The 144179-nt window shown below is 38.2% G+C and overlaps 4 protein-coding genes and 1 long non-coding RNA gene across 9 annotated transcripts in view; 3 read left to right on the top strand and 2 right to left on the bottom strand.

The window, feature by feature from the left end:
• The window catches only part of PARD6B (par-6 family cell polarity regulator beta), a 23775-nt gene extending 11386 nt beyond the window's left edge, over window positions 1-12389 (top strand). The window contains exon 3 of the mRNA XM_083361056.1: window positions 11510-12389. Coding sequence (XP_083217182.1) covers window positions 11510-12339 — 830 coding nt within the window. The 3' untranslated portion in view covers window positions 12340-12389. The remainder of the gene's footprint in view (window positions 1-11509) is intronic.
• Window positions 12390-31537: 19148 nt separating this feature from the next.
• Window positions 31538-74965, top strand: BCAS4 (breast carcinoma amplified sequence 4; the record flags this gene model as incomplete). Its single annotated transcript, XM_083357468.1, has 5 exons — window positions 31538-31762; window positions 40983-41054; window positions 43445-43546; window positions 44843-44977; window positions 74060-74965. The coding sequence occupies 5 exons, from the start codon at window positions 31538-31540 to the stop codon at window positions 74162-74164; spliced, it is 639 nt and encodes a 212-aa protein (XP_083213594.1). The 3' UTR covers window positions 74165-74965.
• A 67-nt stretch (window positions 74966-75032) lies between these two features.
• Window positions 75033-128001, bottom strand: ADNP (activity dependent neuroprotector homeobox). 3 transcript variants are annotated; one of them, XM_083357457.1, is made up of 6 exons: window positions 127294-128001; window positions 100285-100386; window positions 91048-91154; window positions 84427-84539; window positions 82197-82289; window positions 75033-80727 (listed from the first exon to the last, which is right to left on the bottom strand). In XM_083357457.1, exons 3-6 carry the CDS (start codon window positions 91094-91096, stop codon window positions 77590-77592), a joined length of 3393 nt encoding a protein of 1130 aa, XP_083213583.1. In that variant the 5' UTR covers window positions 91097-91154; window positions 100285-100386; window positions 127294-128001; the 3' UTR covers window positions 75033-77589. The 3 variants fall into 3 exon arrangements, with proteins under 3 accessions (XP_083213583.1, XP_083213582.1, XP_083213581.1); XM_083357456.1 differs by lacking the exon at window positions 100285-100386 and having other exon boundaries at window positions 126085-128001; XM_083357455.1 differs by lacking the exon at window positions 100285-100386.
• Window positions 128002-131402: 3401 nt separating this feature from the next.
• The window catches only part of LOC310637161, a 13598-nt gene continuing 821 nt past the window's right edge, over window positions 131403-144179 (top strand). The window contains exons 1-3 of one of the 3 annotated variants that reach the window (XR_014491876.1): window positions 131403-131723; window positions 137300-137365; window positions 139647-139784. This is a non-coding gene — a long non-coding RNA (uncharacterized lncRNA). Of the gene's footprint in view, window positions 131724-136889; window positions 137369-139646; window positions 139785-143328; window positions 143963-144179 lie in introns of those variants that run through there. The other 2 variants (XR_014491878.1, XR_014491877.1) reach the window with 2 other exon arrangements.
• The window catches only part of DPM1 (dolichyl-phosphate mannosyltransferase subunit 1, catalytic), a 10588-nt gene continuing 8750 nt past the window's right edge, over window positions 142342-144179 (bottom strand). The window contains exon 9 of the mRNA XM_083357467.1: window positions 142342-142473. Coding sequence (XP_083213593.1) covers window positions 142369-142473 — 105 coding nt within the window. The 3' untranslated portion in view covers window positions 142342-142368. The remainder of the gene's footprint in view (window positions 142474-144179) is intronic.

Below are 144179 nucleotides of genomic sequence, written 5' to 3'. Positions count from 1 at the left end.
ATGTATTCATACAATGCTGACTCACTCCGCTAAGAAACCGAGATGGGCACCACCCCTTAGAGCAGGACAAAACTGGGCAGGGAAAACTTTTACCATTACTTTTATGTTTTAATTGCAATTCTTTAACCAAACTTGATTCTTACAGAGTAGGTTGCTTTTTGCTTGTATGTATCTGAACTCAGTGACAAAGTTTCCTGTGCATGACATTTAGTCATGCTAAATGAGATTTCTGCAAAATTATGATCCCAGGAACTTTAGGAAGAAAAAAGACCTGTTCTCTCTCATTCTGGAGTGCAGGACATAGAATAATGGATCTGTGGTAAGGGGAAATAGATTCTCATTGAATGCTAGAAAAAAACTAGAAATAGTTCACAATTCCCTAGACAGGATAGTCTCCCCTTTATTGGATCTGCTTAATCAGAGGCTACATGGCAATCTATCTGTGGTTTAATTTGGATTCCAGCCCTAAACAGGGTATTGACCTGGGTCAGAGGTCTCCAACCTTTCCGGGCTCGAAGACCAGAGGGAAGGAGAGTAGCTGGTACGGCACTAGTGGCCCCGTTCATTCATGCAGTATGCGCTGGAGCCATGTGCATATGCGAACAACCATGCACACCACAGTGGCTAGCAGCCCTGTTCGTGCATGTGCAGATGGGCAGTGCAACCCACCTGGGCTAGCATCCCTGTTCGTGTATGCACGAAAGAGCCGCAGACACCCACCCCACGCTAGCTTCCCCGTTCGCGCCTGTGCGCAGACAGGACCATGGATGCTAGCGAGTGGGGGGTGAGAATGCGCGCCCACGTGTGTGTGCACTGACCAGCCAGTTCTGCGGCCCGCTGGCCAAGAGCCCACAGCCCATAGGTTGGGGACCCCTGGCCTGGGTGGCTTCTTTCAACTCTATGGTTAAAAATAGTTTTTCTGAAACAAAATATCCAGAGAATTAATCATAGTTCAGTGAAAGAAGACATGCTTGCTGAAATGTTAAGAGTGAAAAAACTAGTTCAATTTAGACAATAGCCATTAAGAGAAGTAATCTGATAGTTTAGACTTTGCACTGAAAGCAGCATTTTGTAATAATATGCATATGCAACTTTACTACTCATTTGCAAAAGGCTGTGTTTTCTTATCGGGCTTAATTTTTGCTAAGGAATTTAGAATTTGTGTCTCTTGATAAGGAGTACATCCAAAGTTATGCAAGAAATCTCTTGTGTGCAAATGTATATCCTCCTCCACCAACAACACACATACACACAGCCTCTCTGGAATCTGTAACTTCCTGGGAGGCAGCATGGAAAGGCAGGAAATAGTAAGCTCTGATAGCAGATATCATCTCATTACAGAAATAACACCATTTAACACAGATAAAGAAACTCTGTCTAATGTAATTGCTCAGTTAAGTCTTCATCCAAGAGATATAAGTATATGTGTATGCACTTTTTTTAAAAAACCCACATAATCTTTGTTTCAAACCTTGCATATATTAGCATAAGGTATACACTTTAATAGCACTTTTCTTTTAATCTTTGCAAGTGTTTTCATTTACTCTTACGCTTGTGAAAAATGGGAAAAGGGGTGGTCTTTTCACTTCCTTACTATTTGCATAACCACCGGCAGAATATTTAGTTAAAACAATATCCAGATTTAATACAGTTTTGGAAATTCAGGAATTGGATTTGACACAAATGAAAATATGAAAATAATTCCTACTTGTAGTAGAAGCTTTGTACAAATGGAATTTCATGATTGGATATAAAATATTGACTAATATTTAGTGCACATTAAAGAATAACAACAGAACAGACGCAGCAGCAAATTCATTTATGAGTGGATGTGTTAACAAGCCAGTCATTGGTTGGTTATCTCAAGGGTGCTTTTTTCTTCAAAAGGCAACTGGATTGTTGTTGTTGTTGTTTTTTCTACTTTGAGGAAGAAGAAGAAAACATTTTCTTCTTGGATGAAGAAGTTTCATCACTTCTGATGGTAGAACCATTGCTTGGTTAACCAACTCAAGTATTATATCAAGTATCAACTGTTGCTTGGTTAGCCAACTCAAATATTAATACTGAACATGAACTCTGGATGTGTGCTCTCAAGGGAAACATGGGGAAAAATGTTCTTAGTTTGTTCATGGCTTGGTTTTCTGGTGTCTTAACAATGGAAAAGCCTCAGACCTACTTACAGCAATGGCAGACTAGGTGCAGATGGTTTATTGGCCCTATTTGCTCAAATGAAGATTGTATGGGTGTTAGCTAATGCTAAGACAACTTCTTTATAAGGTTTGTTGTGGCTTGCAAACTACTGAGTGAAGAAATAGCAATAGCATTTAGACTTACATACCACTTCACATTGCTTTACAGCCCTCTCTAAGTGGTTTACAGAGTCAGCATATTGCCCCTCAACAATCTAGGTCCTCATTTTACCAACCTCGGAAGGATGGATGGCTGAGTCAACCTTGAACCAATCAGAATCTAACTCCTTGAGTGAGCAGTGAGCTAGCCTGCAGTACTGCATTCTAACCATTCTAACTGCTGCACTTGAAAATAACCAATTTTCAAACAAAAAAGTTCCAAAAGTAAGGGGGGAGGGGAGGTTGTTGCATATACAATGTATAATTGTACTATTCTTATCGCCATTTCATGTTTTCAGAGTTGCTAACAGGCAGTCAAGTACCGCATTTTCCGGCGTATAAGACGACTGGGCCTATAAGACGACCCCCAACTTTTGAGATGATTTTCATGGGTTAAAGTCTTATATGCCGGAAAATACAGGTAAGTAGGAAGTCAGGGCTGCTTCTCAATTAGGTGAAGGTTTATCAAGAGCTTTTGGCCTCGAGATCAGCTTTGCTCTGCCTCGCCTAAACCTCGTCTCCTCTCGCCTTGGCGCCCCCTTCTACTTCAGCCACACGCGCTGGCTGTTTCGGCCAGGAGCAACGAGCATTGTGGCCCAACACTTCGGGGAGGCACCAGGTCTGAAAGAAGGCGGTTCTTTCCATAGGTTAGTTAACGAACAGGGTGGCGGAAGAGTGGGGGGGAAGAAACGGGCTCAGCCCTGTGCCGCAAGTTTAAGATTCACACACACACACCCTCCCCAAGGCCGCCTTCTACTTCAGGGCGGAGGGGCGACCCCGGGCTGCTGAAGCCCCAGCGCCAGCTTTCCGCTGCGGTCTGCCTGTCGCAATTCCCGAGCTGCGCCTTCCCGGGCGGGTCTTGCTGTAGGTTTGCTGCGGCACCACACCCTGAAGTCAAACTCCCAGGGTCAGGTAAAGCTTAGCGCTGCACGAACATCTCAGGTTGGCCTCCGCCTGGCTTTCGTGCTCGCGGAGCGCCAGCAGCTCGGCACACGCTTAATTCCCGCTCCCTTCCAGAAAAAAAAGGGCTGCTGCCGTAGGACGCCAGTAAGCTGGAGCCTCAGCCTCGGTTGGGCTGGTCGGTTTATTTATGAGGAGGCCGTCTTTCGCCATTCTCGAGCGCTGGATTTGTCCGTTTCCACTAACGTCTCTGCTCCCGAGAATTTACTATTTTCCGGCGTATAAGGCGACTCGACATATAAGATGACCCCCGACTTTTGAGAAGATTTTCATGCGTTAAAAAGTCGTCTTATACGCCGGAAACAATACAACATAAATCTATATTTTGCTGCAGGTGTTGATAAAGGCTTTGGGGTGGTTTAAATCAGTGCAGTTGGCCAATGCAGTCTTTAGGTGATATCTGTGTCGTATATTCAGTATGCAGACTTTGGTTCACTTCAAGGGTATGTTTATTAAAAGCAGTTCACCTTTTCTGCCCTGTAGGCATTCCTGTCACTTTTGATAACAGCTTTTACTTCTGGTTTATTATTGCTGCAAATTTAAACTGATTAGTTGTTGTCAGAACAATGGTTCCTCTGTACGGAAGAATACTCCTTAAAATAAATTATTCAAGAGTTATCACAAGGCTATGTAGTCATGCATGCCGCCCTGCTGAGTTTTTAAATTATACTGCATATACTGACAGAATTGCATCGCACGCTCAGCTGTGTTTTGGTTTAGCTCAGAGTGTCACTCAGACCTAGAAATACAGTTATTTCATAGCAAGCTAAGAAGCTTTTAATAATAGAATATGACTAAGTTTGTTCTTGGTTAAGCAGTATTGGCTGCTATCACTTAGCATGTTGTCTGAATCCGTTAAATTATGATTAAACATCAAGTAGTCTTAAAGGATATGGGATATGGGATCAACCCCGGAGCAGAATCTTCCTTTCTGCTACTTTATTTTCCCCACCGTTTGAGAGCCATATCACCAAAGTAGAATTGATTAGAAAACTAAGATATACTTTAACTTGCCATCTGTAATTTTTGAGATGTTTAGAATAGTACATGATCTGAAGAGGAAACCAGTTTTAGGGGTTATATCAATATTATTTTTTTAATAAAGTGTGTGTGAGAGAGAGTTGGTTGCCCTGTCTCCAAACTATTGTGTGCTGCTGTTGTGCCATAAAACAGATAAAGATAATCTTCATTTAGGAGGATATATCCTCTTTTATCTTAGAGACCAGTCACAGTTATGATAGTGATTAAAAAGTAACTTTGTGACCAACGCCCACATTTACAACCTTTGCAGTCTCTCTCTCTCTCTCTCTCTCTCTCTCTCTCTCACTCTCACTCTCTCTCTCTCTCTCTCTCTCTCTCTCTCTCTCTCTCTCTCTCTCTCGTGTGTGTGTGTGTATGTGTGTGTGTCTCGTGTTTGCCATGATTGCCAGTAGGTGTCCTATACCTATACTTATTCTCCCACCCTTCCCCAACTTTGCAGAGTGGACAGATTGCCTAAACATCTTCCTATGCTACTTTTCTCCAGAGGTCATCTTCCCTAAAAATGGCTAACCAGCCAAGCTTGCACCTGCTGCCTGAAACAGACTAGTCCTTAATCAGTTTCACATTGAAGGCTTTTTTGTTTGCTTCTTAAGTGACTTGGCTCACAACTGCAAGCACACTAAGCAAACAGCCAGCACAAGTGCATTCCTTTTGATGTGTACCGCACATTGTGAGCCTGATTACTCTCATGTAATCCCTGCCTCTTCGTTTCAACTTCCCAATTGCAGTCACTAAAGGAGGACTATCTGTATATTTATCCAAAGCAAATTACAGTTGTCATTTGCATAACAATTTTATTACAAGTGTTCCTGAATCATTTAAAAACAATGTGCCATTGAACATTGTGAAATGAAATTCAGGTTGTTAGCTTCAAAAATAGATAAAGTTTATTTGGAAATACAGAAATTTATTTCTAAGGAATCATTTTGATATAATGGTTTTCATTTCATTTCATATGAAGTTCTGTCTATATTATGTAGGGTCTTTATATTCATGGATTATTTAATTTACTCTTTTCAATTTATAGTATGTTTCCTTTAGCTGTGACAACACTGCATTACTATAATTTTATTTAGAAGTTAGCATTCTTACCTGGTTATGATGAAGTTGTTTTTTTTTTTGGTGGGGGCCTGATATTCTTTCTTGAATAATATTTAGTGGACCTTGATCTCTGATCAACAGATAACACCAGAATTTGCTGCTGTTAAGTTCATTAGTTTCAGAACAATAGTCGGAAGCTGAATATTCTGTATTGAGTAAGTGATGTGGTCATTAAGCGAAACTTCATGTGACAGCACAACTTAGCAATGGCAATTCCAGCAGTCCCAGTTGTGGTTATTCAGTTGGGATAGCATTGTCATTAAACAAGAATTTCATGCTTCTCCTGCCCTGATGTGCTTGCCTTCACTTCAACTCCCCCGTCTGCTTATCTTTACCCCCCCCCATCTTCTTTTTTGGGCATCCTGTACTCCACCACACACCCCTGCTACCCCGACTGCCACCCTCCACTGCCAACAACTGACTTTGCCATCTTCTTCCTCCTGGTGGTGGCCCACAATCTAGCTACTGGACAAGGGTGCAGTCTTAGGATGTTCATGGTGAGGGCCAGAAGACAGTGAGCCTTGTCTGCTGAACAAGTTTGCCAGACCTAGCTGGGGAAGAGGCAAGGGAATAGTGAGGTTTAGCACTCTCCATTCACTTACTTTGTGTCAAACTCAAGCAACCTGATCCACTCATGTAGAATTCAAGCTGACTACTTTATTATATGCTGCCTATAATACAGGAATCTCCCCAGACTGCTTGCCTTCCTTTGGGAAGAGGTAGATAAGGTTCCGTGGGGGAGGGGGGAATCAGCTCTAGATCTTTTGCAGCTATGCAACAATTCAAGGATAATTCCCCACTTGAGCCCTCTTCCCTGCCCTAACTGGGTATTCCCCAACATTTTGATAGATACTTACCCCTCACAAAGCACCACAACTGTATGTTCTCTTTTTAATATCTCTCTCCATCCATTTCCCCATTCGGTCAAACTACAGAACTACAGAAAATTGACTACTTACTCTACTTATTAGGTATTTCTCACTTTTAGTTATTCATAGTATTTTTCCTTGATCCTTGAACATTAATTTTCAGTTCTTGTTACATTGTACGGTGTGTCAGATTTGCTGCAAATTATTTGGTTTCTCAGCCAACAACATGGGTTCACATGTATGTAAACCTAATCATATATTCATAACCCTAACCAACTCGCCTCCAAAGTCACCATCAGTATTTCTTATAAATATATCAACCACTCAAGAAACATCACACATCTTTGTCTTATTCCCTGCTTAAAGTTAAACTATCTCCCAAGCATTCCATTTGTTGTACTCATATTTTACTCCCATTATGAAATGCTCTTGAGGTATTTAGCAAACAGTCTTTAACTCCATATTCATCCAAGGTATTGAGCATTACCCAAACCTACAAATGTACAGCAGCTTTAATTGCATTTACACACTTCTTTGTTTTTTTAATTAATTTTTATTGAGATGTTTCAACAATTAAAAAATACAAATTTTGAATTAAAGAAGTATAAAGAAAATTGATAAGAAAATGAACAAGAAATGGAGAAAAAGAAATAGAAATGGAGAAAAAAGGAACAATTCCAAAGAAAAGGCTTTCTATCTTCCTGATAGCAGTTACAGATTTATATTTTTCTCAAAGATTACATGATAATTTCCTTCTTTCCATAAGCTACCCTTTCTAATCTTGAAACCCATAAATCACAAGTTCATTTTTCAGCAAAAGTCCATATGAGGTTTCTAGTCACTAATAAATGACATTTATATATTTCTAAAATATGTGAAAACTTGCGAATTTTTCTGGAATACGTGCCTAATATAAAACCATACTACATGCTCCCATTTTTTCATTTGTATTCCATTTATTTAAGGGATTTCTAAAGCTGCTGTTCTCACAATTTGTGACTCTGGACGGTGGACATTGATAAAAATCAGAAAATAAGAACAGAAAAAATGTAATACTATGCAAGATCCAAATAAGGAAACCAGTCAAAATTCTACCAAACTATTTTCCCAGGGAGACTTAACTAATCTAACCAGATTGTAGTTTTTCCATTGTCTCCTACTTTCCCCTTTGTTATAGGATTAGAGTTAGATGTGTGGACTTCCAACTCCCAGAATTCCTCAGCTCTATGTCCACTCTCATAATAAAAAAAATATTTCCATCAAGATATGTTGATACAGGGTTTGTTTGTTTAAAAAGATCCCCCTCCCATTTCTGTGAATGGACTGGTTCCTTGCTCAAATAACAGATTTGGGTTATTTTCTAACTGTTTCGGAACTTGAAATGTTATCTGCATTCTTCCACTAGAGGATAAAATAGAACGGATTAGATTCCGTGGAAAACAGCTTGTTGGCACCACTGATACTCTCCTCTAGTTTTCCTAGCCATTCTAGGTTTTTGAGTTTACAGGAATATGTGAGACCTCACGGATGTTATCACAGTTCCTCATGAATATGGAGTTTTGCTTAGAGTTCTTACTGTCAGAGAACATTCCTATGACGGCTTTTGTAGGGTGTGTGGATTTTTTGTCAAATTAGGTGGTCCCTAACATTAGAATTATTTATAATCCATTTTCCAGTGTAGAAACAATTTACACATTGTTTTTCTCTGGCAAGTTGTGAAATGCCATAAATGATAATGTGTAACTTGATTGAAAATGAACTCAAGTATGTTTATGTTAGAATAAAACAACTTTTAGAGTCTTGCAACATCTTCTAGACATCTGTAGATAATTTTCCTGGAAGTATGAATACCCTTATCAAAGTAGATTTCAAGATTCTGCTGGGTTTAGCATATTTCAGATGACTCTGTTACGCTGTACCATTGCGTACCAGTTACCTCAGCTCTAATTTTCAAACAGCATTGCTCTGAAAAGACATTTTTTGTCAAATATAAAAAAGGGTTCATGTGCAATACTTACAAATTAAATATGACTGTAGAAATACAAGTATTTCCTCAAAACTTATTTTCTTCTCTTTGAACTGAAGTATTTTGCAGTAGTTGAGCATTTTTCTACTTGGTATGCAGGTTGCTGGGAATATTGGTTTGTGGTTCAGCCACTTGTTAAAAGTATCTTCCAGTGTTTAAATATGTTACTTATTTAGTCTGTTGCCAGTCATTTTACTTACTCTGGAAGAGGGCAGAGAAAAAACTTTGTGGAATGGTATTTGTTTTCAGGAGATTAAAACCAGGTCATTTAGCTGTTATCCAGATACTTGGCAGCAGTGGGTCCCCTGGCACTCTGCCCATCCTCATGCTTTTTATTCTCATATACTGAAAGTTGAGAAGTAAAAAAAAATGGAGCATAGAAGTACATTTGGAGTAAAGAATGCTCAGGTACATATCTTACCTCAAATGACTGATTCTTTGTTTTAAATGCTTTGAGTTTCTGCTTTTTTAGCAGACATATCTGCGCTAAAATCCCAGAACAAAAAGAAAAAGATCCAAAATCTATAATGGACCTAATATCACCTTTAAGCAAAATGAATTTTTAGTAATTCATAGAACATAGAATATTCCCACCCCTTCTTTGACCAGGAGACACTTTATCATTCTGGACAGATTGTTGTCCAGGCTCTTCTTAAAAACCTCCAGTGATGGAGCACCCACAACCTCTGGCAGGTTCTGAAGCCATTCCACTGATAATTGTTCTCACTATCAGGAAATTTCTTCTTACTTCTTCGTTGGATCTGACTTTAATGATCTTCCAGCTGTTACTTCTTGTGCTGCCCTCAGGCGGTTTGGAGAGTAGGTTGACTCCCTCTTCTCCGTGACAGCCCCTCAAGTACTGGAATAGACTAGACATACCTAGTCCCCACAACAATCATTATACAGTTTAACCTTATGACCAGAACTGGATGCAGTGTTCCAAGTGCAGTCTTACCAGCATAGAATAAAGCAATACTGTCATTTCACATGATTCTGATTCTATCCCTCTTTTGGTGCAGCCTAAGACTGCATTGGCTTTTTTTTGGCAGCTGCAGCACACTTCTGGCTTATGTATAAGTGATTGTCCCCTTTGTTGTTGTTATTGTTAGTTGCGAAGTCGTGTCCGACCCATCACGACCCCATGGACAATGTTCCTCCAGGCCTTCTTGTCCTCTACCATCTTCTGCAGTCCATTTAGGCTCATGCCTACTGCTTCAGTGACTACATCCGGCCACCTCATTCTCTGTCATCCCCTTCTTCTCTTGCCCTCAATCTTTCCCACCATTAGGCTCTTCTTGAGTGAGTCCTTCCTTCTCATTAGGTGGCCAAAGTATTTGAGTTTCAATTGGTTTTTCTTGTTTCTTTTACTTTTCTAATCACTGAATTGTATTCTGTTGGATAGAGCAGAGTGTTCATGTCTGTTGAGATCCTTTTGTATCTTGAATCTAATTCTAGCTTGTTAGCTATTCCCTCCAGCTTGGTGACATCTGCAAATTTGATGAACTGCCCTTCTGTCCCCTCATTTAAATTGTTTATGAAAATGTTGAAGAGTACTGGCCCTAAGAACCTTGAAGTACCCCCCTGCATGCTTCCCTCCATTTAGATGTACAGTAATTCCTTTGAAGACTACGCGTTGAGTGCGGTTGGTCAACCAGTTATGAATTTATCTGGTGGTGATGCTGCCTATCCCACATTTTTCTATCTTACCAAGAAATAGGCTATGATCTACTTTGTCAAATACCTTACTGAAGTCTAAGTAAACTTATGTCCACAACAATTTTCTGATCCACTAATTTAGTCACTTTGTCAAAGACGGCAGTAAGGTTTCTATTATGATCTGTTTTTAACAAACCCATGTTGGTTTTTAGTAATTGCTCTACTTGTTTCTAAGTGCTCACAAATCCATATTTTAACCCATGAAGGTGGATTTTTCCTAACCAAGTATATAACAAAAAGGCTTCAGCCTTTAGAACAGAGGTCACCAGCCCAGGTCTGTGGCATGCCAGCAACCGGTTCATGCAACAAGCAAATTCGTGGGATGCAGGTAGCAGGCAAAGGCACATCCTCTCCAGTCCGTAGAATAAGCTTTCTCTATGGAACCGGTCTCTGATGCCCAAAAGGTTGGAGGCCACTGCTTTAAAAGCTATTTCCCAAAACTTTTCTTTGGGGGCAACTTGCTGTATGACTGCCTGTTAACCTGATCAGCCCATATTTATATACCGCAAAGGTCTACCAACTTTTAAGGTATTCTTAAATACAGAGTAATTTGGTATAGCTGGGACAATCTAGCCACATTTCTTATGTCAGGCACATTACAGAATACAGAATAGTGGAAGGGACTTTGGAAGTCTTCTATTCCAACCACCTACTCAGGCAGGAAACCCTATACCATTTCAGACAAATGGCTGTCCAGTCTCTTCTTAAAAACTTCCGGTGTTGGAGCATTCACAACTTCTGGAGGCAAGTTGTTCCACTGATTGTTAATCAGTACCATTAATTTCCTAGTTTATACCCTCTTTGACTGTTGAGTTTTTGCAAATTCAAACACTTGCAACTATTTGGTAAAATTTCAACTGCTCCAATAAATGATTCTGTTATTATTCCTCTGTGGTACCGGTACTGGTAATGATAAAATAGGGCAAGGTAGCAATATTTTTGTGGTCATACATTGAATTTTTGGAAAAAGTGTAACCTTTTATTCTTGTTTTTGAATTTTTCTTGCTTGCTTTCTTGTTGCAAGAAACCATAATGACCTTATTTGGTTATATGTTGTTGACATTTCAGCAGAGTGATTCTGGGCATATCTTTGTGGGCAGCAGAAAAGGTGTGTTTTGTTAGACTGTGTAATATATACCATGAAGGTGTTGGACCCCAGTCAAAGCCAAGAAGTAAGTGTGTGTGTGTGTGTGTGTGTGTGTGTGTGTGTGTGTGTGTAAAATTTCCTGCTACTGTTCTACAGCCTTTTATCAACTTACTTTCTATTATCATCTTATCAATATCTTGACCAGCTTGTAAAATAAATTAGTAGGAGAAAAGTGTTATATCATGTTGAAAACTTCAAACAGAATATTTTAATGGGTGATGTTTTAGAGGTTCTTTGGAATATGTTTTGCTTTGTAAGAATTACTAATACATTATTTTCTCCTTCTCCTTCACTTTTGTAGAAGATGCAGACTATAGTGCCTTTGGGACAGATACCATGACAAGGAAGAAAAACGTCTTATCCAATGTGCTGCGTCCTGATAACCATAGGAAAAAGCCACACATTGTTATTAGCTTGCCACAGGACTTCAGGCCAGTGTCTTCTATTATTGATGTGGACATACTTCCAGAAACTCACCGCCGAGTGCGGCTTTATAAATATGGAACTGAGAAGCCTCTAGGATTTTATATACGAGATGGCTCTAGTGTTAGAGTAACCCCACATGGGCTAGAAAAAGTTCCTGGTATATTCATATCCAGGCTGGTTCCTGGAGGTCTGGCTCAAAGCACAGGTTTACTGGCTGTTAATGATGAAGTCCTAGAAGTGAACGGTATAGAAGTTTCAGGAAAAAGCCTCGATCAAGTTACAGATATGATGATTGCCAACAGTCGTAATCTGATAATTACTGTGAGACCAGCAAACCAGAGGAACAATGTTGTTAGGCACAGCCGGACTTCTGGTAGCTCAGGACAGTCTACTGATAACAGCATTCCAAGTTACACTCCACACATTGTGCCACGCTACCAGCCCGAGGAAGAAGACAGTGATGAAGATGATATAATCATTGAAGATAATGGGGAGCCACAGCAAATTCCAAAAGCTGCTCCATCCAGTGAAAGTCTGGATTCACTGACACAAACTGAGAACCACCATGAGCCAATGCAGAATGGCTTCGTTTCTTCCAGAGAAGTCAACTTGTACTGTTCGACAAGCAGCATTAATGTGGAATTTAAAATTCAGGGTTCTGACCAAAAGACCTTAGAAGAAGATGGGACAATCATCACATTGTGAAAGTGCTTCATTTGCTTTTTCAAATTAAGAGGCCAAAAACTATACCTACTTGGCAGCACCTATACCAGGGGTAGGCAACCACAGCTCTTTTATGACTCATGGACTTCAACTCCCAGAATTCCTGAGTCAGCTGTGCTGACTCAGGAATTCTGGGAGTTGAAGTCCATGAGTCATAAAAGAGCCGAGGTTGCCTACCCCTGACCTATACAGTACATACCTCTCAATTACTATATTTCAGTGGCTTTTTATAGTAACAGAATGAAGTTGTGATTCACTTCATTTGTTCCATTTTGAAATCTAGCTGAGTAATATTTTTTGAAATATGGGCTGGCTCTCATCTTACATTTTCAAGACAGAACAAGGGTGTGATGTCCTTTTTCCATTTATAAGGACCAGTTTTTGGTTCTTATCATGGGTCTATCTGCATATTTTTATCTCATTGCACACATCTTGAAGTCAAATGAGATCCAGCCCAGAGAATGCCTTATTTTAACCTAAAATATTAATAAAAGTAATTAAATATGAGATACCACAATTTTAACCAGTGTCCCAATATGTATTAATTAAAAAGTTACAGAATGATTTATAATAGCATATATAATAATTTCGGTTTTCATAAATCTTAATGCAACTATGCACACAACTATACTTTGGATTTACTAATGGAATGGTTAGTTGGGAGGTATAACTATTGTTGTTTTTAATTTATGAATCTTTGTATTGTGATTTATTCCTGGTGCTGGAAGAATAAATTTCCAGTGGATAAGACAACATACTAAAAGCTAGTTAAATTGTTCCCTTAGGTCAGGGGTCTTCAAACTTGGCCCTTTTATGACTTGTGGACTTCAACTCCCAGAATTCCTCAGCCATAGTGTGTGGCTGAGGAATTCTGAGAGTTGAAGTCCACAAGTCATAAAAGGGAACAAGTTTGAAGATCCCTACCTTAGGTCTATCACTTATAATTATCTACCCATTCAGTGAAAAATTGTGTGATCAAAATATTGCAGTACAACTCAACTCCACTAAAAGCAACGGGGATTTTCTATTGACTTCAGTGGTTTTTGCAGAATGTGGTGTCAGGACCTGGTGTCTTTGAGCAGCTGCAAGACCCATTCCTTTTATCTTGCTCCCCACCCCTACCTGTTTTTTAATATTCAGAACTAGAATTGACCTAACCTAACACAGTTTAGGTCATTCAATGGAATTAAGAGAATTTTGGGAATGCTCATTGCTGCTTGGAGTACTGCCAGTACAACCCAGGTGAGCAAACAACTTCCTTAACGGAAGAGGAGGTCCATTACAGAACCATTTGCCCAGAAGGCTACCAAGCCAAGAAGTTGACTCTGGGTTTTTTTTATATCTATAATGTGAATGCTTTTTGTGGGTTTTTTAATTCCAAATGCAAGTTCTAAGGATAGATTTGGCAATCAGGTATCTTATATATAGACTTGTTTTTAACGATTAGAAGTATCTTCTACAGTGGAAGAGATCTTTAAAGAAGGCAAAGTGTATAATCAGGAACATGGGAAATATAATTTGAACTTCTTTCCCTTAGACCAGGGGTCGGCAACCTCGGCTCTTTTATGACTCGTGGACTTCAACTCCCAGAATTCCTGAGCCAGCTATGCTGGCTCAGGAATTCTGGGAGTTGAAGTCCACGAGTCATAAAAGAGCCGAGGTTGCCGACCCCTGCCTTAGACAAAAGGCTTTTTAAAAAAATATAAAGCTCTAAGCAAAGGAAATTTTATATTTAACCTTTAGGCATATGTTTATATCTTTTTTCTTTATGTAGTTGTGATTGAGGAACAATTCAGAATTGCAGGAAAAATTATTCCACAATAGAAATTACTGTGTGTATGTTCAGTACTACTGTGAATTAGCTTGACGAATTATATTGTAGATGTTAAACTTTTAACTGTCATGGAAGCATGGAATCCAAAACTTTAGTGAAAGAACTGGATGTTAATTTATTGTGGAAATATATTGGTTTCTGTGTTGCTTAACTCCTTGATTCTGGTTTTTTTGACATTTCTGTAAGCATTCTGATTATGTTTTATCATTTTGCATCTATTGTATTTACAATTACAGCGTTAAAGAAATGTTTATTATGTATTGTGCTTAATTTCCATTCCTTAAGATTGTAGCCTCAATCAGGTAGCTTGTATTATCAGAGGAATGTGTATGTTATAAATATATATTGTATATAAATATGCACACACATGTGTATGTGTGTACCTGTAAAAAAACATCCTTGTTTTTGAAGCAGCATCATGTCTAAGAAAACCAGAGCTCTTTTTTGAGTTTGGCAAAATCTTTGAACTCTATAGAGGGAGAGAGGCTAGTGCTTATTGCTACTAAAATGACAGGCTGCATCACATATTATTACAATGTAATGCAGTTGCCAGGATGACAGAACTTCAAGCGAGATTTATGACTACTGTGTTCTTACTGAATCTTCAAAAAATCAAGTTGTTTAAACATAATATAGTATGTATTAGCTTGAGATGTTTAACTATATAGAGAGATCTCAGTCATAGTACAGAGCTTCAGTATACAATAACTGGCATAGACTTCTACATACTACCTCTAAATTTTTTGTCAGTTAGCATCTTGGGGAGAAGCAGAAGGGGCAGTTTTTCAAGCTCAGCAACTTTAAGATGGGTGGACTTATAACTGGCTGAGGAATTCTGGGAGTTGAAGTCCACACAACTTAAAGATGCAGAACATTGGACTAGAGAGAGAGAGCTAGGGGTTGACCTGCGTGCAACTTTTAACACCCAAAAAAGGGTAAGATATTTGTTCTGCAAAGTGCCCTGGTTTTCTCCTAGATATTTTATATATGCCTCACATTTGGCTTTTTATTAAAGCTTCTCTATTATACGTATGAGTGAATAATTGCATTGTTTTATCAGAGAATCAAAACTTAAATCTTTTAATCCTTTAGGAAAGATGAACATTTTAAGCCTCTTCCCTTGTAGTTTGGAATCAGATTAGCCTCTTAAGTGCACCTTATCTGAACAAAAGGAAAACGTGGCTACAATGGTACACTTTTTTGGAGTTGCTCTTTCAGCTCCAGATGAAGTCAAACTAAACTGTGAAATCTTTGTTCTTCCATAAGTGTGTTGTGTAGGATTTTGTCATGTACTGTTCCGACTTACATATTTTCTAATTAAAAACTTTATGCAACATAATTTTTACATGAACATGTATAAAATCTCAAATGTCAGTATTTTTCTTACCACTTTAATGTATGATGTACAACTAAATGAACTTTGATTTTACAAAAATCAGTTGGCACTAATCATATGCTAGTCATATTTTTTAGAAACTTGGTAATAAAAATTATGACTATTGCTAATTTGAAGCTTGAAAGAATGGTTTGTTATGTAGGCTGTTGATGTTTGAAACATCACTTCCTGATCCTCCAAGGTATATTTATTTGACAAGATTCTTGCTTTTTAAAGGGGGAGATCTCTAGGACCAAGCCCTGAAATTCCACAAGGCTAAAGATGGTTGTGCCGTAACAGAGAATGCACCTCCACACAACCTGAACCTCCATGAATGGAAGTGATTATTTGTCACTCAAGGTTGAACTCGGGATCTTCATGCTCTGTAGAGCTTGGTGGTTTTCTTGCAGATATTTCATTGCCAAACTAGGTGACATCATCAGGTGCTAAAAGGGAGTGGGGTTTGCTCAGTTTATATACCGTATTTTCCGGCGTATAAGACGACTGGGCGTATAAGACGACCCCTAACTTTTGAGAGGATTTTCAAGATTTTTTGTCTTATATGCCGGAAAATACTTACATGCCAGTTGCCAAGTGTACGACACAAGCCCAATTCAGACCCGTCTGATGCAGATTGTGCAAAGCCCTGCCGGTTCCCGCCTGACGCCAGACGGCTCTGCCGGTGCCGCCTTGAGAGGGAAGGGCGTGAGGTGCCTGCCACGGCTCCCTGAGCAATCCTTAGCAGTCAGGGAACGCGCGCGTGTGCAGGACTGCCCTGCCGGCTCCCGCCCGACGCTGGACGGCTCCGCCGGTGCCACCTCGAGAGGGAAGGGCATGAGGCGCCTGCCACGGCTCCCTGAGGACTTCTTAGCAGCTGGGGAGCACGCGCGTGCGTAGGACTGCCCTGCTGGCTCCTGCCCGACGCCGGACGGCTCCGCCGGTGCCGCCTCAAGAGGGAAGGGCGTGAGGTGCCTGCCACGGCTCCCCGAGCAATCCTTAGCAGTCGGGGAGCGTGCACGTGTGCAGGACTGCCCTGCCGGCTCCCGCCTGACGCCAGCCTGCCCTGCTTCCTCCACAGTGAGAGGGGAGGGCGTGCCTTCCCGGGCTCGACTTGCAGCCACGCCAGAGCCGAAAGGGGCTTTTCCTTCCACCCACCCTTTGGAATAAACGCAAGAGCTCCTGGGGTCTGGCGTTTGCAAGGGGGAGGGAAAGGGGCTTAGAGGCTCTTGGGGGTGGGAAGGGAGAGTCACGTTGGAGGGGGGACTGGACTAAGGAGGCTTGAAGTTGCTTTGCAAGAACGGGGGCGCTCGATTGATTTATGTACTATTTTCCAGCATATAAGACGACTGGGCTTATAAGACGACCCCCCAACTTTTGAGAAGATTTTCATGGGTTAAAAAGTCGTCTTATACGCCGGAAAATACGGTATTACAGTAGTGGTTTGCCCTATTGCTATTTCTGGGGGTGGTCTTGGTTCCTTGAGTGGGCAGTTGTTTAATTGTTTGGTAATGAAACTTCTACAAGAAAACCACCAAGCTCACAGAGCACCAATAACCCCCCCAAGATTAAGATTCCTGAAGACTTAAACTTTCCTTGGAAATTCTTTTTCAGCTCTTCTGCCATATTTAATAGGTCCACTGAAACACTTCAGATTCATTCTCCAGCACAATCCCAGGAAAAATTGTAGCTGCTTTAAAGTTTTGCAAGTCCTAAACTAGTGCATGTTTCCAAGTATCATTAGATTGGATATTCCAAAGCACCATATAGCTCTAACTCCAGCAATCCCGTTATTTAAATAATGAAGTATATCAGCTGAAAAACACACTTCCATTATTTAAATTACTGACACTTGTCTCCAACATAATTAAGATTATTATTGTTAAGATTAGGATGAGTGAAAACAAGTTAATTTCAACTGATGTGGAGTGGGAGATATGAAAAATTGAAATACTAGAAATAGTGTTGAAAATAACAGTTTAGGTCCCAATTTTGCAAAAACAGTATACTCCTTTATAATATATTTATAGTTATAACTATAATTATAAAGACCTTACTTAAGTCACAGTAGGTGTAGAGTAGTTGCACTGTCAACATGGTGTAATATAATTCATTTAGGCTCCATTTATCAATTTATAAGTACAAAAGGCTTTGGTCTGTGTGCGGATGCAAGATGCCATTCTTACAAATGAGAAATGATTGCCTAGTAAGTCCACGGCTGTGATCCACATATCCAGTTAGTCTACACAATTTTAAATTTAAATTCTATTCATCAATACGGGATGAAATCATTTATGAAAAGGTAGCTGGAGTTGTATTCTAAAAGTAGGAGCGCAAAAGTATATGAGATTGGAGAAAGCTGAGATCAAATGGGTTTTGGAGACAAGATGCTATAAGGTCCTTCAGTAGGATAATAATAAATAATAATAATAAACCTTTATTGTCAAAGTACAACATGTGTACATTGAGATTAGCTGAGCCTCCCCCCCGTGCTCTCTCCCCCCAACACACAGTGACAACAAACCCTCCATCCCACCACACTATGTGAACCAACTACACCACACACCGGCCTCCCAAGTCAAGGATGAAGGTTTGGCAGCTTTATCAGCAGTTTTTCTTTCCTGCTACTGCTGAATGTTAACTTGATAGTGTCCAGTACAGGTCATGGTATCTAACACCATAAAGAAGGAATAATGACATGCTGACTGACCACTGGCAAAATATCTGACTATGACGTTCTTCTGAAGTCCAGAGATACTGTAAATAAAAATAAGGCATTTTGTTTTTCAGCATGTCAGCATCCCATTCCTTTCTCTTTTTTTAAATGAGAAATATCGTTTGTTTAGAACAAAAATACAGATAAGCATTGACAGCCTGACTAACGTCAGTTTAAGTCAGTGAGGGCGAACCAATGGCATACATGTCATAAATGATATGCCACAGTGTTTTGAGGAACACACCAGTATTCAACACCAAAAAACAAGCATTCTCAAAAGTGTGCCATTTCCTTGTGCAATTTTTGGAGGCTGTGTGGGAATGGGGTGTGCTTGCATGAGGCCTCTGCATCCTTTGAAAGTCATGCAAGAGGACTGCGCCCTCATGCAGTTGCCAGAGCCTTTCAAAATTGCATGAGAATGGGGCCTGCTTTTGTGAGGATTTCAGAGCCTGCAGAAGAGCATTCTCCGAAGCCACTTCAAGAATGGAGGCCTTGTGCGACCCACAACAGCCTCAGGGCGACCCACAGGCCACAGGGGCCTGAGGAAAAAAAGAGAAGGTAAGTGGCATACAGCAGATCCTGGGGAGTGCTGGGCCATGGGAGTAATCATGCCATTGGGCATATGCAGTAGCCCTAGGACTGAAATTGGCCAGGGCCCTACCAGAGGACCAGCCTGGATGCTGCCGCTAAGTGCCATTCTTCAGGATGGCCTAGAAGAGGGAGATAAATAAATGTTCCTCTTTTGTAGGGGATATGTGTGTGTGCTTGTGCATGTGTGTGTGTGTGTGTTTGACAGGCTAACAGAATCAAGTTAGGTATTTTCTGAATTTTTGACAGGCCAAGCCCCCCCAAAAAATTCACCATTACCGGTGTACTTTATGGCATAAAAAACATATTGAACCCCTTTGAAAATCTTGACAAGAGGAAACTGCAAATCAAATCTCTTTCAAGATTTTGCATGGTATATAAGATACCACTGGAGGGGCATGAAAAAGAAGATCTGAGTTGTAGATATATGATACATTTCAGATGATGAAGAAGCACTCAAAATTAAATTCATTTGTAATTCAATTCAGATATAAATGAAATAAATTCAAATGTAAACTTTCCCCCTCTAGCACTGGTTTTTGATTTTCGGTTTGTTTTTCTCTCTCTCTCTTTTTGGAGTATCTCCCTGGGTTTATTACTCAGATCACTTAAAAGCCTTTGTGGGTTGATGCACGCATTTGATCCTTGAATAAGAAAGTTTTCAGAGCTTTGACTAAAGGCACAGCACTGAGGCTTCTCCAGACTGCCTAGTATAACAATTATATAACTAAAGCTACACCAATACTGTTACCTTGGATGCCTAAAACCATATAGAAACTGCTTTGTGTTTATGTATTCTGTGATTAAAGTCTAGAACAGGTTCTGTTGGACAAATACTTGCAGGTATCTCTTGTGTAACCATGGGTGTGTACCTTGCACTCACTGCTTGTTTTTTATAGGCTGGCTTTTACCTACACAGCAGCATGCCTCAATTCTTGAGCTGTCTTTTTGTACCCAAGCCATTATCTGCAATCTGAACTCTGCTGTTTCTTGTATTTACACTGAAAATTCTTCAGGCATTGAAAAGGGAGGGTACAAGGTGGAGATGAGCAAAAAGAGGAGGAAATTGTCAAACTGAAAACCCCACAATGTGAAATAGGAGCAGGAGTTACAAGCATACAGAACAAAAATGCAAGCAGAAATCACATTCCTTTACAATTTACACCGGTTTTAAATTTCCAGTACATGCAATGTTACTGAATAACATACATATTTCCTTCAGAATAATAGAATTATAGTAAGAAAGATCTAATCGTATATGCCAACATGACAGATTTGAATTCAAGAAACATGCCCAAAAAAATAACAAGAATTGCTTAAGGGAGGGAGGAAGGAAGAGAGGGGAGCTACCAGAAAGCCCCTTTTTTAACCATATTTTTATCTATCAATTTGTTTTGCCTCTTTTTAAAAAATGCTTTTCTCTTTTATAATCATTTATATATGTATTGTATGTGTATGCATTCTTTTTCTTTTTCTCTGTTTTTGCTTTATTTTTAACAACAACAACAACAATAATAACAGTAATAGAAATAGTAATAATAGAGTTGGAAGGGACATACTGTAGGAGGTCTTCTAGCTCAACCCCCTGCTCAGGCCGGAAACCCTATACCATTTCAGACAAATGGCTGTCCAGTCTCTTCTTAAAACCCTCCAGGGTTGGAGCATTCACAACTTCTGGAAGGAGGTTGTTCCACTGATTAATTGTTCTAACTGTCAGGAAATTTCTTCTTGGTTCTAGGTTGCTTCTCTCCATTAGTTTCCATCCATTGCTTCTTGTCCTGCCTTCAGGTGGTTTGGAGAATATCTTGACACCGTCTTCTTTGTGGCAACCCCTGAGATATTGGAACACTACTATCATGTCACCCCCTAGTCCTTCTCTTCATTAAACTTGACATACCCGATTCCAGCAACCGTTCTTTATATGTTTTAGCCTCCAGTCCCCTGATCATCTTTGTTACTCTTCTCTGTACTCTTTCTAGAGTCTTAACATCTTTTTTACATCGTGGTGACCAAAACTGGATGCAGTATTCCAAGTGTGACCTTACCAAGGCATTGTAAAGTGGTATTAACACTTCATGTGATCTTTATTCTATCCCTCTGTTAATGCAGCCTAGCACTGTGTTGGCTTTTTTGGCAGCTGCAGTACGCTGCTGGCTCATATTTAAGTGATTGTCCACTAGGACTCCGAGATCCCTTTCACAGTTACTACTATTGAGCACGGTACCACCTATAGTATACCTGTGCATTTGGTTTTTCTTGTCTAAATGTAGACCCTTCCTTTTTTCACCACTGAATTTCATTTTGTTAGATAGCACCCAATGTTCAAGTCTGTCAAGATCCTTCTGTATCTTAAGCCTATCTTCTGGAGTGTTGGCTATTCCTGCCAGCTTGGTGTTGTCTGCAAATTTGATGAGTTCCCCATCTATCCCCTCATCCAAATCACTGATGAAGACGTTGAAGAGTACTGGGCCAAGAACACAGCCCTGGGCCATCCACTTCCCTCCATATAGACGCAGTTCCATTGAGGACCACACACTGAGTATGTCTGTTCAGCCAGCTACGAATCCATCTGGTGGTGATGCTGTCTAACCCTCATTTTTCTATCTTATCAAGTAGTAGGTTGTGATCTACTTTATCAAATGCCTTAATGAAGTCCAAGTAAATTATATCCACAGTATTCCTCTGGTCCACTAATTTTGTCACTTGGTCAAAGAATGCAATAAGATTGGTCTGGCGTGATCTGTTTTTGACAAACCTATGTTGGCTTTTGGTAATGACTTTGTTTGCCTCTAGGTGTTCGCTGATTCATTGCTTGATTATCTTTTCCAGGATCTTCCCAGATATTGAGGTCAGGCTGATAGGTCTGTAGTTTCCTGGATCTACTTTTTCCCCTTTTTTGAAGATGGGAACTACATCAGCTCTTTTCCAGTCCTCTGAGATCACATCTGCAAGTCCCTTCAGAACCTTGGGGTGTAATCCATCTGGTCCTGGTGATTTGAACTCAGATAGGGTGGACAGGTGCTCACTTACCATTTTCCTGCCTATCTTAACTTGTGTTTCTAATCTGTTTTTACAGTACTGTTTTTGATAGGTTGGACTGTTTTTCCTCTTTGTGTAACGATGGATGCAAAAGAAAGTTAAGTAGTTCTGTTTTCTCCCTGTTGCTTGTCACCTTCTTGCTACTTTCTCCTACTAATGGATCAATCATAACTTTTTTTCTTGATTAATACAAGAAATAAAATAAAAATAGAGTGCATCATTATATTTATAATTTTATTAAGGATTTTAATTGTAGTAGACACATCTAGTGCAAACTGAAAGAAGAGTAGGAAAAGGTGCAAAGGAGACCTTCATCACAAGTTCAAACAATTTTTGTAACTCTTCAGCCCCTCTTAATTTATAACCAATGATATCTTCATTAAATATCCCATTTTATCTCTAGACAAATCCATGAAACAGCATCTTTTGTCATAGAACATCCATTACAGATTACCAGAAATAATAACGTATTTTAACCTCCATTAAATAAAGTTTGTATTTCTTACATAATAACAACAACAATAACAATAACAATAACAATAATAATAATAATAATAATAATAATGATAAAGTTGGAAGGGACCTTGGAAGTCATCTAGTCCAGGGCTTTTCAACCTTTTCACCCATTTTACCACTTTTAGAATATGGCAACATCCGAGTACCACCAGTCGCCTAGCAAGGTGTCAAAAACTTGATGACCCCCCAAAAAAGGAAAAAAGTGATGAAGTACAGGTAGTCCTTGACTTACAACAGTTCGCTTAGTGTCTGTTCGAAGTTACAATGGCACTGAAAAAAGGCCACAGGCCACAGCCGAGCAAGACACCTGCCTGCCTGCCCGGCGGCGCTCTTCCTCCCATCCGAGGTTTTCATTGTTGTGAGCATTTCTGTTGAGGATTGGCAGCGGGGATGGGGTGGAGGGTGTTTGGTTTTTATTCTCCCCCTCTGCTGGGTGGTTGCAGCAGGTTTTGGTCACTTCACATGACCCTGGGACACTGTGACCGTCATAAATATGAATCAGTTGCCAAGCATCTGAATGTAAATCACAAGACCCTGGAGATGCTGCACCATTCCAGCTGATTGTTGCTTCTTCTGGGCTCAGCAGAAGTGCCAGGATCAGCGCCGATACAGCTTGAGCCTGGCGCTGATCCTGGCGCTTCTGCTGAGCCCTGACAGCCCTGCATCTACAGCCATCTCTTGCTCAGGCTTGTGCAGTGCTGCCACTGGTTCAGCTCATTCCTCTTCCCAGCTACTTTTCTAGGATGCTCACGTACCACCAGCCAGATGCCAATGTACTACAGGTGGCACCCGTACCACTGGTTGAAAAGCCCTGATCTAGTCCAACCCACTGCTCAGGCAGGAAACCCTATACCATTTCGGACAAATGGCTGTCCAGTCTCTTCTTAAAAACTTCCAGTGTTGGAGCATTCACAGCTTCTGGAGGCAGGTTGTTCCACTGGCTAATTGTTCTAACTGTCAGGAAGTTTCTCCTTAGTTCTAGGTTGCTTCTTTCCTTGATTAGTTTCCATCCATTGCTTCTTCCCTTGCCTACAGGCACTTTGGAGAATAGCTTGACTCTCTCTTCTTTGTGGCAGCCCCTGAAATATTGGAACACTGCTATCATGTCACCCCTCGTCCTTCTCCTCATTAAACTAGACATACCCAATTCCAGCAACTGTTCCTTATATGTTCTAGCCTCCAGTCCTCTGATCATCTTTATTGGTCTTCTCTGTACTCTTTCTAGACTCTCAACATCTTTTTTACATCATGGTGACCAAACCTGGATGCAGTATTCCAAGTGTGGCCTTACCAAGGCATTGTAAAGTGGTATTAACACTTGATCTTAATTCTATTCCTCTGTTAATGCAGCCTAGCACTGTGTTGGCTTTTTTGGCAGCTGCAGCACACTGCTGGCTCATATTTAAGTGGTTGTCCACTAGGACTCCAAGATCCCACAATTTCTACTGTTGAGCAAGGTACCCCCTATACTGTGTGCATTTGGTTTTTCTTGCCTAAAGATGGAATAATTGTCATTTCCCGGGATGCCGGCACGAACAGCCACTCAGTCTTGTCAGGGTTGAGTCGAAGCCTGTTCCTCCCCATCCAGACCCGGACCGCCTCCAGGCAGTGGGACATCACGTCGAGGGCATCACTGGGGTGGTTTGGGGTCGAAATAAAAAGCTAGGTATCATCAGCATATTGATGATACCCAACTCCAAAACCACGAATGATCTCACCCAGCGGCTTCATATAGATGTTGAACAGGAGAGGCGAGAGAACCGATCCCTGAGGAACTCCACAAATGAGAGGTCTCAAGGTCGATCTCTGCCCCCCTGCCAACACCGACTGCGAGCGTCCCAGAAGGTAGGAGGAGAACCACTGGAGAACTGTGCCTCCTACTCCTAACCCCCTGAGACGTCGCAGCAGGATACCATGGTCGATGGTATCAAAAGCCGCTGAGAGGTCTAAAAGGTCTAGGACAGAGGAGTAGCCCCTGTCCCGAGCCCAGCAGAGATCATTCACCAGCGCGACCAATGCTGTCTCCGTGCTGTACCCGGGCCTGAAACCCGATTGGTATGGGTCTAGATAATCAGCTTCATCCAAGTACAAAGGGAGCTGTTGCGCCACCATGCTCTCAACAACCTTCGCCAGAAAGCGAAGGTTGGAGACCGGACGAAAGTTGTTCAATATTGCTGGGTCCAAGGCAGGCATCTTGAGGAGGGGTCTCACCACCGCCTCCTTCAAGGCGGCGGGAAAGCTACCCTCACTCAAAGAGGCAGTAATCACTGCCTGGAGCCAGCCTCGTGTCCCATCCCGGGCCGCATAAGTCAGCCAGGAGGGACACGGGTCCAACAAACATGTGGTGGAGCTCAGCTTCCCAATGATCTTGTCCACTTCTTCAGGAGTCACAGTGTTGAACTCTTCCCAGATTGCATCGACAAGGCTGCCCGTATCCTCATCGTCAGACTCTGCCCAGTCGGAGTCCAGACCGGTCCGGATCCGAGCGATTTTGTCCGACAGAAATCGACTAAACTCCTCGGCTCGACCCTGCAAGGGGTCCTCCCTCACCTCTTATGTTCCATAAGAGTAAATGTTTGCCTGTAAAAGAAGAAAATGGCTACTTCTCCAAAAACTCTCAGGAAATGGTTTTAAAATCCAATTTTTAAGACAGAATTATTCTTCAATGTTTCTCATCCTCCCTCTGCTTGAAGGAAGGAATGTGACATTCCCGAACTGATGCTGGAAATAGAAACCAAACAAAACAGAATAACAGAGTTGGAAGGGGTCTTGGAGGTTATCTAGTCCAACCCAGTGCATAAGCAGGAGACCCTATACCATTTCAGACAAATGTCTGACCAGTCTCCTCTTGAAAGCCTCCAGTGATGAGGCACCCACAATTTCTGAATGCAAGCCATTGAACTGGTTGATTGTTCTCACTATTAGGAAATTTCTCTTTAGTTCTAGGTTGCTTCTCTTTAGTTCTAGGTTGCTTCTCTCCTTGGTTAAGGTAAAGGTAAAGGTTCCCCCACACATGCATGCTAGTCGTTTCCAACTCTAGGGGCCGGTGCTCATCTCCATTTCAAAGCCGAAGAGCCAGCGCTTGTCCAAGGATAACTCCATGGTCATGTGGCCGGCATGACTAGACGCCAAAGGCGCACTGAACGCTGTTACCTTCCCACCGTAGTGGTCCCTATTTTTCTACTTGCATTTTTACATGCTTTCGAACTGCTAGGTTGGCAGAAGCTGGGATGAGTAACAGGCGCTCACTCTGTTACGCGACACTTGGGATTTGACCCGCCAAACTGCCGGCCTTCTGATCGACAAGCTCAGCGTCCTAACCCACTGAGCCACCTGCATCTCCTTGGTTAGTTTGCATCTAATTCTAGACAGCAGTTATATCCCCTGCATTAAAAAGTCTTTCTAGTCAACCATGTGAATCTGGGGCTAGTGAACATTGTTGTCCTAAGACTTATGTGGTTTCCATATTCCATATAGAGCAGCTACAAATACATTTTGTTTTTTTAAGCCCATGGCGGCATCTTAAGCAGACACCTGTGAATGGCCAACATCAAATAGTTAATTTTGTATTCCTTCAGTGAAAAAAAAAGTGATTGAGACCATCTTTTTTTTCTTTTTTATTTTCTTTAGAAAAAACGTGCATTTAAATTGCATTTAATAATACTGCACTTAATTGTTTGTAAAGTATTAAACAGTCTGCACTGGATAAATCTGATGCTAGAACAATTTTCCTTGTCATAAAAATGGTGGCAGAGTTGCCATCTAGTGATGGAAAGAGTAATTGCTTGAATAAATTATATACGGTATGTGTAGTTGTAAAGATACAGGAGAAAGTATGTCCAATAACTTGCTGGGCACAAATTACTGTGTAACTCTCATTGTTTTGCTTCAGCTATCACAAGTAAAGACTGTTGGCATTGCAAATGAGCATGTTTCTCTACCATTTATGCAGATAATATAACACTATTGGCTGAAAATAAGGAAGACCTGGGAAAAATGAAAAAAGTAGGATTGAGTCTTAACATCAGGAAAACAAAGATAATGACAATGGCTGCAGATGGACATGAGATGTTTATAATCAACAAGGATGAAATTGAGTTAGTTTGAGAATTTATCTTCCTTGGATAAAAAATTGTTCACAATAACAGTTCAACTCCTGAAATCAAATGCAGGATAAAATAATAATAATAATAATAATAATAATAATAATAATAATAATAATAATAATAATAATAATAATAAACAATAATAATAACAACAAAACAATAAAAACAATAAAAACAATAAAAATAAAATACTAATAAATACTACTACTAATAATAATTAATAATAATAATGTTGGAAGGTCATCTAGTCCAACCCTCTGCTCAGACAGGAAGCCCTATACCATTTCAGACAAATGATTGTCCACTCTCTTCTTAAAAACTTCCAGTGTTGGAGCCAGTGGCGTAGCCTGGGTTGTCAGCACCCGGGGCAAGGCAAGTAATTTGCGCCCCCTAACCTGTGGATTTTAGCATTCGAGTCTCTTCCACTAGCTCAGGAATTCTGGGAGTTGAAGTCCATGAGTCATAAAAGAGCCAAGGTTGCCTACCCCTGAGTTAGGTTCAAGGCAAAAAAGGGTCTCTGGAGAAGAGGGAAAATGCTAGTTTAAAACTGAAACAAGGCAACTTTAAGGTGCCTCAGCTGTGATTTAGGATGAGACAAAGAGAGGACATGGCGTTGAAAATGGTTAATGGGGCATGTTTGTTCCACTCTTAGTGGACGTCAGGATAAACCCCACGAGAGAATGACCTTACAACAGATGTGAATAGGCTTGGACTACGTTTGTAGATTGAGTGCATACATCACATGGAGCGATGATGGGCTTCATCAAGATTTATGATCCCACAATTGGCTAGTTTTCTCCATCTTGTCCTAAACCCTGGATACCAACCACGGTTTATGGCTTAGCATGTGGCGTGGGGTTGACCCAAAATGTTAGGCGACAAACAATGACTTCCAACTTACAATGCCTCAGCTTCCCAAGGTTATTCCAAAGCCGGAAAAGCCAACCAACCCACCCTGCAGCTTTGCCTGCTTAGGCTGAACCCCAGGAATTCATACTTGCTGCGGCGCCCGACCTATTTTCTGCCCAGACGCTGCTTATCCAAGCCAAGCCGCCTCCTTCTCTTTGGCACCTCACCCCAAACAGAAACTGAGATTGAAGGCAGAAGAAGAGTTCAAGCTTTTAATGGGGGGGGGCGAGGGCTGCTTTTCTGCATTCCAGCAGGACAGGATTTATTTTTATTTTTTTTTTTTTTAAAAAGCGCCTTTTGCAGAACAGAGACAGCACGGGCGCGCCCACAAACACACACACACACGCACACGCACCCGACCACGTCCTCTCGCCCCCAAAGTCTGCATGCATGGTTGGATCGGCAACCTGCCGACGCAGCTTTCGTTCCAGAGCAGGGACCCCCGGAGAGACGCTGCAGCGATCCTCCCCCTGTGGGAAATCCACCCTCTTTCAAGCCCCGCCGCGCCTCCCCGCCTTTGGCAACCCCGGGAGCGCCTTGGGAGAGCCTCCGCAGCGGAGCCCCGGGCTTGCAGGAGGGCCGTGCTCTGTGCACGCTCAGGAGCCGCCTTCTCCTTTGCGGGGGGGAGGAGGGAGAGAAGGCTTCAGTCCAGCGCCGGCGGCCGGAGCGAAGGCGGAGCGGCCCGAAGGAGGAGTCACGCTGTGTGGTTGTGTGTTTGTGTGTGTGTGTGTGTGTGTGTGTGTGTGGCGTGCCGTGGGGCGTCAGGCCCTTCCCGGCTGGGGCTCCGGTGCCTCCGCCCTGCCGGATCCCGGCACCGTCGAGCGCGCCCCCCCAGATGTTGCGCCTGGTGCGGCCGGCCCCCCCTGCACCCCCCACGCTACGCCACTGGTTGGAGCATTCATAATTTCTGGTGGCAGGTTGTTCCACTGATTATTGTTCTTAGGTCACATGGCAATGGTTAACATAAATAAGATCTGGAAAAGCAGAGATATTGATGTAAATACAAAAAGGCTAGTTAGAGAAATAGTCTTCCGTATAATGAGGTACAGGTGTGAGTTGGACAGTAAGGATGGCTGATCGAAGAAGAATTGGCGCCTTTGAACTGTGGTGCTGGCATAAATTATTGTGTAAACCATGGACAGCCAGAGTAACCAACATAGAGATGCTGAATCATACAAAGCAGATATATCATTAAAGCTAAAATCACAAGACTACAAGGCCTATAAAGTCGCCAAGAATGAGACGTGACTGAATTATTAGAGAGAACTAGAGAACATTTGATTCAAATGAAGAAGTGGGAAAAATACCAGGGTCTCCTTAAAGAGGAAAAGTAGGGGTTAATTTATGATAACTTTAAGAATTTTGTCTAGGCAGTAATTGACAGTGATGATGTGGGGATGTACAGTAAGTGCAAGAAACAAAAAAGATCATTTCCAGGATTACTTTCCGATTTCATTTATTTAAATAACCCTATTTAAATTAAAATTATGGAGATGGAGGCCTTTTTATTGAATGCTTATAGTTTGGTCATATAGGTAGTCCTCAACTTACAATTGGTTGCTTAATGACCCTTTCAAAGTTACAATGGACCCCCCCCAAAATCTAGTTACAACCCACTTTTGCAATTATGAGAAACACACACAGGCATACACACACTACACTCAGGTAATAGCACTTTGGGCACTTGACAACCGGCTCACCTTTATGGGTGTTTGCAGTGTCCCGCAATCATGTGGCTACAATTTTTAATGGGTTTTTATTTTGCTGACTACAGATATTGTAGTCAGAGGCAGAGTTAGTTTGTAAGTTTACAAAGGAATAAAATAGTACAGTGAGTTGGTGCAAACCAAATTCAGTTAGATTGCCTTTTTCTTTTCTGTTACTCATATATTTCCAGTTCCTTTGCTCCTTTATTCTCACTTCTTTGCATAACAGTTTTCCCCAAAGGGAATAACATGACAAATACTCATATGTATGTGGAGTATTGCACTGAGACAGAAATAACTCTTGCCATATTATAAGAGCTGTATTTGCAAAATCTCTTTTGCAAAAATCTTTGTACTCTTTCAGGTTCATAGTTTCTACTGTCTATAGAAAAGGACATTTTCAAGTTTGGTAAATTGATCCCTGTTATTACAAATGTTAGTCTTTCAAACGATATGATTAATGAAGGGAAGGGAAGGGAAGGGAGAGAGGAAAGAAGGAAGGAAGGAAGGAAGGAAGGAAGGAAGGAAGGAAGGAAGGAAGGAAGGAAGGATTGATTTCCGATGCTCCCTGCCAGCTTCCCACTAGGAAACTCCATGAGGAAGCCAAGAGAAAGTCAAAAATCTCTTCTACTCCCACTGTTTTTTTTTTTTTTTTGCCTGTTCATGATCGTTCTGGTTCTCTGTTTAGGTAAGAAAAAACAACTGCAACTCTATTGCCTCTGAATTCACTATGGCTTGTTTCTGACAGTCTGGCTGCAATATGATGACTTTAATACTTACACAATAGACAATGGTGGAAGCTGTCTCACCATTCTATGAAGAACAACAACAGGAGGAAAATGTACTTCTGCTTGCCCTGTGTGTGTGTGTGCATGCATGCTCACACGTGCACTATATATACCAGTTTGGTCTAGCAGTTATGACATAAGACTAGAAACTGGGAGGCCTTAGGCACAAAGCTAGGTGTGTGACCTTGGACCAGTCACTTTCTCTTAGCCCTAGAAAGGAGACAAGGGCAGAATACTTCTGAGAAATTTTGCCAAGAAATCTGCAGGGACGCCTCCAGGAAGTCTCTGAGAATCGAACATGATTTAACAAAAATATATGTATACACGGACACAGACACACAACGGAGAGAGCCAGGACCAAACTAAATTTGATTTGATTTGTTGTTTTACTCTGTTCTGCACTCGATTGGAACTGCATAATGAAAGTACTGCTGTTACGAATCTATAGAAGATGCCTTGGATTCAATTGCAACCTCTCCAACATGTATTTCTTTGAAACTTCTCATGAACGAAGGCAAATATACCTATCCTGGGATAATGTTGCAGGATGCAATAAGCATTGGTCCCTGGGACCAGAAGTTTAGTCTTTCGAGCTTTCGGACTCGTGCTGGCCTGGAGCCCATCCTTAATGAACTCCTCTGTAGCGGAATATGTGCTTTGGGCTATTCTGTGTGTGGTACTCAGTGCTTTTTTTGTAAAAGAAAAAGGTGCCGGAACCACACATGTCATACAACCCGCCTTGCCTACCCTACAAGGTTCCATCCAAAAAAGGTGCCGGAACTCCGTTCTGAGCGTACTATGAGAAAAAAAAAAAGCTTTGGTGGTACTTATATGACGCCTGGATGTGTTTGGCTTTTCCGTTGTTGAAAAGTTTTAAAACTTCTTCGAAGTCTTTCCCATTAGAATACCCCAAAGCAATTCAAATTTTAAGAGAATAGTCAAAATTATCAAAGCAAAACTGTAAAGTCGCGTACTTCACATAGAGACGGACACAGAGCTGGGGTAAAGATGAGTTTATTCTGAACAGAACGAACTGGAGAAACAGGGAATCCTGGCGTCTATTTGTACCTGCCCAGGTGGATGGCATCCAATCAGTTCAAACCTGGGCTTCCTGCCAGTGCAGGTGACAATGGGTGTAGATCCTGGCTTCCCACCAGGCTGACCATGCCTGGGGCTGTCAACAGCTTAAGTCATTAGGCTTATCCCGAGTGAGCAGTTATCACCGGGAGCTGTCCAACCCCTCTGCTGATCTGCACCATAAGCCTCCAGCTGTGCTGTCCTTTGTGTATGCTGGGAGGCATACACTGCAAAAACCATTCAGCAACAGGAGAAAGAAAAAGGATTTGGGGGAAAAAAGAAAGCTGACGCTATTATTTACTCAAAGGCGGCTCGAGTGAAAATTCAGCCCACAGTTCCCAAAAGCGCAATTCTGGTCCCTGCTCGCTAGGGGGAGCCCCGACTCCGTCCGCGGAAAGCCAGGCGCCCGGAGGAGCCGCTTCAAAGCCGGCCGCCGCCACTGCAAAGCTGCGCCAGGAAGAGCGGGAGAGGCGCCAGGCGGCTGCCGGCTGCGCCCAGGCTCCGGTCCTAGAGAAGGCGCGCGGCTGCCATGAGCCAGGCGGCCGCCGAAGGGGGAGCTGCAGCCTCCCGCGGCTGCCCCTCGCCGCCCGCCTCCTCCTTCCCCACCTTCCCCGCAGTCGACGGCTGGGCGGCGGAACTGATCGCAGACGCCGCCGAGGACGGAGAACCGCGGAGGAAGGCGGCAGTGGAGGAGAGGGAGCCCGGCGGAGCTCGGCCGCTCGCTTACTGTCTGACCCCTGAGACCGGGAAGGAGGTACGGTGTGAGGGTGCCGGGGTCGCCGAGTGGAGCGAAGCGTTGTAAGGGGGGGGGTCCCCCTAGGCATCCTAGGGCTTCATGCGCCTCGGGGTGATGCTTGGGAAGGGAAGGAGATGCTTGGGGAGGGCGCCTGTGTTCACACGACCCACCCAACCCCAGATTAGCCTTCCGCGTTTTAGTTTAGCGGGTTGTCCGAACTTAGCCCGTGTGCCTAATTCTTGGTTCCGTAGATGGTTCAAATCCACGACACTGAGTTCCTTGACTAACATGGGTTAATGGGTCGTATGGAGGCAGCTGAGTGCTAGGAATTGAGGGCTAGCATCATTTAGATCCGTGCTACTCTGAGGGTTTGCCTCCTTATGAGCGTGCCTTCTGCTTTTTCTTTATTTTGTTAAGAGATCACCTAACCCCTGGAAGCAGTTATTCCACAGTGCAGTTATGGCATCCCTGTATAACAATTTAAATGATCCGTTTTTTAAAAAAGTGATTAACTGTGATTAACTGCATCTTTCACTAGCGTTTGATCCACCGTATCCTTGGGAATCATTTAGCTGGAATTGCTTGCACACTTTTTTTTTCCTTAAACTCTTTCCAGGCTTTGGAGCCAGTTTCTCTTCTATTTCTGTTACAGTTCAATATTTAAATAAAATGGAAAAAGTCACCAAGTGGAGACAAGGGCAAAGGTCTCGTCAGTATTGTGAGGCCACTGCTTGGTCTGTAAATATTTAATTGGGAAATGTAATTTTAAGATGGAATTGACCCATTCCCTGGAGGGTAGGCTATATTTATATTGCACTTAATGTTCAAATCCAGTTTAAAACATTAATATTGGTATCTAAAGAGTTAAATTATTGAGCATCATTTGTGTCTGTATGGGCTCATTTGGCTGTTAACCACAATTGACACAAGGAATAGGCCATTTTTCCATGTTACACCTTTTTTATAGAGTTCAAGTTCTGCCCAGTTTTAGATAAGGCATTAAAAACTTTTTTTCAAGCTGTTTTTTAAAGGTTGTTCAGTTTATTATGTTAAATTCATTTTTAATTGGCTGATTTTCTGAATATTTGAGCTGCGATTATTGTACTATTAGCATCCAAAAGTATTTTCAGTTGGCTGAATTTCTGGATAATGTGAATTGCAAATTTTGCATTGTTAGCATCCTGTTTTATACATTTTTAAAAAAAATTTAGAAGAGTGCCGTGTAAGAGAATAATTTATTTAAAAACTTAATACCCAAAGTAATGAGCAGGCCCATTAATAAAGTACTGTACTTGAATTATATTTCTTACCTCACACACACAAATAAAAATCTTTTCAAGCATTTCAACCTAGTTAAGAATTTTCAGGGCACAATAGTTGCATTGCAGTATATTGGAAGTGATCTTTTTTGAACAAAGCACAACTTTTTTTTATGTTGCTGTCTTAGAGTCAGTGTTGACGGCCAGGAGAAATCCATGCAGTTTTCTTGGCAACATTTTTGAATGTGACATAATAGAAATTGGAATGGAATGGAATAGTTTGAAGGGACCATGGAGGTCTTCTACTACAATCCCCTGCTCAGGCAGGAAATCTTAATACCATTTCAGACAAATGGCTGTCCAATCTCTTCTTAAAAACTTCCAGTGTTGGAGCATTCACAACTTCTGGAGGCGAAGAGTTCCACAGATTAATTGTTCTAACTATCAGGAAATTTCTTCTTAGTTCTAGGTTGCTTCTCTCCTTGGTTAGTTTCCATCCATTGCTTCTTGTCCTGCCCTCAGGTGCTTTGGAGGATAGCTTGACTCCTTTTTTGTGGCAACTTGCCATTTCCTTTCTTTCTAGGGCTGAGAGAGAATGACTGGCTCAATGTCACCTGGTTGGCTTTGTGACATTAGAACTCACTGTCTCCTGGTTTCTAGCGTGGTACCTTAACCACTACACCAAACTGGCTGGCCATATTAAGGTTACTGTTGAATAAATCAAGAAATATTTTGTAAATATTGCAAAGAGACAAATACCAGAATGAGAGCAACTTTGGCAGATCTCTCATCGGGAGGGTTGAGTAGATTGTTAAGATTTGTATGAATCAGAAGCACTGTGCTGAAATTTGATTATTGAGAGTAATTTAGTAAATGTGTTTGTGTGCGTGTGCGTGCGTGAATAGAACAAATATAAGCAAATATATGTGAATTTTCCAGTTTTAAAAATTGTAAAGTAATAGTTTTGTAATTTGCTACAATTTTGAATTCTTATAAACAAAGATTTAACACATTTCTTGAAATCTGGAAGTATGTAATTACACACACACACACACACATTATAATTCATATAATTGGAAGGAAAGAGAAGAGAACAACTAGTAGCAAAGCCGATGAACTCAGTTGCATAGCAATACTACCGGTATATAAAGGTCTTTTAAAATGCAATTCAATCTGAATTAAATAAAATATTATATATATTTGACTTTGATTATTTGCCATCAAGTCGGTGTCAGCTGTTAGTGAACACACAGTTTTCTCCATGGCAATCTGCCTAACCTGCTTTTTCAGGTCTTCCAACTGTGCGTTCACTAACAGTTGACACCGATTTGATGGCAAATAATCAAAGTCAAATGTATATAATATTTAATTGAATTTAACTCAGATTGAATCACATTTTAAAAGGCCCTTACATAGTGTTTAAAGTAATAGTGTTAATAAAAAGAAAAGTGTGTGAGGAAAAATAATAGACACACATTAATGAAATGAAAACAGTACGTTTGCCATAAGAGTTGTTGTATGTATAATATATATGAGGGTTATCCAAAACAAATGACATGAGGAAGAATAGAGAGAATTTATACTGTTAAACGTTTAATACCTGAATTCTGACATTGTTGATATTTTAAATATAGTTTTCCCCTATATTGCCAAGTGTGGTCTGGGCAAATAAATCCTTGCTCTCCAACAGTGTAATCCCAACAGGTTGAATTACTATGAAATGTAGATTCAGGTAAATGAGTGATGGCAGAATCATTTGTTTAAGGCAGGGGTAGGCAACCTTGGCTCTTTTATGACTTGTGGACTTCAACTCCCAGAATTCCTGAGCCAGCTGGCTCAGGAATTCTGGGAGTTGAAGTCCACAAGTCATAAAAGAGCCAAAGTTGCCTACCCCTGGTTTAAGGAGATTGAGAATTCTAGTCCCACTTTAGGCATGAAAGCTGGCTGGGTTACTTTGGGCCAGTCATTCTCTCTCAGCTCAACCCATCTCACAGGGTTGTTGCTGTGGGGAAAATAGGAGGAGAGAGTATTAGGTATGTTCACCAGCCTAAATTATTTATAAAATAATAAAGACGGGATAAAAATAATCTAATAAATATATTAATTTTAAGTGGTAAAATAGGTGCCTTACTTGCAGGAACCTCATCTTTAAAAAAATCCAAACCCTCAATTTGGCTCACCTGGTTGTGGCCCATCCATTTTGGGAAGTGTGATGGTTGTCATACTTCACAAAGCCCAAAGCAGTCCTTGGAGTAGAAGTTGCATGCTGCTAGTTAAATCAAAGTCTTCTCCAGTCTGACACAACCATAGTATATGTCAGGGGTCTTCAAACTTGGCCCTTTTATGACTTGTGGACTTCAACTCCCAGAATTCCTCAGCCAGCAAAGCTGGCTGAGGAATTCTGGGAGTTGAAGTCCACAAGTCATAAAAGGGCCAAGTTTGAAGACCCCTGCTTTAGGAGGATTCCATTTAGAGCAGGGGTGTTCAAACTTGGCCGTTTTATGACTTGTGGACTTCAACTCCCAGAATTCCTCAGCCAGCGTGCCTGGCTGAGGAATTCTGGGAGTTGAAGTCCACAAGTCATAAAAGGGCCAAGTTTGAACACCCCTGGTATATGTGAACAGTTTGACTTGGGGTGGGAAGACTGAACTGAGCAGAGTAACTGAATGAGGTTATTGTACACTTTGCCTCTATCTCCATTTTGTCCCTGTGACTTGATTTAAAGAGCAGACTTATTTGCTACTTAATAAATAATATTTTTTCCAGAACAAATTCAGTGAATTTCAACTGACTCCTCATGAAGAGACTTATTCAGATGTCTAAATGTGTATGTGTGCATGTTTAGATTCAAGAAATTATCTCCCTCAAGACTGTAAAGAGCAAGATAAATACCTAGATTAGAGTGTCAGTTTTCTCTTACTTAGTTTTTATAATAGCATCAATAGTGTTTTATGTGCTCTGATTAGCTCAAGGGAAGAAAATGTCAGGTTTAGTTTTGCTAAGAGTCCATGCTATTACTGTTGCGTGATGACTGTTACTCTTTACGTTTATCATGATTGTTTATGATTGTGGAATAATGTCTACTAAACTACCATGCCTCAGCTAATAAAAACAAACTAGCACAATTGTTTTTGAACATGTCTGTTAGCACTCATCATGCCCCATTCAAATCAAAATACAAGATGTCACAAGCTTGACTAGCTGGGGTTGGTTTAGATATTCTATAATTAACTACATGAACTTGTCCACATTTCTGCTGAAGTAAACCATCTTTACATAGGATTCTTTCCTAGTAATTGGGTTAAGTGAATATATTTGTGAGGCTAGCGTTAAATACAAATAGTATTGCAAATTATGTGTATGAGATTTATTGGGAATGTTTTCTGGTAATGACTTGTTGGTTGTTTAGGATTGTGTCACTTCTCACCTTCACTTCTAATCTACAATCTTGGGAATTCCTGGTGGTTTCCAGTCAAGGCTTACCAGATCCAGTACTGCTTAACCAAGTGAAAGAAAAGTGAACATATAAAGCTTTAGGCACAAAATTTATTTCCTGTTTATTTTACTGACGATGAGTGAACTCAAAATGATTATTTCAATTAGGGGGTGCAAAATAATTTTGCTGTGGGTTTTTGGAGAATTGGTGTGTTCTGCTTCTGCCAGACTTCATAATATCAGTGTTTGTTTTTCAGCAAAAATAAGCAGAAAACCTTGTGTATGAAAAGAAGGTACAGTATATTATTGAAAGTAGTAAACAAATAGTAGTAAGCAGTCAAAAAGTATTCTGAAGAAATGTGTATAGAAGAAGTCTGTGCTGGAAAATTGTTAAAGAACAAAAACAAGATAAATTATTAAAAATTGTGCAAAAATTAACAATACTTAAGTCAGAGAAGTAAGTAGAAAAATAGGGACCACTCTGGTGGGAAGGTAACAGCGTTCCGTGCGCCTTTGGCATCTAGTCATGCCGGCCACATGACCACGGAGACGTCCTCAGACAAGCGCTGGCTCTTCGGCTTTGAAACGGAGATGAGCACCGGCCCCTAGAGTCGGAAACGACTAGCACGCATGTGCGGGGGAACCTTTACCTTTACCTTTAAGTCAGAGAAAGAATATTGCTAAGAAGTATTGTGAATATAAGTAACAATGGAAATTTTGTAGATTTTTAGAGTGAAGTTCTGCTATATTAACATGAATAGCAAAGTAAATGGGATTTTTAGTGATCTCCTTAGTTAGAACATCGAACACAAAACAGAATTGTAGGGTTGGAAGGGACCTCAGAGGTCTTCTACTCCAACCCCTGCTCAAGGCAGGAGACTTTGTATTATCCCAGTCAAATGATTGTCCAGTCTGTTTTTGAAAACCTCTGGTGATGGATGTGGTTGAATAGTATCTGAGTGAGAAATAATAATCTCCTGAAGGGATATAGAACTGTTCTGTTCTTAATTCCTTCTTGAAAAAAATGTGCCTCTTTCCTCCAAGTTTGTTATCAGTATAACAAACTGTATTGATAAATATAATCAATAGAACTGTAATTTGAATAAATTTGCGCCTGCCACAATAACTATCTGAATTCATGTCACACTGGGGACAAGGAGGACAAGTGATGGCATGTCAGTTTTAAATTCCAAATGGTACATCATTTACAAGTGACAAAAATTACATAATGTGGATCATTTGCTTGATGGTGTCATTAACAATGAACAATATTTTCTGCCTCTAATTTTGGTTGCTTGCTTTCTCACAGTGGCATGGCAATAATTATTTTCATTTGAACAGAAGAAAATGATGATTGAAATCCCATGGAGTCAAAAATGAAATCTGACTTAGGAACACTTAATTCATATCAGAATGGCATTGCCAGATATTATAGCACCATATTGAGCTACCTGGAAACATAATTTAATTTCTGCTTCTTCCTGATTTTACAAAAACACTGCAGAATTTAAGGGCCTGCCCTAAAGAAGTAGTCTTTCAATCCTTTTTCTCCAACCCTGCCATTCCGAAGGTCTACTGCTGGTTGTGTTTCTTCAAAGATTAGTAGAGATAATGCTCAAATAAGTATAGGTAATATATTCTGTAAATTTAACCCACTGTCTATCTGAAATCTCAGTGGGAGTATCAATTTAAATTTGTTTTTCAGATAAACAAGATGAATTGTTGAAAATACTCCTCTGCTTCCGTCCTTGTTTGTGTTTTGTAGCAATACAAAATTGTATCAAAAGACAATTCTTTTTTTTATTGAAAACTTTTAGAACATTTTAAAAACATAAACTCCCTCCCCCCACTTGCCCTCCCTCACTCTTCCCCCCCCCCCGACTTCCCAGAGCTGAATACAGGGTATTAACTTTTACAAACTTAAGCTAAAATATGCTAATTAACTAAAAAAAAACACATTAAATTCTATCACACTTTAACTCCCCTTAAACATAACTAAATAACTAATAATGAATACCTAATAATACATCATATAGAACTAATACTTATTCATATGCTAAATGAAACTTTTTAGTCCCATATTTATTCTGAATATACTCGATCCATCTTCTCCATTCCAAAATATATCTCTGTTGCGATTGTTCTTTCAAATATGCTGAAATCTTTGCCATTTCCGCCAGGTTTGAAACTTTCAAAGTCCACTCTACTATAGTAGGCAGTTCCTCCTTCCAATATTGAGCTACTAAAAGTCTTGCTGCCGTAATTAAATTCAACATCAATTTAGTATCTATAACAGTACAGTCTGTAATAATACCCAACAGAAATAACTGTGGAGAAAACCTTTTCTTTTTCTTAAATATCTTCTGCATGTTCCACCAAATTTTAATCCAAAGACAATTCTTGACTAATAATAGATATTGAGCTATATGATAGATTTGTGTCAATACTTCATAGGCTCATAATTTAAATTCTAAAAGCAGTTTATTTAAATGTCACAGACTTTTGCAAAGCTGTTACTGACAAGAACTTAAGGTGTATTTATGCTATTTGTTATCATGTTCATTTTCTAAATTGTATGCGGTATATGCACAATATAATAGCTTGGTGATTGCAGGGCTATCAAATGGCAATGGGTTTGGGTGAACAATTGTCATATGTAAAGTGATCCTAAACATCCTGCCTGTTTGTGGAAAGGCCACCAGAGGAAATAAGGAGAATATGATGTAATGTTTATGTAAGGCCTGTTCCTTGAAATATTAGAAGAGACGATTTCAAGTGATAGTCTGTGACCTAAAAAGTTAAATATAACTCTGATAATGGGGGATTATTTAAGTCTTTTAAAGGTGGTGTTGAACTTTACAGAAATTTATATATATAATTTTATATATATTAATTCTACGCGGGGAAAAACCCGAAAAACCAAGGATCCATATATATATATATATATACTGGTATGTGTAAAATGGATATGAACTGAAATACAGAAAAAGCAAAAGTTATATTTAATTTTGGAATCATAACTTTTAATAGAGTAGAAATAGTATAATAGAGGCAGTCCTTGACTTACCTTATGGTGACTTAGTGACTGTTTGAAGTTATGATGGATCAAAAAACAAAATTTGAAATTCTGACAGCCACCCCACCACCCCGCAGCTATCCCTAAGTCACATCGTATTTTGGGGGTGCTTGGTAACCAGCCCATATGTATGGCTGTTTGCAATGTTCCACTGTCACATAACCATGATATATGATGTTTTTTGCCACAAGTTGGCATGTATTTCCAGTTTCTGACAACGTCCCCTGTAGATAATGGGTTCACTTGATTCCCTTGGCATTCGGTTAATGACAGCAGATTCCCTTAATGATTGTTGCAAAAAAATTGTCATAAAATCAGGTCAGTCAGAGAATGACCCACTTAATGACTGGTACTTCTTATGACCGCAATGCCAGGTTTGCTTCTAGTCGTAATTCAAGGATTACCTGAAGTGATAAAGTAGGGGAAGAAAATGTTTTTAGAACAAATAATGATGATGGCACAGAAATCAGGAATGTCATGATTGTTTCACACATAATTCTAACCAAGATTTTCTAAAATATGGTTTGCTGGATAAATGATAGTGATCTGACTTGCACATAAGCCATAATGGATGATACCACACATAGTGTTAAGCTTAAAGTATACAAACTGTTTTTAAAGGCACTGTTTGTTTTTTAAAAAGACAACTTTTAATGGAGTACCTAGTTATACTAGGAATATCTATTTTAATTCACTTCAGATACTTAGTATTTTCACCTTTTAATCATGCTTCAACAATAATTTTGAATAATCTTTCTCAATCTGATCCCAAACTGAAAGGCATCAGGTTGCAGAAGATCATCGTAAGATAATAGATTCTATTACATCTCAAGCAGAATTTTAAAAAATGTTGCTGTTCTGTAAACATTCCAAATTTCTGCTAGGCCGAAGGAAGGAAGTTTGATATTTGCAGCAGTTAGCTTTTTCTGTCATTTTCCTTTCTAAAACATGAAGTAATTGGAAAATTATGTGATTTTACTGTAGATTGTATTACATGTTCCTTTGAAATGGTATTATGAGAAAAAGGACAATTGTTAAAAACTTAACCATGTATTTATTTCAGATTCGCTCAAGGACCATTTTATTCAAATTCTAATAAACATTGTAAATTGGGGAACTTGTTTCAAACAGATTGTTAGATGTGGAGCTTAAATGGGCTTTCGCCAACAAAATGCTTTCTGCAAGGATAGTGGGTTGCTATGATTTTGGAAGGGATCCAAAGAAGAATATTTTTCATGCTTGTCTTCAAGAGAAAACATGGAGAATTATGTTTGGCAAGCATGGCCTTTTTTAAAAAAAATTGCATTTTGTATATTGGTGTATACTATCTAATGAGAAATAGAAAAAAATATTTTCAACTGTCAGCATTTAATTCTGTTAAGTAAGTCAAGTCATTGAACTTTAGGATGTTCAGAGGGTTCTCTCATTTTGCAGAGGCAATAACATTAAATTATCTCTTTATTTTCAGATGAAAGAATTAGAAGGATGTATAGAAGAGATGTTAATAAGGCTGGATGAATTCTGTGGTATGACTGATATGGTATGTTCAGCTTCTGAAGACCTTGGAGAATATAAATGCTTCCTCTTTATGTTATCTCCTCTGGAGGCCATCTTGAGAGTGATTTAGAAACAGCAGCTCAGCTGCAGTGAGCTGTGTGGGAAGAGGGAGCTACAGGACTTTCTCTCTTCTCTCTCTCACACTCCAGCACGCGCACACACACATACACATGCTCACATTCTTCCTGAGGCAGCCATCTTGATAACAACCTTCTCTGAAATGGTTTTTATTACTGAGAACAGTGATGATTAAGCCACAAGGTGGCACCATGGTGCACTAATACTTGCAGGCCTAGACAAGTGCTCTTTGCTTGTAAATTTTATGTACACCATTCTTACCTGCATGCCTAGACACGATAAGGAGCTCTGCTCACAGATGTCTCCTTGTGGCTGTTTGAATACTATATGAAAGATTTCCCGTATCAGCTCTATAAATTTGCACACTCAACCCAAGGTTTCCCCTCTATTTTTTTTAGTGGAGAAGAAAAGCTAATGCCATGAAGTTGATAGCTGTCCAAAGGTCATCTTGGAAAGTGACTGTGGACTTTTTACTTTAGGACCAAAAAACAAATTCCCAAGAGGCCCACTGATCTCGTGTCATGAAAATTGACTACAGTAGTTTGCAATTGGTGATTTAAAATGAAAGTATTGATACAGTCCTATTCATATCATCAGTTCAAATACAGCATAACTTCATCTGGTTGTTCTTTGCAGCCTCTTTAATCAGCACTTTGCATTGCAATGATTTGTGGGGGCCCTTTTTAACCATTGCATTCTAATTCATAATAAGAGTGATGCACATCAGCTTTAGAAAACAGTGCTTAAAAGTCCTTACAAAAACATATTTATCAAGTATGTAGTGCATTGCCAAAGGGAAATTTACTTTTCCTAAGTATATATAGGTTGTTTTCATAGGTATTCAGATTCTACCATTTCAGATTTCTCTGCTCCACTTGCAACCAAAAAAATATTTAAGGTTACTTTCCTGAGAATTATCTCTGTTGGTTTCAAGGACACATGTTTCTGCATAGATAATGGTAGAATTATCTTTGTTAGTGTCTCGCCTTGCAACTTTGTTGTCATTGTTTTCTTTGCTGTCTCTTGTATCCAAGGAACAGACAATTATTTTTATTGTGTTTTTATTGGTTTTAAAAATTTTATAATCTGCAGTTCAATATATTGTAGTATATTACAGTAATAATGGTTAAACACAAGAGCGTGAAATACAGCAAGAAAAATAAGTACTAAAAGCTTAGAACTCAAAAATAATGTGATTTCCTGATGAGTCTTTTCTGCAAGGACAATGTCTTTGAGACTTGGCTTGTATTAAGTTTTTTGATACAGTTTGTTCTAATGAGATTTTTTGACTAGTTAACAATAAAAAAATCACTTTGATAGATTCAAGTATTCAGATTTTCCAGAACACTTTTTATCTAACCTCTTACAGCAAAAGAGAATCAACTAATTCTTCCTTTGATCCTAATTAGAAAATTTAGTAGACAAAGGAAAGCCAGTGAGAGCTTTGGACAAGGGTAGCAATTAATGCTGATGTATTCAAAATCATATCTCAAACTTGAAAGAAGCAGGGGTTAATACATTCAAAACAAAAGTATAGTTCAATGACAGGAGAAGCTCATGGAGAAACTACTCCAAAATATAATGTTATAAACATAATTACAAACAATTCCAATGGTGGGAGGAAGTACAAGGTATTAGAAGAAGCCGTTACTCGAGTCTACAATATAGAAAAAATAGCAATGTAACAAACAATGGTTTAATATGTTAACTACATCACTATAGTTGTTGTTACTTTATCCTGCCTTTTTTAATTTTTGGTCAACTCAAGGAAGCAAACATATCTACTATTCTTGCCTCCTATTTTCTCCACAGACCGCCCCCCCCCAGTCCTGCTCCAGTTTTATAGTTGCATTGTCAGCTAATTAGTGATAGGCAGAAGAGGCTGGATAGCAAAACCAGAATAGATACCAAATAATTATTTTTCTCATAGCATGCTCTACACAGAATAACAGAACAGCAGATGTAAAGAAAGCCTGCTAGGAATCAGCTGTGGGTGGAGAAATGTATATAATTCTTGCAACCTTAAACTAAAATATGAAACATTCTGTGGCTTGCATAGTATGTAGACCTAGTAGCTGGTAAACGAACACACTGTCAGTGTGGCATAACTGAAGATAGCTATGGACCATATAATTCCTAGGAAGGAATCTACTGATGTGTTCATTTACACTGAATTTTCTAAAGGACAATGTTTGGCGCTATATAGTACATAAAATGATATTACTTGTATTATTACAGTATACTAAATATGTTTTTGTATTTATTGCTTTCTGATACTTTTTTTTTCTCATGCAGATTAGGAGTGATACATCCATTCTCTTGGAAGACATGATTCCACTTATTAAGGCCAAGGTTTCAGAAATGAACAATGTTTACACAAAAGTGGATAAACTAGAGGTGTGTTGCTTACATTATGTAAGGTTGGACCAGAAATCTGGGCTTTCAAGCAGGTATAGTTTGATTGAAGTATTTAAAAAGATTCTTACCATTAAGAATCATTATACCATTATCAAAAAATGGTGAAAAAAAGTGGTGGATCATTTTTTTAAAAAATTAGAATTCACTAAAAACAAATGTAAATAATGTAACATATACCATTCATACCAATTTTGGATAAATAACACTGTGCACCACACTATACAACAGACATGTCAAACTCGTGACATCACGTGACATTGCGCAATGTATCAGGACGGTTTTGCCATTGCTGGCAATGGGGTGGGCACGGCTTCCAGATGATGCGTCCGGCCCGTGGGCCGGCAGTTTGACACCCCTGCTATACAACATCCCACAGCAAAAATAAGCAGATAATATAGTAATTGTTTCTATTCTACTCTTAGTCTCTGTAATTCCCATACAGGTAGTCCTTGACTTATGACCACAACTGAGCCCAAAATTTCTGTTGTTAAGTGAGACATTTGTTAAGTGAGCTTTGCCCCATTTTACGATCTTTCTTGCCACAGTTGGTAAGCGAATCATTGCAATTAATAAGTTAGTATCCCAGTTGTTAAGTGAATCTGGCTTCCCCATTGACTTTGCTTGTCAAAAGGTTGTGAAAAGTGATCATGTGACCTTGGGACATAGCAACAGTCATAAATGTGAATCAGTTCCCAAGCGTCTTAATAAGAATATAATTCTTCACTATGATTTTATATTTTGTTTTCAGAGGGAAGAAAATAATGATAAATTTTATAAATAAATACTTTAAAAATTACTGTCCTAACTTTCTCTGTTATATTTATTTAGTATACTAAGTGAATCTGTTTAGACCTGAAACATATTAGTTGCTAACAAGGGGAAATGACACAAAGTCTATCCTTCACAAATGTGGATTTCTCTCTCCCTCCCTCCCCCCCTCTCTCTCTCTTTAAAAAAATCATATTTAAGATATAACTACCTTGAGAAAATGAGAATAGCACAAACTATAGTTTACATCATGGATTATTCCTTTTTTAAAAAGTTACTAACAGCAAATGAGAGATCAATACTGCTTTAGTCAATTTAGCATGTCAAACATAGTTTCAGTATGACTATTGATCACACACGTGTGCGCGCGCACCCACCCACCCACCCACACACACACAGACAAATATTCCAGTTGCTGAAAAGAAAAGTAACTTTGGAAAATCCTTTTCGAAATTAAGAATTCAAATCAATTCTTTTCATGACTTAATCTCTGTTTCTGCCTCTTAGGCATTTGTGAAAATGGCTGGCCATCATGTTTCTCTCCTAGAAGAACAAATTCTCCAAGCAGAGAAGACCCATGCTGGATGTCCCTCTTCTATTCAAAAGCTGCTTGGGTCTCTAGTTTTCCCTTTATTTAAAAAAGTAAGTATGAAAAATTTTCAGACATGGGAAAAAAGTAGCTTTGAACAATGCTTCCTCTGCCAGTTTTCTAAAATGGATTCCTTTTCAGTCATGGACATTTTTTTTAAAGGGGGGCATTTTACAGATTATTCAAAACTTCAGAATTTCAGGGTCTCAAAATACCCTGCCGCAAATCCTCTGACAGTTTCTTTGAACAAGTTCAGTTCAGTTGCACCTGCAGTACAGAGAAAGCCGATCTATTCCTTAAATCACCATTCTCATTTAAGTTCACATCAGTTCCTGAATGAGGACCTTGGATTATCCTGATTATTTTCAAAATGGAAACCAAAATTGTTTGAAAGGCTTAAGTAAACACCCTGTGTGAATTTGGGTACTTATTTGTTGGATGGATATCCTGATCTTCCTCCTGGAGCATAAGACAGCATAAGTACTGTAGTACTCCTTCAGTTATTTCATTAGAACAAGGCTATGGTCTGTGAGCAGATGATACCACTGTAATGGCAGAAAGTGAAGAGGAACTAAAGAGCCTCTTGTTGCGGGTGAAGAAGGAGAGTGCAAAACGTGGGTTGAAACTTAACATTAAGAAAACCAAGATCATGGCATCCGGCCCTCTCAATTCCTGGCAAATAGATGGGGAAGAAATGGAGGTAGTGACAGATTTTATTTTGCTGGGCTCCAAGATCACTGCAGATGGGGACTATAGCCAAGAAATTAAAAGACACTTGCTCCTGGGGAGGAAAGCCATGGCAAATCTAGACAGCACACTAAAAAGCAGAGACATCACCCTGTCAACAAAAGTGTGTATAGTCAAGGCTATGGTCTTCCCAGTTGCAATGTATGGCAGTGAAAGTTGGACCATAAGAAAGGCTGAGCGCCAAAGAATTGAGGCCTTTGAACTATGGTGCTGGAGAAGACTCCTGCGAGTCCCTTGGACTGCAAGGCGATCAAACCGGTCAGTCCTAGAGGAGATCAATCCTGACTGCTCTTTAGAAGGCCAGATCCTGAAGCTAAAACTCAAATACTTTGGCCACCTAATGAGAAGGAAGGACTCACTGGAGAAGAGCCTAATGCTGGGAAAGATCAAGGGCAATAGAAGAAGGGGACGACAGAGAATGAGGTGGCTGGATGGAGTCACTGAAGCAGTAGGCATGAGCTTAAATGGACTCCAGAAGATGGTAGAGGACAGGAAGGCCTGGAGGAATGTTGTCCATAGGGTTGCGATGGATCGGACACGACTTCGCAGCTAACAACAACAACATGGTCTGTGACTAAGGCTATGGCTCTCCCAGTTAAACCTCTATGTCTGATCGTGCACTTAACTCCTAGTCCTAATTCAGTATTGTTTCCATTATACTATATCGGTATTCAGTTCATCCTACTCTGCATCGTATCCTATTTGCCTGGACAAATATTTCAGTGAGCAAGGAGATAGGCAGTGAGGAGGGGACCCTGTGCATTGTTTATTTAAATTATTTGAATTCTATCTTTTGGGTAAAGACTTCAAATGTAGGTTTTTTTCTGATTTGAATTTTAAAATGCATTATCTCAGAATTAAAATCCGGGAAATTAAAATTTTTGGGAGTGTCATTCTTGTAATGTTACTGTTGTTATATGAACATTTCAAAGATCTTTCAGTTATAGTTTTATTATTTGACTTCAAGCAACAATTTCTTATAGTTTTTTTTTTGTTTTTTTTATCCCATTTATATTCCGCCCTTCTCCGAAGACTCAGGGTGGCTTACAATCTAAGAAGCACAAATCAATGTGCTTAGCAAACAATAACTAACAATAACTAACAGTAGAAGTTGGAAAGTAGAGTTGCATCTAGAAAATAAAAATAAAATCTCTGTATTGGCAAAAAGTTTGAACTTTGAACATTTAAAATGTTCTTGCTCTGCCTTTATAGTAACAATTTTCATACAGGGTAAAAATAGCAGGATTTTTTTTACGTTTTGCATAAATGTAAATTTTGTAAAAAAAAATTATATTTTACATAAATTTTACAAATTTATACACTAATAAGTGTAATAGACAAATTAAAGTGGGATAGAATAGCATACAAAGAAAATGCAACTGCAAATATTTTGCTAGTGATACAATATGTGAGGGTATCTTAGACTCCTTGGGATTAATAAGCATAAATAATATTAATGCATTAACATTACATTAACATTTTTAAAAATATTTCTTGTCATCCAATGTTCCCTGTTTGCCACCTTTCTTTCTTTTAAACTCAGATATTTAAGTATCATTTGAAGTTTGGGATTCATTTTTATTCCTTACTCTCTTTTCACACCAATTGTAAACAATTGCAAAAGAGGTAATCACTCTTATTCCACTACCGCCCCATTTATAGTTCAGGAAGGATACCATAAATTACGTTTTTCATAATTAAGCATAGATAAGAATGAACTTTCCTTCCCCCTTGCCCCCTGAAGAAAAAAACTGAAGGGCTTTTTCATGATGTACACATTTTAGTTATATAATTTGTAGCCCAAAGTGCAATGATTACCAGTACATTTAGATGCATTTATTCAAAGCCTAAAAGCTAGATGTATTAATAAGAGTAATGGCAGAGTGTACCCGCTGAGTTACCAATACACTTTTGTATTATTAATGTTGGGAGATAAAAGAGAGATTTCACTGAGTGATACATAATGTGGGCTTTTTGTTGTTAGCTGCAAAGTCGTGTCTGACCCATCACAACTCCATGGACAATGTTCCTCCAGGCCTTTCTGTCCTCTACTATCTTCTGGAGTCCATTTAAGCTCATGCCTACTGCTTCAGTGACTCCATCCAGCCACCTCATTCTCTGTCGTCCCCTTCTTCTCTTGCCCTCAATCTTTCCCAGCATTAAGCTCTTCTCCAGTGAGTCCTTCTCATTAGGTGGCCAGAGTATTTGAGTTTCAACTTCAGGATCTGGCCTTCTAAAGAGCAGTCAGGGTTGATCTCCTCTAGGACTGACCGGTTTGATCGCCTTGCAGTCCAAGGGACTCGCAGGAGTCTTCTCCAGCACCATAATTCAAAGGCCTCAATTCTTTGGCGCTCAGCCTTTTTTATGGTCCAACTTTCACTGTCATACATTGCAACTGGGAAGACCATAGCCTAGACTATACATACTTTTGTTGACAGGGTGATGTCTCTGCTTTTTAGTGTGCTGTCTAGATTTGCCATTGCTTTCCTCCCCTGGAGCAAGCGTCTTTTAATTTCTTGGCTACAGTCCCCATCTGCGGTGATCTTGGAGCCCAGGAAAATAAAATCTGTCACTACCTCCATTTCTTCCCCATTTATTTGCCAGGAATTGAGAGCGGATGCCATGATCTTGGTTTTCTTAGTGTTTAGTTTCAACCCACCTTTTGCACTCTCCTTCACTCACAAAAGAGGCTCTTTAGTTCCTCTTCACTTTCTGCCATTAGAGTGGTATCATCTGCATATCTTAGGTTGTTGGTATTTCTCCCGGCAATTTTAATTCCAACTTTTGATTCATCTAGCCCTGCCTTTCTCATGACGTGCTCTGCATATAAGTTAAATAGGCAGGGTGACAGTATACAGCCTTGCTGGACTCCTTTCCCAATTTTGAACCAATCAGTGGTTCCGTGTCCAGTTCTCACTGTTGCTTCTTGGCCCACATATAGGTTTCTCAAGAGACAAATAAGATGGTCTGGTACTCCCATCTCTTTAAGAACTTGCCACAGTTTGTTGTGATCCACACAATCAAATGCTTTAGCATAGTCAATGAAGCAGAAGTAGATGTTTTTCTGGAACTCTCTAGCTTTCTCCATGATCCAGCGTATGTTGGTAATTTGATCTCTAGTTCCTCTGCCTCTTCGAAATCCTGCCTGTACTTCTGGTAGTTCTCGATCCACATACTGCTGGAGTCTAGCTTGTAGTATTTTAAGCATAACTTTACTAGTATGTGAAATGAGTGCAATGGTGCGATAGTTTGAACATTCTTTGGCACTGCCTTTCTTTGGAATTGGAATGTAAACTGATCTTTTCCAATCCTATGGCCACGGTTGAGTTTTCCAAATTTGCTGGCAAATTGAGTGTAGCACTTTTACTGCATCGTCTTTTATTTTATTTATTTATTTATTTTATTACATTTATATACCGCCCTTTCCCGAAGGACTCAGGGCGGTTTACAGGGTAATTAAAAAAAACCAAAATACAAAAGTTAAAAACAAATTTTAAAAGAAATTAAGATTTTGAATAGCTCAGCTGGAATACTGTCACCTCCACTAGCTTTGTTGTTGCTCAGTTTTTCTAAGGCCCAGTTCACTTCACATTCTAGGATGTCTGGCTCGAGGTCAGTGACCACCTCATCGTGGTTATCAGGGACGTTACGCTCAGTCTTGTATAGTTCTTCTGTGTAATTTTGCCATCTCTTCTTAATCTCTTCTGTCTCTGTTAGGTCCCTGCCATTTTGGTCCTTTATCATGCTCATTTTTGCATGAAACATTTCTTCATCTCTCCAATTTTCCTGAAGAGATCTCTGGTCCTCCCTATTCTATTGTTTTCTTCTATTTCTTTGCACTGTTCATTTAAGAAGGCATTCTTATCTCTTCTAGCTATTTTCTGGAATTCTGCATTCAATTGGGTGTATCTTTCTTTTTCTCCCTTGCCTTTCGCTTCCCTCCTTTCCTCAGCTATTTGTAAAGCTTCCTCAGGCAGCCATTTTGCTTTCTTGCATTTCTTTTTCTTTGGGATGGTTTTAGTTGCTACCTCTTGTACAATGTTACGAACCTCTGTCCATAGTTCTTCAGGCACTCTGTCTATCAGATCTAATTCCTTAAATCTATTTGTCACCTCTACTGTATATTCAACAGGGATATGATTTAATTCATACCTGAATGGCTTAGTGCTTTTCCCTACTTTCTTCAGTTTATGCCTAAACTTTGCAATGAGAAGCTCATGGTCTGAGCCACAGTCAGCTCCTGGTCTTGTTTTTACTGACTGTATAGAGCTTCTCCATCTTTGGCTCCAGAGCACATAGTCAATCTGATTTCTGTGTTGACCGTCTGGTGATGTCCAGGTGTAGAGCCGTCTCTTGGGTTGTTGGAAAAGAGTGTTTGCTATGACCATCGTATTCTCTTGACAAAATTCTATCAGCCTGTGCCCTGCTTCATTTTGTACTCCAAGGCCAAACTTGCCTGTTATTCCGGTTATTTTTTGGCTTCCTACTTTAGCATTCCAATCCCCCATGATGATAAGGACATCATTTTTTTGGTGTTAGTTCTATAAGGTGCTGTAGGGCTTCATAGAACCGGTCAATTTCATCCTCTTCAGCACCGGTGGTTGGGGCATAGACTTGGACTACTGTGATATTGAATGGTTTGCCTTGGATTCGAACTGAGATCATTTAATGTGGGCTAGATCTTTTTTTATCTGATCCAGCACTTTTTAGGGAAAAAAACAAATAATTGTACAGGTAGTCCTGAATTTACAGTTGTTCAAAGTTACAAAGTTAAAACAACACTGACTTATGACCATTTTTCACACTTACAACCATTGCAGCATGCCCATGGTCATGTGATTAAAATTCAGACTCTTGGCAACTGACTCATATTTATGACAGTTGCAGTATCCCGGGCTCAGCTGATCACCTTTTGCGACCTTCTGACAGGCTAAGTCAATGGGGAAGCCAGATTCACTTAACAATCATGTTACTGACTTAACAACTGTTGCGATTCATCTAACAATTGTGGCAAGAAAGGTCATAACATGGGGCAAAATTCACTTAGCAACTGTCTTGCTTAACAACATAAATTTTGGGCTTAATTGTGGTCATAAGTCGAGAACTACCTGTATTCAGAAATCCCAAAGTATATTAACCTGCTTGTTTTCGACTATTTTTTCAGTTGTATATTCCCACCAAGTTTTCATTACAGGCTAATGATAATTTTGACAGATTTTCCAGTGAATCATCTTGGTAACTGTGTTATGTTGCTCTTTTTAATCAGTTTGTGAGAGCTTCCAGCACAAGCTGAGTATATGATCAACTTTTGATTGATAATTAATATTTAGCAATTTATTTTCAATTATTTTATTATTGTCATCACTAATTCAGTTTAAATCAGTGTGGGAAAAATATTCTGGAAAACCAATTGGCAGTGAATGAGCTCCGTTCCAAAATATATTGGAACAGACTTTACTTCAGCCCTGTGTCCTGATCTGATTTTTGAGCTGAGTTTTGCTTTCCTGTCCCCCTTCCTCCCCTTTCAAGCAAGTCTCTGTTTGGGCCTCTGTTAATCTCTTTCTTCATTTTTGTGGTTGAGCGATACAGTTACTTTAGATCAAATTGGATTATTCATGCTTTTGGATACCATTTTTAAATGGTATATGCTATCTTCCGGGGGGGGGGGGGGACAGGACTCTTGTTATTTTTTCAAAAATGTTAAGGCATAATTATTTTTTAGTCTGGGAGAATTTTGAAGGGGTAAATATGTAAATGGGAAATCTGTGGGTACAAAGGAAGTAACAAAGTTACAAAAGAATGAAAACAAGATAAATGAGCATGCAAAGATATATAAAAAAATAATCTCTAAGTAAGTGTTTATTATATTTGTTCCCTGAGATGGAGTTTGGGGTATATTTTTATAAACTCAATAAACAAGAAAAAAAAAGCTTTGGGGTCATTTCTTCAGGCTGAAAGATAGCAATGAATTTATTATTTTTGAAAATGGCTAGCCGTATGTTGTGCAGACCTAATTTAGAGAGGCTAGAAAATATACATTAGGCTGGGCCTCTCTTTAGACCAGTTTATTACCCATTTCTGTAATTTTTTTATTTTTATTTATTTTATTTATATGCCACTCATCTTGCTTTCCAATGCAAGTCCGGAGGTTTACAATGCAATAAAAATATAAACGCAAACACAATTTACACATTTAAAATTTAACTTTAAATTATAAACTTTAAAAGAGTTAAATGCAGACTGAAAACCAAGAGATTTTCTCTGAGGTTGGTGTTTTTGTTGCAGATGGTTCATTACCAAACCAGGTGACACTGTCAGCACAGAGGATGTTACCTAGTTTGGTAATAAAATGTCTGTAAGAAAACAACCAACTTCAGAGACCACCAAGGACCCCACAATTCAACCCCAAGCTACAGTTATTGTCTTCCCTCAGTGAAAACCAGGACCTCAAGTGGTATGGAGCTACCTTCTCTGTCACTGCACAACCATCTCCAGCCTAGAGTGCCTTCATTAGTGCTCCAAGCCAACTGGCAGAGCCAGAAGGCCAGAATGGTGGGGTCAGATTTCAGCTTTAGCAGCAAGATGTACCAAAGGTGGGGGCTATGGCAGAAAAGGCTCTTTTCCTAGATCCTTCCAGCTGAAATTCCTTGACCTGACAGAGTCCATAGCAGGTCCCTCCTTTCACAGCTAGTGGGACAAGCCAAGCCATTGTGGCCAAGACGAGTCCCCAGATACTCTGGACTCATGCAGTAAAGGGCTTTGAAGGCAATAATTAACACCTTGAATTGGACCCTGAAGCAGATTTGCAAGACTATGGCAAGTGATTACTGAGAAGAATAGCAAGAGTGGAGGGAGGTGAAGACTAGGAGGTGAAGACTTATAAAGATTTTCTTGAAGAGATGAAAACCTTCCTTGTTCTCTCTCTTCTCCTCCCCCCATTTTAGGCACCTGGAGTTTTTGTTAGGTTTGCATTGTTAAGTGAATTATTCTGATTTATGCTTCCAGACCTAATCCACAAATCTGTGTACATTTGTTTTGTTTTTCCTTTGCATTTTGCAATACAAGCCTCAGCTCAAAAAAAAAACAACACGTGAGAAAGGCTAGCCTGAAAACAAAAACTGTGGTTTCAGGTGACAGCACTGTTTAATTTTAAATGCATACAAAATGTGTATTTTGTCTGTTACAAAGGTCAAACTTTCTGGTATGTTTCTTGTTTGAAGGAGATTCATTGCAGAGTGTTTATGTAGGAATCCCTGTGCTTTTGACAAGGATTAAAGTAGACTAATCTGTCTGTTCTCACAACAAGCCAAACTCAGGATAGGTCTTTCCTTCCTCCAAAGTCTAAAGACCAAATAATTTTGTTATTTTTGTCCTTTCTGGCAATTCTGTTTCAAAGTGCTTCTTGGAACAATGCCAGAGATGCTGAAGTAAGTTAGAGAACCACACTCTAAGAGAATTATGCTGTAATTTAGAACAAAATATATGACAATTTTGTTCCCTTCCTCTTTCCCCACCCTCAGCCTTCACTTAGCCTTGTGGAAACCTTGACAGCAGTTGGAAAATTATTACTGTTATTTTGCATGGTGTGCAGGCTACAAGATTCAGAATATGGGTTATAGTTGACATTTTTGCTCTATGCAGGAGTGCCTAGTTGGTGGAATTTGTTCCTTCATTCATTTTGCCACTAGTAACTTCTAGAGTAATCCCACAATCATTGTGCTAAAAACAGTAACAGGCTTTACCTCACTTTAGCAAACTTAAGGTCTCTGTTAGTTATGAGTGGAGAAAATAGTCAATATAGTATTGTATAATATTAAGCAGAATTTTTAAAACTATTACTTGTTGAGTAAGCCATAAGTTTTATGCAGAGCCAAAATAAGCCACATTCTTGTTTAGGTTAATGAATTAACTGGATTACTAACTCTTTTCTGAGGTTACTTTATGAGACCTTTGTGCCAGTTCTGCTTTGTTTAAGCACTTAGACAGTTTATTTCTGGATGTACTGCATTATCTTGAAAATGGTAAAAAAGTGTGTTTCTGGAGATATTTCCCTATTTAAAGGAATCACGACTTTACCATACCATCTGTTTATCAAATGCAACAAATGGATAAAATACATGTGCCATTCACAAAACAGGAATCTTAATGAAAGAAATGAAAAATATAAAAAGTATTAGTCTCTTCCTGCAATCTGTACTTCAGGGCCACAGGAATTCCACAAGATAAATGCCACCCTCCTATATTGGGTGTTTTCCCAAGGGATCATGTGCAATAAATCCTCTGAAGATAATTGGAGTTCTCAGTTAGCTAAATGAAGAAAAGTCCTTCAGGTAAACTGAACCAAATGTATTTAAGGGTATATATGTCAAAACAAGCACTTTGAACAAAACCTTTAATTTTACGAACAAGCAACGAAAGAATCAATAAAGATTCTAATCAAGCTAAGCAGCAAATCTGGAGACTGACAGAGTGGCCAACTGATTGGAAGTAGACAATCTACATTCCGATACCAAAAGAATTTTTACAGAGTGTGCAAATTTTTGTACAATATTTTTAGTTTCATATGCTAGCAGAATAATACCAAGGATTACCCAATGTAGATTAGAGCTGTACCTGGAAAAAGAGATGGCAGATGTTCAAACCAGCTTTCGAAAAGACTAATAAATATTAGATATTATACAGTAGCTGATGCCTGCTGGATAATTGAGAAAGCCAAAGAATGCCAAAAGAAAGACACTGTGTTTCATTGATTATAGAAATGCTGTCAATTTGTGTTGATCACATCACACTGTAGAATGTTCTCAGAAAAATGGAAATCCCAGTACATCTTGTTCTATTGAGAAAGTTATGTATAGATCAGGAATTTACAGTATGGACATAACATGGTAAAACAAACTAGCCAAATTGGCAAAGGAGTGTAACAAGGCTGTATCCTCTCCTCTTATTTATTCAGTCTATATGTTGCATACCTATTAAAAGTAGCTGGGTTGGAATTAAATGAGCATGGTTTTAAAACTGTAGAAAGAAACATCAATAACTTGCATTATGCTGATGACACTGTTCTGATAGCTGAAAATGCAAAGGGTCTGCAAGCCCTGGTAACACAAGGAGAAAATGCAGAAAATCATTATCAAGAACATAAATGACATCAGATGATAAAGATAAAGAAGAGGTAGATAGCTTCTGCCTACTTGGATCAACTATCAATAATAATGGAAGGAAACTGGAGAAATATGCTGCAAATTAGTACTCTACAAATTAGTACTCTGTAGAGGAGCCATGAAAAGCTTGGAAAAGATATTCAGATGCAGTGATGTCTCTATACCTACAAAGATCAGAATCATGCAAGCCATGGTATTCCTTGTGATGCTCTATGAAAGAAAACGTTGAACTTTGAAGAAGCAGCATAGAAGGAGTATTGATACTTTTAAACTTTGCTGTTGGAGAAGAGTCCTGAGAATATCATGGACCACCAAGAAAACAAACTGATGGATCGTCAAATCAATCGAGTTCTCACTTAAAGCACAAATGACCAAACTAAGTTATCCTACATCGATATGCAAAGATCCAGCTCTCTGGAAAAAGGTCCAATCCTGGGAAAAGTGGAAGGAAAGAGAAGAGGAAAATGGCCATCAACAATGTGGATGGACTCAGTTACAGTGATGGTAAGTGGACTTTTGGGAGTTCTGAAAGACCAGGTATGGAATAGGTTGTCATTGAGAAGACAATGTGTGAACCCTAAGGATTGAAAATGATTTCATGGTACATAATCAATAAGCCTGCACTGGCATATTCCTTTGGATTCCCTTTAAATCTGATGAATGTGTAAATTGTGTTGTTGCCTTCCTGCAACATACTAAGTTAGAGTTGAGCTTTTATGTTTTAGATTTAGGGAAGATGAAAGTTTTTATAGAGATGAGATTAGGAGTCCTATTTACTTAAAAGAACAATCAGATTAGTCCTTATGTTTCTTTTTTCTTTTACAAGAGTTATTACCCATCAGATGATGCATTTTCTTAATTTACTGTGCATCAGGGGTATTTGATGCTAAATCATTTAATTCTGCAACCACTTTCAAAAGTGCACAATGTGATGCATTGTGGAGAGAAATACATTCTGTTTAAGACCAAACCAAAATGGAAGGATGGAGACCTGAAATTGTGCAACTCCTATTCTTCCGTGTTTTATGAAAAGTAATTGTTGAGCAGAAATCAATCCTCTTATACTGTATTACTAAAAATTATTTCCATGATGTTGGCAGTCATCTATAAGGATAAAGATAATGTTTGCCCAGAACTGAGTATCCAGGGCTACTTTGCCTTTGAATCTGGAAAATCCATTTATATTTAACAATATAATAAACTTCATTGTTGAGGGGAAGAAGGAGGATTTGGGGTGGATTTAATTATTTAAAGAGACGTCAGGGGAAGTTGTGGCAAGATAGGTAGGATTCCCATTTTTTACACCTATCAGCAATCACAGGATTATAAACATCTGGAGCCAGATCAATCAATCAGAATAGAGCTGGAAGGGACCTTGGAGGTCTTCTAGTCCAGCCCCCTGCTCAAGCAGGAGTCCCTATATCATTTCAGACAAGATGATAGTGAAGGAAAAAAATACATTGTTTTATCCGTTCCCTAGTTCCCTGTCCCATGCAGACACTGAGCACTTCTGCAAAATAGCAGAAAAGTATATATTCAGTATCAGTGATACTGATTCAGAGTAATATTGTTCAGCTTTGTTGCAAAACTCTTATTATTCTGCTACTGCCCCCAGGGAAAGCTCCATTCTGAAAATCACATCACTGCTGATGAGATCTGGAATGAAATGACACTTTGACTGGCAATTTATAGCTGTGATGCAAAAAGTGGTTCAGTTAGAGAACTGTTACTATGCCTTGGGATGAAATTAATTTAAGGACAGGGGAGTCCAAAGTACTTACTCAAGGAGAGAGAGACTTATGGCATTTTTGCAGGATTCACTGCTCTGCCCTGACTGCCATCGTATAAACATCCTACTGTGCACAGGTAATACTGACTCTGCATGAGGTGTGGAAGCAATTAGCTTGTACTGAGATACAGCAATATCCAGAAGATGCCTGTTGAATCCTGTTGTATGTGGCTGAAGTTGAACATGGGATGATAATATGCTGAGTCAGACCCTTGCTTTGCACATTGCTCAATTTTGCATTTACAATCATTAGAAGTAACTTCCCAAAGTTTTAGAAGGAATGATCGGCCTGAAATTATAGGAACAAAATCCAGAATCTTTTACAAACAAAGCATTCTTTATTCAAATTTATTAGCTGCCCAGTTCCAATGGACATGCTGTACTATTGTACAACCAACAGTAGTTTTTCCAAATATGTCTACTTCCAAATTCAGGACTTTAAAAAATACAATGCCTTTACATCTGTTATACAGCTTGGATCTTAAAATGTGTTTAAACCTGTTGTAATACTAAATCAAGTTTGAAAGAATGTATAGGGATATATTAGGCTTACTGTGTTGTGGATTACACATGTATTTTAATTTATATAAATGCCTGAACTGTTTTTTACACTTTTTTTAAAAAAAGTTGTAAATCAGTTGGTTGAACTCTTTAAAGTTAATGCAGTATTATTAACTTTACAAAAAAGAGATGAAATATGTCAGAAAGATAGTTTCCTGCTTCATTAATGAAATCTGATTTAAACTTATCAAGACAGAGATGGAAAAGAAATACACTAGATAGATAAAATGGCTATGAGAACAACCCCCACACTCTGTATAAATATTAAGAGACTAAATTAATAAATGTAGTTGGGCAGATTAACCAAACACTCTTCTGGTGTTCACATAACACATTATTTTATGGCATAGGTAATGGCTTGGTTTTGGTAAACACATGCTGACCAAATCCATTATAGTCTAGGCCAGGGGTAGGCAACCTCGGCTCTTTTATGACTCATGGACTTCAACTCCCAGAATTCCTGAGCCAGCTGGCTCAGGAATTCTGGGAGTTGAAGTCCATGAGTCATAAAAGAGCCGAGGTTGCCTACCCCTGGCCTGGGCCTAGGGAGTTGCCCATCCATGTCATTACTATTGTTTTATATTATGAAAGTCCAGAAGTTATTATGTTAACATATCTGTGGGAACTTGTTTGATAATACAAGGAGATTTCCTTGCTTTTTATTTCCACTATATTTTTAGGGAGCCATTTTAGTAATAGAAGTAATAGAATCACCCAATTAATTTTGTTTACTTATTAAATTTAGAAACTGCCCATTTTATTCACAGAGTGACTCTTAATGATAAAAGGAAAACCTTCCTCACTGTTTGTTCAGATTTAGAAGCCATATTTTTAAGAGAAATGGAAAGAATATTCTTAGTTGGATTCCATAGTAGTAGTTTAGTTACCTTAAACCAAAAATAAAAAACCCCTGCTTATTTAACTTCAACTGCTAAATAACTTCAAAAAAGTACTTAATTTTGGGAATGGCATATAAACATTTGTTTAGTGACTTTTAAAGTTACAACAGCACTGATCCCCATGGTCATGTGATCAAAATTGAAACACTTGGTAAGTGGCATATATTTATGATGGTTGCAGTGTCTTGGGGTCATTGCAGCCGCGCGAGTTCTTTTGGGGGTCTCCCGATACTCCCATGTTACACCTCTGCTCCGTGAGCTGCATTGGCTTCCAGTTGCCTTCCGGGTGAAATTCAAGGTGCTGGTGATGACATATAAAGCCCTACATGGCATGGGTCCGGATTACCTACGGGAGCACCTACTGCCGGCGTCAACTTCCCTCCGTCCTGTACGCTCCCACAGAGAGGGCCTCCTCAGGGTGCCACCGGTCAGAGAATGTCGGCTGGTGACCCCCAGGGGGAGAGCAGTCTCGGTGGGCGCACCAATCCTTTGGAACCGCTTACCGGCTGAACTACGGATGGCCCCCGACCTTCGCTCCTTCCGGCGTGATCTAAAAACTTATCTATTCGAACAAGCCGGCCTGGTCTAATGGGTTTGGGGTTTTAACATTATTTTTAACTAACTTACTACCTTGGGCGCAATCATTTAACTTTAAATCTTGTATCCTGTATTCTTATTTTTATTGCCCTGTACACCTCCCTGAGTCCCTCGGGAGAAGGGCGGTATATAAATCAAATAAATAAATCTGATCACCTTTTGTGACCTGACAAGCAAAGTCAATGGGGAAACCAGATTCACTCAACAATCATGTTACTAAGTTAACAACTGCAGTGATTCATTTAACAGCCATGGTAAGAAGGATCATAAAATGGGACAAAACTCAATGAACAACTGTCTTGCTTAGCAACAGAAACGTCGGGCTGAGTTGTAGTTGTAAGGCAAGGATTATCTTTTTTAAAAAAAAACAAATTTTATTGAATATACAATTAAAAACAAAAGTGGACATGCTACAATTTCCCTGGCTTCAACACTGCTATTAGTATTACCCAGTGCTTTTTTTCTAAAAAAAAAAAAAGGTGCCGGAACTCTCATCTTGGTGGGCGCAGGAGGTGTGGGGGGGTGGGTGGCGCTGCTGCAGTCACAGGTGCGAAGGGTGTTGGTGGCGGGCTCCCCCCCTGGGGCCGGAGCTGGCGCAGCTGGTGCTGTGGGAGCAGCAGAGCCCACTCTATATGGCAGGGCTGCGCAGTGTGGGCAGCGGAGGCGGTGCGGGCCAGGCGATGTTTTAATCTTATGATTTTAAAAATATATTTTTTCTATTGTAAGTTTCCCCAAACCTCGCCATGTGGATTGCATACAAATATTATATAATTGGTAAATAAAGGTAGAACATATGTTAAATATACATCAAATGATAATATGCTTCCCTACAAAGTCAGTTCTTGCTCAGTGACAGACCAAGGAGTTAACTCAGAAAGGCAAGAGGAAAATCTAGAAGAGATCTGTGCAACTTGTAGAAGGGAAAGGCCCACACTGATAAATTAAAAAACTTTGTGGTCTGCAAAGGAATGCTGGTGAGCTAATCAATGATTTGGTGACTAGAGGAGCATCTACAGTGTTGGAGCTCGTGGTCATGGTAAGCCATGGAGGCACTAGGCAACATGACTTTCAGGGCAGTGGTGGTGATTTTATTACTTTAAAAAAAAGTCTCTGCTCTGTCCAAGGGTGCTTGGTAGGCTGCATGTACAGGCCTGGTCTAGAATTTATTTTGGAGCATTCAACTATCTAGAGCAGGCATGTCAAACTCATTTTGTTTGAAGCAACTTTTTATAATAGAATTGCCATTAATTTGTTTTAATAAAATAATTTAAATCAATTTTTCACTTGATTTCAAATTAAATGAATGAGATTTTTTTAGTACAATTGCCAAATGCAATAAACTGGTTTTAGGTATATGTTACTGGAAGGAAAAAGCAATCCCTGTTGTGTTACTGATCCCAGAGAAACATTTGCATGTATGCAGGTATCCTTAGGGTGCCATAGTTATGGATGAGAAATATTGGTTGCAAAGTTGGCATTTCTGGATGTAATACAGATATTTTGGACTTATTTTTATTTCTTTGCATGTTTGATATTTAAAAAAAAAGGCATATGCTACTGACTACGCTTATGCACATATGTAACATGATCACTGCTTGTCCAAAATTTTACTATACAGATAATACCACCAGAAATTATAAATGATGTTATTGATGTTAAGCTCACCAGGGAAAACATCATATATTGTTATGTATATACTAGGTTAATTATTTAAAGACTGAAGTGCAACATAACTAGATTCTAAATAATCTATTTTTCAAAACACACAACAGTCCAAACAGTAAAAGTAAAGTCCAAATTAAGAATATTTCATTCTTAAGAATTGTTTAGATTCAAAATAGTTTTCAAGAGTGTACAAAAGATACTATTTTTTTTCCTAGAATCAGCTAAATTAGACATATTACATTGAGAAAAATGTTTCTCATTTCTTTCCTGTTACCTTTGATTTCATTGCAGAGATGTTAACATAAGATAGATTGTTTTGTTATCTAATTTTACCTTCCAAAAGACAGAAGCAGATGAAAAATGTGAGGTTCTTTCCTGTTGGCTTTTTTGAATTAACTGTTTCAGATTCTAAAAGTTTAGTTCCTAAAGAAGTAATCCTGTAAATAATTTTAATGTCCTCTGTAGTGCAGGCTCTTTTACGACTCAAGGACTTCAACTCCCAGAATTCCTGAGCCAGCATGGCTCAGCTTGGAAACCTCTCCCTTTCCCCTCAGCATGGCTGGCTCAGGATTTCTGGGAGTTGAAGTCCACGAGTCATAAAAAAGAGCCAAGATTGCCTAGCCCTGCAATAGGCTTAGGAAAGCCAATAAGGGAGCTTTTTTTTTTTTTGCAAAAAAAAAAGGTGCCAGAACGCCGTTCTGAGCGTTCTATGAGGAAAAAAAGCCCTGGTATTACCTTATATAAAGAAAGAAAGAAAAAAAGAAAAGAAAAAGGAAAAAAGTGAATTTTTCTACATTGTAACAAAATGTGCATATAACATCTATGAGTTTTCTGGTAAACATTCTTTCATTCGTCTACATTGTGATTAAGTATCTTTCCATTCTGTCCTGTAATTTATTTATTTATTTATTTATTTATTTATTTATTTATTTATTTTATTTTATTTAATTAGTTTTCTATACCGCCCTATTCCCGAAGGACTCAGGGCGGTTTACAGGGCAATATTTAAAAGACAATATAAATTAAGATAAAAATAGAATTTAAAAGAATTAAATTAATAATAGCCCAACAATAAAACAATGTTAAAATTTAAAACTAAACCCCCCCCCTCAGTCCAGGCCGGATAAATCGAAAAGCCAGGTTTTCAGGTCCCGGCGAAATGAGCGCATATCGGGGGCAGTCCGGAGTTCCACAGGTAAATCATTCCAAAGGGCAGGCGCGCCCAACAGAGAATGCCCTCCCTCTGGGGATCACCCGCCGGCATTCCCTGACCGGTGGCACCCTAAGGAGGCCCTCCCTGTGAGAGCGCACAGGACGATGGGAAGTTGATGCCGGCAGCAGGTGTTCCCTTAGATAGTCCGGACCCAAGCCATTTAGGGCTTTATAGGTCATCACCAGCAATAGGTGCTAGTAAAATGTTTTTAAACTATCAACTAATCAGTCGGTATTCATCCCAGCGTTCCTTCTTAACTCTAGCCATTTGTACACATTGTTCTAAATTTCATAATAGTCCGTTTCAGTTTTATTTTTGATCTCTAATGTTAACCTATCCAATTCAGCCCAGGGTAGTTTTGCTTATTAATTCTTCTTCAGTAGGGGTTTCTTTTCTTTTCCATTTTTGAGCGTAAGCTAATCTTGCTGCAGTTAAAATGTGCAGTATTAAATATAAAGATCCTTTGCTGAATTTATCGTTGATAATCCCTAGTAGAAAGTTTTCCGGTTTTAGTTCAATATTTTGTGATGATATCTCTTCAAGCCAATTCTTTATGAGGTGCCAAAAATTTTGAGCTTTTAGAGATTCACACCACATGTGATAATAGGCCCCTGGTGACTTTCTACATTTCCAGCATGTCATTGAGGGTTTTTTTTTATCCATTTTTGCTAGCCTTGGGGGGGGGGAGGTGCCACCTGTAAAACATTTTGTATAAATTTTCTTTATACGTGGTGGCTAGCGTTAGCCTCCTGTTCCTATCCCATAGTGATTGCCAATTACCTAGGTCAATGCTATAGCCAATTGTTTTGCTCCAGATTAGCATTGTATCTTTTACTTGTACTTCTAACATGTCTTGTTCTAATAAATATTGATATATCCTTTTTATCGTTTTGTCTTCCGTTCCTAATAGGATTTTATCTAATTCTGTGTGCTTTAATTTTATCCCGGGTTCTTTTATCTGTAGTCCAAAAGAGTCTGGGTTCATAGGGGATGAGATAGGGGTAGGGGTAAAGGTAGGGTATGGGTGTAGGATAGATTTCTGCTGGGGAAGATGGCATTTTTTTATGGCAGCTCCCAGTCTTGCTTGTGAGGTAATGGTGGTTGTAGCAAAGATGCTCTTTTCCATCGTAGTCTGAAGGAGTCCAAATGTTGAACTGATCTTTAAGCTCCTTGCTCTTGATACCCTTCCCCAATCTTCCTCCACAGAGCCTCTCCTCAAGGCAAATTTCTGGCTGTCTGAATATCAAATATGCCCAGGCACTTTTTCTCCTTTTTCTGTCCAAGGCATTTCCCAGAGTTGTTCTTACAAAGTAAGTAATTACTAACAAAGCACTTCCCTCCCCTCCACTCGGGTTCGGTTTTCCAGTGATGGTGCCTGTCTCCTTTGCTTTGTTCAGCTTTGCATATAAAAATGTGCAGTAGCTCCCTCATTTACTAAGTGTGTGTGTGTGTGTGTGTGTGTGTGTGTGTGTGTGTGTGTACGTACGTACATCTTACAATTCCAACTTATTTCCTGAGGTGAAAATGCAACATGAGCAGATGGCAAGTCTTAGCAGACAAATATATAGCGAGGGCCTCTTGATGGTGATTTTAAGGATGATGTAAATTTCTGTCATGAACTTACAGTTAGTTAAATAGTACTTACGAGTTAATGGATTTGTTGCACTTCAAAAGCTTATTATAAGTAGAGGTTCAGCCATTCATGACTCCTTGAGGAATAATCAAGCAGAACAGAGGTTCAAAATGAGCAGGATGTTCTTCTCAAGATGTTAGTATTGTCAAATTGGTAAAAAAAAAGGATGTACAAAATGGATTCCTTTTGATTCCATTGGTACTATTACTTTTCTGTGGAGTCTTTATAACAAAAAGCATTTTTAATAATGACTCTGCTCTGTATATTTATCTTATTATCTCATATTAGTAAAAGTCATATTTTTAATTATGGCTATAAAAACAATACTTTTAATAACAAATCAATGAGCTGGTTCAGTCTATTATGCAATGTTTAACAAATATTTTACTTATACTGTTTTATTCAATACCAAGTTTTTTTGTAACTTGCAAATTATTATCATGTTTGTAACTTACTTTTGGGCCTTCTGGGCCTAAATAAAATTGGTATTCTTTTCCTGTACATTTGCATTGCACATTTAGGGTAATTATTCCTAAAAATTAAAAGTTGATTTCACAAAGAAACTTCACTGCCCCTAAAGACAGCATTATAAATTAATACAGATCTGAATCAGGATTGTATTTTGCACTTATAATTGATATTCATGCCCATAACTTGTACAATAAAACTAAGGTACTGTTTTTCCCCCTAAATCTGGTAATGATTTGCAAACCTAATGCTTTTGGGAAAGGTAATGCAGTAAGATGATTGTGTTTTGTGTCTGTGGGGAGGGGGGAGGTTTGGCTTTCACAAAAAATCCATATATTCATGACATATCAAATCTGTACAAACAAAAACTATAGAGATTTGCTGTACAATACCCTAAGCTGTTGTAAGATTTGTAGATATTTGGAATAAGTTCTTAGCAGATGCAATTTGAATATGATTATCATAATTATCTTCCTGGTGCTTTCTTCTTAGTCGTGTTTTCCTCCATATATATTAAGGTAGACTTTATTACAGTATGTTGTGAGCAAATACTTGCAAAAATAATCTATTGAGGGCTGTATTGTCCACTCATAGTGGGCAGGAGTCAAAATAAGCAGTAGCGATACACATTTTCTTTCTCCTCACATATCTATTTGAGACAGGGTAGATTGTTTATGCTAGCTATATGAAATTCTTGCTTGCAAAGAGCTTTGGAAATTAAACATTCTCATAAGAATAGCCTAATAACTTTTATTCAATTTATATAGCTGTCCACCTCGCAGCTGTGACTTTAGATTACTCACATACTTGAAAACAGAAAATAATAGTTACAAATAAACAAATAAAATAAGAAGTACAAATAAGTAAAATAAAGTAAAACCATTAAAAGACAATGAAAACAGTTAAAAGTTAATCTGCAAGAAAGTATAATCCAATTTTAGTGTGGAGTCTTTTACCACCCCAGAAAAATGATCAAACCATGAGAAAACAATACATACGTAAATGTATTGATGAATTTCCTGTGTTTTCACTATATGTTTCTGTATGTCACTTTCTAATAAAAGCTGTACAATAAAATGAGGCATGTGTAGATATCAGTAAAGGTGTTCTATATGTTGACCACTTTCATTCAGTCGCTTGGGTGGTCAGCTTTCAGAGGTTTTACTGTATTTAGAAACTGACAGGATGTTTAAATGCCTGTGTGGCAAAATCTAACTCTGCATGTTATGGGTTGGATCCAAATTTTGTTAAGAGACAAGTGTATTCATTATTAATTTAATTTTCACTTATTTTAGTGGGAGTATAAACCATTCCCCACCTACCAATCTTTGAACTAGATTGGGCTAAAGCAGAATGAGTGGCCCAATTAATTTACATACCTGAGTGTCAACTTGAACCTTCACCTCTCCAATCCTAATCCAACACCTTTAACCCCTATACTACAATGGTACTATATGTAGAGTTGCCTATGCTGAATACCATCTAGATCAGGGGCAGGCAACCTTGGCTCTTTTATGACTCGTGGACTTCAACTCTCAGAATTCCTGAGCCAGCATGGCTGGCTCAGGAATTCTGGGAGTTGAAGTCCACGAGTCATAAAAGAGCCAAGGTTTCCTATCCCTCATCTAGATAAATATTTCCAGACGCAAGAATCTATAGAGGCAATGAGAGCAGTCCTTACTAATGACTATATAAAGTTTTGATGATAAACTAATATAAAATTCACAACACTAACAGAGTTTTTTTTAAAAAAAAATCACATCAAATAATAAATCATTCAGTTGATAAAACTAGAAATTCTTAAATACGTTGCCAATGAAGAGAAAAGGACCTATTCTCTTGATTTCCAAAAGATAATCAGTTGCTTGTGTTCAATATATGGGAAAGTTTACTCCTATACTTAGGCTGCCATGACAGAAATAGCTTTGTGGTATCCCATCTACTTTTTGCCTCTGAAAGCTGGAACATTCTTTGAAGGGCCTCACTGGGTATTTGTTTGTTCTATTGATGAAATTAAAACTATGCCTTCTCCATAAAGTAGATCAAAGGAAGTTGTTTTCAGGAAAGTCAATATGGTAAACATTTTGTGGTGTTGTTTATACAATTTATAACCACCAGTAGCTATTGGGAAAAGAGGGATCCTTGATGTCTTTGAACTTGGTTGTTTTCTTGCAGACATTTCCTTACTCAAACTAGCACTAACGATGTTAACCTAGTTTGGGTAATGAAACATCTGAAAGAAAACAACCAAGCTCAGAGAGCATCAAGGATCCCTCATTTCAACCGTAAGCTTCAAATATTATCCTTTATTGGAACCTGAAAAAACTTTTTTTCCTCTGCAGCTGGAGATTTAAATGTTTCAGAACCTGGGAGAAATTAATCTGCATTATTAGCCACTCCAAGGCAAATCAGTTGGTCAAGGATACTGTTACACATAGCACAGCTTTTTTTCAAAGAAATCTAATCCAATCATATAAATGAACCCTATTTGAAATTCTCAATCATTAGTCAAGCATATTATGGATCTTTGTGACATTTTGACCACTACCTCAAAACCATCATTCAATCTTTTGTATTCCTTGTTTTAAATCCAGTTACTATTTTTTAATTCAAGCATCAAATGTGACTTGTTTCTGCCTTGTTATGGTGTTAGGTTTTTAGCTAAGTTTGATTTGGGATTTGCTGGCCTTCCAAGTCCATGCCTTGTAATCCTTACTTAGCATTTTCTCTCACTTATTCCATGGTCTAATTAATGTTTTTATGACCAGCATCTTATATACTTTTCTTAAATCATCTTGTTTGCTAAGTTACATCAATTTGCCCTGTGTGCACATAAACAATTTTATAGGGTAATAAAATGCCAATTGAACTTAAAAATTAGTTCGATATAATGATGTGGTATACTCTGTAAACTAGTTGCTGTTCTGGTGTCCTGCCAGACGCTGCATCCTATGATAGAAGGATAACTTTAAGGGTAAAGACTTACGTTCAAAGCAAAAATTAAAATTGTTTTGAGAAACTGCTATCAGACTCACACTTGCAAGCCAAATTGTTATGCTATCTTCTAAAAGTAATTTCATATAAATTACAAGAATGTCAGAATCACTGTCTTTATTTGGTCTCCCTATTATTGCTAGATATCATATGATTTATCCACACTTGGATTTATAATTCAAGGAATTTTCAATAGTTCTGACATGAAGATGGCTTTAAAAAAGATGTATGAGTAAAAAGGGATTGGATAGTTTAGGGAGATTCAGTTTTGCCTCTGGCATGTCTCTAAATATTAGTTTCAGGAGAACAGCGGTATGAGAGTTAAGTTTATAAGCTTCAGATTGTGACCATCTCAGAGCAGCCTCACCCTTGGCATGAGAAGATGGATGGACTTCAATGTCAGAATTTCTCAGCTAGCATACTATAGAACAGGGCTTTTCAACCTTTTCACCCATTGTACCACTTTTAGGATATGGCAACATCCAAGTACCACCAGTCGCCTAGCAAGGTGTCAAAAACTTGATGACCCCCCCAAAAAATGGGAAAAAGTGATGAAGTACAGGTAGTCCTCAACTTACAACAGTTCGCTTAGTGACTGTTCAAAGTCACAATGGCACTGAAAAAAGTGCCCCCCAAGCCACAGCCAAGCAAGACACCTGCATGCCATCCCGGCGGCGCTCTTCCTCTTGTCTGAGGTTTTCATTGTTATGAGCATTTCTGTTGAGACTGGCGGTGGGGTGGGGGGTGTTTGGTTTTTATTCCCCCCCCCCGTCTGCTGGGTGGTTGCAGCAGGTTTTGGTCACTTCACATGACCCTGGGACACTGTGACCGTCATAAATATGAATCAGTTGCCAAGCATCTGAATGTAAATCACAAGACCCTGTGGATACTGCAACATTCCAGATGATTGGCACTTCTTCTGGGCTCAAAAGCACCAGGATCAGTGCCGAGCTCCAGCTGGAGCCTGGCACTGATCCTGGGGCTTCCACTGAGCCCTGACAACCCTGCAGCTCCAGCCATCTCTTGCTCAGGCTTGTGCGGTGCTGCCACCGGTTCAGCTCATTCCCCTCCCCCACTACCACTTTTCTAGGATGATAGCGTACCACCTGCTAGGTGCAAATGTACCACAGGTGGTACCTGTATCACTGGTTGAAAAGCCCTGCTATAGAAGACTACAATAACAAGAGATTGCAAGGCAAATGAACTATAATAAATTTCATTCCAAATTGTTCAGCCAACCCTAATGATAAACATAGTGGCTTGACCTGAAAGGCTTTTTATTAGAAAGAATACCTACTATTTATTTTTCATATACCAGTTATCAGTATAATAGGAATCACTTGCTAACCAAGACCTGAACTCAGTGTTGTGTGTTTGGGTGTAAGGGCTATGTTTCTCAATCTTGGCAACTTTTAAGTCCACATATCTTCAAGCCACCATGGTTGAGAAACCATGAAGGCTCAAAGAGAAGCAGAGACAATCAGTTGCTAGCATACATAAATACCATTGCCCTCTGCTAAGAAGTGAAGCCATTTCAAAAATGGTCATTGCATAAGTGATGGATTCCATGGAATTGGAGGGTTAATAACTATTTTAGGAAGTAGATGATGATCCTGGCTGATGATGATCCTGGCAACAAAAGCAGTTTAATGTCAAGTGATTCCATTTCCAGGTTGTGTTGCCACCAAATATGAATATGGATTATTTTGGGATATATGTGTGGGAGTAACAGAACTTTCCTGGTCTGGCTGGAAAAGGCTAAGTAGCTAGCTAGGGTTATTATTATTTTGTTGGCAGTTGCTGTGGCAGCAGTTGCTATTGCAGTCCTTCAGGTAGTTTACTTAGCACAGAGCTCAGCCTGCAGAAGTCGCCATGATTTCTGTTGCTTCTGTTCTCAACACCCTTCCCCCTTGATTGCAGTGCCAAGTCCACAGAGACAGAAAGAATGAGAGTTTTCCTGTAGCTGTACACCAACTATTTTTATTTGCTTCTAACCAGCAAAGCTGTCCCAGTATTGAATGGGGTTGGGGATTTGTTCTGGACTCTTTATCACTTCCTCCAAAAAAGTTTGCTGGCTGGTTGCATCTGATGAAGGAAACTGCAGTTCAGAAAAAACTCGTGATTTGTAATAAAATTTGCTAGTACTGCAAGACTCCTGATTTTTGGTCATCAAGGTGGAAGAATTACTTATTGCATGAGAAGCATGAACAGATTTGAATGTCTCAAACACCTTTTTATTTATTTTTTATTGATCGAAGCAGCTACATTGTTTTTTTTTAAAAAAAAATACTGATTCAGATTTTTTAGCCAACATCCTTGCATCTTAGTTGGTGCTCAGGCTATGTAGAAGCAAGAGCCAATTTCTACTTGTACAAAATCCAGAATGATAGTAGACATAGTAAGATTGTCAGGTTAATCACAAATATAGATTTAAAAAATGAACAGAGCTTATCATCATTTACTTACAACAACAATCTGGTTTTCTGTTTTATAATGAAAGAATCAGAAAATATAGCATCTGTTGGCCCAGGTGATTTCTTGAAATTTCTGTTTCTTTTGTTGTTGTTTTTAATTCAAATTTAGCTTTGCATAGTATAGAGGAGAGATGTATCACTTGTGCCGCTGGGCAATATATTTATTTTATTTATTTTAATTCCATTTATATCCCGCCCTTCTCCGAAGACTCAGGGCGGCTTACAAGCTTAGCAGTAGCCTTTGTTCTATGTATATGCCTGCTTATTAGGGCTTTTACCCCCCCCCCAAGCGGCATTATTATAAAGTCAGCTTAATTGCCCCCAACAATCTGGGTCCTCATTTTACCTACCTCGGGAAGGATGGAAGGCTGAGTCAACCTTGAGCCTGGTGGGATGCGAACCTGCACTAATTGCAGGCAGCTGGTGTTACTTAAGGAGGCATTAGCCCACTGCTCCATATGGCTCCTAAAAACCCTTAAAATCTTGAAAAAAATTGGAATCAAATTGTAATTTTAATTGGATAGAGAGGGGAAATTAATACATGCATGACAGGAGACAGGACTTGGCTCTTTGAGCTGTCTGGCCTAGACTGAGGGGTTTTTAATTGGGTTTTAAAGTTTTTAACTTTGGGGCTTAAATTTAATTAATTGTTTTAAATTTATTTTAACTTTTGTATTGTATGGTTTTAATTGCCCTGTAAACCGCCCTGTCTCCTATGGGAATAGGGCGGTATATAAGTCAAATTAATAAATAAATGAATATCTAAATTGCAGTTCATATAAATGAAAACATACTTCCTTTTTGTCCTGTTCACATCAACTGTTTCTGGGAGGAACCCTCCTGGCACATTACACAGAAACCATCTGCAGCCCAGCATAGAAAAAACTGCACATCCATGCCAAAAGTGATATGCAATAAAATCTAAAGGATGCTTCTTAATGGATATGATAACTGGGACTGTACGATCCAACCATTATTTGGTTTCTCCATGGCTCTATATTTCTTTGCATGGATTTTTTTTTCTATCAGTGAAATTGATGCCTGCTGCTCTCTAAAAATATTTGCAGCAATAATTAGGGAAATCCTCATTCCTTAGCAAATGTTAAATATGCTTTCTGTGTTAGGAAATCTGGTTATCAGTTCTTTTTGCATCTTTTTTGTACCTGTGAGATGCGTTTTATGAATGCATATTTAATATTAAAAATATGGAATGCTTCTCTTGCTAAAGTTTTATTAGTATGCCTTTTGTGCTACGTATTGCCAAGAGAGGGAGTAAATACTGAATTTGGGAGGGGATTTTTCACTTCCCATCCTTAGCTATCTGGTGTCCTAGACTTGCATGCTGAGAAAGCCTGTTCTCATCTACTATCCCTAGCAGATATAAAAACAATAGTATGTTATCTGTAAAATGTTCTTGGGCCTATATGATCATTGTACATTTGTGTACGCTGGTCACTGCCTGTTTCATATTGTGCTATTTGATTTTTAATCACAGTGCATTAGGCTATTCAGATATTTTGAGTACTGTATGAAGGCTATTGTTACTGTAGCTGATTACAAGAGGTTGCTTCTAAGTAGATCAGGATCGTCCATGCTAGTTAACAGCACCCTTGTTACTCAGTCTTGTGCCAAGTTAACTTCTTTTACCGGTATTTAAATTGCTTTCTATCAGGAGTATGGGTACGCAAATACGGATGTTCCTTAAGACTGCCTATTATTCTTGCAATATTCCAGTGGAGGGTCTTGTAAGGGGGAAGTAAGGCATGTGAAAGTAGAGGGTGCTTTCCTTGGAAAGAAAGGTGTTACTGTCTGTATTATTAGTATTTTAACTTTGGCGGTCATTTATCTTTTGCCAATTAAGGAGCTAGCTGCTGTCTCAGAAATGGGAGAGTTGACATTCTTCTCTAAAAAGAATTGCGTAAGTCCCAGGTAGTTTCCAGCCACTTGGTTTTGGTGTGAGCTGCACACAGCACGATATACTTTTACTCAACCAGGAGGCAGATGGCTCCTCCTCCACACACCATCTCGTGCACATTCATCACACTTAGTAGGCCTCAAAATGGCTGTTCGGCTTTTTCCACACCATCCACCTGGTGCCAGAGATGAAAGTATGAAAGCCTACCATCCACCCTGTAGCTATTTATTGTTTCATTGACACAGAGAAGAAATGCCGAGTGTAAAAAAAGCAAGGAATAAGGAATGCTTCAGGAGTATTTGCATAGAGCACCACTTCTCAGTTGTCACCTATGAGAACTTGTTTCTGCTGGTTGCCATTTTTATGGTTGCTGAGGAGATGCAGGTTGAAAACTTGAGAGGTGGAAATGCTCCTGGTTACTTCCTTGGCAACAGCTTAAAGTGGCATCAGTCTGCAGGGAAGTATCATGCAGTGTCATTCTTAGCCCAGGTTGGAGAGATGAGGGAAGATACACTGCAGTGTTGCTTGTTGCAAAAGAAACAACTGCTTAAGTAAAGCATTGGGATTTTGCAACTGTTTTGATAAGAAAAGTAGCCAATGCTTTCTGTTTTGTTTCTGCTTCCTCCCTACCCCCACCCCAAGGAAGAACCTCATGCACTCAGATATTACCTAAGGGAAGACAGGAAAGCCCCTTGAAGTAGTGTTTCTCAACCTTGTCAACTTTTTAAGATATATGGACTTCAACTACAGCTGGCTGAAGAATTCTGGGAATTGAAGTTCACACTTCTTAAAACTTGCCAGGGTTGAGAAACTGCCTTACAGATTTCTTATTTTCAGACACTGCTTCCAGTTCATGTTGACAGACAATAAGAGTAGGTTGCTGCTTTCTTTCCCTATGGAAAATTTCTGGCATCTCCAGAAACTTCTAATTGTATGTGTTCGATATGACTAAACAGGTTCTTTCTGAAGTGTTCCATAATAAGATATAAAAGTGGTAGTTGATCCAGAAAGCCTCTTTTCTTACAGAAAATCTGAAACCCTTTTCCAGTATTGAGACAGAGTGAAACATCTACCTATTTTATTTGTTGGAGAGTCCATGTTAATCTAGTTGAGCGGTGCGGAGATGCTTTGGTGGTATGCGCCAACTTCTAAGTATGAGCAGAAGGCATCTGCATGATCTACAATGCAGAAGTATCCCATCAACATTTTTAGGGGCCATTTTTAATGTTAGGTTCTATTTCTTTAATAATCCAGTCACTTTGGAAGGAGAGAATAGCAAAATACTAAGTTTTGCCTATTTGTGATAGCTCACAAAAATACAACAGTCTTTCTCAGGTGACTTGTCCTTACAGAGTAAATCAGCAAAATATAGGTGCTTTGAGGGCACAGAAGCAAAACATTAAGAATGTGTTGGGTATCACATCTTGATGAGTGATATTCCTACCTTTGTACATAAACACACATCTTCCATTTGTCATTCAGATCTTCTCTATTACTTGTTACAGGAACAGCAGTTAGATTTTCCCTTTGACATCTGGATGGAATGTCAGTATAGCTTCATTGTATCAATGTATTAAAGATGGGGATTGTTTTAAAAAATGCATTAAAGTCCTTTATCCAGATTCCCAATGTTTTATTGGAAGCGTAAGTGGAATCCTCATGAAACCTGTGCATTGAATTTGAAGAATATATAGTCCTCAACTTATGACCACAATTGAGCCCAATATTTCTGTTGCTAAGGGAGATAGTTGTTAAGTGAAGTTTGCCCCATTTTACTTTTCTTGACACAGTTAAGAGAATCATTGCAGTTTAAGTTAGTAACATGGTTGTTAAATGAATTTGGCTTCCCCATTGACTTTGCTTGTCGAAAATCATAAAAAGGGATCCTGTGATCCTAGGACACTGCAACCATCATAAATATGCCAAGGTTCCATTGCCAAGGGCCCGAATTTTGATCACGTGGCAACGGTCATCAGTGTGAAAAGGGCATTCCAACTTTGAACAGTCACTAAACTGTTGTAAGTTGAGGACTACCTGTACGGTCAAGAAAAAGATTTATCCTGGCAGTTATGTCTCTCAAAAGATCTACATGCTAAGACCTTTGAAATGGATGGTTACCTGACAAAAACAAAAATGATGGCAGCCATTATGCTTTAGGAATATATTTTTGATTATAGAATTTATATAATCCCTCTAGGTCTCATTTACTTACGTTAACAGATTAAAAATTTACTGCATAAAGTACTGCTTTTGACACTACACCTGTGTATAATGAATTTACTTGGGTAAATGTGGCTCAAGATATCTGGAAATCAGTCACACAAGTCACAAATGAACAGACACACAGCAACTTTACAACAAAATTAAATTTCTGCAGGTTCAAGTCATCCAATTTCTGGGGTCTAAGACGGATGGGGAAAAAACATGAAGGGATGAACTTTTCACACAGGAATCTGGCACATCATTCCCCTATTGATTAAGGAGCCCTATTTACTTCTCTACTGTGCTTCAAAAGCTTTCTCGTATACAAATCTCAAAAGCTAACTTTGCTCCTTTTTTGGCATTCAGAATCTGTGTAGTGCAATCCGCAGTGGAGAAAAGCAATTTTCAACTTAAAAGTAGACAAACATACAGGCAAAACTTACACTTAAAATGAAAGGGTAAGCACTATCTTTGCCCCAAACTATAGTAGTAATGAGGGGTTTCCTCCCCTTGTATTTTTGGGGGGAGGGGATTGGTTCAAATTTAAGTTTGTTGTAAATACAGCCTTACTCCTGAATTTACAATCTTCATTCAGGAAAAGCTCAGTGGAAGTCAAAAACAAAGTAGTTTCGTTTAAATGTTGTAATACAGATGAATATGTAACTTTTGAATATAATTTTATCCTGACTTATGTCCTTACTTCCATTTGTGTTCAAAAACCAATTTCATATATATGTATGTTTGTATACACATAGATATAAGTTCTTAAAAGCAATTTAAATATTTTAATTCTCTGGTGTCCAACTTTTTGTTTCAGACATATACTCCAGATGCACAACAGAGTTATAATCTGCCTGAACTTTATAGAACAGAAGATTATTTTCCTATCAAATATATTGGTAGCAAATATCAGAGCCATTAGTTCTGTATTTATGCTTACTGCCTTATAGCCAAATAAAGTACTTGCGTACTCTCCTCCTCACCTTTGTATTTTACATTTGTACTAGGGCAAAATTCACCATGGGAAAGAAAATGTTATTTCCAATGTATTGTGTTCTATTCTGACTATGAGGAATGAAGTTTATTTCTTGTGTGTGATACTTGAGGTATGTTTATATAAATAAAATAAAAATCAGGAATGGAAAGAAAAATCTTTGTGAAGACATACTACAAAGAAACTGCTTTATCATTTTGTAATTGTGAAAATCTGTTCTGTCTCAGCCACTTCAGAACAAAAATCCCATTTCAAAAGTAACCTACCTAGTTACCTAGTATTTGTATTCAAAAAAAGCAAATCCCACTAAAGTGGCAGAAATACTCAAATTGTTGTACAGCGCATTATTTAATGGTACAAAAAAAAGTTGAGTGCATTTGGTGCAAGCACAGGACTCTGCACTATTAATATAGATAATGTACGGTATCGAAACCAGTTTGATGTATTAGTAAAGGGCAACAGTCTAGAAACCAGGAGGTCTAGTCACGCCTTTAGGCACAAAATCAGACAGGTAAATTTGGTCTCTCTTGGACCTAGGAAGAAGCTATTTCTGAAAAATGTCCAGAACACTACAGCGACTTATTCAGGCAGTCACCAAAAATCAACACTGACTTGAAGACAAAACAAAATAAAAATGTCAGTTCTATTTACACCGCTCCTTACAATGTCTACAACTAGAATATATGCGATTGTTAGGAACTATTAATCCAAAATGGTTTGATTTTTGATCATAGCCCTAAGAACACAACTGTTGTATTTAAAAATTAGTATTTCACGATTTGAAGCTGGACAAACAGGAATTCTAAGGTCATTGTAGTCATTGCTAAGGTCATTGCATTTAAATCCACAAGAATTATCAGCAATCTGCTGCTCAAGCATACCAATGAATATATTTGCTGGAAACAAAATGACTTGGGAATATTTGTGCATAAAGAGAAAAACAAAAAATGAAAGGCATCAGGGCCTGTTAAAGCTAATGTATGCAAACAGTCTAATTAAATAGCAGCAACTATTCAGGAGGAAATCCTTGTTCAAATCAGAACAGAGCATATAGAAAATGAACGCATCTTAAGGACTACCTAGAACTGAGCTCAACTCCTGGTGACTATAAAGTGACCTCACTTCCCCATGTATTCTTGGAAAGAAAAATATGGGAGGCTGTAAGTCTCCTTCAAGCCAATTTTTAATATATCTTGAATTTCATGGACAAGCTATGTTGTTTTCTAAGCAACTATACACACATGATTTGCCATTATCTTCTGCCAGTGCTTTCGATTTTCTAATCTGCACTAGAAAACTTGTGCAACTCTGAAATTTGGCTTACTCAGCCTTTTTTTTGGGGGGGGGGGAAATTTGGCCAAGTGCTGCTTTATAACCAGGGGTGAATAGGTGCAGCTTAAGGTGTTTTGTAATGGGTCAGAGCCATCATGACAGATATTTGGGTAGAGTATCCATAACATACTTTCAACACGTCAAATATAAATGGCAGATTGCCAACTTCTGATGAATTGGATTTTGTGATCATTTGGTATGCAATTTATAATCTCCCAGAAACTGTATGGTGCAAGTTGCTACTTTACCCTTGGTGTATAAATCTGTTTTCTACAATAATTCAAATGTAAAGTTACAGCATTAGTGAAAATTTTAAGTTTTAACAAATCTTTTTAAAATATTTTTACTGGAAATTAATGTAAATATTTTCAAGTTTATCCCAGTACAGATTTAGCCATTTTTTCCTCTGCTAGAACATACAACAAATACAATCTTGACTCCAGCAGACTGCATCACAATGCAATAAAACTAGGCATTTAAATATAAGCAAAATGTTATGAAAAAGGGAAAACAGTCTACATGTTTCAAGAACTAGACAAATTAATAAAAAGATGATCTTATAAAAATGCTCTACAATTAAGTCTGCTACAGCAGAAACCTCATTATGGCAAAAATACACATTGACAATACTGTTAAAACGTGTTGATTTAGCTTGCCCCAACTCATCACCCCTCAACAGAAAACAACAGAATTGTAAAATGTTTGGATGTATTATGCTGCATATTTGTAGATCTGTTAATCCATATACAGTACTGTAGTTTTAATACATTTCTATCTGTTTGGTTCAGTAAATTATATATAACTCTAGCTTGCACATAGCTTATGTTTGTTAATACAAAACTTCTATAGATAACTTCATTTTCTCAAGGCATAAACTCTAGCATTTGAATTTTGTTTTCTTTCAACAAGAGCCATCACAATGACTTGAGAAACAGATAATTCAGAATTTGTAATAAAGCAAATATTTACATTAAGCACAATACAGCAATTTATTTAGATGTTTAAATGAATACAAAGGGGAAATAAAGATCACAAAATTATCCATACTACAACAATGTGTCATATATTAGATGGTATAAATGAATAACACCATGAGGTGTTAACTAAAGATAAAACTAAATATCCAAAAAAAAAATGCAGCACTCATTTCCGTATGCTGCTTTTAACACAGTACAGTTTTATACAGATCTAAAAGGTGTCAAAATTAGTAGCTGCAAACTTGTTTCTTGCATGTGATTTTAGCTTAAAAGATTTCAGAAAATGTCTCTGAAATTCATAGTCATCAGTTGTAATGTCAAGGATATTCAAGAACAAGAAAATTCTATAATACATTAAGAGTCCAGATATATTTTATGTTGCTGGCCTCTTTGAGATTGTACAAGGTTATGTGCAAAAACTAAGTCTGTCAAAAGTCATACTATAGCAGTTTCAAGCTTTTTGCTAGGTAAACTAGATACAGCATTTATTACACAGCAGGGCAACACTAAAAGAAAGGGAAAGAACCAAATCTATGATGGATACACAAGAACAATAGCATAAGCATCACTTGAGTAGGTCTAAAAGACTGTACAAATATACATTTCAACTATTCAGAATGATACATGAAAAAACAATTTTCCCAGAGTCTACTATACACATTGAACTGGTAGCTCTTATGTTGGCCCTATAACTACCATGTGGAAAAGGTAATGTTTAAAAAGACATACAGCTGAACATATACAGTGAAATAAATGTTGAAAATGCCGATAAAATAAACCTTTTCTTCAGTGAACTGGGAGCCACCAGCATATCAGTATTCACATTAAGTTACTGTGCTCATCACAGCACATACTCTCAAGTGAGATTTGCCAACAGCATACTTTGAAATAAGTACTAGAAATAGTGGCTTTGTAGCCACTGGCCAGATGACCTTGCACTCAAAAGGCAGTACCAGTTATAATGAACTTTAGCATTCATGCTAAATGAAAGTATTTAGACAGTTGTCAAGTGGGAGATATTGAGGCCATGGAGTTGACTGAATTTTATGCTTGCTGGCTACTCAGCTCTACCCCCGTTAGGCTGCTATGCATTGATTCTGCAACCCCGTCAGTCACGTTGTCAAACTGGTCTCCATCCTCACTGTCAATTGTGCTATTTTGCCACTCCATCTGTTGATTTGACAACTTCTCATTAATTTCTGTTGCATTTTTCCATTGTGACTGGTCCTTAGACCAAAACTCACCTACTTTTCCATAGGAACTATTCTTCCATTTTGAATGGTCTCCATCACTCTCAGAGACAACACATTTAGTTTCTGCACCTGGTTTACTATTAGCATCTTCACTTTGGGATGATTCATCAGTCCACGTTTCTGGCTTCACTTCAGATGCATTATCTTCAAAGTCAGATGCCTGTTGAGAACCAGGTCCACTTTCAGAGGCTGATGCTGCATCCTTCCATTCAATAACATCATCCTGATCTTCTTGGTCACCTTCACTGTCTGAGCCATTAGCCGCCTGCTTTCTTGGTTCTGCTGCAGAGCAACTTTCCTGGATTTTCGAATCTCCTCCATTCTCTTTTTGGTCTTTTTTTTCTGGAGGCTCCAACATGGCTTCCAAGGGTGCGTCCTTAGATACGCTGTCATCTGTGTTTTCATTTATACTAATTATAGATGTTTTGTGATCAGAAACAACTTCTACAAAAGGACTATTGCTTTCATTGAATTCATCTTCTATATTTTCATAACTGTCTGAAGAACTTTCATTATCTTTACCTAAGTGTATTTTTTTATCAACTGTTTTACTAGCATTGACTCTAGAATTCTCTTCATCGTGGTTTTCAAACAGCCATTCATCATCAAAATCCATTTCATGTTTCACTTTATTTAATTCTTTCATGTTGAATCCTAGCAAAACACCAATTTTATACTTTTCACAATCTCTAACACATTTCTTCCTTTTGTTACTAAAGTGTGAAGCAATATCAGATTTCCATAGCCAAAGACTGGCTGCTAACTTTTCAATTTCTCTTCGAGCGGGATATGGTTGTTTATTGAAATACTTGGTGAGAAATGTTTTTCGGGCTTCATACGAATCATCTTCATGACCTTTGGGATCCAAAGCAAGTACTACAGGTTCTTCAGGCTTTTCCTCGAAAACTGAGGGCGAATCATCATCATCTATTTTTCTTTTCTTCAAAAGAGAAAATTCCATGTGTTCATAAGTACGTTTCACAGGTCCTGTACCTGGAGACTGATTTAGCCGAGAGGGAACATTAGATTTATCTTGACCATTTTGTGTCTTCCCCACACCCCTACAATGGACGAGGTGCAGAGTTATAGTTGAGGCAGTCATGTTACTAGTATACACTCCAAGGCAATGAATACATTTATATGTGAGCTTTTTCTCTACTGGATGAACTGTTTGAATAACTTGATGTCTCTCCCTTAAGTGATGTGCCAGTGCATCAGAGATGGGTCCTTTAAGGATGGAAAAACACAAAGGGCAAAGAGTTTTTCCCACATCTTTCTTATACGGAACTGCTGCTTGAGGTGAACTTTTGACAGGTAAATCTGCCTTCTCTTGAATTTTTGGCTGTGGTTTTGGAGGAACTGGAGTAGTATTTTGAGCGTGATAAGCAACAGATTCAGCAGGTGCATCTCTCAAATTGTAGGTAGTTACAAGTAAGTGTATATTGGTGTGACTACCCTGCTGCAATGTCAAATCGAAGGTTAAAGTGGAATCTGTTTTAGGTCCCATTTCTTCATCAATATGAACCATTCGCATATGAGCAGCCATCTTTTCAACATCATTAAAAGTTGAGCGACAGTAGGGACAGGACAGGCCGTGAATTAACATATGATTAAGCAGTGTATCAGTTGGCAAGTAGCGATTACAGTATAAACATTTGCTAGTAAAATTGTGTATTTTCATTATGTAGTTAGCAACCGCAGGCACCTTTTCAGCTTTGTGTTCTTTCTCAAAATGAACACTATACACATTTTCTGGAAACAGCTCGTTGCAGATTGTACAAATTTTCCATTTCTGTGTTGATGAAGTATTAACAGAGGCAGTAGCAGCAGCTGTAGGACTTGCTCCAAGAGGTTTGGGTGTGGACTGGGCCAAGCCTCTGGATGCCGCCTGAGACTGAGCTAATGGTGTTGATTTCAATGCACCTGATGAAAGTGCAGAAGAGTTGGCAGATTGAAGAGAGTACCTTGCAGAGGTCTGTGGTCTTGGTTCTCCTCCAAGAGGGTACGGCCTCCCATTTCCACTGGGAGGATACTGTTTCATGGATGGAGACTGCTGGGACAGAGAAACTGGGGAACTACCAGTTAAACTTAGCCGTCCTGTATGACTAACATAACTTGGTGGTACAGATTTCACTCCATAGTTGTTCTGCTGTAAGTGAACACTGGACATCATATTAACTCCTGAATTCAGTGTAGGCTTTGGTATATTTAGTCGATTTATCATTTGCTGTGATGGAAGAGAACGAACATTTCCAGGAGATAGGGGTCCCAATCTCTGAGGAAGTCCCATAGGCTTTTTATCCTGGGGTTTTGGAGCAATCAACATCAAAGGTTTGGATCTTGGGACTACCACATTAGTGTGGCCTATCATTGCTGTCACCTGATATCCTATACGCTCATGGTCTTCAATAACATGCTGTACTAAAGCTTCATATGATTTCGGCATAAAAAGGCATCGTTTGCAGTGAATCATACTCTCTTCTCGGGAACCAGAACTCAAGGATACAGCTCCATTAAGTGATTTTTCACTTGCTTTTGCTATATAAGGTGCAGCAACATGCTGAAAATGTTCCCTGTAAATGTGCTTTCTAACTATTTCGTAGAGAGGATCTCGGTAAGTGCACTTCTTACAGTAATAAACAGCTTGTTCTATACTGTCAGCCTGTTTAGGTTTAAGGCTATCATGCTTGTTTTTATCTTTAAAAGTGCTGATGCCTCCACTTGGTGTGTTGGCATTGGGAGCATGAAATATTTTAATGTGCGTTTCCAAAGTCTTTTTGTCTGCATTGAAAGTACAGTAGGGGCAATTAAGAAGAATCCTGTTTTCGAAGTCTTCGCTATGAACATTCCGGAAATGACTTTTGTAAGCAGAAAAGAACTTTGAGGAAAATGGACATGCACTGCAGCAAAATGGTTTTGTCCGATAGTCCTTTTAGAAAAAGAAAAAGAAAAAAAAGTTAGCATCATAAAAAATACATTTAATATACTTTAAATATCACCTTCTAAGCATTGAGCTGTGGGCTAGTGAATTACAATTCTAAATTAAATTAGTAGAGTCATCATCCATTTAGCTTTTTTCCTTATATTGGAGAAATCAGGCTAGGATAATGGTTTGATATTATATGCCTCCCAGAGTCTTTTGGGATTCAGGCAGATAATAATTACTGTGAGATAAACAAATAAATAATTCATAGTTCTTTGTAGCTTCTCATGATAATGCTGAAACAATCTAATGGACATTATCATTTAAAAAAATGAATTCATAGTTCTAGTACTTCATGGAAATATGCATGAAAACATATAATAAAAGGCATTTTTTAAAGTTTGGTTCCTTAGTCATTAACAATTTTTTTTAGTATGATACACAGAGCAAACTGTTATATTTAAACAAAAAGACTTTCTTAACAAGCTTATTGACTATTCAGAAACCAACCAAACTTTGGCTTAGTAAGTCCATAACTCATAGTGTTATGTTTAACTTACATATATGTATATAGTTCAAGAATCTACTGAATGAAGGAACAATTTCTATACATATGTTAACTACACACATGCATTTCAAACTTTAATATGTAAAATATAAAGCATATCACTGGCTTTATATTTTATAATCGAAATAGACTTCAAAATGTTTCAAAACAGTTCTAAGATCATGATGTTCTGAAAAGGCAAGCCACCCTAACCCTCTTATATTATCTCCTATGTAGCCATCCATTTATATTATTGACAGATAATGTAAGATTTTTTAAAGATTGAGTATTCGTCCTGATAAGTCTACAGAGAAACATATTTATATTTGATTATGTCTGAACAGAGGTAGCCCATTGCTAAATTATCTTAATAAGATCAAACTAATATTTAATAGAAATTAACAAATCATAGTTCTCCAAAAGAGGCAAGAGATGTACAAACTCATGATACAAGGTAACAGTCTTCAGTGGGAACTCAATATCAGATTACAAATTAATAAAGCTTTCAAATCATAGCATTTTTGTATATACACTCAGACTAATCAAGTAAATAGATTTGGACAATTCAAACATTATTTGCAGTAAGCATAGTTTAGAATGCCGAACTATTATTTCAGTTTCCAAATTTGATAGTCAAATCATTTAGAACGACTTGACAATTTTTGTTATCTGTGTTCAGACTTTTACATTTTCCGTTGTTTCTGTGAAATGACAACTTCTGGATGGGGAGCAACGGCTGTAACTACAGTTTGCTAATACATTCTCGGTTCTTCCATAAAACAGATTCAAATTACTGAACACTGAGTTTCTAACAAGTTTATGGAAGTACAAATTAACTTTGGGTTGTAAAGCAACAAACATTCACTATAGGTTATTAAAAAGCTTAATGGATTCAAATCAGGTATCTTTCACATTTTAATGTACTAACCTGGTTTTTTGTAAGCGAAGGGTCCCACAGTCCAACATCTTCCCATGTAGTGTTTTTCAAATAGAAGTCATTGGGTTCAAACTGTTTAAAATCCTACAAAGATGGAGAAAATGGCAAAAACCATAAATAGAAATAATATGCTATTATGCTTGGACCAAATCCAAGAGAATACAAGATAATGAACTAATTTAATTAAAGAAATGCAGGATTCAACCACCAATGAAAGAACCACACTTAAAAATCCTTCTGAAATGAATCTGGATTTACTTTAGTTGGGTTTATCACACACACAACAAACACCAGTATACTCTAAAAACTATCCAGGGATGAAAGTCCTTTATAGGCAGTCCTTGATTTACAACCAAAATTGGGTTCTAAACTTCTGTAGCTAAGTGATATGGTTGTCAAGTAAGTTGTACCAGATTTTATGACTTTTACTTGCAATGATTAAGCTAATTGCATAGTCATTAATCTGACTTTCCCACAATGACTTGGCTTGTTGGAAGCTACCTGGAAAGGTTGAAGATGACAATCACAGAAGCCCAGGATGCTGCAACTGTCATAAATACATGCTGAATACCAAGAGCCCTATTTGATCACGTTATAGCAACAACTGTTGCTTAATTTCAATCAATTGTTCAACTAATAGCCATATATCAAGGACTACTGTGTTTGCAAAAATACTGATTACTTTCTGCACTATGAGATCCTTTATTTTGTTATGTTAATAACTGAGATATTTTTTTTCATATCAGAACAAAAAATGGGAAAACACATTTCTAAAAACTAGGCTAAGTAGCAATCATACGGAAATGCTGTAGTACTGAACCCAAAAGAGTAAAAGGGAAAATGAGCAGGAAAGGTCCTTATGCTACTCTTTTGGAGCATGCACAGCAGAATAAAGCTTTCATGTTGCGCCACCACGGCTCTTAAATCTACATTGTTAGTTTTATGGGGGGAAAATCCATTCAGTCATGTAATTGTAATTTTCAAGTTGTTAGCGTAAATGCGAGGAAAGTAAGATTCCCATACTTTTGAAAAAGAGAATTCTGCAGAGCCACATGCTAGTAGGCAACAAGTGGATTTTCAAAGCAAGCAGAGAAGCTATTTAGGGTACCTTTTGACAAGAATAGTGTACACTGCTCTTCTATTATAGTGGCTAATAATTATCTATTTTTTTAGTATTTACCAAAGATAGTCTGAATTAAGAATATAACACCAAATATTTATATTAAAACTTTGTAGGTCTATTCATGTTTACCCAAAATATTTCTTTGAAAGGTTCCCATGGCAGATAGATACACGAGGGGTCCTTGGTGCTCTCTCAGCTTGTTTTCTTGCAGACATTTCACTACCCAAAGTAGGTAACATCATTAGTGCTAGTTCCTGATCTTCACTTTCTAGGAAAGCTCTGCATAAAACTAAAGAGCAAGTCTCAAGCCAGGAATCATCTCTGAGCAGTATCCAGACAATAGTGATCAAATGGCCACCACTGTCCCAAACAAGTAGTTATATACAGGTAGTCATTGACTTATGATCACAACTGGGACCAAAATTTCCATTGCTAAGCAAGGTGGATTATTGAGTTGCACATGCCCAAATTTACAACCTGTTTTGCCATGGCCATTAAGTGAATCATTACAGTTGTTAAGTGACTCTGGCTTCTGCCATTGACTTTGCTTCTTGGAAGTGAACTGGGAAGTTGCTGTTTGGTTAGCAATCCTTGAGCGTATTCTAAAAACAATCACCATGACCTCAGGACACTGCAACCACCATAAATACATGCCAGTTTCCAAGCACCCAAATTTTGATCTTGTAACCATGGGGATGGTCTGATGGTCTAAGTGCGAGGTCCATTATGAGTCACTTTTTCCAGTGCCATTATAACTTCAGTCACTAAACAAATAGTTATAAGTTGAGGAATACCTGTAATAATAACTCCACATCTCTTTTCATCAGGAAAAGAAACAGCGGACTCAAGCTCCCTGTTCAATCATGGCATCAAGAAACATCCCTGAGAGCCCCTCAAAACGGTTACAGGTTTGGGTTAGCAATTAAAGTCAAGTAAAAATTGTAAATCCCAGCCAGTGAAATAATGGTGGTGAGGGCTACAATCTTTCACATTCTAATAATAACCTCTCCTCTAAAAACATCTCCCTTCTTGAATATATTACCAACATTAGAGAGAACTCCTTAGTTTAAGTAATGCTCCATGCAAAATCATACTTACTTCTATATGTTCTTTACAGTATTCCAAACCGATGTCACTTAGTATCTTTTTCACAGTTTTCCGGGCTTTTCTTAAACTGCCAAGATTGTTGACAGGAAGCTGGAACATAGTTTCTAATAGAAGGGAAATGAGAAACTAATTTAATCGAAACGTTTTATTTAAAGTAGTTTAACTCAAAGTAATATTTGATACCACTGTTTTTTATTATACACGTTGCATTCTTCTGTTTTCTAGGTAGTTTCACAAATCAAAAGAAAACAGATTGTTCATTACATTTTGCTTTGTAAGATGAACCTGGAAACTGATTGCCTTTAAATATAAAAACATAAATAGAAAAAGAGATCATGATGCCTAGATTTGATCCAATATATTTCTGTAATGGGAATAATCTTTCACATGAAATTTCATAAAATCATAAGCCAAACTCACAATGAAAGTGGAATTTTACAAATGTAATTAAAAAGTATTTGCAATGAGTATCAGTGACCATTAAATGCTAAGTTAAATTTAAAAAAATGTATAGTTTACCAATCTTTCTCCCAATAGGTTTCTATCTCTCCTGCAAAAGCAGAATGCTACTTTGATCTGGTTTAAGAGACTTACTGTAGAAATAAAATATATTAGCTAAATATTGCTACTAGAAGACATTCAAAAGTGCATGCAATACCCCTTGGTTTCTTCAGAGGAAATAATCAGAAAGTTCACTGGATGTCTTATCTTGAGAACATTTTAGAACAGGGGTGTCAAAGTTGCAACGTCACATGACGTGTCGTGACATATTGTGACTTTTTCCCCCCACTGCCGGCAATGGGATGGGTGCGGTTTCGCCATGACACAGCCAGCCCATGGGCCGGTAGTTTCACACCCCTGCTTTAGAATCATTCAATCACAATACTCTTCTTTTTAAGAAAATATACCTAAGAAATTCTAACCAAGCAGCAACTACTGAAACTTTCAAAATTGAAATCAACTGCAGATTCTTCAGGTCCTATCTTGTTTACATAATTCACAATAATAAAACAATTTTACCTTTCCAAGTCCTTTGAGAGTCTTATGGACCTTTAAATCTGCCCCTGGTGCCATAGCCATACTGGTAATCCAAGGCAGATTATGTGATAGATATTTCACAGGCATCTAGGATTATATATTTCAATCATTCCTTTTTAGAAACACTGTGGGGTAGTAGTTAAGTTGGGACTCAGATTAGGAAGACCCAAGTTCTGGCCCACCCCCAGCCAACAAATCTTACTGAAAGACTTTTGACCAATCGCTCTCTTGGCACAACCCATAATTTTTGATCATAATTTTTGAATTATAAACTGCCCAGAGTCATTTCCTGAGATGAGCAAGTATAGGAACTGAATGAGTAAGCAAATAAATAATAAATATAAAAATACAGATGAAGTAGAAAAAAACTGATTGCGAAAGAAAAATTAAAATTCTATAGGCAGGAGATGAAAGATTTTGAGACATACAAGTAAGAAACAGTATATTAAAAGTTTAAAAAAAACAAAACAATAAACTCACTCTCACTGCATAAACAAAACTAGTGTGATTCAAACCAAGAATCAAATAAATAAAATGTAACTTGCCTCAAACCAGTAACATTTGCTGAATAGAAGGAATAAATGGATCTTTATCTTAAACTACTAATACCTTCCTCTCTTTTTACCCAACTTAACTGAACTATTTATTCACAAATCACAGAAAAATAATTTCTTAAACTTTGTGATACTGAATGGCCCTAACCTAATGTCCAACAGTTTTTAACGTAGGAAAAATTCATTCAAATACAAATCTGACAAACAACATAGCACTCTGAGAGAAAACTGTGAAAACACATTAAGAATTTTTCACTACGTGCAAACCAAAATAAGTGCAACAAACAGATTCTTATAATGACATCATTCATGCTGTCATGAAGTCCAGCTTTCAGTTAAAATTATGTACCTTAATTGACTGCAATAAGTAACATAACTTCATTTTGCTATAAAACAGGCAGAACATGGAGTCAAGAACCAGATGAATTTGTAGCTGGCTGACAAACCGTACTCAGCGAGTAGTCCTCAATAGTACTACATCCACATGGAGAGAAGTAAGCAATGGGGTACCACAAGGTTCCATCTTAGGCCCAGTACTCGTCAATATCTTCCATCAATGACTTAGATGAGGGAATAGAAGGGGAACTCATCAAATTTGCAGATGATACTAAACTGGCAAGAATAGCCAACACTCCCAAAGACAAGCTCAAAAAGATCTTGACAAACTGGAACAATGGGCCCTATCCAACAAAATGAATTTTAATGTGGAGAAAAGCAAAGTTTTACATTTAGGCAGAAAAATAAGATATAAGTACAGATCAGGTGAGACCTGGCTCAAAAACAGTAACTATGAGAGGGACCTTGGATTAGTCCAGTGGACAATCACTTGACTATGAGCCAGCAGTGTGCAGCAGCGGCCAAAAAAGCTAATATAATCCTGGGTTGCATAAATAGAGGCATAGAATCAAGATCACGTTTTATAAAAGTACCGCTTTATAAAACCCTAGTGAGACCACACCTGGAACACTGCAACCAATTTTGGTCCCCATAATACAAAAAAGATGTTGAGACCTTGGAAAAAGTTCAGAGAAGAGCAACTAAGATGATTCAAGACCTAAAACATATGAAGAACGGCTGCAGGACTTGGGTTTGGCTAGTCTAAAGAAAAGAAGAAATAGGGGTGACATGATAGCAATATTGCAATATTTGGGAGGCTGTAACAAACAAGAGGGGGGCAAACTATTCTCCAAAGCACCAGAGGGTAGGACAAGAAACAATGGTTGGAAACTGACCAAAGAGAGAAGCAACCTGGAATTAAGGAGAAACTTCGCAACAGTGAGGACAGTTAACCAGTGGAACAACTTGCCTTCATAAATCATGGGCACTCCATCATTGGAGGTTTTTAAGAAGAGACTAGACAGTCACTTATCTGAAATGGCATAGGTTCTCCTGCTTGAGCAGGGGGATAGACTAGAACACTTCCAAGGTCCCTTCCAGCTCTATTCTATTCTAAGGATAGATTTTTCATAGTATTTATGGCCAACAGATTGGGGTAGTCTATAAATCTAATAAAAAAAATAAGTAATTAAATGCAGAGCACTCATGTATAAGCAGTATTCTCTTTATTAATGCCTAATCTCTATCAAAGTGAGTTGTACTGTGTTTGAAAAAATGACAAATGTAATTTTAGGTTGCATCAAGAGAAGTATCGTTTATCAATAACAGGAAATGATTCCAACTTGAATACTGTAATCACTAATCTTTAAACAATATTCTGACAAAATTGAAATTGATTTAAATATAGGTAGTCCTCGACTTACAACTGGTTCGCTTAGTGACCTATGTTATGATGGACATCCCCCAAAAGTAATTATGACTCAGTTCCAAAGTTCTAATGGCCACTCCCCCGTGATCATGTGACTGCATCTTGGGTGGTTGTCAACTGACCCACATTTTTTTAAAACTCCCATTTATATCCCGCCCTTCTCCGAAGACTCAGGGCGGCTTACAATCTAAGCACAAATTAATGTGCTTAGCAATAGCCTTCATTCTATGTATATGCCTGCTTATTAGGGCTTTCGCCCCCCCCCCAAGCGGCATTATTACAAAGTCAGCTTATTGCCCCCAACAATCTGGGTCCTCATTTTACCTACCTCAGAAGGATGGAAGGCTGAGTCAACCTTGAGCCTGGTGGGACTCGAACCTGCACTAATTGCAGGCAGCTGGTGTTACTTAAGGAGGCATTAGCCCACTGCTCCACCAAGGCTCTCAAACATTTATGACTGTTTGCTGCATCTTGTGGTCACATGACTGCAATTTATGCCAGTCTTTGGTCACAAACCAGTATTTACTTTTGGTTTTCAGAAAATTGGTCAATAGCGAACCATTGGCTCACTTAAAAATTATGGTAATTTACCATAAAAAGGGTTGTAAAATTGGGTTGGTAATAATGGGTAATAATACAGAATTTCAGTATTAACTATTAGCTTTATGACCATTGCAAGGTAGGACCTGATATATATAAAGCATAAATGTTCGTGGCATCAACAGAATGAGCTGAAATTAAGACCTGTGTGATTAGTGATGCTTATATTAATAATATAGCTAACAATTAGATAGTTTATGAGAAACATGCCAGCTTTACAAATTAAAATAATTAAATATAACATAAAAATATATCTGAAGTGCAATTATGGAGTCTCAGAAGCATTAAAATGTCTATGCCCTCACCAATTCTCTTACTATTCCCATCTACAACTTGATATTCTTCTTTTGTTGTTGAAACGAATACTACTAACATAAAGTAAAATAATATTATATAAATGACAGCTTTTATTTAAATAAGTCTACAAACAAATAGGGACGCGGTGGCTCAGTGGATTAGGACGCTGAGCTTGTCGAACAGAAGGTCAGCAGCTTGGCGGGTCAAATCCCGAGTGCCGTGTAACAGAGTGAGCACCTGTTACTCATCCCAGCTTCTGCCAACCTAGCAGTTCGAAAGCACGTAAAAATGCAAGTAGAAAAATAGGGACCACTATGGTGGGAAGGTAACAGTGTTTCGTGCGCCCCTGGCGTCTAGTCATGCCGGCCACATGACCACAGAGACGTCCTCGGCTTTGAAATGGAGATAAGCACCAGCCCCTAGAGTTGGAAACAACTAGCATGCATGTGCGGGGGAACCTTTACCTTTTTACAAACAAATAATTGTAAATAAATCATTCTTCTTTAAAGTACAGTGTTTTTATGCTTAAAATCCTAAACAATTTAATGTATACCTTGAAAATTTGAAGCAGTTACACAAATATTAGACTTATAACTCCCGCCCAATTGCCCATGGGCTCACAATGGGTCGGACACGACTTCGCAACTAACAATAACCCTAATATTTTAAGTAATAATCTCAATATAACTTTATAGTTAAACATTATCCAGTATCAACCACCAACGTTCATCTGTTTATTAGACCTGTAATTATACTCAGCACAAATAAATTAAGCATTTAAATATTGACTCAATAACAATGAGGTTCATCCTAAATGATGTAAAACCAAACATGACAGTTACATATATTATGAAAAGCCAGAAGATTTTAATTCACTTCTTTTCATTGACATTTACTATAAATATTTAGGTAGTAAAAAACAGAAATTATATAATTTTTTTAAAAAAATTGACTAAATTGTTTCACAAAAAGTTTATTTTTATGCCTATATTCATATGTGTGTGTGTTTAGCTCTACCTCTATCTTTTATCTTTCTATACATGTGAAGTTAAAAGTATCCAGAGGTTAATCAATATGATTTGGAGACCCAGTTCAAAGCTTCAAAAATAACCCACTCTCATACAGATCACTGAAAATATTTCAGTGGCGTAAATCACTGATTTACAAAATGAGTGAATCCCTTAGTATATATTTCAGAAGGCTAAATTGTAGATTTCTTTCCAATTCTATTGACTTTTTCTTTTTCATGAGCCAGATTCTTAACTATTTTCTAGGTGTGGTTTTTAATTACAGACTCTTAATTTTTCTGAAATCTTTTTACAGCTGTATGTTTCTATCATTCTTTAATGGTATAACTAGGGCTCTATTGCTGCATGCACTATTATCCTGCTAAATGGAATGAGAAGGACCATCCTTTTGATTGATCTCATCCCTTTCATGATATCCTTCTAGAATCCTTCTCCATATCTTTTGACAAAATTGGCTTCTCCAAAACCATAGCACATAAATATTTGAATATTGTTCCAAATATTCAAATACTTATATTTTGAATACTTGTCCAAATACAGATAGTCTTCATTTACCAAACATTCATTTCAACTGTTTGAAGTTATGATACTGAAAAAATAACCTTATGGCCCATTTATGTGTCTTGCAATATCTCTCTGTCATGTGATTGTCATTTCAGTCAGTATATCTGTCTTACCTCCCACCCCTCAGAACAGAGAGACTGGAGAGATTGCAAGCAATTTCTGTAGGCAATCTTTCCTTTACTTGACTCTTTCCTATTGCTGGCAGATTATATTGCTCTCAATGTGCAGAAAAGCAAAAAGCTTGAACTCTTGAACTCCAATTTCTCTGCTCTGCAAAGTGGATGGAAAGATCAGGCAAAGGAAGGTTTAGTTAAATCTCAAACACTGTATCCCCAACAAAAATAGTCAAAACTACAAAGCCTCAAATGATTATGGCAAAAAAAATTAAAGATGAGAAAATGGGACAAGGAAGGTATCACCATTTACCTTTCCAATGTAGACCACTTTTTCCCCTTTAAAAGGGGCAGCAAAGGGGATTTTGTTTTTCACATTTCTGTAAGAAATATTTTAACGGTTCAATGATCAATTAATGCTGGCAGTGGAGACAGGGAAATGAGTGATATTATGAGTAGAATCAATATGTAATTATACTACAAAGATGTTCATTTGATAAGGTGCAAAATGTACCAGGTTTCAGTTCATGGATCACAGATTCAACAATACTCACTTTTTCAGGAAATTATCATCCTGATCTCTACCTTATCAAGTATCTATATCAATAAGAACTTATATTCAGACCCAGATGTATAATGAACTAGATACCTACCCTTTTGTAGCTGTTGAAGGCAATGAATTCCTGGAGCCTTTCTATTCATGCAACTTCTTTTGTAGTTTCTTAATCTTATGACTTCTGGTAGGAAGTAGCATTAATGCCTGCAGTAATGAATCAGAATGAAACATTGGTCTGCCATCAAAAGGAGTATGCATAATAATGAAGGTTGGCATTTAGCAAAAAAGAGAATGATTCAACAGAATGTGGAAACACTAGAAATAAGGTTTTACCAAACAAAAAACTCATCAGACATATTTTGAAACAAATGTTCTTCACTAGAGATAAAGCAAGCTTAAACAACAGCTAATATGAAAGGGAAAAATCAGTGCCATTGCTTACTTGAAAAATATTTGGTAACATTATATTATGATTGTATTTCATTTTATTGTTAACTCATTCCAAATGGATATTAATTATGAATTTTTTTTAAAAAAAATTCACTTAAAACGGTCATTTAATTAGGACTATCCTTATGAACAGCATGTTGGCAGAAGCTAAAGTAAACAATTTTATGGTAGATTATCAACAAAGACAAAAGACAAAGAAACACACATAAAATAATTGGGCCAGGAGAACCAATAAGAAAGGGTGGAAAGGATCAAGCTACAGTCTCATCGGTTGCTGCAGGAGGCCAGAAGATGACGCGTGCCGCCCTAAGAAGAGCGAGACGAGAGCAAGAGCAAGACCAGCGGAAAGTTATGGAATCTTCAAAGTGTGCTTACAATGAAGATGTAGAAGGAGAGCGGTCTAAAGAAGTTTTGGGGGTCATGACAGAGGTGCTCCAAAAGTTTTGGGGCGTTAAGATTGCTGATTAAATTTTTAGATTAGAATGTCAATGGAGTAAAATTATTATAGAGGAGAAAGAAAGTTTTTTTTTTCTTTTTCTTTTTAATATTTTATACAATTTAAGATTGATGTTATTTGCTTGCTAGAAAAGTATATTAGGGTTACGGACTTAAAGTATGTGTTGAACTAAGAGTGGGTATGTAAGCTCCTAATTAATAACAAGTTGTCTTAGAGATTGCTTAAAAATTTTTTTTTTTAATATATATACTCTTTTTATTTGAACTTTTATTTGAACTTAAGGATGATTTGGAACTGTGAGACATTTGGCGTGATACACGCAAGAACTATTTTAGATTATAGTTTGGTTGGAGATTATTAAGATTAACAGAGATAAGCGCTTTTGGTGCGTAACTGAGAATTTGTTTGGAAATTAGAGAAAGGTGGGAGAATGCAAATAGCAGGTGAAAGTTTTTTTTTTCTTTTCCCTTTTTTTTGAAATTAATATGAATAAAGACTGGGATTAAGAAAATTTATTTTGAGTAAAGATCTTTTTTTGTTTTCCTCTTTTTCTTCTCTACTTTATTTGTAATATTAATATTGTTTGTACTCATTTTATATGAGCTAGAGAGAGATAGAATTTATAGTTTATTGTTGATAATATAGGGGTGTTTATGTTTGTTTTTTGATTTTATGCCCTGTATTTAGCTCTGGGAAGTCGGGGGGGGGGGAGAGGGAGTGGGGGAGAGGGATAGGGGTGGGGGAGGGGGGATTAAAGTCAAAATGTATTGTAAAACTTTTTAAATAAAAAAAAGAAAGGGTGGAAAGGAAAAACCAATAGATGAAGAATAGGGATGAGCTGTATTTTGCAGATGGAAGTAATATGTTTTGCAAAACCTAACATAAAGCAAATGAAATAACTGTGGCAATAGTGTGTGAATGTCGACACAAGTGATTAGGTAGATACAAGATGAAAGAGCATATTTATTTTGTACATTTGTGTCACTTCTTTATGTATGCTCTGTAGCACAATGTAGTATATAACTGGCTCATATTTAGCTGTCGCTTATAGAAAGATCATAGAAAATAAGAATATGAAGTTAAAGTATTATTCTGAGGCAGCAAAATGTTGCACCAAGACAAGCTAACTGTAGTTTCCTAGATCCAAAAATATATGCCAACAAATATTGTTCACAGCTCTCTGCAGCACATAGAAAAATGAGCTCCAGTAACATGATTAAGAAAACAGTTTTGATTTATTAAAACAAAACTATATTCACTACCCCTATATTCAGGAAAAGTGGCATTTTTTCTTTAAGCTATCACTATGTTCACTGACAGACTATGTATTTTATGAAAAGTTGAACTTTAACCCCAGACATCCCTAAATTATAGAAACTCTGGTTGTAGTGACAGGGATAATAAAGAAAAGCTGCCAATCAAAAGAAACTATACTGAACAAATTTGGCATAGACAAACTGTTGTGATCTTCAATTTATTATTTTCTGGCCTCTAGATCCCTCCAACACCTGTCCCTGAAATCCAGGACAAAATAACAGAATTGGTAGTGCAATTTCCTACAAAATCCCAATCAGGAAAAAAAAGTCAAGCCTTCAAAAACTGAATGTAAAATGCTCAACCTCTGCCACAGAACCCACCCTCAGGGCCTTCAAGAAAGTAGTAATAAAAAATGAGGATAGCTATTAAGTTCAAGGTATTTACCATTCATGAGCCAATGTATCAACAGTAACATCTCGTGGACATTCACTATACGTTTTGTGTACTGATATCATTTTTTTAAGAAACAAATTCTATTGTACGTATTTTAAAACCACTCTGAATAATCGATGTGCTTATATGAATGTTTTTACAAAAACAAAAGATGGCATCATGCTACAAAATTTTAATGTTTAATGTTATTGGTTAATTTGTTTTAACTTGGTTTTTTTTATTGTTTTTATTCATGAGTCACCCACAGACATGCATGTGAAATGGGCAGCTGTATAAATTGAACTAAATACATAAAATGTGATTGGGTACAAAAATAAAATGTTCCTTCAAACTGCTTAAAGAGTCTGAAAACACTCAGTACAACAGTACATAGTACATCAGGTAGCCCTCAGCTTAAGACAGCAATTCAGCACAAAATTTCCGTTGTTAAGCAAGGCAGTTGTTAAATGGGTTGTGCCCCATTTTATGACTTTTTTGCCGTATTTGTTAAACGAATCATTACAGTTGTTAAATGAACCATGCAGTTAAGCAATGCTGGCTTTCCACATTGACTGTTCTTGTAGAAAGCTGGCTGGAAAGAGTACAAGTGGTCATCAGATGACCCCAGGACAGTGCAATTGTCATAAACACACATGCCAGTTGCTAAGCACCTGAATTTTAATCACATAACCACAATGGTCATTAAGTATGATCATTAAGTGTGAAAAACCAGTCATAAAATACTTTTTTCAGTGCCACTGTAACTTTGAACAATCACTAAACAAATGGTTTTAAATCGAGAACCACCTATAATCGAAATGGCCAATTATCAGTGATCAAGCAGACATATTTTGGTCAAGATATTGATATTGCACGCAGTGCAACGTATTTATTTGACTATTTATGCCCCACTTTCTCACTCAGTAATTATTTAAGGCAGAGTAACAAACAAATTAAACTGATACCAAAAGTGATATTAAATTAACAGTTAAGGGCCTAACAAAAGAGATGTGTATTTTCTAAGAGTTTGCAGAACGTTGAGGAAATAAGACTCCAAATGCCATTAACGAAGGATCCCAAAGATGCTTTTTCACGAGGCAACCGGATTTTCTTGTTTTTCTTTGAAGATATTTCACTTCTCATCCAAGAGGCTTCCTCAGCTTCTTGGATCAGAAGCGAAATATCTTCAAAGGAAAAGAAAAAAGTCCAGTTGCCTCGTGAAAAAGCATCTTTGGGATAACTATGATCTGGATGACTGAGAATCTCCATAGACATTAATGAAGGAATGTATTAATAATAATAAACCTTTATTGTCAAAGTACAACATGTGTACATTGAGATTAGCTGAGCCTCCCCTCGTGCTCTCCCCCCCCAACACACAGTGACAACAAACCCTCCATCCCACCACACTATGTGAACCAACTACACCACACACCGGCCTCCCAAGTCAATTCTGCATAAGATTATGTCCCATTTAAAAGCCTAACAGCCCATGGATAAAAGCTATTTTTCAGCCTGTTGGTACGGCTGGCTATATTCCTATATCTCCTACCGGATGGTAGGAGAGTAAAGAGATACCGTCCAGGGTGTGAGTCATCCCTGAAAATCTTCCTCACTCTTCCAAGGCAACGAGCCCTGGCGATGTCATCCAGTGGTGTCAGGGAACAGCCCACAATGTCTTGTGCTGTGCTCACCACCCTCTGTAATACTTTCCTATCCGCGGCTGTCAGACCAGCATACCAAACCACAATACCATACGAGAGGACGCTCTCTATAGTAGACCGGTAAAAGAGGGTCATAAGCCATTGTTCTACCCTGTTCTTCCGCAAGACCCTAAGAAAGTGAAGCCTCTGTTGGGCCTTTCTAGCCACCTGAGTTGTGTTAACTTTCCAGGTCAGATCTTCACAGAGGTAGACTCCCAGAAATTTAAAGGAGGAAACTCTCTCTACACAGTTCTCCCCGATGTAAAGTGGGGCAGGTTCCTCCTTTTTCCTCCGGAAGTCTAACACCATCTCTTTCATCTTGCCGATGTTTAGGTGCAAGTTGTTGTTACTACACCATATGGATAGCTTTTGTACCTCCGCCCTATATGCTGTCTCATCCCCACCTGTAATAAGACCCACCACAGTTGTATCATCTGCGAACATGAGAAAATACAGATAGTCTTCTCCTGTATGCGAGGCAGACAGGAACAAGAGAAGTCTTAAAAGGACCTCCTGAAGATTTTAATGGCCTTATCAGGATGGTAATGGGATAGTGATCTCAGAATTTAAACTGTTTAGGACCTTTATGTTTTGTAAGTAAGATGCCCATGTCTTACATCAGTTAGTTGCCTAGATCAGGGCTTTTCAGTCCATGGTACGTGTACCACTGGTGGTACTTCGGCACCTAGCAGGTGGCACATGTACCATGGATTGAAAAGCACTGTAAAAAAAAGTGTAAAAGTGCATGAGCTGAAGCAGCGGCAGCACCAAAGAGGCCTGGGAGAGATTCGGATGGAGCTGCGGTGCTGCCGGGGCTCTGAGACCCCAGGATCAGCACACACAGTTCCAGCTGATCAGTGCTTCCAGCGCACCCGGTAAAGGAGTAGGTGGGGGGAGAGAGGAGAGGATATAAAAGGAGGAGTAAAATCGGTACTTTTTTCCTTTTTTACGGTTTGTAACATTTTATTAAATTACAGAATAAAATACAAAAATACAAAAGCAAATATTAGAACACAGTGGGGAGGAAAAAGGGAAAGAAAAGTGAGGGGGAGAAAGGAAAAAAAAGAAAAGAAATGGCATTGACTTACGACTTCCTCTGTTGCAGTAGAATGAAGCATTAACACCGAACCTCAACTTTTTTTACTTTTCCATAATCGTATAAACTAGCCATTTCTATAACAACAAATCAATAAAACCCAAAATCCCTCATTTTTTCGGCCATCAAGTTTTTGACACCTTGCTAAGCACTGGTGGTACTTGAATATTACCATGTCCTAAAAGTTGTACAATCTGTGAAAAGGTTGAAAAGCCCTGGCCTAGATGTCACATTTAGTATACATGTAACATTCACATGGTGTTCAAGCATAAACTGTGTTCCAATAATCAATAGGGACATGAATACATGGATAACTATAGTGAAATCTGACTAGTTCAGGAAGAGTTGTAGCTGATATAGTGGCCATAATTAAATGAAGATGCTTCTTGCTATAGCAAGCTTACTGCAAAACCTCCATAACAAAGCATCAAAGTGCAGTAGTCCCAGGCTGATTTGGGAGCGTACAACTCAATTCAAAAGAGGATGAACTTTCACCTCGGGATTCTGACTTCCTTATTTAACAACAGCATCACATTTCTACCAGGATTTATTTTAAAATTATATATTTTTGTTCTACCATGACCATTTCATTATTGAAATTAGTCAATGTCTCTTCCCAATATTCTGTGATTAAGAAACTATATCCTAATCAAAATCTCCAATATTCCAGCAGTTTCACGTAGATCCTGAGAAGCATGATAAAATCCTGTGAAACATCACAAAAAATACAAACCTGTAAAACAATGGCAAAGTCAAATTCCACAAGGAAATCCCAAAGATTGTTTATTTAATATTTCTACAGCCAGCCACACATTCATGATTGTACTCATTATCATGGCTGATGGTACAGAAAGTTGTTGAAAGGCTCAGGAAAAATATTATGGCCATAGTCCACCCTTTCTAGTTCTACCAATAAGAGATTATTAAGATAACCAAGCAATTAACTTGGATAAAATCATAACCAAGCAATTAACTTGGATAAAATCATATTTGAAATACATTAGATAATCAGCATAATTTAGATGTATTTAGAGGCTAGCATTGAGACTGGCCAAAAATTGTAGAGATTTTCTTGGTCAAAGGAAAGCTTTCTTCAATAGAAGTCCTTTTAGTAGTCCCAATAATATATTTCCATCCAGCAAAGAGGCATGCATTCTCTGTTTTAAGAGAGGTTTTAATTTGGCAGGAAGAGCAAGGGTTAAGTAATTAAGTAGTATCTCTCCATTCTCTAGCCATATCTTCAAGATATAAAAGCCATAAAGAATCCAAAGCGACAAGAAAACCATGACCTGACCTAACAACAGTTAAATGAGGATGAAGCTGATTAAACTCTGCCCACAAAGAATAATGTAATGCTATCCTGCTCTGTGGATGCATTGAAGATGATGAAGCATTCTTTGTTACTTAGGAGTTCAAGTGAGCATCATATCTTCCTTGCTGGTTATTAGTTCAGTAGTCACTTTCCAACTGTTTTTCATTCCCCACTTGCTATCTCTTAAATAATTAACAAGCAGGGTCCAGATATTTTTCCTCATCCTTTCCTCTCGGTATTCATAAAAACACAGAGAATATAAAAGTCACACATTCCTTAGCTAAAAAAGCCTCTCTATATGTCCTGGACAAGGGACACGGTGGCTCAGTGGGTTAGGACGTGAGCTTGTTGATCAGAAGGTCGGCAGTTTGGCGGGTCGCATCCCGAGTGCCGCGTAACAGAGCGAGCGCCTGTTACTCGTCCCAGCTTCTGCCAACCTAGCAGCTCGAAAGCACGTAAAAATGCAAGTAGAAAAATAGGGACCACTACGGTGGGAAGGTAACAGCGTGGGAAGGTAACAACCTTTGGTGTCTAGTCATGCCGGCCACATGACCACGGAGACGTCCTCGGACAAGTGCTGGCTCTTCGGCTTTGAAATGGAGATGAGCACCGGCCCCTAGAGTAGGAAACGACTAGCACGCATGTGCGGGGGAACCTTTACCTTTACCTTTATATGTCCTGGGCTCAGGCAGTTAGTATACACTTGGGTAGATAACCTTTCAAGCCACACAGTCAAAATGCTTGAACATGCAAGAAAGATGTTTTCCACAGGTATGGGGCAGACAACCAGCAAGCCAGAAGGTATAGCATTCTTTCCCTCTCTTATCATTTATCTAGACCAAGTAACAGCAGACATCTTCATTCTCAGCCTCCAATAAAGGACATTCATCAGCATTCCCTCTTAAGCTATGCAATATAGAAGCACCAGAAGGCACAAGGAAAATAGTGTCTGAATGTGCAGTGCTGTAGTGCAGACTGTCTGTGTGCACCATATGAAAGGTATAAAAACTGAAGGGTCTTCCTTCAGCAGTATGTTGACATCTACTTTCTATTGATAATAGATGCTGCTTTTGCTATGTTGTTTTTTTTTTTTTTGCTTTTTCGTTGTAGCAATTTTGTTATTTATTTAATAGTTCCTATTTCTAAATCGCCTATCTCCCTTCGAGAGGAGCTCTAATTCAGCTTGTATATATACCACTCTGAGGCTGTACAAGTAGTCCTTGGCTTACCAAGGCAATTTCAACTAGGATTGCTGTCACTAAGTGACATGGTCATAAAGTATGTCACATGATTGCCAGTTGCCCCATTTCCTGCTTGTCAGAAGCCAACAGTGAATGTTAGAAATCACAATCATGTAACTGTGGCATGCTGCAACTTCACAATTCTGAGTAGGCACCCTGATCCTAATCACATAATTGAGGAGATGCTGCAATAGCCAGAAGTACAAGGACCCATCATAAATACTATTCATTCACTGCTGTCCTAACTTTGAATGGTTGTTGAATGAATGAACGGTTGTAACCCTGAACGAATGGTTGTAACCCGAGCATTGCCTGTATTCCTAAATACTAGGGATTAACCTGTTATACAGAAGGTTATTTCCCGAGTATACATTTTAAGGTTGCATAGATATTTAAAATATTTTCTACTACAGAAGATGTTTTATTTATATTTTCATGGTTATAATACAATATTGAATTTCAAGAAGCAAAATATTTATACCAATAGCATTCCATGTTGGTCAAATGGATACTGTTTATTTGGTACCTATTTCTAAATCTGCTCTGGAGTTCTGAGACATGCATAATCCAACGGTGGGGAAGGCATGTCCTACAGAACAGGTAGATGCTCTGCATTAACACTGAAAATTCCACAGCAGTAATTAATAAATGTGCTTTTTTCATCAAAATACTTGGAAGACAACCTGTGTACTGACTTGGAATCCTTACAAAGATTAAAATTATTGCCAACTTAAGTACAAGCTGAAATAAAAACCACCACTATGAATGTATCAGTCAAAAGTAAAGTAATTGTTCAAGTGAACTGACCTATCTGTCTTATTAAATCTAGTAAGAATCCGTGACCCTCCAGATTGATGAACAGCAATTTCCATCAGCCAAGACTGGGGATACACCCAGTCAGAACTAGCATCAGTGGAAATTAAGGTTACTGGGAAAGTCAAAGGCTCCTTATCCATCTAAAATGTAATTGCATTTTGCCAAATATTGTATCAGAATGAGACATACAAGCTGAACAACATTCCCTATGAAACACTACCACTGAGCCATATTATAGCTGGCAATAATGAGCACCTTATTTCTAAGAACTATTAATAATTTAAAGAGAAAAAAGATTTAAATATGTAAAGTTGTACAGATTTGCTATAGCATACAGGTGCACACTTTCTTTTTTGTAAAAAAAAACAAAAAAAAACAAACCCACATGTGGATTATATATTTGGGAGATTACATATGAGCAGGGCAATAAGAATGTTTGTGTTCAAAATAGAAAATGGCTGTATCCAGAGTAAAGGATACATTTTCTAAAAATACATTTAGGTCCTCCCAGCCACCCTCTCCCATCTTATTCATTCTGAAAACTATTAAGTTGAACTTTTACTTACTTACCGAAAGTTGGCAGCAACTGAGGACTGAGGAGAGATCTCATGGCCGCTCAAAAAGCCTTGAGGGGCCGCATGTGGCCCCTGGGCCACAGACTGTGCACCCATGCTATAGCAGAACGAATATAAAAAATGGGAATCAAAGTTCATTCATAAGCTTCAATCAAAAAAGCCCTTGCATGAACTGGTGATAATTGATTTCTGTTAATTTATGCCCCATGCCATATCACATATTACTTAGATATTCTATGAACACAAGGGGCTGTAAGAAAAAGTTCTGTTTGGAATGTTGTTCTTCTGCAGTTTTCTGAGAAAACAAATGGGCTAATTCAGACGTAATATTCCTAGCTGAGTGAAGTACAGAATAACTAATAGCTAATGTATTCCTACTGACAAATCAATTTTATTATTTATTACTTATTTTATTTTATTACATTTATATACCGCCCTTTCCCGGAGGACTCAGGGTGGTTTACAGGGAATTAAAAACCAAAAATACAAAAGTTAAAACCAGTTTTAAAAAGATTAAATTTGTCCCTGTACAAATAAAACCCCAATTAAAATAAATTAATCCTCAGCCTGGGCCAGAGAGCTCGAAGAGCCAGGTCTTCAGGCCCCGGCGGAATGAACGGAGGTCGGGGGCAGTCCTCAGCTCCACTGGCAGCTGGTTCCAGAGGGCAGGCGCCCCCACTGAGAAGGCCCTATCCCTGGGTATTACATACTATAAGATATAAAAGATGGATAAATTGGATCTAATTATTTTAATCTGTAATGTTGTTGAAAACCAAGTATTCCAATTTAAACAATTAATTGAACCAGGCTATTTTACCTGTTTTTAATTTTAAATTATTCCAGGTCCTTAAGTTTCAAAACTGATGCACAGTAATGCACACTTTTACTGAACTCAGCAATTAGCGATTGGTTAAAGCACACGTCAAACTCAAGGCCCACGAGCCAAATCCGGCTATGGGTCCACATCTGGCCCAAGGGGCCACCTGGAGACACCAAGGCACTGCCCCCACTGCCCTGGCCCACCCCTCGGCCGCCGCACCCTGGAATCTCGCAGCCCACGTAGTGCGTGGGTCTGAGTGCTTTGGCCGCTGGCCCGGCCCTCCAAGCAGCAGATAGAGGCACGGGGGGGAGGGGAAAGACATGTGATCTGGTCCACTGGATGTGCCAGACACTTGTCCGGTTCTTCCACTATGGTAGGTGTTGGCAAGCAAAGACGGAGGGTCCGAGGCACAGGCACAGACAAGCAAAGTGGGGCCACGGCGAGGCAGCCCAGCCAGTCGCTGTTACTGGCACATGGCCCCTGACACTCAGTCCCCGCCAGCCAACTTCATCCTCCAGCTCTGCTGCACACGCAAGACGAGCTTCCCGCTGACCACCACACCCCCGACAAACAGGGACTGCCCTTTCTGATCCACCTGAGCCCAGCCCGAGGTGCCCCAAGCAGTGTTGGGATGTGTCACGAGGTCCTGGTGCCCTAGATGCTTGAGGGCCAGGCCGGGTGCCTGGCCCCCCTCTGCCCAAGGCAGCACATACCACTGACTGGGGACCCTCCATGTGGCCCAAGAGAGATGGTGAGGCTCTTCGGTGGACTAGGCTTCTGCCAGAAACCCCGATTTCCCCAGCCTCCCACAGGTGCCCTCTGACGCGAGTGATGTCAAGCTGGCCACACATCCCACCCGGCCCAAGGGCAGCCACAATGCTAATGCGGCACTCAATGAAATCGAATTTGACACCTCTGATTGCACTACCTCCTTATAGTATGAACAAAACTTCTTTATAACTGTCAACTGATATATCCCAAGTAGCACACAAATATTGCTACAAAAGAAAAATGTTAGCCAGTCATCAAAATACATTCAGCTTTTAATTCAGAACCTAAACGTAAACATAAAGCTTTCAAACTCAATTATGAAATGTCACATAGTATCCCAAACAATAATTTAAAACAGGGTAGCATGAATAGAATAGAATAGAATAGAATAGAATAGAATAGAATAGAATAGAATAGAATAGAATAGAATAGAATAGAATAGAATAGAATAGAATAGAATAGAATAGAATAGAAATAGAGCAGGAAGGGACCTTGGAGGTTTTCTAGTCCAGCCCCCTGAAAACTGCTTTCTGCATCACCTCTGAATAAGTTTACTAATGAAGCTGTGCTCTAAAAGTGAAAAATAGAGTACTGATCTTTTATTTTCAATAAAGCAATAAGAACCAATGTAAACTAATGCAACAGTTTAACAAAAGGTTAAAATTTCCCTTACAAAAATTGCTATACCTAATCTAAATGGACCCAAGTCTCAAATCCAGTGACAACCCCCCCCCCAAGTAGTAGTAAGAGCTATAAACTATTAGTCTTGGGCTAATTAGATCTGCTGATTATGACTCAAGTAGATGGCATCTGATAGTAACAATATGTGTACTACAAATTCTGCAACAAATCATATTTACATTATTATATAAATGACCTCAAAGTTCATGAGACATTTCATTTTTGCAAACAGAGCTCTGAACTTAAAGTTTAAATTCTAAGATACTAGCTCATATTCTAGTTCTGCAAATATAAAATTAACAAAGGATATTAAGAAAAAATATCCTCTACTTTTCTTTATTTATTGATGTTTCAAGGGCCAGTATGTACCACAAAAAAATGCTAGAAGGTATAGAGTTTTATGTTAAAAGTATTAACTGTTTTGAGATAATGGCTATCTGTATTTCCTGCTGGCAGAAACCTGCTACAATTGTGAGTGAAAGAATATGAAAAACTGAATTACAAACTATGCTGGCAGGTTAAAGGAGAATTTATCAAAGCAAGTGTTTCCTTGTACTATTTCCTGTTTATCTGAAAACAAATTTTATTAACAGCCTTCTATAGAAAAGTAGCATAAATAACAATTCAGTTAAATAATGCAAAAGACCAATAAATACAGTTTTTGGGTTTTTTTTAAAAAAAAAGTATTGGGAAACACTTAAACACTATAAGCATGTAAAAAACAAAATAGGAATAGGATATAAATTGTAAAAATGACAAATGTAACAAATCTATATTACAAAATGATACAAATTTTATTTAATAGAACAGAAAATATTTGAAAAAAATGATCATTTTGTTTCAATGTGTTTCAATGTCTTCACTGTATCATTAAGTCTTGTGGTACTAATAAAACTTATACAATAAATAAGTACACACACAAATATATATAATACATCTAATTCACAAGAATGTATCGATATAGGGGTAGTAAGAGGGGAAAAAGCAGATATCATGACCCTCTTGGCTTTTAGGAAGTTGATGAAGACCTGGTACTTCCCCAGGCTTTTGGCCCACAAAATAGAGAACTTCATTTTTAGGAGATATATCGACTTCTCATTTAGCTACTCAGTCAGAGATTATTTGCAAATGGGAGTATAATTTTAAAAAATCATTTTCTGACCTAAATGCATTTACAAGCAAATTTTGCGTGCTTAACAGTGCATGCCACAATGTCACAGCTGTACAAGAGCTCTGTACAAGAACTTTATCTGAATGAAACAGCAGCAGCAATCAGTAATCTCTGTACCATCTCTTCTTCTTAGTCACTTTGTGACCATTTTGGTTAATGATCTGATCATTGGAAGAGAACTTGGTTGCCAAAAAGTGGGTATATAATAAATTTTAGATGGTTTTATCGTCTACTGCCATTTATTGATATATATTATTTTTGCATTTCCTGATTTGATTTGATTTTCCTTTCTTTTCTATGTTGCCCAAAGACACACTGAGTCAGGCATCCATACAGAAAATCACAAAATGCAGAAAATTCTATTAACAATATTAATATCTAAAATATTTGCACATATTATACTAATATGCTGTCATAATTGTTATGCAATCAATATACTATAATAGTTAAGATTCAGAAATCAATGGGAAAGGATTTCAACTTTCCAGATACTCTGCAAATTTCAGAATAATGATAAATGAAGTTTTAAACATTTTGACATTAAAATTAATTACAATTTAACTAAAACCAGTTCAATTACATACAATTTAATTCTTCTATCCCACTAAATGCCAAATTAGTGTTAAAATATTTATCAATTATTCCACAATATAGTTGACATTGTAGACATTACTTCCCTTCTCCTTTGATCATTAAGTGAAGGGCTTTGGTCATTAAACCAAACATCATGTGACTGTGGCATACAATTTTACTTATTAACTCTTCTTGTCACAAGCCAGTTGTGAAGCACATATACTGTATGATGATCATATGTTGACAGGATGCTATGAATATCATGTACTGTATGTGATGACTGGTGGGAAAGTTATTCTTTTACACTGACATAAATTCAGACAGACACTAAACTAGGCAGTTGGTAACTGAAGATTACTTGTAATCTTTTAGATAAACATCACGAGTAGAAATCTATACACTATGGATCCACAAGGTGTAGGTCTTGGGAACCAGGACATTTGCTTTTTTTCCTTTTACTTGATCAGACTTATGCAAACTGGGTATGTTGTCAAAACCCACTCCTACTTTGCTTGACCATGACTGCAGTGGAATTATGTTGACAAAACAGGAAGGACAGTCAAAATATGTTTTGGAGAAACGTAAGTTAAAGCCATCCATTAATTACAGCAGTTTTTGGAGGGCTACTATACCTGGGCTGCAGAAATTTGGGCAGTCAAGAGATCGCAGTGATGCACTGGATTTTTCTGCATCCAAGTTTTTATAGTCCGTATTTAGACAACTTATATTTCATTCCTGAGGTGGAATTATTACGAATGAAGGAAAATATACTTGACCCAGGATAACGTTGCAGGATCCAATCTGGGTCAGTCACTGGGACCAGTTTAGTCTTCCAAGCTTTTCTCACATTCTGGTGAGAAAAAAAATTCCTAAGGATGGGCTCCAGCATGATTGGATCCTGTCACATATATAGTAGGGGACTGTGTTACTCCTGCCCACGTATCAGTATTATCTTGCACTTTAATTCTTTACTCCATTGCCTCAAATGTACAAAGAAACAATTTAGAGCACAATTCAAAGGTATCCTTTATTAACAGAAGCACCTTACATTGAAGGAATGGATTTCTCCCATAAGCCTACATCCACTATAAATCTGTTCAGATTCTGGCTCAGGAGGTCCTATGAACCTAACTGAGGAATGGTCTTGTTTAGTCATGAGGGAAGACTTGCAACCGGTTGGTCTGACAAAATGGGGAGAATCCTTAGAACCAGGATTTTCAGCTTGTTTAGCCAGAGTAAAGTGGGCAGAGTGTACCTGAAGAACCCAGTTTTGAAGATAACATAAACCTGAGCCATATGAGCCTATTATAGGCATATAAAAACTTCCAGAGTTTTAATTTTAACTTTTCCATTTAATAAACACTCTAAACATAGGAATAGTATAAGTAGACCAAATTCTACATTTTGTATTATACGTTGCTAAAGTAGGTAAGAACATTTGGATTGATTTTAGATACAAAAATCAACGTAGCACATTTCCCCCCATCCAATAAACTTTATTCTGTACAGTTTCACAAGTTTTAAGATGATGTAGATCTGGCTTGCTTTGCATATTTTCACACATGGCTTATCTCCAATTCTACCGTTTCAAGTGGACATTATCTTACATGTTATTATTTCTAGGGCTAGGCCACATGGTTTACCTAAGACTTCTACAAAAAAAATCTCCAAATTTAGAGATTCAGATTTAGTCCTTCCATCCTAAACATTGAGGAAAAAATAGAAGACATTTCTTTTGTTCACCAGAACAGTTATAAAATTCTCAGCATAGAGTACATTGAGCAAATATGCCCTAAATAAATGTTGTGCTATAAACTAGGCAATATGAGTTCTGATGGAATTAAGATGTAATTGAAAGAATAGAAAGGTGGTCACCTGGCATCAAAATGATGCTGATATGGAGGCCAGTCAAGAGTCTGAAGAGGACGGATAAAGACATTACGCTTTCTTTCATTCTTAGTCCTGTCAAGAAAATGCTTTGCCAACATGTCCTGTTCAGTCTGTCACATACACATACACAAGTTGGAATAATCTTTGGGAACAAGCTTGCAAAGCAGCTATGCTAGCTCAAATCAGAAAGCAGTAAAAGCAATGCACACACCTGTGGCATGCAGGCAAGCAAAAACATAAGAACTTATTTTAAAATGGCCTTGAATCTTCAGATTTTGCATTTTAGAGTTCGAAGTTAGGCATTGCATTGGATCAGCCAACTTCTCTACACATTCTCAATTTCTCAAAATCATGTGAAGTATTAGTACTGCTTTATAAAGCCTTAGTAAGGCCACCTGCATCCAGTTTTGGTCACATTATAAAAAAGATGTTGAGACTTTGGAAAAAATGCAAAGAGCTACTAAGATTATTAAAGGCCTGGAGACTAAAACATATGAAGAATGGCTACAGGATTTGGATTTGGCTAGTCTAGAGAAAAGAAGGACTAGGGGTGACATAAGGGTGGCTCAGTGGGTTAGGACGCTGAGCTTGTCGATCAGAAGGTCGGCAGTTTGGCGGGTCAAATCCCGAGTGCTGAGTAACAGAGTGAGTGCCTGTTACTCGTCCCAGCTTCTGCCAACCTAGCAGTTCGAACGCACATAAAAATGCAAGTAGAAAAATAGGGACCACTACGGTGGGAAGTTAACAGCGTTCCGTGCGCCTTTGGTGTGTAGTCATGCCAGCCACATGACCACGGAGACGTCCTCTGACAAGCGCTGGCTCTTCGGCTTTGAAATGGAGATGAGCACCGGCCCCTAGAGTTGGAAACGACTAGCACGCATGTGCGGGGGAAACTTTACCTTTACCTTTAGGGGTGACATGATAGCAGTATTCCAGTATTTGAGAGGTTGCTGCAAAGAGGAGGTGGTCAACTTATTTTCCAAAGCACCAGAGGACAAGAAACAATGGATGGAAACTAATCAAGGAGAGAAGCAACCTGGAACTAAGGAGAAACTTTCTAATAATGAGGACAATTAACCAGTGGAACAGCTTGTCATCAGAAGTTGTATGTGCTTCATTACTGGAGGTTTTTAAGAAGAGACTGGTCTTTGTCTGAAATGGTATAAGGTCTCCTGCTTGAGCAGGGGGTTGGACTAGAAGACCTCCAATGTCCCTTCCAGCTCTATTCTGATTATTTGCTAAACAATAGGTAATTTGTTATAGTGCCCTTTCCTACACAATTTTCTCAATAAGTATGATAAAATATTTCAAATATATATATATTATGGTAAAGTCCTTGAAGCAATGTAGGTGAAACTCGACAATTGTTTTAAAGAATTTACCATTGCTGTTATTCTGCCACAATGTGGTATAACCTTCACCTTTTCATATCTGAGTCCCTGTCCCATAATTTTTAGAGAAGGCTGTAGAGAAAGTGGTGACTCTTTCTCTAGGGCACGGGTCCTCAAGCTCGGCAACTTTAAGACTTGTGGACTTTGCTAGCTGAGGAATTCTGGGAGTTGAAGTCCACAAGTCTTAAAGTTGTCAAGGTTGAGGACCCCTGCCCTAGGGGAAGCAGATTAGCTGGATCCCTGGCAGTCAGATTTTAGATAACTCTGACATCTCAATGACTTTTGATAGTATCAACCATACTATCCTTCTGGACTGTCTCCATTGGACTGGAAAGGAGAAGAGGAAAGCGGCTCCAGTCAGTGCTGGTGATGGGAGGAGAAATCTATCTGGAGACCTCTATTCTGCAAAGTACGACAGGAATCTTTACCTCACAGCCTCCAGACACTGATACAAGGCACTCATTGAATAACTTGATTGGCCAAAAATAGTGATTATAATACTGATGAATGAGCTCATCTAGAGGCCTCATGTAGCTATTAAACAGGACAGCTGAGAGTACCAAATTCTGTAGTACTCCACACAGTAGGGCCTGAGGGTGAGACACCTCCTCCCCAATCATCACTAACTGGAATCAACCCCAGAGAAAAGAAACAAGCCAGTGAAGCACTCTGCTGCCCATTCCCAATCTTCTGAGCTGAACAAAGGGATACAACAGCTGATGATATCGAAAGCCAAAGGCAGGCAGGCAGGCAGGCCAAGAATGGATGCACAACCTCCATCCCACCCAAAACAGATAAACTAAACGCACGACCGATGCCATTTCTGACCCATATCTAGGTGTGAATCCTGATTGAAAAGGATAATCTGCTTCCTCCAAGCTCTTCTAAAGCTGTTGTGCAAGAACCTTCTCAAAAAAGGAGCTTAGGTACTGCATGAAAACTGTTTAGTATGGTGGGCTCCAGTGATGCCTTCTTAAGGAGGGAACTCCTCTTTAAAAGATGAAAGAACAATCCCCTCACTCAAAGAATTAATCAGCACTAGAAGCCACTCAAATGACACCACCCAGGCCACTTTCACAAGACAGGAGAGGCGTGAGTCTAGACAGCAGCTGGTTGAGCTCATAGTTCAAAGGACCTTGTCCACTTCTTCATGTCCAACAAGTTCCCAGGCATCTCCTGAAAAGCAAATCTGAGCAATTTTATCCAACAGGCGCAGAGAAAATTTCTCTGCATGTTCCTGCAAAAAGTCCCCAGAATTTAACCAAAAGGGCTCATGTAATCCAAAACAGGGCTTCAGGATGGATGCAACAAGGACACAAAAGTAGTGCTGCTTTGCCACTCTTAATAGTGCTCTAACCCATGTTCAGTTGAGCTCATCCTTCGTTGAACACTTAAGAATGCTCTAGACATCTCTTCCCTTATTTTATTTTCCTCAGTTCCTCCATAAACCATGGCGATTGATGACAGCCATGAGAGGGGAGCGGGCTGCATGGTCATAATCCAATCTAACACCTCAGCCATCCCTTTATTCCAAGCAGCAATGAAGGCTTTGGATGGATCATGCAGCAACCCTAGAGGAACAACCCCAGCTTCCTCTGAAATCCATCCAGGGCCATCAGTTGCCAGGGATGGATCAGTCTAATGGGTTCGGCCTCCTTGCATGAGTAGTGGCACTAGAGTTTCCCATGGAAATTAGGCTGTGGTATGATCAAGACAAGGGAGATACCCAAAGCTTCGCCAACTTCAGATCATATATGCATTGTTCTGACAGGAACACTAGATCTGGAATATGACCACGGCCCCATGCTCTGAATGACCTGAAATAGGCACATGGTGGCCAGGAACTCAGACCCTCTTCCTAGAGAAAGCAGACTGAAGTCATTCAGGACCAAAAGTTTCTGGAAATCCACTGCCAGCCCAAACATGAAGTCACAGTAATCGCAACTGATCCATAGAGCCAAACTTAATAAACATTCAGTGACCTGTGGCACAGCCTCTTGAAAGCCGTAACAGATTCCTGGATAACAATCACCACACTCACACCTTGCTCAGAGACTTGGCTGATGCCATACCCCAACCCCCACTGGGCATCTCAGAAAGGGCAACGCCCCCTTCCAAATCCAATCCTAACCTATCATCAATGATTAAAACATGAACAACAGAATCCTTATTACAAATCAACCTGGCATTCAGTGATAGCCCCTAGAGGCCACTGAAGGTCTGCTGACTAGGTACCAGGTGTGAAATCAAAAAGCGGGAATGCAGAAATAGTATGAAACATTGGTCCTATGTTCCCCTACTCTCCGTCTCCCACTGTATCTCCCTGTGACTGTCATCACCTTTATATTAGGACTTGTCTCCATCCTTCCAGCCCCATCCCACACCCAGATTCCCCAAGATCAGGAGCTACCATCCACATCTCCAAGTCCCAACAAGAGAAAACAAACAATATGGGATACAATAGTCAATAACAGACATGTGCAAAGTCTAGCAGTATCCAGCAACGCTGGCTGCAGTAAGCACAAGATGTATAGAGATAAAGATGTAAAGAGGACTGTCTTCACACAGCCAAACAGCTGCGTCAGGTAACAGCCAAATTCACAAATCCAACAGTAGATCAAGCAGCAGATTTAAGCATGAAAGCAAGCCAAAGGGCAAGCCCAGCCCAGCATGGTCCATCTGTCCTCCAGTTTGCTCAGCAGCTTAGCTCCTCAGGGATCAGACCCCAAATGTCACAAAGTACAAAAAGTAGTCCCAAATTACTGATGAATTTTCCAGTCTGACAAGGCCAGTACAGAAAACCCCAAACAGGGGTAGCTTGGAAAATGCAGCTAAACATCTCAAAGTGTCGCACAATGCCCCAAAGTGGCCACCCTCTTTGCTCCATTCCTCTCCAGTTCCACTTTGACCCATGCAAACACTTCTAGCTGAAACAAACAAACACCATCAGCTTCCTCACCACAGTATGAACAAAAAACTGACAATGGCTACTTTTTGCTTCTCAATCTTAACCCTTAAGTAAATGCTATTCCACCGGAAAAGGACAGTGACAGAGGATGCACTTTTAAAGCCCTACAAACAACCAGTTAAAACTTGATTGTTTTATCAAGTGCAGAAAGATGGCATACTACGAGAAAAGTTTTAACCCAGAGGTCCCCAACCTTTTGGGAACCAGGGACCAGTTCCATGGAGAGAGGTTTTACCACGGACCGGAGGGAACATGGTTTTGTGTGCTGCCTGCATCCCACGGATGGGGCTTTGCTTGTTTGTGCGGACCGGTTGCTGGCATGCCACGGACTGGTACTGGTCCATGGACCAGGGGTTGGGGACCCCTGTTTTAACCCACTAGATTCTATTTAGCTTTTGATTGATTTGTTACAATTAAATGAAATGGAATAAAAATATAAAACTGAATCAGTTTCAGACATTTAAAGATTCCCTTTATATCCTACAGAGGGATCTCCTTTTATAACAAATCTTTAATTTCAAAGTATATTAAATCAGGTTGCGACCAAATTTAAATGTGGAGACATGAATTGAATCAAGTCCTTTTTCAATCTTAAATTCAAATAAAACCAGAGCTTATTCACATAGGCCTACTGGAAATATTAGTTGAGCCTGCAAACATCTAGAGCAGAGCTTTTCAACCAGTGGTACTTTGGCACCTGGCAGGTGGTACGCGACCATCCTAGATGTGAAGTGGGGGAGGGGAATGAGCTGAAGTGGCGGCAGCACCACACAAGACTGAGGAAGAGACAGCTGGAGCTGCAGGGCTATGAGCGCTCAGCAGAAGCCCCAGGATCGGCGCATGCAGCCAACACTTGTCGGAGCTCAGCAGAAGCTACAGGATCAGTGCCGGGCTGCAGCTCATTGGCGCTTCCAGGATCAGCATGTAGCTGGAGATGCACTGAAAAGGAGGGAGACAGGAGAGGATATAAAAGGAGGAAGTTTTGGCAGGAAAGGGAGAGGAAAAAAAGACAAAGGGGAAAGAGAAGGAGATGGAGAAAGAGATATGGAGAAATGCAGCCTAAAGGAGAGGAGTCAGCTGGAGATGCACCAAAGAAAAAATGAGGATGGGGAGGGGAGAGAGAGAGGGAGGATATAAAAGGAGGAGGTTTTGGCTGGAGAGGGGAAAAAAGATGATAGGGAAAGAGAAGGGGAGGGAGAAGAAGTAGAAGGAGAGCCCAGCAGGCAGGGAGAAAAGAGAGAGGAAGAAAGGCCGACCAGCCTGCTGACCACCAAGGTAGTGATGTATATTAATAAATATGGATAAATCCTTCATAATTTGTCAGTGCAAAGAGAAAGTGATTCAGCAAAGGAACCATCACTGAAGAAATTAAAACCAGTACTTTCCCCCTTTTTCCTAAGTTTTTTAACATTTTATTAGATTATAGAATAAAATAGAAAAATACAAAACCAAATAGTAGGACACAGTGGGGAAGAAAAAGGGAAAAAAGTGAGGGGGGGAAGTGTTGCAGTAGAATGAAGCATTAACATCGAACCTCAACTTTTTATTTTTCCATAATAGTATAAACTAGCCATTTCTAAAACGACAAATGAATCTAATCAGTAAAACCCAAAATCCCCCCCCCCCTTTTTTGGTCATCAAATTTTTGACACCTTGGTAAGCATTGATGGTACTCGAATATTCTCATGTCCTAAATGTGGTACAATCTGTGAAAAGGTTGAAAAACCCTGATCTAGAGAGATGCAAGGTCTTCACTTCCATCTACAATATTTTTGCCATAATCCTTCCTTCTAACTTATTTTAAAGACATCGACGTTATTCTGTGAAAACCTCTTATAATGAAATTGAGATTTTTTTTAAAAGGAAAAGAACAGAGGTATATAGAACTGCCATTTACAAATATGACAGAAATCAAGCTGAGGAACATTTCAACTGTGTTTCCAAATAGTTGCAATCACATCAGGGTTAACCTGGCAACTTTTCTAAAAATAACTTCACTCAAGCACAATCAACATTTCAAGCTTGAAGCATCTGGATTATTTTCAACAGTCACTTCCAAGAATTAGTTCACAAAAACAGATTTTTAAATTTGTTCAGTTATTACAGAAATTCTTATTTTCTTCATATATGGGGGAATGACAACTTAGAGGCATTAGGGGCTCCAAGATTTTTTTTTAAATAAGCACCAGACCCCCAGAAATTCAGCAGCAAATCAACAAATCATACTATGCAAAATGAAATTAAACTGCATCTATCCATCTATCATCACAATGTCACTGTATTATAGTCCCGAGTCTAGCAACTGTAGTTCTCAACCAATGAAAATGAATTAATTTCATAAAGCACACGCCCAAATCCTTATATCATGTGATGAGCTTCCTTTTCCCTGAGGTCTAATTACAGAATCAGCACTTATGCCCAGTTTGAAACTTGCAGAAATAGATTTTCACTTGCTTAATAGACTACCCCTTTATCAACCAACTTGATGGAAAGTTTGGTGGCCATTTCTGCTAAGTGACAGAATAACACAAAGTGGTAGAATAACACATATATAGGGATCTGCAAAATTCTCCATGTGTGACTACTCCATGTTTCAGATGATATCTGAATTAAAACATTCATTATGGACATTTTAATCCATATAGGGAATGAAACGGGTGTGTTGTTCTGCATATAGACTGAAATGTAGCTTTTCTGGGCAGAAGTAATTTGGTGTAAGCATTAAGAGCAGAAAAAAAAGAAGCATTGGTAGCAACCATGGAGAAGGGGAGAAAAAAAAATATTGGGAAGGTTAGGTAGTCTTTTGATGAGATATTCTATGCTGGAAAGCTGAATCCTTATTGCTGAGACCATTATAATAATATTTAGGCACAAAGGCCAGTATACTGACAGCAGCTGAAGGAAAGTGAGAAGAGGAATTGGAAGATGTCAGGAAGACTGGCAAAATACTAGGAACTGCTGAAGGGAGAGGGGGTGAAGTGTGCCAGCTCGGCCAACTACTCAAGTAAGGGCATTCTGGGATCTCTCTGGATTTTGTTTTGGCTGAAACCAAAATGGACTGGAATTTATTTGTCCAGAACTATTAATCCAAAATAGTTCAGCAGAGTTTCCAAAGGATAATGTTTTCTCCAAGTTTAAAACAAAACATATCTTCTGATTGTTGCACACTCCTACACAGCTGGATAGTGCCTGAAAACTAAAAATTGGACTAATGGTGCAGACTTAAAATATATCTAGGCCATGTAATTGTCTCCAGGTAATTAAATGATGTATCTTTTAATGAAGGGGACCAATTTACAGAAATTGTATTGTATTGCACTTGCATCAGAAGCATTGACCTGCTTCCAGGTTGAAAAGATTGGCTGGTGAAATCCACCATTGCCTGGGGCAGCCAGATGGGGACTCCTTTCCCGTCCCTGCCAGGACCTAGAGGTAGACCAAAGAAGGAGAGCTCACCATGATAGTGCAGGGGTCCTGAATGTGGGCTTGCTAACCCCCAGAGCAGGTCCTAATTATGCAAGCCACTGTGCTCCTTTGCATGTCTTTGTAGACCACAGCACATAACTTCCAACACAATTACGATTTATTGTTTTTACATAACTAAAAATTCCAGAAATATTAACCACTTGAGCATTACAAGTCTTTTAATTATTTGAGGCACAGAGCATAGATAGATATCTCAGATTAGTGGTGCTTCAGAATTTTAGATTTACGGAGTAATTTTTATACAAATCCACCCCCCAAATTCATAACAATGTTGATTATTTGAGATTGAGGAGAAAATGCATTACTTCTGAGCAAAGCAAAGTGTTAAATAAAAAGACACTTATGGCTAAAGTTTTCTTATACTTAATTTTAAATAATTGTTGCATCAAATAGGAACCACAGTAGAAACAGATAATTGGAAAACAAGTAGTCCATACTGACAAAACGGGGGGAAATCTAAAAGTTCATCTATATTTGATGATTTAATATGTTTTGAACATTTACTATGGTATTAAAAGGTAAGCTGTCAATCCTCTACCCTACAGTATAAATGCATCCATTATTGCCCTGCAATTTAGGCAAAACAGTAAAGTACAACTTCTAATTTGTATGTAAAATTTTTGATAGGTTGTCATCAAACAGTGAATTTCTGCTCACTTTCAACATACCAGCAAGTCTTCAAATCCCACACTATGAAGTATACTTGTATAACCATGAAATTCTATGGATTAATAGCATATTGCCTCTAGTTATTTTAGGAAAACACCCAATTGGAAGAGGTTATTCAAGAATTACAAGTAAAAATACATGAATAATAGATAAGGATGAAGACAATCATTCAACCACCACATGTCTATCCCACACTATAGAGGAGGTCTGCAAAGAATCAATAGGTAATGCAAGGAGATCAAAGGTGGAAAAAACAAGGTTCAATCATTCAATTCTATCTCCCCTCTTCTAATTCCCCATTCAAGTTGAAAAAAATTGACCGCATAAGCATCAATGAGCAGAAACAAAAGAAAGGCACTAGCCTGTGCAAATGGCCCCAGTATACATACAAGGGCATCCAGAATGTTATATAGGCAGATGCTTCCCTTTTAATAATATAATAGAGACAAGCCTTGGTGGAGCAGTGGGCTAATGCCTCCTTAAGTAACACCAGCTGCCTGCAATTAGTGCAGGTTCGCATCCCACCAGGCTCAAGGTTGACTCAGCCTTCCATCCTTCCGAGGTAGGTAAAATGAGGACCCAGATTGTTGGGGGCAATAAGCTGACTTTGTAATAATGCCGCTTGGGGGGGTGTATGAAAGCCCTAATAAGCAGGCATATACATAGAATGAAGGCTACTGCTAAGCTTGTAAGCCGCCCTGAGTCTTCAGAGAAGGGCGGGATATAAATGGAATAAAAATAAAAATAAAAATAAAAAAATTAAAAATTTTCTGGCTTATAAGAATTCCTTAAAAGACTTATGTCAATATATTATCCCACTTTAATTACTGTATTTTTTGGACCATAAGACGCACCTGACCATAAGACGCACCCAGTTTTTAGAGCAGGAAAACAAGAAAAATATTCTGAACCAAATAGTACCGGTATACTAAAATATTTAGGGTTAGGGAAAAGGGATCCTACTGTATTATTGTTGATGTTATTATTATTTTTTTTTAAATAAAGCACGGAAGGAAGAGGAGTGGGCTTCACAAAAAGGGACTAGAAATGCCAGGGGCAGACACACACACACAAAAAGTGGAGGGGGCGACAGACAGTCCGGGTCTGTCCAGCCTTTTATTCTCCTGCTGCAAAAACTCCCAACAATACCTTTGTCCAAAACGCCTCTCACCTCTTTCGAAAGCAATTGGGGAGGCGGGCAGGCGCTGCAGGCTCAAAGGGGGGGAAACGGGTGGCAGGGCTTCGCTTGCACGGCCAGGGACTTCCGAGGCGATCTGCATTAAAGCCACCCGTGGGAGTGGGGGGGTCTGATTGGTGCGATGTCTGCCTCCCCCTCTCCACTGCCACGGTCGCCCTTTTCCTTGAAATGGACAGTGTCTCCGGGTTTGCCGCTGACGCAGTCTACGCCGCAAGCCGCGGGTGTTGCATGGGAGGTGAGGGCAGCAGCAGCGGAAGGGCAGTTTTGCAGAGGAGTTAGAAAAGCGTTGCGGCTGCCCACGCCCTGTTCTTGCCAGCCAGACAGGAGGAAGAAAAAAAAAGGGGGTGGGCTGGGTCTCCCTTGCCTTTGCTGGGGTACCACACCTTTGGACCATAAGACACACCCTCATTTCCCCCCTTTTGGGGGGAAAATTGCATCTTATGGTCTGAAAAATACGGTAATCCTAGAGTAGCACATTTATTTAATATTATTTAGAAGTTATAAGAAAGGTAAAGTATTGATATACTACACTGTGCACCAAGAAAGAGCAAATAATTAAGATTTGGCTAACTCATATTTTAAATAGGACACATACTCTGATAATTTGAAAAAAAAGATAGTTGGTATGGCAGGCCAACTCAAAAACAATTCTCATCAGCTTACAAACAAGACACTCATCAATAACACTTATTAAAAACAAACTCTCAGTCAACCATCTAGCCCAATACCCATGAGAATGGTGAAGTCTTCACACCTTTACAACAGACCAACAGGGCTGGGATATTCAAATCTGGGGTGGGGGAGGGGCAAGGAGTTCCACAATACAGGTGCAACAACACATAATACATGCTTCCCAGGTCCCATAATGGATTCAGCAAATGCTTTAACTATAGTGACTTATAAAATATGCCAAAGTAATATATACATTTTGTAAACATACAATCTACATAAAGATTTAAAGTTAAAGGGAAGATGTACAAATATATTAATTTTAGGATTCCTTTATTGTATTTTATGCTTTTTCCCTACAAAGGAATACAGTTATAACAATTAACCAGTGGAACAACCTGCCTCCAGAAGTGGTGAATGCTCCAACACTGGAAGTTTTTAAGAAGAGACTGGCCAGCCACTTGTCTGAAATGGTATAGGGTTTCCTGCCTGAGCAGAGGGTTGGACTAGATGACCTCCAAGGTCCCTTCCAACTACTTCTTCTTCTTCTTCTTCTTCTTCTTCTTCTTCTTCTTCTTATTATTATTATTATTATTATTATTATATTATTATTATTATTATTATTATTATTATTATTATAATATTATATACATTGCTTATCTTGACTATGCCAAGCTTTTCATGCATTAGTTCCTCCACAGAACTGTTTATTTCTACATAAAGAATTGTATCAACAGCATTGTAAAGCAAAACTTCATGATGTAGATCAGGGGTGTCCAATCTTGGCAACTTTAAGACTTGAGGACTTCAACTCCCATTCCCAGAATTCTCCAGCCAACATGGCTGGCTGGGGAATTCTAGGAATTGAAGTCCACAGGACTTAAAGTTGCCAAGATTGGACATCCCTGGTCTAGTGGTTAAGGTGCTGTGCTTGAAAGCAGGGGGCTGCGAATTCTAGTCCCACCTTAACCACGGAAATCAGGTAGGTGACTTTGGGCCAGTCCTTTTCCCTCAGCCCAACCCACATAACAGGGTTGTTGTTGTTGCTATGGGAAAAATAAGCAGAGAAAGGTGTGTAGGATATGTTTGAGGCCTTTGAGTTATTGGTAAAAAAATAATAATTGTGGGATACAAACGAAAACAATTCAAAAGATATTCCGGAGAAAAATGTCTTAGTAGGCTTAGCTCTCACGGATCTAACAATTCTACAATTCTGTGGGTTGGTTTGTATGGATACTCCTTGTAAGCCCTTTTTACTTTTTTACAACTCCTTTGAGATGTGTCCACACAGAACGTGGACAAGAAGCCTCCGTCTTTGTTGTGGGTTCTACATTTCCAGAAGGCTAGTGATAACTCGGAGAGGAACAAGGATGTCATAGGGCAGGGGGGGTCTTCAAACTTGTGGACTTCAACTGCCAGAATTCCTCAGCCAGGCATGCTGGCTGAGGAATTCTGGGAGTTGAAGTCCACAAGTCATAAAAGGGCCAAGTTTGAAGATCCCTGATGTAGATCATCCCTAGAGCAAAAGATGAAAAAGCATTGCTTTGGTCATATCTCTCTTCCTCCTATAGCCCAAAACTTGAATAAAACCTTATTTGGCTCTGGGAAATCCTCCAGGAAAATGTTGAAAGCAATGATAGGGGAAGAAAAAGCAACACTCTACACTCCTCTTTCATAGAAGTTTACAACCTAAAAGCAAATAAAAATGAACACAAAGAAAAACGTTAACATTACTTTTACAATCTTCATTACACAAACTTGTTAGAAACACAAAAAACTATCTTACATTGAGTCAAATCAATAGTCCATTTGACAAAGAATTGCTGAAAATCTTGGCTTTTCCAATCCTACCTATAAAAGCATTCTGTATGTTTTAGGACCATCTTCCACTGCCTGTTTAGCTACTATATAATGTCTAAGGCAGTACAACTTTCCCAAATTGAGCTAATTCTCTGCCTACATACAGCAAGTCTGTGAGGTGTATCAGGTAGAGTACAACAGATGATGTCAAAACCATGAGTATAGTAGGACCTTTAATGTGATTAAAAAATATTAAACATCTTTATTTATACAAACTGTCCAATTTACAATGCACCATTTTTTTAAAAAAATGTGAAAGTAAACAAATAGATAAGTATTCCAGAGCACTTTTCATATATTGTAACTCAATTATACTCCAGGAGATGACTAGATAAGCAAAAATCCCTTTATAACTATTCAAAATATAACTATATTTTCAGAATTCTTTTTTTTTCACTAGCAAGGCCACAACAAAAATATATCAGATAAAATAGATTCAGATTAACTTGGAAGTTCCATGAAAAGTGATTCACAGAACTGCAAACAGATGAATCCACAGTTGCTCACAGACAGTGCTCAGGCAAGATATACATTAAAAAGTAAACCAAGAGAAATACAGATTGACCTGGATTTCATAAACAACAATGTAAAAGAAACTCAAATCCTAATGATACATATTCATGTTGTTTCCTTCACAGCGATATTCAAATGGTGTGCCACGCTTTAGCTATTTTTGGTTGTTTTCTATACGTTATACAAATTCAATTTCCTTTTAACAAAAACTCACCCAACTTTCATACATAAATCTGCATAGGAGGCTATTTCAAAAAATCAGCCCAGTCTCAAATATGAGTATCGTACATTACATTTAGAAGATAAACATGTTGTCTAAAATTGCAATTATTTTTAAATTCATTAATTCTGTTGTGCAACAATTAAATATTTGATCATCAGGAAAAAACTGAAACTAGAAATGGCAGTTATTCGTGCCACAATGTTATCATGTACACTTTTTCCAGTCCCAATATTTACGGTAATCAGAAAACAAACATCAATAATAATCCAGTTGAGTTCAATTTCAGGTGTACGCTTCAACAACTTAGCCTGAGGAGTGAAACAATAATTTGCATATTTACTTATATATAAAATTATTTAGAACGTAAACTAGGGTATTTTGGAGCAAAAGTAGCAGTATTCCTAAATAAGCTTTTACTGAAAATTACTTCAAGAGTCAATGCTTTTAGACCTTATCTACTGATAAAAGATTACACATTTTGAACTATGAATAAATGTTTATCAGTTTGATCATGTTTGTAATTTGGTCACTATCATTCACTGTATGTCCCAGAATTACTAAGTGGTATCTCATTAACAGCTCAGGCAATATTCTTTGAGGCAGATTAAACGCACTGGTTTTTAGATTTAATTTAAGAAATTATAGTTTGAATACTTTAATTTCTAAAACTTGGAAGTTTTCATTAATGATGAAGAAATCTATTAAAAACAGTAGCAAAACAGAAACAAAGGTTTGTTCTCACTAAGGGCTGAACAGATGTGCACTTAAATAAACCTCCTCACCCTTGTTCAGGTAATACATATATTAATATTTGGGGGGGCAGGTTCACCTAAAGTTGGATGCAATTGCTGATGGATCACACTGTCATCAAAAGTGCTCCCTATTTCATAGGAAGTTTGTAGAAAAATATTAAGATAAAACCCATATTCTTTTAATATAAGCTCCTGAATTTGTTCTGGAGCCCAGCAAACTGATCTTTCTTCCTGACTCACATATTCTTCACTCATGGCAAGTTCTGGAATTTTCCACTAGCAGTTAAAATGCCATCTAGTGGACATGTAGCCAACATCTTAAAAGAAAAGAAATTAACCATTTCCTTATAGTTACACAAATGTGACTTTTAATGCAGTATTCAAGCTTGCAAAATTTATAAAAACACAATTTACTCAATGATAAAAACATGGAAAATGTTAACTTTTGAAAGTGTAATTAAGTTTTGGATTAATAGAATATAATTTTCATTCATATAAGCAACATTTTTTCTCTACATATACATGTGTGTGTGTGTGTGTGTGTGTGTGTGTGTGTAAGCAATCAGAAAGTGCCACTATGAAGACTAATACCTATCAACCATGATTGTAGATATATTGATCCCAAACAGATACATCCCACAAATAACTATAACTTTTAGATCAACTCCACTGTAGGAAATGTATAGATGAGCCTATAAAATGTTTCTGACAACTGCAAATAAAGTTCACCCTATTCTTTTGAGTTATCTTAAGAGACAAGTCATTTTCACACTTACTCTTCCAACTTTCTTATGAAGATACTAATGGAAGTTTATGTTATGATTTGCTTATTATGTAGCTTACTATAATGCACGGATCCAAACTTAGTATTATATGAAAATCTAGCCAACAAAATGGCATACATATATGTATGATGAAAGCCACTAATTTGTTGGTTTGGGCAATTGTCACGACAGTTATTTACATAGAATGATCTGAGCATTTACGAGCTGTAACAAATCAATACTTGTTTTATAATAGTTCTTTAAACTGTCAACCTGGAAAGCCATTTAGAATTGAAGAGCAGAACATTAATCTCAAAAAATAAGAAACTTGTGGCACAAACCATAAGCATTCTGGCAAACATCCTAAAATTGTTGTGTGAATAGGAAAAAAGACATTCCTAATCACTTTTATCTCTAATAAAGTTTGTATAGAATTGTAATGCAAAGAATAATTGGATGTATTTATATAACATGCTGAATTAAAACCATGGTTTGCAAACTAAAGTATCTTAGACATGTTAAACAAAATCCAAGTAAACCAAACTGAACGTTCAACGTTTTTTGTGACAATCCCCTTACTGCAGTTGTAAATATATGCTTAATTCTGCTATGCAAATAATTTAAAAAAAATATCTTTGATTGGGCTGTACCCCAGTCATGCTGCAGTTCTTTTCTATTCACAGTAATTTTCATTGTATACTACATTTAAAAATAATAAAACCAAATATATTGAAGATCAATTTGCCCATTATAGTCATTCTCTCATTGAGAATGTTGATACTGTATTTTTTTAAAATATAGTTTATGTATGTATATTCATGTTTTATAGCCACTAGAATGAAGCTTTTCAAAACAAAACTATCCTAATGCTCTCTTGCATGGGATTAAGGAAATAAAAATATTGTAATCTAACACACTCAGCTATACAAATTGTATTAGAAATTATCTAATGAAATATAGTAGCACCTCAAGATTCAATATAATTAGAGCTAAAGCTTGATGGAGAGAAAGACATTCAACCACAAAAGATGCACATTCTTCAAATATAACTTTCTGCAATCAAAATTGTTGGACAACTTGGACACTATGATTTATAAAGAAGTATGTTTTGTAAGAGCAAAAATCAAGTGAAGTTGAACCTCTGTCCAGCAAATATTTCCCACTTTTATTAAGTCAGTTTCCCTATCAGTTCACAAATAGAATTGCTGTTTACTATTCCAGTGAGAAATAATCCTGAAAGTTTAAGCAATTTTCTGAACATTGTGAAAGTTGTGGTTTGATCCATCTTTGTTTATGAGAATATCAGTGAGTAGGAATCAAGCTCATAGGGCATTTCTACTGCAATTACATCCAAAGGAACAATCATCATAAACCTTATCTCTAATAATGAGCAGACAATGGCATGCTCTCAACTTAAGCAATTTTCTATTAAGCATCCAGAAGAGCACACAGGCTGAGTGACCAGATCAGACAAAACATTTTTTTTCATGTTTATGTTCTGTGATGACAACAGTAAAGAAACTTTAGATTAGTGCTTAAACAGTTTAAACAGTTAAAATGAAGAGATACAAGACCATTAAACTGATTCTATAGACACATAAACTGATGAGTTTTAGTACTGTCATTTCTCACATACAATGTAGAAGTAGATCTCCAAGCATGTTATTTTCTGTATGCAGATAAATACCAATACATTCAACAATACTAATGAATGCAGCCATACAGATTCTTTGATTTTTGTTCAACTCTTTGGAATCAAGGGATGTACTATATACAAAATTATATTGCTGCATTCACACAAAAAATGGCACACACTTTAATGTGATGGGCATAAAACAGGTTCAAACAACAGTCAAGTCCCCATATGTTGAGCTATAACCATCAACATTCATTTTAGCCAGTCACGAGTATGAATCCAGTTATTTAATACATTTTGCTGCAGACTGGCATATTAATATAAATAGGACGTAAGGACATATTTTAAAATGAGAATCAATCTTCAACTGAGCACATAACATCTAATTAAAATAAATAAATAAAGAAAAATAAATTTAAACCTCAAAAACTGATTCATCAAAGTTTACCCTACCATTAATAAAACTGGGAGAGCAGCTACACTAATTGCTTTCAACATCACATTGTTTTCATACATTAAGTGGGAATAAACCATGTTGTATTAAACCCTGAATCCTACGTTTAAATTCTCTTAAACATTTGTAATGCCATACAAGTAGTATATATAAAGAAACATTTCAATCAGCTATACAAATAGTCCTCGACTCACAGTTCATTTACTGATCGTTCCAAATTAAAATGGCACTGGAAAAAGTGACTTGACTATTTTTCCATTACAAACATTGCAGCATCCCCGTGATCACACAATTGAAATTCAGACACTTGGCAACTGACTCATATTTATAATTGCATGTTCCAGGGTCATGTGATCATCTTTTGCAACCTTCTCACAAGCAAAGTGAATGGGAAAGCCAGATTCATTTAACAATGTTACTAACTTAGGAACTGCAGTGATTCACTTAACTGTGGCAAGAAAAGTCATAAAATGGGGTAAAATTCACTTAAGATTCACCTAGCAACAAAAATGTTTGGCTCAATTGTGGTCCTAAGTAGAGGACTACCTGTAATGTACTTGTTTTGAAAAATGAACCAAATGCTTACAATGAGTGCACCACTTGATGCACATAGCATTTATTTTGGCTTTTTGTTTACCAAGCCAGAAAATCACTAATACAAAACAGGAGAAGTAGACAAGAGAGATATTTTCAACTCCTGATACTGTCCTGCTTCCCACAAACTCCAACTATGATGCCCTTGTATCATGGTAGACTGGATAACTATTTATACAGCTCAACTATAATATTTGCTACTATTTCCATTTCCATCTTTCTAAGTTAATTGCAGCATAATTTGGTGCTTTACTTAAACTTGATGTAGAGTCTGAAATTCTAACATGAATGAGATAGAAATACATCTCTGATTACTACTACCAGTGACAATTTTTCAGAAGTTAGCTTGGCTTAACTAAGCTGATTCATTGCTGGTTGATCATGCTCATTAGACTTGTCTTGAAGTGGAACATTTTTAGTGGTAGTGTAATGCTTAAACCAAGAACTCTTCCTTTCTTCCCCTAACAAACCAGAGTTGGAAAGCAAAAACAAGTCATTGCTATCAACTCTTTGACTTCTGAAGACGGGAACAATCACAATTATTAGTGCATTCATCTTGCTAAACAATTCATAGAAGGAATTTCCAAGGTTTCTTTTTAATCACTTTGTTTTGGCTGCACTGTAGTCAGAATGATGGAGCAGTGGCATACCAGCACACATTAAATTTTGTTCCCAAACACTGGTTCAGCATGACAATGGAATGTGTTTAGTCTATCTACACTGAAATGTGAAAAGTAAAGTATATCGGGCTACTTGTCCATCTAGCTGATGTCCTTTCCAACATGCAGGGCATTCCAGGCAGAGATACTTCAAGAACTGGTACAGGAAATCCTTCAATTGAAGCTAAGAATTGAACATGCCACCCTCCAAATGCAAAGCATGTACCGGTGATCAGTTCTGATTTCTCTTCGTTCATGGGATGATAAGACTATTATCACTGAGGTAACAAAAACTTACTTCAAGTCATATAAATATACTACAAGTTTTTTCTGTTCCAAATATTTCTCTGAGAAATATATTCTATGTTCCTATCCCAATTATTACAAAGCTTCATTCCTGGAATAAGAACTCTGTTAGACAATTTCTCCTTTGCAATGTCTTTGTTAGTCTGTAATATTTGTTTTTAACAATCTTCATTATAGCATATGTTGAAAATTCCAGATTTCTTTACTACTTTCTTGACATAATGATTTGGACACTGTTTGCTGAAACAGATGTATACTTGCAAAACCTTATTTACTCAAAATACACAGACGTATGTTGTAGTAGAAATACTTTACTAGCTGGACAGGCATCTCTCACACATAACTAATACAGCAATATCTTTCAGTTGATTTGGTCTCACATAGATTTTCAACATTGTATTTTTTTTTAAAAAAAACTTAAATATAGTACAACTCTGTAAACTTCCATATTTATAGCTGGATTCAAGATATATGCCTGAATCAATGGCCTGATTCATACATTTTGCTAAGCTACACAGCTTACTTTCTTCTAAGATAGGCTGTAGCCTGAACAGGCCTGTTTAAACTTTTGTGCACAAACTAGATTACTATTTGTTCTATAAAGCATGGCTAAATATGGTTTATAGAACCATGTTATAAGGCACTCTACAATCTCCCTCAAAATGACATAAACTAGCAATACTCAAAAAGGCAACATGAACCTTTGAAGCCAAGGCTATTTGATTTCTTTAAGATACTCTGAAGTCATTGCTTATGATAAGTTGCTGATTGGTTGGAATGCAACTATTTGTATTTCCTACAAAACCATTATTTTTGGTTGTTGTTTTTTTTAAAAAAATGAGTAATAACTCTCCACATTTCTCAATTATCATTTTAGCAATTAAATGACTATAGTCATGTACTTCAATGACCACTTCTGTTCAGATGGAGGAAGTGATGGTTGAGCTCCTGAAGGAAGAAATTGAATTTGAGTTTTATAAGAATTGCTTCCATATGAACTGATATGTAACACGAGGCATTGTTTCCATTTTACCTATTTTCTCTACTAAATATTGACACTTAAGAAAATAAAATTGTGTCACAAAATGAACTTAATTTTTTTTCTTATTTTCTAAATACAAGTCTGTCAGATAGTAATCACAAAAAGGCCAGTAACCAACTACTAAGCTATCCAGTTATCCAAGCAGCATGTAGCTGTCAACAAAACCAGTGTCTATTGAAAAGCACTATGATAGAAACCCTTAATTATCTCTATTGTCATGATGAGACTCAACCATTCAAGTTATATGTTTATCTCCAGTAACACATTTTAAGTGCAGTCCTTTCCTCATCATGGTTTACAAAAGAGTCAAGCACTCTGTGCATTCTTCCACTTGAATGCCTCTGATTTAGGAAACCCAGTATAGCTCCATTTTCTAAACTAGTATCAAATAGCTTTAATGAAACACTGAAGATCAGCCTCACTGAATTTGAGCAAAATCTTCAGACAGGTAATGAGAGTCAAGGATGACACAGATTTTAGGTACCACATCAGATGACACCTTTGGTCATGAGTTTCCAAGAGAGGGCCAGATTTTTTTAAATCATTGCTCTTGCTCACTAAACCTTTTGCCTATGCAGCTGTCAGCTCGTAAGAGCAACTCGGCCTGCAGCGATAGGCCCATTTTCCCAGGCCTATAGAAGGCGCTGTGTAGCAACTCCTATCTCTGGATCTGGGGCCCCTCCCCCCCCTCTGCAGCAGCCTTACCCAATGTTGAGAATGCGCCCCCTACTGACTCGCTACACTCATTTCTTCATTCCACCGACTTGGCTGCGGTGCATTTTGGGTGGGGGCTGGTATTTTTGCCTTTCGATGGTCATAAACCCAAGCAACCGCAGTTTTAACGTGAAGCCACACGCTCATTAGGTATAGGTCTATGCAAAACTGAACTGAGCTGCAGAAAAGAAAAAGAAAAAAAAAGACAACGCACAAAGCCATAACAGAATAGATAAGACATCCTAGGAGGGGGAAAAAAAAACCTTTTTCCCGCGATTGAGCAGAAGCAATCCTCTTTTTTCCCCCTCTTCTTTGTTTGAGAAATAGGTTAAATACAACTACTGGATGCAGCAAAGAGTTGCAGAGGTGTAGAAGGGTGCCAGCTTCTCTCGGAGACCTGGATACTCTGACTGAGTCACGAAGCCCGCCTTTTCCAACACCACCCGATACCTCTAGCTATGGAAGGGGGGGGCGTACAGGAGGAGACTGCTCTCCATTGATTGTACCGCAGCCTGGTCCACATTTCCAGCGCCAACTCTGCAGTCATAACGGGGCTTTCCTCCCTCGCTGACACCCTCCCTTCCTTCCCCCACCCGCGCCGCACATGCTGGGGAGAGAGAGAAAAAAAAGGGAGCCTCAAGCATGTCGAAGAGGATGGCAGCATTCGCAATTCGGTCTCTTTCCCCCCCCCCCCTCCACCACCACCACCACCTCCAACGATTCCCTCCTTCCACGACGCAGACCGTGCAATCACAGCCACACTCGAGGGCGCAACATCGATGTGCCACCTCCGTGCAAGGAACGGAAGGAGGGAGAAAACCGAGATGCAACGGAGGCACAGGCGGCATTTAGCCGGAACGCGGTCAGAGCTGCTTTTCTTTTTTTATATATATATATACATATATATTAAAAAAAAATGGGCCCGGGGGGAGGGGTGGAGGAAAGGGAGGCAAGAAAACCGGCACGGAGACCGCCTCTGGCGCCGGGAGAGCCGGCCTCGCAAGCCAGGAGGGAAGGACGGGAGAGATGTTATTTTAACACCGTTTGCGAAGAGGGAACAGGAGCAGCCACCGGGCCCGGCAGCGCGGGAGAAACAGGAAAAAGACGGCGGTGGCGGCAACGAGGAGAGGGAGGGAGAGAGGGAGGGAGGAAGGAACGAAAAGGGTTGCGCCGGGCTCCCGCGCGCCTTCAGGCACCTACCTAACTGGATTTCGCGCTACCTCCTCCTCCTCCTCCTCCTCAGCGGCGGGCTCTCCCTCCCCCGTCGGCGGCGGCGGCGGCGCTGCTGGCTTGCAGCTCCCGGCTGGCGGCAGGGCTTGGGCGGGCGCGGGGAGCGGAGCCGGCGGTGCGGGGGAGACAAAGGGGCCTGGATGGCGGGAGGGTGGGGGCAGGTTGCGAGGGGCAAGGCGGGGGCTCGGCCTGCGCTGGGACGGAGGGGGCCGCGGCGGCTCCGCGGGGCTCAGCTACCGGGACGAGAGGTGTCGAGCGCCGGGCCGCGGGGAAGGGGAGGGGGGGCTCCCTAGGCGCCCTGCAGACAATACAGCCGGGTCCCTCCTGCCCAGAACCTGCCCTGGCCAAGATGGCGGCCGAGAAAGAGCGGAAGTGACGCGGGGCGCTCATTAGCATATGGGACTCATTGTCCGGCTGGAGAGGAGGGGGACGAGCCCCCCGGAGTGGAGGGGGAAAAAGGGGTGACTGAACCCCAAGAATGAAACTTGATTTCCCGTCATCCCTCCTCCTCTTATCCTGTCCTGACAGGAAGCGGGATCTTTAAAAAGGAGATGGAGGGGAGCGGGTTACATAACCCCGTTGGAATGGGGGATTCTCGCGAGAAGGGGAACCGGCGGCGGGATCTTCTCCGGCTCCGCTAGGAGGCGCCGCGCCCTGCGGCTGGGGCCGGAGAGAAGAGCGCGGAGCGGTTATCCCTCCGCCGCCCCAGCCGGGACTACAACTTTCCCTGAGGGAGGAGAAGGGGTCACTAGGGAAGGGGGAACTGAAGGGGGAGGGGGTGTAAGAGTGAGCCTTCTCCACGTGACCCGACATGGAGCACACCACGTGACCCAAGCTTCACCTGAGTGAGCATCATAACACCTCGTGTTGTTAAGCTGATGGTCACACGGCTTGCACTCGTGCATGGAGTGAGTAGCATCTGCAGGGCAGGTCTCAAACCAAGCATCTCTGTGGTCCAGCCTTGGCCACAGATGTGTCTGGACCTCCAGGAGGAGATTCTTTCAATGCATTCCCAGGTTGCTGCCTGTCTGTTGTGCCATGGATGGACAGTTGCAAGTTTGAAGCCATGGCCTCTTGAGCAACAGTTAGTCAAGGTAGTGCATATAGATGCCCTTTGCAAAGGTATGATTTAGCAGGCATGGCTGCAGAAACACCTTGAGAACTCCACTGGGTCAAGGTATGAAATTAGGTAACTGCTTGAGGCCAACAGTCCTTATATATGCCCATCAAACTGAATTGGAGATTGTAAGAGTGGCTTTCCCTTCTCTAGTCACTTCTCAAGAGGTCTGGTTACAGACTTCCCAAGCCCTGAAAATGCTCAGGGGCAGGAGGCTGCTCCAATATTCATATAATGTAATAAAATGTTAATAGTTAAAGCAAATGATTAGAATTAACTTAGCGTATTTCTTGTCTCACTTTTTAATCATCTGAGATTAGAAGGAAGCTGAAACTTTCTCCAGTTCTTGAGCAACATTGCTTGCTGTGACCAATGGATATAATGCAGGTAGGACTTCCAAAAGTATTAAGTGACAAAACTCGTACTTTCCAATTAGGATGGACAACACAACTTATAGTTCACCTTATCTGGATGGTATCAAGTCAAAAAAAATTTCAGCAATGGAATTTTTTCTTACAAAGTTGAGCTGTCTCAATGGAAAATGGTAGAAAGTTCAGTATGACTAATACAAGTTGGATAAATAATTACTAGAAGAACACTTGTTTGCAAATATTAACAATCACATCTTTGGAAATACATAAAGATGGAAAGATTGCAAACTACCAACCATGTACAAGTAGTCACCAATTTAAGACCATAATTGAGGCTAGATTTCTGTTGCTAGGTGAGACAGTTAAGTGAGTTTTGCCCCAATTTACGACATTTCTTGCCACAATTGTTAAGTGAATCACTGCAGTTAAGTTAGTAACAATATTAAGTGAATCTGGCTTCCCTATTGACTTTGTCAGGTCACAAAAAGTAATCACATGACCCCAGGACACTGCAACAGTTATAAACATGAGTCAATTGTCAAGATTCTGAATTTTAATCACGTGACTATGGGGATGCTACAACAGCCGTAACTGAAAAACAGTCCTAAGTCACTTTTTTCAATGATGATGTAACTTTGTAAGTTTGAACAAACTGTTGTAAGTTGAGGATTACCTGTACAATTCTTTGTTTTTCCCTAAAAATGCTGGATCAGATAAAAAATGATCTAGCCCACATTTTGTATCACCCAATGATTAGCCAACCTACAATATAATCTCACTTTACTAGTAATAGTAATCGTAATTTTGAACTAATTATCTAATTACCAATGTTAACTATTCCAAAAGCCCTGAATTTTATGCTTGTACAATTATTTAGGATTTTAGCATGTAACAATCAGTCTAAAGTGATGTTAATAATAAAGTCATGTTAGGATTATTAATATGACTTTAGGCTGATTGTTACATGCCAAGAATGCATCTGTTCTTTTTGGCTATATCCCCAATATTTGGAATCTTTCAAAATATCAAGAATTACAGATTTATTACACACACAGCATGGCCTGAGGAATTATTGTGCAATACTGGAAAGATAAATTGATGTTTGATTTGTGGTAATAGATTGTTGATACACATTGTTTGTCAACATTTGAGTGGGTTTTTTTTAACAGAGATGAAGAGGATTCTGAAGCAATTTGACCATTGCTAAGCAAGGCACGCTCAATTTTATAACCCTATTTGCCACAGTTAAATGAATCATGTGGTCATTAAACAAATCCAGCTTCCTCCATTGACTTTGATTATCCGAAGCTGGCTGGGAAGGTTATATATGACCTATTATCATTGTAAATGCATTCCTGTTGCCAAGTGTGTCCAAGTTTTGATCACGTGACTGTAAAGATGCTGTGACAGTCGTAAGTACAAGGACCAGTTCTAAATCAAAGACTACCTATATAGTAAAAAGCCTCTTTCAGCTATCCTGCTTCCAAGTTGTTTAGAATCTTGTATGTTAGAACATTCTGAATTACAAAATTCAAATTAGAACCTTGGTGCTGTTCTATCAATAATAGCAATAGCCTAGCCACAGCATCAAGCTGTGTTGCAAATGGCTTGATCTACCAGTTGTATGTGAAGATGCCTTTCATGGAAACATTTGTGTACTTCAAATAAAAAATAGAATTTATGCATATGCATTCTTTAGAGGGAGGGAGAGAGAGAGAGACCATCTGGATTAGGAGGACTGATATACTTTATGTTCCTCCATTGAAATAAGGTGCATTCCTTCATGTATGCTAGCTGCATGTAGCAGATACTTGGAGTCTATTCCAAATGTGACATCAGTTGTATCCCCTCCATAATTATGTGCAATGACTCTTCCATATAAAGCAATAAGAGACACTGAGAATCACAAGATGCAGTCTTGAAGATAGTTATTTCATTAATATATAAATGTATATTAATTTATATCACAACACAATGAAAACAATAATTTCAATGTAATAAATACCATGATGAAATCTACCTATCCATCAGTAAAAACCATTTTACAATCAGATAACCTATGGACCACTTGTCATAAATTACATAGTATCCTATGCCCCAAGGCGTAAGGAATCTGTGAAAAGTAGTCATCTGAATGGTCTTTCTTGATGTTAGCAGAGAGAGGCTGAGGAGTTGTAGCTGTCGGCCCTCACACATCTCACAACCCAAGAAAGGGATATCTGTTGCACACTCTTGGCTATTTCATACTAGATGTGTGTATTCTACAAGCCAGTGGTTTCAAATGTAACTAGGACTTGAGTCACGACAGACTTTATAAGGAATAAAGCAATCTAATTTGACCAGCCAATGCAGTTCTTGCAGGATAGAGTTCTGATCTGGTCCAGAATATGGTTTGAATGGACAGGTGGAGGGGTAAATGTTAAAACATTTTCCAGCTCAATCATATTTCAATGGATTAAAAAAATATATGAAAATAACTACTTCCATCTGCTTGGTCTTACAAAGTACAGAGGCTTTTGCAACATCTCCCCTAAGTTATATAATTAATGTAAATTGCCTGAGTAGATGCTTTGATGGAAATCTTCCAGCTTTAATATGTAAATTTCCCTGGTACAAGTTTGAAAAAGCAAACTTCTCAGATGCAATTTATTGTTCAAAATAAAATTATCACTGTTTGCATGTGATTTTTTTTCTCAGTGTATCCCTCTATGCACAAGGAAGATTTTTCATTGGGGGAGGGAGGTAAGACAAATGCTAATATACAGGCATACCTTACTTTATTGTGCTTCACTTTATTGCTCTTTGCAGAAATTGCAGTTTGTTTACAAGATTGTCCACCAGGAAAAAAACTAATTCACTGAAGGCTCAAAAGATTTTTAGCATTTTTTAGCAATAATATATCTTTAATTAAGGTATGTAGCTCTTTTTTTTTAAGGCATGCTATTGCACACTGACAGTATAGTATAAACAACTTTTATATGCACTGGGAAACAAAAAATGTGACTCACTTTTTGCAGCATTTGATTCATTGTCTTCAGGAACTGAATCCACAACATTTCAAAAGTATGCCGGTATTTTGTTTGATACTTCTTAAACGCCCCCCTCCCCAGCCTGGTATTTCAAACGGTCTTTTAGACCTGGCTTTTCACCCAAGCCTTGCCTTGGCAGAAATGGTAAAGCCCCCTTGAGTATATGTGGATGTCTCTTTCATTCCTGATTTTTCTTCCTTTGATCAATGTTTACTCATTATAAAGGTTTCCCCTGTCCAGTTGTATCTAACTCTAGAGGGGTCCGTTTCTTAGCTTAGAGAGCCAGCATTGTCTGAAGACACTTTCCGTGAACATGTGGTCAGCATGATTTATACGCTGAAGTGCACTGTTACCTTGTCACCAAAGTGGTACCCATTTATCTATTCGCATTTGAATGCTATTGAACTGCTAGGTGGATCTCCTGTTACTCTGCTTTCAAAAATCAGAATGTATCTTTTAAAAATATTTTTATTATTAGGTATTGCATATGTTTTATATTTAGATTATGCTACTCTTTTATGTTTTAATGAGTTTTTAACAAGTTGGGCAAAATGATTCCATTCAAATAGCTCTGAACATCATGGAAATATTTCAAAACCGGTGTTTTGAAATGTCCATTTCACAATTGGAACAAGCTCTTTTAAATTCAGATTGAGGTATTTTGATTTGATGCAATTGGAATTGAAATATTTTATACAGCTGGAGTTTTAACTGGGTTTTTCTTTTCTTTTCTTTTCTTCTTTAAATTATCTGACTTGAGCACCATGGTGGAAAGTTTAAGGAGAAATCCAATCTGCTAATTATTATTACATTCCAATTATTATCTCCACTAGGAGAAACATCACTATTCTTAATGTCTATTGCTAATATAAACAAAGAAGAACATACTGTTACAATCTGGTTCCTCTTGTAGGCTTAACTTAGCGCTCTGGATGTCCTTTGTAGAAACAAATTTCTGCTATTGGTCTTCTGCCTTGTAGAAAGCAGAATTATTTTCTTTTGCAACTTGTGGATTTCATGATTACCATCACTTCCTAAGTGGGTTTTTTTTTCTATGCCTTTTGATGGAATTTTTAGTGTGTTGGTGTAAACCCCCCTTCAAAATTTCTATGTGTTTTAGTATTATAATTCATAATGACAAATCACTGCATGTTAAAAGAAGTCCTACATAATTTAAATATGTAACTATTATAAATTATACTGTGTATAGTGGTGTAATCATCTTGAAGGAGTGGAGACTGTACTGCAGTGGAGATTGGCACCCAGAGGGCTTCTGCTGGTTGCCAAAAACTCTTTAGATATCTATCTCTGGATTCCAGGAACAGAACTTTTCATGGTCAGCATAGGACAGGGGTAGGCAACCTTGGCTCTTTTATGACTTGTGGACTTCAACTCCCAGAATTTCTGAGTCAGCTGACTCAGGAATTCTGGGAGTTGAAGTCCACAAGTCATAAAAGAGCCAAGGTTGCCTACCCCTGGCATAGGAGCTGAGAGCCGAGAGATACAAGATTCTATCCACAATCATAGCTGCAATGCAACCTATAAGTGCAAGATCTGGCAAGCCCCATTTCTTAGCTACATTTGGAAATAATTATTCTACAGTCAGAAAGCAATTTTTGTTTTTACAACAGATAAGTACTCCTCTTGGTGGGTCTTGTTTTTTCTGGATTACACAATTAAGAGATTTAAAGACTACTTGTCAAAAAGCTTAACAAGGGATAATACAAGAAAGCTTACAATATAAAGGGGAATATTTTTTTTTAAAAAAGATTAATTTTTCTATGAAACTGCATGGAAAAGGTTAAGTGAATTAGGCAACTCAGACCTGTTTTTGTTTTGTTTTTTTACTAAAGACAGTAGATAATTGGTGGAATTTACAAAACTAAAAAAAAAGAGAACTTGAGTAGACTGGGTTCTTAATTGTAACTGGAGATGCAGATGTGACATGTACCAGCAATCACATTGAAAGCACCAGGAAAAAAGAGAAAAAACTGGTGGGTATCCCCCCCCCCCATTGCTTAACCCTTTCACTTAGCATAATGATAAGTAAGGCTGCACAACTGGAGGACAGAAGGCAGTCCTTAGAACAGCCTGCAGAGAAATCAATTTCATTAGATTTAAAGTACTTCAGAAAATGAATGTATGGAAATACATTAATTTGGCACGAAACTGCCTGTCTCACTTGAAACTAAATTTATAGCTCCCCCCCAAAGATGAAAAGACTAGATAAGATGGAAAATTCGCTAAAAATTGGTATCAATATCAATAGAGAGATACAGTTATAAAATGATGACAAGATGGAGAATCTATTGAAGTTTAGTGAAAAAAATGAAGTTTAGAGCTATTCCAGGAAACTTGGATGAAAGTATTAGAGAAAGAATTATATAAGTTTGACGGGTGGGGGAGGGAGAGATGGATTGGGAAGATACAGAGGTAGAATCTGATAAGGTTTTGGGAATAAATCCAACATTTTCAAGAACATAAAATATTCATAGGGATGTCTTGCTGCACTTTGTGAGGAAAAAGACAAGGAATAAAGTTCTGTGACAGCATTTGAGTACAAGATTGAAGATTGATAATATAGATAGAATTATCCTAAAAGAAATGCTCTCTACAAAAGAAAAATAAATACTTCTTTTAGACTGAGGTTAAAGCAAAAAAAATTGCTGGTCTAAATTAGGAGGTTTGAGTTTTATTTTTAAACATCTGAAATTTTGACTGAATTCTGTTCAGAAGGTGAGATAATTTTTTGAAAAAAAATTAAAGTAGACTTAGAAGAGGTCCAAATGATATTCACAGAAGAGACTATACAAAAACCACAACAGATGTAAATGGACTTTTTTATTTTTTAATTTATTTTAATCCCATTTATATCCCACCCTTCTCTGAAAACTCAGGGCAGCTTACAATCTAAGAAGCACAAACCAATGTGCTTAGCAATAGCCTTCATTCTATGTATATGTCTGCTTATTAGGGCTTTCGCCCTCCCCCCCAAGCGGCATTATTACAAAGTCATTTTAAAGAGATTATATTGAATTAAGTTTGTTTGTTTTATTTGTTTTATTTGATTTCTATACCACCCTTCTCCCGAGGGACTCAGGGCGGTTCACAGGGCATATATAAATAACAGTACAAAAGTTAAAAGAAAATTAAACCAGTGCCCAATTAAAATACAACAATAATAAAATACTAAAAAACCAATTAAAAACCCATATTCCCCCATCAGGCCAGACCAGCTAATTCAAATAAGTGGGTCTTCAACCCGCGGCGGAAGGATCGAAGGTCTGATGCCATCTGGAGCTCAACCGGCAGTTGGTTCCATAATGCCGGAGCACCCACAGAGAAGGCCCTCCCCCTGGGGGCCACCAGTCGACATTCCCTGACCAGAGGCACCCTGAGGAGGCCCTCTCTGTGGGCACGCACAGGGCGGAGGGGAGTTGGTCCTCGAGGTAACCCGGACCCATGCCATGTAAGTGTTACAGGTATGGACGTTTCTAAATTATAACTTGACTATGGATTACAAATGTTCAATATGAAATATAAATAAGCCAATGCTCCCCCCAAAAGAAAAAAAAACATTTTTTAAAAAATAAAACAATGTTTACGAGAGACTCATACTAGGAAAAATAATATGGAATATTTGATTTATTAAAATTAGAGTGAAAAATTTATTTCAGCAAGCACTAAAAACGAGTTCTGTATATTAACCACCAATTACAACCAGAACGTATATGGAATCACGGGCATGATACATTTATTGGGGTGGAAGCCGAATTCCATGAGGTTAAGAAGAATTTAGTATTAGTAATTTGTGTGGACAAAGTATCATTTTATAAATGACTTCTGTACAAGTTAATAAGTCTTTCATATGAAAATTGGTGTTTGATGCAGTATTGGAATGCAATGATCTCCCAGAACTAGGCTGATTGTCAGAGAAAAATATTAAAATTACTCAGGTAAATTATCAAAATGTTTTTTTAAAAAATTCTGATGGACTATTTACTGTTAGTGGATGAACAGAGACAGATAAATGGTAATTCTAGAGAATACACCTACTCTTCAGAAAGACATAGATCCTTCTCAAGAATAGATACTTGGATTTCATCTATACTCTCACCAAAGACTGATCATGGTTTATAAATGGAAATCCCTGTCTTTTAGATATTCAATGAAATATTGTTTACAGAAGCAAATAATATTGAAGGATGGTAAAAAAGAAATTAATAGATTTTTTTGAAAACTGAATAAACTGATTGGTGAGTGGTGTGGGTTAAGGTTCTATTAGTTATTTCATACAACATTATATTGAACTTAAAAAAAGGAGAGCCAAGAAAAAATAGTGAATTTTGTATCGGATCAAAAGAAAAGAACTAAAGAAATCACCAGACAAGCATTTCTCAACAAATTAAACTTTTGCAGCAACAGCTATCAATGTTAACAGCTATCAACAGTAAAAGAAAAGGAAATAAAAATGAACTCCTGTATGAAAACAAAATTCTGTTCATGAACAAACCAGGGAAATGGTTATTGCATAAATTAAGATAAAAATTATACTGAAACTTCCAAGAAGAAGCACTGTTAACAGATATTGTGGTTATGCAAAAAACATATTAGTAGTATTATTCATATAAAGGGCACTGTATTTCTTGGAAAATGGATGATTACTTTTACAAAAAGCAAAATTTACCAGATTACAGAGAAACGAAGAAAGATTATGAATGAGTTAATAACAGTGAGGGAACCTTTTGAAGCTATAAAAAAGATCAAATCAGAAAAAGGACCAGGACCAGATGGATTATTAGTTTCTTATTGCAAATGTTTTGAGGATGAACTTTTACAACTTCTGCAAAATATGATAAATTCCATTTTACTGGAAGGAAAGATTGCAGAGACTTGGGAATAGTAGTAGTGTATAGACAGGATCTGACTTTAATGAGAAATTATCATCAATATGGTCACTGAATAAGTTGTTCACAACAATTCGAGTCAATAGACTGAAAATAATCTTGTAAGAATTTATTCATGAAGATCAATGTGGTTTTTATTTAAAAGACCATAGAGAATCATAGAGTCTTCTAGTCCAAAACCTGCCCAAGGCAGGAATCCTCAGAACATCTCAAATGATTGTCCAGTCTTTTCTTGAAAACCTCCAGTGATGGAGGATCTGCAGGAAGTAAGTTTTCCATTGCTTAATAATTCTATCAGAAAATTCCTGATTTCTAGGTTGGATCTCTCTCTCTAATGAACTTCTACATGTGCTCGTCTTATCTTCAGGTGCTATGGAGATTAAATCAACACCTTCTTCCTTGTGGAAACCCTTCAAGTATTGGAAGACTGCTATCATGCTTCAGTCTTCTCTTCGTAAAGCTTAACATACCTAGTTCCTTTAGCCATTCTTCAGAGCATTTAGACTCCAGATCCCTTATCAACCTAATTATTCTTCTCTGCACTCTTTCTAGGACCTCAGCATCACTTTTGTACAGTGATTACCAGAACTGGGTGTGACCTCACCAGGGCAGTATACAGTGGTACTATCGCTTCCTTTAATTTTGATGTTATCCCTCTTTTGATGTAACCCATGACTGTGTTGGCTTTTTTTTTGACAGCTGCAGCATATTGCTGACTTATAGTGGTTCACCAGTTAAAAGAATGTCAGAAGTAGACATTCTAGCTTGTTTAGAAAAGTGAAATGAAAATCAAGCTGCATCAGTCTTTTTTTTAGATGCAGAGAAAGCTTTTGATAATCTGATATGAACTTTTCTAATTAAAGCTTTAGAAGATACGAACTTTTAAGAAAATGTTATAAAAATATAAGTCGATCTACATGTCACAGAAGGCACAAATTATTGCTAATGGATAAACTGTGAGATACATAAGGGAACAAGAGAGGACTACCCACTATCTCCTCTTGTTTATTTTGGTTTTGAATAGACAGTATAAAATGATAGAATAGTGTGAATAAAAATTTAGAAGAAACATCCAGGTTGAGAGCTTTTGCAGATAGTTTGGTGCTCGTTTTGGAAGATCCCTTAAAGGGAATTGAAATATTAAATGGGAAAATTAAAAAAATGGTGCATTAGCTGATTTTAAAATTAACTAACAGAAGACAAAGATGTTACCAAGAAATATGTGGATCCCAGTTCAAATAGAAATGATGAAGGAGTTTTAAAAGCAAGAAGGTAAAATACTTGGGTATTAACAAATATATGAAATGCTTTTTTAAAATAAGTACCTTAAAATATGGAATGAAGTTAAAAGATGTGAGAAAATAAAATTGTCATTACTGGAGAGTATTTCTGTGATTAAGAAGAATTTTTGTCTAGAATGCTATTTTTGTTTTAGGAAATATCCATATTGACAACTGATGTACCATTTAAAAATGGCAGAAAGATATATAAACTTGTGTGATTGGGAAAAAGCATGAGTTAAATATCAGATGTTTCAAGATGCAAAGGAAAGAGGGTTGGGTCTGATCTGAAATACTTTGCAGCTAACGGTTTAGTTTGGATGAAAGAGTGGATGATGATGTGAAATAGAAGGTTATTGGAGTTAGAAGGGCACGATTTGAGATTTGGATAGCAAAGGTGCTTATGGTACAATAAAGCTAAGGTTAATGCAGATTTTAAAATAATTTTTTTAGGCATGCCACATTGACTATGAATAGTTGTAAACTCAGGTTTGAAAATATCTTTGTGGCTCTCAGCAGAAGAGACATTTCATAGATAAAAAATTATAAATACAAATGGTTAACTTATTTTGACATGTTAGACTTTTGTCAGGGAGAATGTAAAATCAAAATGAGAACTAGTGGCAGGATATATTTTCTACATTACAGATCTCACTCTGCTGGACCAGAATTATAGGAAATACAGGATTCTATCAAATCTACTAAACCGCAGTACTTCTTACATTATTTAAATAGGAACACACACCAATTAGTATCAATTATATAATAAGATTGTGATTATATCAGCGCAATCAGTTACTTTTGTACAATACCATAAAAGCAATAACCTCCTGGCATAACAGCAGCAGCAACCACAGAATTCTCAGAAGTTCTTTCATATGTTTACTTTGAACAGGTGCAGCTGGTGAGTTCTCACAGCATGCAAAGTCAATTCCAAACAAGCAATATTACTGCAGAGCATAATTCATGATTCCGATTAGAGCTGACATTGTTTTATCCATGACTGAATCCCATGTCACTCCATTAATATTCAAATAATTCTGAAAAAGATGCCAAATTCATTTTTGAAAAGGCTGATCCATGGATTATCTTGCTTTAATTCTAGGAAAGAGTAGAAGAGACCGGGGAAGGTGACGGGCAGGTGTGCGCTGTCCTCCCCCCACCCCCCTGCATCCATACATTCTCTTAAAGCCCTACCCAGTAAACGTTATTTTTGCAGCGTATTTTTTATTTTTAAAAATAGCCAATAGCGAAAAGCATGACTTTTAAAAAATATATTTTTAAAAGCCTTTGTGGAGAGCCAAACGAAGAGCCAATCATTTCAGTTCTCTTTTCTAAAGATTTTCTTAGTTAAAAAAATAAAATGCAGCTTCCAGTCAAATCAGATGCCCACAATTAAAAACAATTTATGCATTACTCAAAAATCTGAAATGTTTGTGTATTAGATCTAGTGAAGTGATACAAGCATCTGAACTAAAATTGCCTCTTGCATGCTTATCGTCAGCATTCCATAACACATAGTCCACATTTTAGTGACTGTCTCAGACACCAACCATTTGCAGTTACGACAGTGATGAAAAAGTAAGTTTAGAACTAATTCTCATTTATAATTTTTGCAGGTCTGTAAAGCAGAGAAAGCTGAAGTAAGATCATATGAAGTTGCCAGTCCCAATGGTAGCCACTAAAAAACAACTTCCTGTACAGAACACTGACAAACTATTAAAGGAATCACTCTTAATAAGCTTGATAAAGGCCAGGTAATGTTCTTATTTATTTTATTGGATTTGTATACCGCCCTATTCCTGTAGGACTCAGGGTGGTTTACAGGGCAGTTAAAACCATGAATACAAAAAATTAAAAACAAATAAAACAATTAAATTAAATTCAAGCCCCAAGAGTAAATCTAAAACCCAGTTAAATTAACAACCCCGCAGTCTGGACCAAACAGATCGAAGAGCCAGGTTTTCAGGTCCCGACGAAATGAGCGAAGGTCGGGGGCAGTCCTAAGTTCTGTGGGTAGTTGGTTCCATAGGGCAGGCGCACCCACAGAGAACGCCCTTCCCCTGGGAATAACCCGCCGGCATTCATTAACCGGCGGTACCCTGAGAAGGCCCTCCCTGTGGGGGCGCACAGGACGATGGGAAGATGATGCCGGCAGCAGGTGTTCCTTTAGATAGTCTGGACCCAAGCCATTTAGGGCTTTATAGGTCATTACCAGCACCTTGAATCTCACCCTTGTATGTGAGATTCATATGTAAGACCCTTGATACTAATGTACCTATTTTGAGTTGCTGGATGCTATCTATCTTTCCCTAATAGAAGTCCCAGTAGAAATGGCTAAAATAGTTGGATCCAACTCATCTACAACTGTAGATAAAATAGATAATATCACTATATTACTCATGACTTATGATGGACAATGATTTCTATTGGTTATCTTCACTATGTAAAGCTGACTTCAAGTTGAGTTTGACTCCTGTGATTCTGCAGACACAACCATAATTTTCTGCTAATACAGAAGTGTTTGTTTCAATATATTTTTCTACATCCTTACATCTTTAGTATTCCATAATGGATTCCCATCCAACTGCTAACCAGACCTGGCCCTGCTTAGCTTGAAGCAAAATGCTGCCATCTGGTGATACTATTGCTGCATGACATGAATTCTGTCTTGACACCTATATTAGTCATAATGGTTTATCATACAAAGAAATCAGAGATAAAAAATGTCTTTCATAATTTATTCAGAATTAATGTCATCAAATAAATTACCTGTATTTTACAAAAAAGGAAAAACTGGCATGTAAGGACATCAGTACAAGAAAATTTGAAAACAAAAAGACAATTAGGAATAAGTGGAAAAGGGAGTCAGTTCAACCTGAAGTAATAGCAGAGGTTTAAAGAACATAATTTGCTATGAGAAAATTACCATTTAAAGTTGAACCTTTCTGTACAAGACAATTTATCATAGTAACTATCTGGACCATTTTAAATAGTATGAAAGCTACTCCATACATACACACATATTTGCATCAGTTGTAGACCCCAGTTAATGAACATTTAGAAAGATATGGCCTCAATATCTGAAGGCTCCAATTATATAACAAATTTTATAATTATCTGTAAGTACGTATACATTTGAAATATTTTTAAAGATCACATTACATGAATCACGTTTTAACAAGCAATTTTATCATGACTTGTCATCTGATTTCATTGATGATCCCAACTAGTATCAAATAGAGGTATTTCCTACTTTGCACTATGCATAATTTGATTTTGATTGTCCTTTTCATTTTGTAAAATAAAAAATCCCACTAGTTTTTTCACATATGAAAGATGTAATTCTATCATTTAGATATTCCTTTTACTTGTTTTCCCTCCACTGAGTCAATTTTCACAGAATGAGTGAGTAGAATATTAAAATAAAACAAATGACTGAAAACCCCTTCCCCAAACTGATATTGGTAATAGTATTTATATTTTGATTATTCATTTGAATTGCAAATAATGCCTGAAGCAAAAAACTATACCCTGCAGTAATTATAAGCAGAGATTGGAATGTACATTTTTATTTTTCCCCCCGAACTGCAGTTGGAATGTGTTAATACAGTCATTTTCTAAAATATACAAATGTAGTATATGCAAATTAGTCAGAAAGGTGTCATTATACTAGTCCTGTTAATTACTTCATGACCTGCAATATGTAAATATATCCTTTCAGAAATATATTATTTCCAGATAATTACCTGTAGTTCATTTAAAATGCAAACATTTTTAACTAAAATGGTGAAGAAAGTTAAAACTTTAACTTTTACATTATCAGATATGAAGTATAGGTAGCTCTCAACTTACGACCAAAGTTGGAGATGGAACTCCTGTCATTGAGAGGCAGTTGTTGAGAGAATTATGATCAATTTTACAACCTTTTACCAATGGTCTTTAAATGAAGACCGTTTAAATGAATTTCCAATGGTTGTTAAACAAATCTGGTTTCTCCATTAACATTGCTTGTCAGAAGCCAGTTGGGAAAATCACAAAAGTTGATCATGTGAGCCCAGTACATGCCAGTTGCCAAGCATCCAAATTTTCATTACTGCTCTCACAATCATAAGTGATGACCTAAGTAACTTTTCTCAGCCCTGTCATAACCTCAAAAGGTTGCTTAACAAATTGTTTTAAGTTGAGCATTTTTGGCATGATGTCTGAAAGACATCTATCCAAATAAATGAAGAGATGTTGAAATTTTGTTCTCCAAAGCCATAATGGATTTCTGTCACTGTCCAATATAAATTATTCAGTCAACAGTAGAAATACTGGCACAGTATCCAAATCTCTTTATTATGTAGTGGCAAATAAAGTCAGCAATCCTTTCAGAAAGAAAACTATTTCATTGCCTCCTAGCTTGGATTCTCCATAGACTCGATCCACAAATGATATAGGAACCTAGTAAATGAAAAAAATCATAAAATCATTTCAGCTAAAAGATAAACAGGAACACTTTACCTCAAGATTCAGTGTTTATCTACCAACATGCATTCGATTGTGTTTTGATGCAGAGTATGAAGTGATAGCTTTCTCACACTTAAATATGCTCAGAAAACATTTCCTACAAAATCATTGTTGCAAAACAGCCTACCCAGAGCCTGAATATGAAGATGGCATGTACCAGAGGTCTCTCTATGATTATTATGATCTTTCAAACACTGCCAAAAACTCTTGTTTACTCATGATTACAAATCATTTAATTTTGATTATTTTATTATAATTTGTAGTGTTATTTTACGATGTGGTATAATTCTAATCTTTTAAAAAGTAGACAAAAAAACCCAGGTTCCTTTTAAATTTACTAAATTAAAGTGTCTGTATCTTCCTTATCTGGAAATGAAATCCATTATTGTTGCTACAGTACAGAATAAAAACTTTGCATTTTTCAAAGGTACACAGTATTTATCTTGCTGAATACAATATCCATGTGTATAATAGAACGAAGATATCATTTTAGAGTTATGGTGGCTAGCGTAATCTGTCCTAAAGTATAGTTTCCCAATTTAGTGGTAAATTCATATAACCTTGTGGAAATTACTCTGATCTTTGCAGAACAGTTATTTAATGTCTCAAAGGGCCAAACAGAACTATAAAACATTCTTACTGTCAAGAGATACTGACTTGCATTGCTTTCTTTTTATAGCAAATATCTGAAGTAATGCTTTTGGTTTCAATGATTTCAATTCACTAACCATTCATTATACTGTATATAGTCAACACTGTTTTGTAATGCTTTAAACAACTTATTTTCAGTATAGCAAAACAAGAATGGTAACATTCCAGCATGTAAGACTATATGTTAAATTCTCCAAAGCCCAAATTCAGCCTTTGGAATTCACAGAAAATCCAATTAGGATTTTTCAGTAAGAATACTCTGCAAGAAATCAACTGGCAAACAGAAACAGAGGAAAAAATTCCTACACCCAAATTGTTCTGCCAAACATATATTGTATTTCTAGGCCTATTTCCTTTTGGCAGTGGAAATTCCAATGAAGACTGCTCTGTAAATTTTCTGTTGACACATAGCAGACGTTGGCATAAATTCATGAACAAAATGACTAAAGGATTTAAGAATCCCAGCGGCATAGCTCAAATTGGAATGAAAGGCATAGAATTTTTACACTAAATAGGATTCCCAGACATTGCTAATTTAAGATAATCCTTAACTAGCAAAGTAATCTACAATATGGAATCCAGGTGAAGTGCCAAGATACTTAAAACATCTTGATGGACTTCAGCCAGTTGGGCAGAAGTAAATAAGGAACTGTGTTTCACTGCTGGCTATGGGGCAGATCAGAGATCCAAGAACACCTTTCCAGAACATTTTTTTACCATTTTCAAAACTGGTTTAAAAAACCTGTTTTAAAAAAGTAAGCTCTACTGATTTGTTTTTGTACTCTAATTGCTAAGAATTTAACAAATAAAAAACGGTATAAGAATTTTTTAATAAATAAAAAAGCAGTACCCGCTTCTTTTGTGATCTGAAACGTGTGAAATTTAACAAGTGTTAAAATATTAGACACAGATTTATTGGGCACAATACTAGGCCCTCAGTAATTAAGAATGGGACCTGAGAAATTGTCTTTTTTAATATACCAGTCACT

The sequence above is a fragment of the Vipera ursinii genome (genome assembly GCF_947247035.1).
Source record: "Vipera ursinii genome assembly, chromosome: 3".
NCBI lineage: Eukaryota > Metazoa > Chordata > Lepidosauria > Squamata > Viperidae > Vipera > Vipera ursinii.
The sequence above is the reverse complement of the archived record's forward strand: the minus strand, read 5'-3'. Positions and strand labels throughout refer to the sequence as shown.

What these genes read in the sequence shown, in the direction of transcription:
- ADNP (XM_083357456.1), bottom strand. Translation starts at nt 91,096, where the DNA reads ATGAATAGAAAGGCTCCAGGAATTCATTGCCTTCAACAGCTACAAAAG. An exon ending in CCTTCAACAGCTACAAAAGG is followed by an intron (nt 84,540 to 91,047) that starts GTAGGTATCTAG and finishes CCCTTCTATTAG; the next exon opens with AAACTATGTTCCAGCTTCCT. An exon ending in ACTGTAAAGAACATATAGAA is followed by an intron (nt 82,290 to 84,426) that starts GTAAGTATGATT and finishes CCATCTTTGTAG; the next exon opens with GATTTTAAACAGTTTGAACC.